This window comes from Stegodyphus dumicola, chromosome 6 (genome assembly GCF_044657685.1).
Source record: "Stegodyphus dumicola isolate Sdum_Otavi_A_Nest chromosome 6, ASM4465768v1".
In the NCBI taxonomy this organism is placed as follows: domain Eukaryota; kingdom Metazoa; phylum Arthropoda; class Arachnida; order Araneae; family Eresidae; genus Stegodyphus; species Stegodyphus dumicola.
In genome coordinates this window covers 115,925,822-116,070,000 of record NC_140773.1, presented here as the reverse complement: position 1 = coordinate 116,070,000, position 144,179 = coordinate 115,925,822, and the positions used below count along the sequence as shown (strand labels likewise).

The 144,179-nt window shown below is 32.3% G+C and overlaps 1 protein-coding gene across 1 annotated transcript; it reads left to right on the top strand.

Annotated features, from left to right (window-relative positions):
- The first annotated feature begins 48,550 nt into the window (after positions 1-48,550).
- Positions 48,551-125,203, top strand: LOC118197952 (uncharacterized). The gene is made up of 14 exons (XM_085819681.1): positions 48,551-48,934; positions 57,498-57,795; positions 69,886-70,070; positions 71,508-71,742; positions 74,781-74,965; positions 78,633-78,867; positions 96,688-96,893; positions 102,953-103,187; positions 104,711-104,913; positions 109,271-109,505; positions 111,876-112,073; positions 117,593-117,732; positions 121,380-121,490; positions 125,032-125,203. Exons 1-14 carry the CDS (start codon positions 48,551-48,553, stop codon positions 125,134-125,136), a joined length of 2,955 nt encoding a protein of 984 aa, XP_085675807.1. The 3' UTR covers positions 125,137-125,203.
- Positions 125,204-144,179: the final 18,976 nt, after the last annotated feature.

Here is a 144,179-nt window from a genome sequence, read left to right as displayed (position 1 = left end):
GAAGAATAATATTTCAATTGTAAAAGGAAAATTAAAACATGTAATTATTGTCATTGATCGGAAATTAGTTGACTTTTCAAGGGGAACAAACCAACTCCCGTTCAATGAACAATAATTGATAAAAATGCGTAAATATGAAAGTGTTTCGTCTTTACTCGAGTTATAAGTTAAAGCCAAACCGGCAATTCTAGTCACGCCAAATATTTCCGCGAATAGTTGCTACTCAAAGAACTTATTCTCATGAAGCATTTTAGTCAATTCAATTTGGAGTAAAAATCAATTACTGTAGAGAAATCCTGTAAAACTCGAGTAACCGTCCCCGACACTATCATCTTTATGCATTTGAGTACTATATTATTTGTAGAAATTAAACATTGGAAATTGTCATTATGAAATCGAATTCAAAGTAAAGTTGAAATAAACATAGAAGATTATAAAAAAGATAAATAATGCAAACTTTGTAAAAACAAATCAAAGATAACATAAAAATAATATAAAAATAATATAGAAAATAATATAAAAATAATATAGAAAATAATATAAATAAGATCAGTGAATGTACATGAAGATATAAAGGCCAGAAAGGTATTAAGTAACTTACATTCTTTCTAGTGGGGGAGTTGGCAAAGTGTTCTCTTCGTGTCTGACTCAGAAGTGTAGGGTGTCCGAAAGTTCTTAGCGGCAGTAGGGGCTTTGAATAATATCAGTCGGTAAGACTTGTGTGAAGTAATTTATGGTAGTGGGTGGAACTTGGAATTCTTGAGGGATGTATTTTGTGGAGTTCTTATCTGAGAGAGACCGTCTGTTAAGATTTTTTTGAAAATACTAGTGAATGGAAATTAATTAATTTCTGGCTAATTGTCGTGTCGCAATGATTAAGAATTTAAGAAAGGAAAAAGGCATTTTCGCTGTCCAAGAGCTAGTAGACAGTCTAAAGGCAGGAAATAGGCCCATTTTTTTAGTAACAGTATAGTAACAGTATATGTCTGAAGACAATTAGCTTTTTACAATATATACAATTGAGTAATTACACTATATACAAATCTTTCAACTGACAGTCATCTAACTTATACCGCCTTCTCAGGTTTAGGAATAAATTATCATATCCCTATCAGTTAAATGATTTAGAGTGAGTATTTAACGCCTGCTCTTTTAAGGCAATGGTTGATAAATTGAAAGGGAATTAGATTATTTTTGAGAATTTTGATAAGGATCAAAATTTCGCGTTGTAAATCTATTGTGTCTGTGCATATAGTTTTAATTCGTTGTATTTGATTAATTATAGTATTGTTAATTACTTTTTTGGATATGTTGGAGTTCCAATTTATTAATTTGTTAGTATTGAAGTTTCTTGTTTTGTCAAAAAGTAAAATTTTTTTGTAGTTAATGATTTGAAGATCTAGAAAGTCTATGCTATTTTGTGAATTATTAGTTTTATTAAGTTTAAGACAATTCGGATAAATGTCGGAGTTTTCAATTTTACCAAAATTATTAATTGTAATAAGGTCATCAATATATCTGTAGGTGTGTTTGTAGTAATTTAACTCTTGTGGTTGTAGATTTTTTTGGAAGTTAAATTCTTTGACAAATAAAAAGATATTACAGATCGAGGTGCTGGAATGTAAGCCCATTGGCAATCCTCTGACTTGTTTAAAAAGTTGATTTTGAAACTTGATGTAGTTATGAAAAAGTGTGCATTTTAGGTAGGTTTTCCATTTGTCAAGAGTCATGATATTAAGTATATTAGGGAAAAGTTTTGGTAGATCAAGTAGACTGGTATAGATTTCTTCTAGAGGAAGTGAGGTATATAAGTTTTCAAAATCATAGCAGTTAATGTTTTGGATGTTAATGGTATGAATGGTATTAATGACAGGAGTGTTATTATTGTATATTGAATATATACCGTCTTTTTCTGAAAATAAGATACTTTCTTTTTTGGTCCAAAATACGAGCTAGGGCTTATTTTCGGGGAAGGGCAAAAATAAAAGTATAATTATATATTTTTATTTAATATTTATTTTACACAGAATACAGAAATTTGAATTTATTCAATTACAGTCATGTCATCTTCTGGAACATCGTCATAAATAAAATTTTGAATTATATTCTGATTTTCTTCTAAATCCATTTCCTGTTGAATCATTGGTCCGAATCTCTCATGTCTTGCGATATAGCTAACGTTAAATGAATACTTCTTGTCTAAGTAGCCTGTTCGTAGTGCATTGGAAACATCACTATCAGTTATTTTGTCCCATGAATTTTTTACCCAATTCACAACTTCTTGTAAGCCTGGTTTTACAAAATTACCTCAATGATTTCTTACCATTCTGTTTTCAATATATTCATTGATTTCCATCCGCAAATGATCCTTGAATCGCTTGTTTGTTGCAATGTCTTGTGTCTGGAGGTAAACAGTCATTCCTGCCAGAATCATTATTTGATCGTTAAGAATTGAAAAGATAGCATTCAAATCCCTTTGTTCGTTAATAAAAAGGGAGAAAGCTGTTGTGGATATCATAAGATATGTTAAGGGAGTAGCTACTCAAAGAAAGTGTCCCCATCCTTTACTTTCCTGAAACAGCCCCGCTATGATCCTAATGCGACACCACTGAGAAGATAAGTAAACCCATCAATCACCCCTTTTGATTTTCGACTCATTCTGTGGGGGTCGCTGCATCGTATGTGCCTCGGGGGTTACGATTACCCCAAATTTCACCCCGACGAGAGTCTGCCGACGCTAACGGATGACGATGCCTTTCCTGTGAACGTATCTCTCTCGGGACAAACGGTGAACTGGTTAAGATAAATTCCAAGAATTAATTTGAAACGAACTGTAGAGGTAAACGATTAATTTCTCGGAATATTTTGTTTCAAACATTTCTCTGAAATACGAGTATTGGGAAAGCTAGACATATTATTACTTAATAAATCAACAGCATTTTTTAACGAATTCTTTTTGTCACATTATTTTAACTAGGGCTTATTTTCGGAGCATGTCTTATTTTACAAAACGTTCCGCAAATCAGGATAGGGCTTATTTTCGGAGGATGTCATATTTTCAGAAAAAGACGGTATTATATATATTGAATATATATATTGAATTCAATACATATATATCGAACCAACTCTAAGACGACCGACCTACGATTCCAGGCAGTGATGATCATCTGTGGAGATGGTCATCTTACAGAAGATCGCCACCAGTTATCGATTTGCTTAATGAATTTATATTCAATATATATATATATATATATATATATATTCAATAATATTGAATGAACTAAAATTCAATTGAAATAGAAAGCAAGTTTTTGCGCAATAGCTGCAAAGTAAGATAATAATAATTTACTTACTAAAGAAATATGGATTATATCTCCTAATATAAATTTAATAGAACGTATCAAAATGAGGGAACCCAGAAGTAGGAAGTTTATTTCCGAAAATTGTTTTTTAAAAGGAACTTGTATATAAATCATGAAAAAACCTTTTTAAGGGGACTTGAATTTAAATCACGAATAACAAAAATTCAGACTTTGAAAAAAAAATTTAATAAACGAAGTAATTATCGTCATTGATCGGAAATTAGTTGACTTTTTAAGGGGAGCAAACCAACTAACGTTCAATGAACAATAATTAATAAATGCGAACGTGTTTCGCCTTTTACTCAGGTAAGAATGATGATGCCAAACTGGCAAATTAAGTTCGGCCAAAATTGTAGTTCCGTTAAAAGTGATTGCATTTTTAGAAAATTTGAGATACTAAAGAAAAATTACCAAAGTACCAAAGAAAAGTACCAAATTACCAGAGTACCAAAGAACTCCTTCTGAATGAAGCATTTTCGCTAATACAATAGATTCTTTAGAAATTTTGAGTGAGTAGCCAAATTATGCAGTAAAATTTACAAGATATTTGAGTAAATGTTCCCCGACACCCTCGCTTTTATGCAATATTTATATAAAGGGGCTGTTGGTTTAATATATATATATATTGAAAGAATAGCCCCTTAATGCTTAATTTGGTATTTCCCTTCAGTATTTTAAAAATAGTAATATTCCTCTGCATTGACTCATTTCGAGACTAATCAATGTCATAGGACTCTTACATAACACTAATGCTGTAAATGGAACTAAAACCCAAACAGCCAATAAAAATTTTACAACAGTATTACTTATCCAATCAAATGCATTGAGAACCGAAACTAACTCATTGAGAATTAAGATTTCATCCTGCACACTACACTAGCTTTCTATCATTCGGCCTAGTTAGACTGCTGCCATCTTACTGCAAAACTATCAAAATCGTAAACATTTTGACATAGGCAAAAGTAATGTGCGAATTTGTTTGTGAGCTTACCTAATGGGCATGCGCTACTAATTAATTCAGTTCTCACTTCGTGGCAAGACAAAAATACATAAAAATTCAAAATATTTTCATTAAAAATTGAAAGATATAGAAAAACATAAAACACCAAGTACAGTTAAAACAATTTTTAAAAAAACATTTTTTACAATTAAAATTAGTTTCTACGCAAAAACAAGCTAATAACTTAAATGATAATTCCAGAATAAATTAAGCATAATTCAATTCGCAATAATAAAAGGAGGCATTACTTTGTTGTTAAGAAACTTAGTTTCTCTAGATCGGCAAAAAATCCACTATTCTGCAATGTAAACCAATATGGCTGCTATGCTAAACAAAAATTAGGCTTAGCTGCACTTAACTAACTTTTACATTGTTCATAAATCCACAATTATTGCATGCAGGTTAACTAAAGGCATAAAAACCTTATTTAGAAGATAAGAACAACATAATTCAATCATTTTTAAAGCAAATAATGCACGATTTACAAACATATAAGAATAAAGAGACTGAGCTCACTGCGCCGAGTAAAATACTGGATATATATATATATATATTGGTGAGGCAAATTGTAACCAAAATGGGATGTGCCCATCTACATGCTATAGCAGTCCTATATACAAAATTTCAACGTTCTGTGGCTACTCGTTTTAGAGATTTTCGAGATACATACATATTCGAGATACATTACGTACGTACAGATGCCATGGAAAAACTCTCATCAGTTTTATAATTCTTTTTCTTTTTTTTGGGGGGGGAAGAGTCCTTTATTCTGTTCTTACGTACAGATATCACGCAAAAACTTTTGCATTCGATAGCCGAAATTTTTCGAAACTTTTTTTTACTTTGTACAAGGAAGAAAAAAAGAGGCAGTCTGATTTTGGTATACAGATTTCAATCTAATGCCTGAAAAAATTTAATCTAAATATTTACAATACTTCTACTATTTTAAACTGATCTCTCAGAAATTCGAAATATTAAACATAAATTATTATATATAAAATGAGATGTTAATAAGGACAAAGCCAAAAGTAGGAAAAAATTTGCAACGAGGTCATTTCGTTGTAAATTAAAAACACTTGGAGCCTTATGCACTTATTTAATTTTTTAAATGTTTAATTATTCGATACGTAAACTTTATTTCATTGCATCGCATGCACATTTAGCTTACAACAAATGTGATAACACTTTTAATTTTGCCATGACACGAAATTCACTTATTATGCACAATAAACACTTGTTCGACGAGTTTAATATTTTTTAAATGCTTATTGTTCTTCCAGTAACTAGATTTTTCAAAATTTCAACTATTAGTTAGAGGGGTGTGCTTATAACATATTTGTGTTCTTATATAAGTTTTTCAATGTCTTTTGCTACTAATATAAAGAATGCCGGTGAACGTTTACTTTTCTGCAGCTCTGACAGATGGCAGCACTAACATAGGAAAAGAGCAATGCAGTTGATTTCCAAAATTTCAAATTCTTCTTTCCGTCTTTATCCTGACTGTTTATTTCCAAATCAAGTAAACTAAATTGCTGACGTGCATTTATTTTTTTAATGAATTTTACATGATCTAAAAGCATAATACAGTAAGACATATATTAGACAGAAAATCTAAAAAAAGCATAGGGTAAAATACGTATTGGTTTAAAAAATTCAAAAAAAAAATAATACGATAAAGTAAATATTATTTAAAGAGGCTATTAATATAATTTAAAAGAATATGCAGAGTTTTGAATACACTTTTCAACCTTACCTTTTGAATGAATACTTTTTTAATATCTTAATATATGTCGCACAAATAAGCTACTTTTATTAGCCACTCGAAATCGTGGAATCTATCCTTAAAAGGAAAATTAGCATCTTTTTTAGATGGTGTGTGTTCATTCAGAAATATCAAGGCTTCGTCTTTTAGCTCAAGCAGATGTTTTAAAACGTTTCCTTTTGAAAGCAATCGTGAATTTACAATACAAAAGGAGGTGTTTATGATCACTCCCCATTTCCTTGCATAATTCGATAAAAAGTCTGCTATTTAATGGACGAGACTTTTCAAAAAAGGGGCAGTCTGATTTTGGTATACAGATTTCAGACTATGAAACTTATCTCTCAGAAATTCGAAATATTAAACATAAATTATTATATATAAAATGAGCTGTTAATAAGAACAAAGCCAAAAGTAGGAAAAAAATTTGCAACGAGGTCATTTCATTGTAAATTAAAAACACTTGGAGCCTTATGCACTTATTTAATTTTTTAAATGTTTAATTATTCCATACGTAAACATGAATTTATTTCATTGTGACAGTTTACAAACTTGACAAAGTCATGTTTAAATTTAATGTTAAAATTTAATGTTGTAAATTCTTCCAAAGTCATGTTTAAATTTAAAGGAATTCGTTTTACCGCAAACGCTTGTTTATGGATATGCACCCATACACAATTAATTGCTAAATTCTTGAATTTGTTTAAAGAAACCTTTATGACAGCCTGCCATTGCAAGTGCTCCGTCGATACTTAGCCCAATACACTTCATCCAATCATTAACGTGACTAGTGACAAAATCATTGGTAACCTTAAAAATTTCATCTGTGATCATTCTTGTCGGAAGCCTTTTACAAAACAAAAAATTTTCTTGTATGGTGTCTTCGTCAATATATATGATTAAAACACATTAGATTTGTATTAAACTCGATATCTGTGCCTTCATCAATTTGCAAGAAAAAAACTTGATCTTTTTTACCTGAACAACTAGTTCTTCTTCTAAATGTTTCGCGTAATCATGAATTCTCCGTTTAACTGTATTATTTGATAATGGTATCGCTGAAAATAAACATTTTTTCCTTTATTCCGCATAAATTATTTGCGACAACTTTCAAAGCGGAAAGTATTAATTTTTCTCCAGCACTATGAGGATACCCAGTTTCAGCTATTAATTTGGAAATTTCAAAAAGATGGCAAAGTGGGGTTTTTATTTGACTTGTGAGGTAAGAGTGTATTTTTCATTTTTTAGCAGCAATCAATTTATTTTTCTTATCAATAAAAACGTTAATTGCTTATCAGAGTACTCAGAATGGAGTGTGTTTAAATGCCATTTCAACTTTGGCGGTTCCATACTTTCATTTCAAAGTTCCTCATTGCAAATAACACATAGCGGCAAATAATTTTGACTGCCGCCGGCAATGAACCCAAAGCGTAAATATTCGTTACAATAGTTGCGAGTCCAGGTGCCTTCACGCTTGTTAATTTGGTGCAGTATATCTGCTTTAGGTGCTTCAGGCACACTTTCTTCACGATCATGATGTTCAGCTTTGCTCGTGCTTGGTCGATCATCATCATTTAAATCTGTGGTTTTCTTAATTAACTATTTATCCATTTTAAAAAAGGTTGAAAACTTTAATAAAAAGAATTAGTTTATTAATGATTTATAAGAAAAAGTATTTTTATTACTTACCAATATGAAGTTGCTATTAATATTAGGTAATAATATATACTGTCAAATAAAATAAGTAATTCAAACATAAATTAAAATTAAAACATAAATTAAATTAAAACAAAAATTCAAACATAACCTTGTTTTGATACACGTGAGTTTACGGCGCATGTACCGGAGAAGGCACAATGACGAATCGAAATCAGCCAGTCAGAGCATCCGAATTTAAACGGTTCGTTAAGAAACGGTGATAAGTTTTGCCACCTGCAGTACTTGAAAAAGTTTCGAAATATTTAATTTAGAACAAAATGTTATAGTTTTTTACGTTTTTACAATTTCTGCCACGACCCAGCAAACTTTTTCTGCGACCCGGTGCCGGATCGCGACGCACACTTTGGGAAACGCTTCTGTAGGAGGAAGAATTTTGTACATAAGAATCCATCTACCTCAAAGGAAAAGTCCATAACCAAATTTATGACACTTAATACAATGCTGTTTGGAATGAGACTTGAGTTCAATGAGCCACGACTGCCCACATTGCACTTGTTTACCTCTTTCGAAGCAATACTACTACTGACTACTCGAAGCAATACTACGACTGTCGTAGTATTTCGAAGCAATACTACGACAACTTGAACTCTGTTGCTACTATTAATTCGATTTTTAATTCTGAAGTTTTGCATTCGGATAATTTTTTGTGAATTCATTAACGAGTTTTTGAAGTTAACGAGAAGCGAGAAGCAACAAAATAAATTGAAATGTGTGTGTGGTGAGTATGATGGCGCCTACGATTGTGAAAAACAAAGACGCATTACTCGGCTAATTTTGTAAATCGTTTACTCAGCAAAGATCAGAGAGATTAGACCATGCTGAAAAATTGCTGTTTGATATGGATAGCATAAAAGCATTTATGTGCAGTGTTTAAATTTACCTACTGCATTTGTATTTTAATATTAAATACTGTCTTAACAATAGTTTTTTATAGTGACTGACTAATCATTTTCCCTTTATTTCTTATTGGAAAAGCTCGTTTGGCGTATACCAAATATGGTACATATTGCACGTATACCAAATATGATATACTTCCAGTATGGTATACGCTTAAAGATCTAGACCGGATTAATGATGTATACTGAGATACCACTGTACTATATTAATGCCGCTCTTATCCACTATATTGTAAAAATATAGAAGAGAAATGTAACTGTTGAAGTAGTCTACTGACAGCATGGTGGCTTGAAACTCATTATCACTTTGATGTTTAGCGACTTACGGTCGAAGCAAGAAAGGAGGATAAGCAAATTTTCTCATATTTTCCGTCTTAAATAAGGTTTGACATATTTCTGTATTATAAGAAATATTAATTACTCAAGCAAGAAAAAAATTCCTTCTTAACGTCTTGCCTTATTACTTTCTTTTCCTTACGTCTATGCGAAGACTATCGAGGAGAAATAAATAACTATAATATTGATATTCGTGAATAAAACTTAAAATGCTATTCAAACGGCAAACATTTTATTAACGATCTTGTTACTATTACTGAAAAGCATCAAAATATTATTAAAAAGCATATAGACATTCACTGTAAATACTATATTTTTTTGTTGGCACGCGCATGGTTGACAATAAATAAACGATTTCCAGTATTATAGTTTTATTTTTTTTTCTTCCGTTGCTAAACAAATGGATTATATATATATAGATATAGATATAGATATAGATATAGATATAGATATATAATTTTAGAAGTAAGAGGAACGCTTAAAAGCTTATGCTAAAAAATACATTTGACTCTATAATTCCTTAGCAAAAATGTAAAATCATTCAACAACTAGTAACAATAATAAAGTATTCATGTTGTCTTGCTACTTTTATATATATATATATATATATATATATGGGAGTAAATTTACTTCTACTTCAACTTAGTAGATCCATGAAGTAACTCAGCTCGCAGAGAGACAGACGACAGGTGACAGGTGACGGAGGACGGGGACGCCTGGCGTCTAACAGAGGTAAACAGGCATATGTCCCACACCCTCCCCTATCCAGACGCAACAACTCCCTGTGGCCTCATAAGGACGCACCGGGAGTTTATCGATACTTCAACATAAATTACTACTTACTCATAAATTACTGCCTACTGATAACATATAAATTCTGCTTTTTCGTAAATTATCGCATACACATAAGTTACTGCTTGTGCTTGTACCTGAATTACTGCTTACACATAAATTACGGCTTACACATGAAATACTGCTTACACATGAAATACTGCTTACATTAATATGACTACATTAATATGGTGCATTAATATGATGCTCAGTTACATATACATGCTACATTACACGTTAATTTGATACATAATTACACATTATTATGATACAAATACTGAAAAATACTGCTTACACATTAATATGATACACAATTGCATAATACATTGTACATATGGCAACATTCAGATCGCAGTTCACTCATATTGGGTTATTCAGTGCGGAGTATGAAACAAAATGCTGTTTCAGTTAAAGAATATACTACATAGTTGCAATGCACCGTTGCGTTACACACATATACTGTTGCACTATACATAACTGCTACTTTACCCATAAGTTACTGCCTGCTGATGACACATAAATTATTACTTATATAAGTTACTGCTTACACTTAAAATTCTGGTTACACATTAATATGATACATTATTACATATGGCAACATTCGGATCACAGTTTACACGTATTTGGTTATTCAGTACGGAGTATGAAACAGCATGCTGTTTCAGTCAGGGATTATATTACATAGCTGCATTGTGCATAGTTGCGTTATACCATTGCATTACATACATATTCTGTTGCATTGTACATAAATTACTACGTACTCATGAACTGCGGCCTACTGATGATACATAAGTTCCTGCTTACACATAAGTTACTGTTTACAGACTAGTATGATACATAAATACTCATAAATTACTCCTTACACACAAGTTACTGCTTGCATATGAAATACTGCTTGCACATTATGTTAAATAGATACTCATTAATTACTGCTTACACATACGCTGCTTGCACAGAAGATACTACTTACATATTAATATGATACATGATTACATATACACATTACCTTACACATTAATATACTTACATATACACATAAATATATGCATTATATTACATATTATTACTCCTAAATTACTGTTTACACATAAATTACTACTTACACTTGAATTAATGCTTGCACATAGAATGCTACTTACACTTTAAATGATACATAATTACATATACTAGAGACAGACGACAGTTGGAAGTGCTGTGGATGAGACGCGTTCGACGCACAGAGCCGGATAACTTCGAGTTGTGAGATGGAACGGGAGCAGGCAGACGGCCTGCGGGACCCAGCCAGACATTTTCCTATAGCTAATCCTTATGTGGGCAAGACGGCCCTTTGAATGTATTTATTATCTTTTATTTATCTTACTTTTCATTTATTTAATATTAGTAAAATAAAGCATTTAATAATGCATAAGTAGTTCTCTACGATGTTTTTGAAAATTGGCGCACACAAAAATTTGGCGCACAACCGTGGCGCGAATCCAAAAAAAAAAAAAAAAAAAAAAAACAGAACTCTAAGTCTAAAGTGTGCGAATAGCATTCTTAAGTGTTGAACTGTGTATTGACCTACTGTGAATTTAGTCGACTGTTCTTACAAGTTGTTGGATTTATTGGATTACTCTTGCAAACTGTTTGGATTACCAATTGAAGACGATCATCTGTCGGGTGCGTACAAAACTTTCTTTCCAATATGAAGTTAGTAGAAATTTCAGAATTGGAAGCAGCTTTAAAGAACAGTAAAAGTTCTGAGATCAAAAGTTTGCATAAGCTTATTTTTAAAACTGATGGAGACCGAAATAATCGAAAAAGATTACGTGAATTTTCTGGCTTTATATTTAAACCAGATTCTGAAGAATTTAATAAGAAAATAGATACAATGCAGAATAGTCTTTCTTTGAATGAGTTAATTAAAGTTTGTAATGTATTATGCATAAATTCAGAGCGTTCGAAAACGGAAGTAGTAACCCGAATTGTCTCCTATATGATTTATCTGTATTATTTAAAAACATTCTGCATGAAGAAAATAGTGATGAAGACACATAAAACTGTTAATAAAATTTCTAAGTATTTTAAAATATTTTGCATGAAGAAAATAGTGATATAGAAGATGAAACTGTTAATAAAATTTCTGAAGTAATGCTTGGAGATAATCAAAAAGACAATCCTGATTTAAATGAGTCTCAAGTAAATAACAGTATGCAGCTTCCAATTCAAGATCATTTTAAACCTCATCTTAGTTTTTCGGATATTGAAAGTATCGTTAATTCTTTTTCTGGTAATGCATATGTAAATGTTGAGAAATGGATTGATGAATTTGAAGATATCATAAATTCTTTGAAATTGAGTGATTTGCATAAATTAGTTTTTGCTAAAAGATCATTAAAAGGTAAAGCAAAACTAGTATTTATTCAGAGTGAACCTAAAGTTAATTACTGGTGTAAGTTAAAAAACCTTTTGAAATCTGAAGCTGAATTGCATGAAATGTTATGTAAGCGTAAATTAATGGCTGATGAATCTTTAGATGAGTATTTTTTGAAAATGAAAGAAATGTGTTCGCGAGGTAGCATTGAAGATGCTTCACTAATTAAATATGTCATAGATGGTATTCTCGATTCGGTGGTGAGGAAAACTATACTATATGGTTGCGAAACAATACCTCAATTTAAACAAAGGCTAAAAAATTTGTGATAAAATGAGATCGGATAATATGTTTAAAAATCCGAAACCGAAAGTAGACACTCAAATTAAAGATAGAAGTAAGCTTGCGTTATCAAACCGAAATCAATCTAACGTAAATAAAGTGAAGTGTTTTAGTTGCGACGAATTGGGTCATAAATCTTCTGAGTGTAAAAACAAATCAAGCGGGATAAAATGTTTTAAATGTGAAAAGATTGGGCATAAATCGACTGACTGTCAAAACCAGAACCTCGAGAAGCACGCATCTTTAGCACAGCGTATTTCGGATGATAGTAGAATTATGAAGACTATAGGAATAAATAATCATTTAGTTGATAGTCTAGTTGACACTGGTTCAGATGTTACAATATGCAGTGTAGAGTTACATAAGCAAATTGGTTATCCAAGTTTAAATTTTAGCGATATCACATTGTTCGGTATCGAGGCAAAGCAAACGTATCCCATTGGCTTTTTTATTTCTGATATTTTAATTGATAGTTTTTCACTTCGTACGAAAATTTATGTTGTCAAGACATTACGTATTCAAATTGTAATAGGTTTAGATGTAATGAATCAGTTTAACTTTTACTTTACCTAGAATGGCCTTCAAATAATTTCTCATCGGAACAAAAGTAATGTAAACTTGATAACTGCTGAGTCATATTGAAATGCTAGCGTTCGTTGTGTTATGGGAAATTTCAATATTGCTGTGTCATTGAAGAATGTTTATGATCTTTTGCAATCGCCTGTCGTCTCTGTTAATACTAGCGTCTACATCCCAAAACGGCAGCCTACGAGCGAGGCGATTCTATTATTTTCATCGGAGAGTAGGGAAGGTCTTGCGCATGCGCTCTTCTTAGTGCAGAAAGTAAATACGGGATATTTTCGCTGTTACTTTACGATCGCTATGTCTGAAAAACGTTTAATACAACGGCCCTTTTAAGGGCCAACTAAACGGCCGTTCTCAGAACCAGTGGATCCGATTGTTTGTGAAAAGTGTCAAACAACGTTTACGCAAAGAAAAAGTTTATATTCTCATATGCGAAACGTGCATTCTGAAGAACCTGATCTGATATGTAATCAGCTCTGTGGCATGTGTAATAGAAAGTTCCGGACTATATCGAACCTACATGATCATTTACAGGAGCATCATAATATTTCGTTGAAATTCTTGGAATTCACACTATACTCCGAAGAAGAATTTATTCAGTGGAAAAAAAATTTGAAAAAGAAAATCAATCGTCGTTCGTGCTAAAGAGTTCTTCAGAAAAAAAAAAAAGAAATTGGCGTCAAGCTGTCTTAATAATAAGACAGCTTGACGCCAATTTCTTTTTTTTTCCACTTCGATCGCAGCTGAATTTATAACCCGAAAAAGGATAGAATGCGACACTTAAAAGCCAGAAACTCTGTAAAATCTGGTTGTACCTGTCCTGCTATTATTAATGTATCGGCACAAACTGTTAATGAAATAACTGAAATAAAAGTTTTGTATCAGTCAGTACATGTTGGCCATGAACTGGAAGTAGGTAAGCTTCCTCTGTTGAAAGAAGAAAAAACTAATCTTGCTTCCTCTCTTAATCTCGGGATACCTATGTCGAAGATTTTGGATGAAACAAGACAGAAATATTCTCCAACGAAACGATACGGCCTCACTACTCGGAAGGATCTTCATAACATTAGGAAAGAATTCAGAATTGAGAAAAATGTAATGCTGTATGAAGATGATGCCATATCTGTTGATTTAACTGTAAAAAAAATTAGAAGACAGTGATTACAATACAGTACTCATTTATAAACAGGTTGGAAAGGTACTGGAAGACTTTCCAGCCATCCAAAATGAGGAATTTTTACTAGGAATCATGAATGAACCCCAGCAAAAATTATTATTAAATGAACCCCAGCAAAAATTATTCGGAACTATACGGTTCCGAATGTATAATGATTGGCTCAACTCGCGGGACAAATCAGTATGGGTTTCAACTCACTACTGTTATGGTGCATGATGAAAATTATTAAGGTTTGCCTATTGCAATACTTTTTTCAACAAGGACTGCCACTGATACATTTATACCTTTTTTTAGTGCAATTAAGAAAAGATTTCCAAACATGAAAACTAAAGTTTTCATGAGTGATGACACAAATTCTTACTACAATGCCTGGCAAGCCGTTTTAGAGGATAACAGCAGACATTTGCTTTGCACGTGGCACATAAACAAAAATTGGAACTTTTAAATAAATTCCAAAGTAAAAGATAAAGCTAATAAAGACAGTATCAAAATTGAATTAAAGAAAATACTAAGTGAAGTAGATTTAGTAACTTTTGAGAGACTGATGAGCAATTTTATTTGTACTTTTGAAGATAAGGAAAAGAGTTGAGTATTTTAAAACAAATTATGAAAAAAGGACTGAAAAATGGGCTTATTGTCATCGAGCAGGATTAGGCATCAATACAAACATGAAAATAGAACGTTGGCATCGCCAGTTAAAATATGAGGAGGCTGGTGGTACCATTATTAAAAGACTGGGCAAGTCTTTAGCAATTATTACAAATGCCATTGCTAAAAATTTGCTATCTAGGATGATCTCTATGGATAAAGGCAAGTTAACATCACGAATCATCTTAATACGTAAGAGACATACAAACAGCCTACAGATGGAAAACGAATATGATTTTTTTTATATAGGCAACAAGTATATAGTTACAAAAACTGTGCATTCTACTGTTTATACTTACGAAGTGGAAAAATCAATCCAAAGCTGTAATTGCCCAACTAGATGTGATGAGTGTCATATATGCATTCATTCAATGTCATCTACATGTGTTGACTTTAGTATTATATTTGTGATTTGCAAACACATTCATTATGTTTGCACAAAATTGAAACAAGTTTCTTCTGTGGAGAACTTGCTGGAACCATCTGACGATGTAGCAACTCTTTACGAACAGCCTAGTGATGACAATCTCATTATTGAAATGAATGAAAATAAAGAGAGAAATGAGATTGAAAAAAATATTATAGTTCCTTACCTACGGAAAAAGCATTCCATTGAAACTAAAAAAACAGCACTTTTAAATAAGCTCCAAGAACTTAGGGAAAAATTTTCGAATGTGACTCTGAAAGTGTATTGCAATATGCTGAAGACAATATAAATGCAATAAATGCATACATTGATACCTCACTAGCTTGCTCAACATTACCTGAGAAATTACCGGAGATAGCTAAAGCTCCATTAAATAAATGTATTAACAAACAAAGAAAGTTCATTAATAAGAAAAGTTAAAAGTAAATTTTTTAACCTGAAAGCCAAACTTCTATTACCTATGAACTGTTTTTAAGAATGTGTAGACTTTTTTCAAAAACCTTTTGAATGATTCTTATCATAATGAATTTTTTCAACAGTTAATGTAACTGTTTAAATAATTATATGTTTTTCTTTTAAGATTAATGATTAGAGTTACTAAGACATGTAAGACATGCTATTTAAAGTTTGTAATAATATTTTTTTTTCTGTTTATAAAAACTTTTAATGCAGATAATATGCATCTGATTTTAAACTGATGGTTAAAATTTAGCAATTTAAATCAGGATTTTAATTACGTGATATAAAAAAAATCATTCACTACACTGAAGTATCAACTAGCATATTTTAAAAAACAAAAAATATATATAAGTTAATATCTTATTTTAATGCCTTTTAAGAAATTTTATGATCATGTATTAAAAAGATACTATATAAAAAAATCACTGTTTTCAAAAAGGCTTTTAAAAGTAATAACATTATTACGATAGTTGTTGAATATTTCATTAAATCAATTGATATCAAGAATAATAATTAGGAAAATGATTAGGATGACAAAACGAAATCTTCATTTCAGGAAATTTAAATATAAATATATTAATTTCAATTAAAAATACTTTTTTGTAAAATTTTCATTAATTTCATTGATATTTCATTTATTTCATAAATCATTATTTTCATGGTTTCATTTCAATGAAAGAAACTCAGATTTAAATCAGCAATATTTAATTTTATTTTAAAAATATTTTTAGCACTCTGACTACAGACTTGACTTTTATTTTAGTAACTAACTGTTTTAAATGATTAGAATAATAGTCATAGTTCTTTTCTCTGTTTCAAATAAAACTGGAAATTAATTAAATTATGGAACAATTTTTTCTTTAAATAAATAATTAATATTAAATTTGTTATAGTTGATAACATTTATTTTTCTCCAACTATAAATTTTCCAGTAATCAGCAGTTTACTTTTCAAATAAGTGTTCCTTACATGAAGACTTGCAAAGGGTTTTTGTCTAAAATTTCGATGATGTTTCTTGACACTATTTTTTATCTAAATTTTTGGTATTGTAATTCGAACTAATTAATCTGCATTTTGAAATAGGTTTCTGAGATTTTTGTTTTCATAGTTTTCCCACCATACATTTTTACTGTCTTAAACTGTGCATGATTGTTAGTTTAATATTGGATTCATGCAGTCTTTAAAAGTACGTAGGTTCTTTGGAAATGATTTTTGGTCCTTAAAAGTCCTTAATTTAGTCTAAAACGAGTGTGAAAGGTTCTTAATTTCATTCCTCTGACATTTTTTAATGACTGTCACTTTGAGTTTCAATTAACATTTCGGAGGAATATTTTTGCAATGCATTGACAAATATGTATTTGATGAGTTAACATTTGAATGCTTTTGAAATTATCTAGTGCTAAATTTGGGGATTTTAAGATCAGTTTGTGTGAAAAATTTTTATCTGGAGATTTGCAAAATTTTGACAGTTTTTCGATCATAATAACATTAATAATATATTAAAATTATATTTAAGAAATAACATTAAAATAAAACATTGTTATTTTCTCCTGCCATATTTTAAAGTGACAGTACATTTCATTTTGGTAACTTTGGAATATTGTAACTCTGAAAAATAAGATAATAAATGCTATAAAGCACAATTTTCGAAACACTTCTTAGGATAAATAAAAATGCTACTGTAATTATTTAAAAATTAATTTCATTTGTATTCTTTTATATCTTTTCATAATAAGAGTTTTTTCCCGTGTAATTGTTTCAGATGTATATCAGTTTTCTCTTGAAAATTCATTTTACACTTTTCAGATTTTTTGTTTTTCATAAATTTTCTGGATTTTTTCTGTTACAAGGGTGGTAGTAATAATTTTTCTTGATTTTAGACCTTTCACCTCAGAAGGTTTAAAAACAACATTTATACACCTACAGTTTTCAGAAAATGTGATGAAATAAAAAGTTTCTAACACATAATGGATGTGTTTTGTAGGAAATTTGTGATTAAATTCTCATCTTTTGGAGAATTTTTAGAAGACTGAAAACAAAATTAGGTGAATATTTTCCTTTTGATCCCAGAAATCTTTCATGTTAGACGCGTTGAAGAAAGCAAAAAGAAGCAATTTAAAACTGACAATTTAAGATTCATCATATATGTCTTAGTGCACCATATATACCTCAGTACCTGCCCTAAATTTTATTGCTCAGTGCTTCACTAAATTTAAAAGTTCTGCCTCTCTGGTTGCTGCACCAGTTTTGACCTAATATAATTTCATATTTATTTTCATTATTCACATTGTTAAAGAAACAAATTAATTTCTTTTATACATTCTGAGTACAAGCAGTTCTGTAGAATAACAGAAATCTTTAATTAATTCTGAAATGGAAATAAAATTCATTGAAAAAGAAATTGATGTTACAAAGAGAGAAAAATTTATTCTTCACAGGTAAGCTATTTAAAAATTAACTGATTAGGAGACAAAGCAAAGACTAGTGAGAACATTGATTTGTTTATTGAAACAAATAACCTAATAAAAGATGCTGAAGAGAAGGAACTGATGTAAATTAAAAATATCTGGAAAACTTTCAAATTAAGAAGACACATAAACATTTTGTTATTTGTTGTTGCGGCAAGACATAAATGTTTTGTAGATTTTAATGTAATTAATGATTCATATTTCAATTAATTAATGATTTTAATAATTAATAATACTAGTATCATTTTAAAATCAATATCATAAATTATAACTTGTAAAATTTTCTTGATGCTTTTTTACTAGATATGTTTTAGAACTTAAAAAAGAGAATTGTAACCATATAAGGTATTTCTCCCACCTTCGTTGTGTAGGGGGTCAGCACGCTCGGTGCATATTCAAGATGTCCCCATAGTTCGAATCCTGGCAAGGGCATTGTACATTTTTCATGTCTCCTGCTTCGAAATAACCTAATGGCTCTACAATCATGTAAATATATTAGGAGTTAGGGTATCAAACTATGTAATTTAATTATTTGTAACTAACTGCTGTTACGAATGTGAGTTATCTCCATTCCTTAATCCTTATCGTAAATTCAAGATACAACACAAAAATGTAAAAGTTACATAAAACTTTATTCCTTACAGCTAATGAAACTTAAAAAACAAAACAACCTATCATCTCTGATGCTTCAGTAGCTTATTGGAACTTTATATTAAATAATGTATATTAACTGGGTTATAAATCCAGAAAATCTACACAAAGCTGTGACACTAACTGGGTTAGACAAAATGCAGCTAAACTTTCCCCACTTGCAACCATACTAATGTCAAGCGTTCACATCTGTCCTGATCAGCAGCTTTCTGTCTCTAAGCAAGCAGCTGCGGTGGCAACAGCCAAGTTTGTGTTATGAGTCATGTTGAGTATTCTTTACTTCACAATTTAACTTACGCCACTTCATATGAAATTTGAGTGAGCCGCGACAAAATGAGGCATGTAAGAAAGAATCAATATAAAACTAGCAGTTAGTAATGTTTAAATAAAAGGCCACTAATCTTTAAAACATGTAGGACTATTATGAGGGTTAACAATAGATGTTTCAAGAAATTTTATATTTTAATGCTAATTACTTGAAATATTTATGAAGTTAATTTTATTCTTGAATTTGTTTTAGAATTCAGTTAAATATTAGATTACATTTAATAATAATGCATGCTACGTACAAATTTATTTTATTCTTACAAAGTACAAAAGTGAAGTTAGGGTGTAGATTATTGCTTTAGTTTATTCAAGTCTTTAATTTTTTTTCATTGGTGGTCATTAAAAGTACTTAATTTCCATGAGCAGAAGTGTGTACGAACCCTGTAATAGTTTAATTAATTTTGTTTGAATCCTCCTATAAAAGCCTTTATTAGTGAGCCTAGAGCGAAAATAATTCGCATTTACTGATACCTAGGTGGGGCTAATGATTATTCAAAATGTGTTGAAAATCGCTGTCAGTGTGCGTCTTGGTGTGATTTAAATAAAAAGTGCTATTCTGATTAATAAAAATCAATATTACAATCAAAAGCCTCATGAACTGGACATATTTAACCATGCACAAAAATTTATTAATTTTAATTAGCTCAGAAGGACTATTAGTTTCAAAACGCATTTTGTGTCAAATAACTTTTTAAATTGTTGCCACCAAATATTATTCCTCTATATTATATGTGGCAAAACTAAATAATGAAGACTCCCTCCTTGAATGTATATATGTTTCTCGTATTGTGAAAAAACAATGGTACCTAGGGTCATCAAATTTTGAATAAAATTGGGAATTTACTTTATTGGCTATTTCATAATTTGTAAAACTTTAACTAATTTTAATTAAAAAACTCAACAATTTCAAAGGAAGCAATGGCAACTCTGTAGGGAATAAAACATTTTTATCTCTAGCAGGTGAGACTATGTCTTGGAATTCTAAACAATGCTGTTTTTAAATATTTTTAACACAATGTTGTGTTAGCTCAAATGCTTTCATAACGTGTTATGTGTCTGTAAATTACAAAAAAGCCCATTTGGGCATAATTTGAAAGCCTTCAGACTTTTTTTATTTATTTACTTTACTTAAAACGTATACACAGAGATTATGAAAAAATAATTAAATAAAAAGAGGAAACAAAAATAAACTGTGTTGCCAAGAAATAATGTATGCAGTCATTTCTTAAGGAATGAACTCAGATTTTGTTTCATGTGTACTTATGTAGTGAACAATATCAGAGTGGTCCTCCATGCACATCTCTACTGTAGTTATCTTTTGAGGATTATTTTCCACATAAAATCATCTGTTCTCTAAGACAGATTTCTTTGGAATATCTCACACATCTGCCATCTCCCTTACATAATCTTCCCTCTATGATAGGGCACCTCATATTAAGTATTCCTTCATTCAAATATTCATTATTCCTTTTTCAGCTAGAAACTGCCTCAAAAACCCAACCGATGACAGCAAATTTTTAAACATTACTGTAAAAAATATCTTCTCTACTAATTATAATAAATAATGAGATAATTCATGAATAAATTGTTAATTATATGATAACTGCATTCATAAAAAAGTTTTTAATAACGAACTAAAAATAATATTTTTAATTATCGATGAATTGTTTTTTAAAAGATTTACAAGTCTTAAGATTGCGATCTGTAGTGTTAAATATATTCACTTCATCTTAAATCTTCAGAAGTTTAAGTAGATAAACGCGGATTTATAAAGGTAAATTGTCTACTTGCCCTCTATCAGCAAACCGAAAAAACTTCCAAATATTTTCCTGTAAGTAACCTTAGAAACTAAGGTAACGCACCTTTGCAATTTTCTGAACTTCCAAATGTAAACAAACATCGTCCACTGCCGTTGCGTTCCTCAGAAAACCATTCTAGCTTTCCTACTCCCCGATGGAAATAATAGAATCGCCTCTCTCATAGCCTGCCGTTTTGGAATGAAGACGCTAGTCTCTGTTAATGTAAACAAAAATCCTGTAAGCGGAAGTGGCTTGAAATTTAACCTTTCACATCTGGCGAATGCTATTTCTGTCAACGAGATTGATTTATCGCATATTTCGAATGTGGAACATAAAGAAAGACTGTGTAAATTAATTAGTTCGTGCCAGCCTCGGAAAAATAAGCAATCTGACTTCAAGATGCAAATAAATTTATACGACGAAATTCCTGTCTGTCAAAATAGAAGATACATGTCTTTCGAGGAGCAAAAAATTGTTGACGAGCAAATTAAAGAATGGTTGAACGAGGGTATAATAAAGCCTAGCAATTCTAATTATTTGGCGCCTATAGTTTTGCGTAACAAGCGAAACGGTTCCAAAAGATTATGCATAGATTATCGGAAAATAAATAAGAAAATTATTAAAGACAAATTTCCACTGCCTTTAATCCCAGAAATACTTGATCGGTTAGAACAATCAAAAGTCTTCACCACACTAGATTTGAAAAATGGCTTTTTCCATGTAGACATAGATGAAAAATGCACAAAATACACCGCGTTCGTAACACATAATGGTATTTATGAATTTCTTAAAGCTCCTTTTGGTTTATGTATTAGTCCAAATGTTTTTCGAAGGTAAATTTATTCAGTATTTCGCGACTTGCTAAATGAGGGTGTACTAATTATTTATATGGCTAATGATGAAGTTGAAGGCTTAGAGAAATTAGAAAGAGTATTAAAAACTGCTTCAGAATATGGATTACAAATAAATTTCAAAAAGTGCCAATTCTTAAAAAGTTAAATTGAGTTTTGGGGACATGTAATTGAAAACGGAACTATTCGACTATCACTTTTCAAAACTGTTGCTGTTCAAAACTTTCCACAACCTCGTAATTGTAAACAACTACAAAGCTTTTTAGGACTAACGAGATGTTTTCGTAAATTCATTCCATATATGAATGATAAGTATCATTTTAGGATGCGTTTCTATTGGATAAACAAAATAAAACTCTAACGTGTTTTAAATTCGGCCTTTTATGAGCAATGTTGGCCGCCACTGTTACAATACATAATGTATTCAAAATAAGAATGAAACTTTTCTTGATTAACAAACTTTCTGGCTTCCTCTTTTATTTCCTTAAAATCTGTTTTTAACTTGTAATTCCTATTACAAAGTTTTTAAAAGTACAGCATTTTATTGGAATGATTTGAGCGCTAGCGATATGTTGGCTCTCTAAAACCACACTCTAACTTCTTATATAATACATGCTCACGTTTTAATAAAACGCAATTTAATAATAGTAGTTTCAATAATACACCTGTGTTTTAATTATACGCATATTATGCAGAAAGATTCCACAACTCGTTACACAATTTTTGGATATATATTAATAATTATAATTTCATGGACCAGCAACTAAATTGGTCGCGACGACCCTTATTACGCAACGCTATGCAATTAAATACTTCAGGGTATAAATTATAACGTGGATATATTTTTAGTAGTTTTCTTTAATGAAATTTGGAGATCGACTTATATATGAGTTCATAATAATTCACAAATAATTTTATCGCAAAAAAAAAGTAACTGAAAAATGTTACCTTTATTTTATTTGATCTTAATGTATATATTGATGAGATTTCTCAAAATTAGGAGAGCTGAGAATGAGAAACTAGTGACTGTTCAGAACAGGGTTCCCAAATCATCCGAATTTTCCCCAATTTGCTACTTTTGACTAACCTGTGCTACTAAAATTTATTATCTTTGTGAATTTTTTGCTCCTCCATTACCTCTTTGTGTCTGTGGTTAGTTTCTGCTACTATATTTTTTTTAATATATCGTAAAAAGAATACATGTGAAAATAATATATTTAAGAAACTTATGTTACAACAAAAAGTAATAACTTATTTAGGCTTAAATAAACAATTGCCAATCCAGCAGCAAATACCAAGCCAGCAATCGTAGCACATGAGCGTGTATGAGCTCAGTTTTCAGCTCCTCTCGCTCGTGCTTTCAAGGGCTTAATTGATTGTTTTGTTTAATATTTTTATGATCTATGAATTGGCTCGCAAAATTCATAGAAATTAGATTTTATCTGCTGTGTAAATCAAAATGCGAATAATGAGTGAAAAAAATTAACATCACCTTTTAAAATATTTGGCTTAAAATATCATGTTTCAGAATTAGCTAAAACGAATGAAAGCAGATAAGTAAAAAACCTTATTGCAAGCTGCGTAAATATGAAATGAGAGGACTTAACACTGATTTAAGTACTTCTTTAAAGCATAAGTAAATTTCTCAACCAAATTTTGTTTCAGAATATTATAAAAAATGCATTTAAAAATATGAGGAACATTAGTCAATTCGAATTGAAGCATTCCGCGTTTGTTGCTTGTTGTACATCCATACGGTCCATTGATCCTTTAAGTTAGTTTTTAACAAAGACATGATCATATTCATGTCTCAGATTTTATATTTATTGAGAACGAAGTGCACAACCTTTATAAAGAAAGCCATTTAACGTAAATTACACAAAAAACAAGCAAAGGAAATTAAAATATCATCATTTTCTGCAATAGTGGATGAATCTACTGATGTTTCATGTTAGTCTTCAGCTATTTTCTGTTGAATGCCTTGGGCTATTTTCTAAAGACTCGGGAAAAGTCCTAAGGCCTACTTAGCAATTCTCGAGAAAGCTGAATATGACCTGCAATAACATACCGTCTTAAGTTTTCGTTTCCTTTCATGGTGGTCAAAAGCAGAACATTATTTCTTTCCTGCGAAACTGGAACGTCGGAGTGAGTCCTTCATTCAAAGTTCCTGCGCATCTGTTTATAGGTTTATTGTTATGCATCGACAGCCTATAACCAGCCAGACCACCTCGGATCATGTACCAATTCGGAGCCTGGAAATTTTCATGGAACTTTTCTCAGGCCTGTCAGCATTATACTTGCAAACAATCAGGGGGCTCTGGCCATTCGAGAGACAACCTCAAAATTTTGGGCAAATGAGAATGCAGAAAGCTTTCCCAACCCGCCTAGGAAATCTTGAACAAAAACGTGAACGCAGATCCAGAGAGGCAGTTAGTTAGTTGATTTGATGAAAAAGACAGAGAATCTTCCCTCTTGTTTTTCCCGCTCTGCCAATGGCAATTTTTTTTTTTTTTTTCTGTTCGCTCTGTCAAAAGTATTCTTAACTCTTTCCGGAGAGATTCGGTAACCGGTAGTTGGATTTTCCGTTTCCTAATTCGGTAGAACTTGCTCGGAACATCCAAGAGTGGCAACAAGGTTGTTTGCCTTACACAAAAACTTCACCCTTTCCCCCTCAAAAAAAATTGCCTGAGAACTTTAAAATTCGACTAATAGACAGGAACTTTAACGCACTCTGTTTATCATAAGTTTTTTTTTATTATTATTTTTATTCATTTTCCTTTTTGATGAGAACCAATCAACATTATCTTGTAAATTATTTGCATATAAATGAATGTTAAATAAATTAAATACGCTACCTCCTTGCCTTGTGTCAACTGGTTATAGCATCTATGCTTATGCGTATATTATTGTTATGAGAAAGAAAAGAAAATATCTACACAGCTTTAGAACTCATTAAATTTTTAGAAACTAAAATTAAAATAATACTGTAACCGTTCTTCTATGAACACAAACGCCAGCTAGCTCTAAACGTATTTATTAACAGAGCACAGAAGCAGTTACAAAGAATACCTGCACCAAAACGAAACGCCTAACATTTACAATTAACGTTCGAGTCACGGAGACATAACATTGGAGAACCTATCATCGCAGCTTGAGGTGGACTGCTGCATGTTGTTCTCGTTGCCGCTAGATGGCATTCAATAAAATAGTTTCATCCAAATAGTTATGTTACAGCAACAGGTTTCTATGTAAAAAAGCAAACAAATTTAACAGCGAAAGAATAAAGCTTTTCAGAATATGATGATGCAAAATAGTTCAATAATCAAAATAGAAAATTAACTGAAAAGCATTGACAATTAAAGTAAGCAAGAAATCGTGAATAAACAAATAAATAAACTTCCAATTCAAAACAATTAGAATTGAAAATAGCGTTAACGGTGTCCAAACGTTAGGAAATACATAACAATGGAAGTGAACAAAGTAACTTAAATATAGCAATTAAAATTAATTAAAACAGAAATATATAGTTAATTAATGGGAATCGGTAGTGTTGTGTAGCGAATTTAATATAATTAAGTGATCATAAAAATCAAAATTTTAATTTGTATTTAGTCAAAATTTGAGCTACACAACAAGTTTGGTTATATTCTTTTATTTGGTTTATTAATTCTAGGATAATCTATTTCGGCTATTCGAGTTTACGCGAACTGCGTCTTCAATCTTGTACACTCAGACAATGGATATAGGTGAATTTTCATGTAATAAACTCAGTTTTTCATGTTAAAAATTAATTTGATTTCTTAGTATTTAATATCATTAGTTGCAGAAAAATTAGCTATTTAATTTGACATAACTTTCGTTTTCCTAACTTTAATTGCATTTTAGTTATGAGCTTTAATTGATAGTTTTTTTTTTCGTTTTCATTGTGATTTCTCCTTTGGGGGAAGTGCCCTCTTTCCGGTAAAATAGTCGTTTTTTCGTGTTTTCAGCGTTCTTTCGTTGGGACTGCTTACAGGGTTGTTGAAATTCCAAGTTTCTCCCCTTCACTAGGCATGGTTGTTTGGCGACGGCTTGGCGACTTCGAATTTCAGTTGGGGTTTCAAAGGGGTGGCTTTGGCGAGTTTGCTAACATGAAGGAATGCTGTAGTTGCAACTGGTTTAACTTTTGGCGAGGAGTGAGTTGTGCCAAGTTGGCATTCCGGCGCTCTCCCTTTTAACGGGCTGTTTTGTGGGACGAGGTGACTTGAGACTTTTTGAACTTTTCACTGGCAGCTGGAAGTTGTGCTAGCCGACAGCTGATTTTGTTTCTGGAACCATGTTCGAGATGAAAATTTCTGAAGGGCCATTGTTAGGCCGTTGCTTCTCGAAACTTCCCTAATGATATTGGCTCCAGTAGCCGTTTCTCGTGGCATTCGGCCCGAGAAAATTTTCGGCATCTCTATCAAGTGAATTCTGACAACATAGATAATAGCTCTTAAAAATGTATGAACTGCAACTTCTAAAATTTTTCCAACCTCGATATTAGCTACATTTTCATCGTACTACTCATGTTTTTTGTAATAAGTAAACAAGTGCTTCCAACCATGGGCTAACCGTCGTGAAGAATCTGCATAATGCACTGCAACCAGAGAGAGTAACTTGGATCCACATTTAATGCCTTATTGATTCCTTTACCTTGCCTTATTGCTTCCTTTACCATGCAAAAGGATGAAATTTCATCTTAACCCTATTCTGAGTCTAATTTAACAAAGTTATTATGGTTTCCTGCTTTCACCGTTGCTTTGCCTACCAGTTTGGACATTCATCTTGCTTGGTGAACTTCCGTTTGCCCGATAGCTTATCTCGTAATAACAGAGGAATGCGACTTCATCAGAAAAACGACGTCCATTTTGTTCGGGATGGTTGTCCTAGCTGTCTGTCTGGATGTAAAGCTAAGTTATTTTTGTTTGCTTAACTATTTGAGGAAATAGATTTTTTTTTGCAGTTAAAAGGATTGAATTAATTTAATTTGCTGAACCTGAATTTTTTGTAGTTGATAAATTTAACCTAACTCTATAGAAATCATTTTTCTTTTGTGTGTCGATTAAGTAAAAGCATTAGGTTGAATAAAGATTTATAACCTTATTAAAATTATTTAACTTAACTTAATAGTAAAGAAAATTAAGTTCTTCAAGAAATTATTTAATTGAATTTTTGGAGTTACTTCATGGTGAGGATTGATTAGTAATAGTACCAGTATCTGAGCATTTTTGCTCCTCTCAGGGATATACCTTGTTTGTTGAATTGTAATAACGTAACTACTTAACTTTTATGCGGTTAAACTATATTTTAAAAAAAAAATAGAAAATTATTATGTGCAATAATTGTTTTTAAATGATGGTATTGAGTGCAATATTATGCAATATTTTTTTTTTTTTTTTTTTTTTTTTTTTTTTGTATTGATCAATTCTGTGTGAAGTGGAAAGTGTAACTTGTTAAATTTATTTTTTTATTTTTCTCCCCGGGGAGGGTACTGTTCATTAATTTATAGTTTATTTCTGGTATGTTTACATGATTGCTATAGTAACTATAATAGAGATTCTGAAGACTAATGTTAAGAAATAATTACTCAATAATAGTTTGATTTGTAAAACAATAGTACTGCATTGTTGAATATATTTTGATTTTCCAAGTAAATGGATATATATATATATAATTTGCAATAAGAGTTAAATAAATAAGTTTTTCTAGATCAATCAATGGTTAAATTTAATTTGTGTGCTCATGATTTTCACCAGTTTATTTCTCAAATTGATTTTAGGGTTATTCCGGTCAACACAACGCAACAGGTTATTGATACTAGTATTTTAAGGTAGCATTGAGTATTTTTAGTGTTGTGGTCATCTAGTAGGTTACCTTATTGGTAATTTCAAAAACGACACAACAGTAGTATGGTTTCAAGATTTTCGTCAAAATTAATATGCGTAGTAAAAGAATCAAAAGTAGAAGCGTCCATAACTTAAGAATTCACAGACACTGAATTTGTGAGGATGTCATAAGCTATTTGGCTCACGCACGTACGACGTCATAGAAAATCACACGTGCCCTGATGCTACGCGCTACTTCGTGCTACTTTTTGAGTCTTCTCTGGCTACTTTAGCTCAAAAATTTCTGGCAACTTCAGGGCCTGATTGCTAGAAAAAACTCCAGAGTTTGAGTTGGACTCCCACATCAGGCCTGATTGTTTATGTGTATCCTTCACCTCTTCTCGAGGATGCAGTATCGCTTTATCCCTTACTGGGCACCTTGGACAATATTCTTGGTGATAAGACAGCTAACGGTGTTCGGTTATTTTCAATAAAATGCTTTCGAAAAAATGTCTGACCATTTGCTTTAAAAGAAGTATATTTACAGAACACTTTCAAAAGTAGAACTGGATTTATTTTCCTATGATTCTGAACTCTGTTTTGAGAAACGCTAGAGGCGGTGTTTAGGATTAATATTTAGGAAAACAGCTTATGAAACCACCATTTTTAATGACCTTTTACAAGGGCTTTAGTTGGAATGTCCATACTTATTTTTGTTTTGACCATTTCCATTAACAGACTACTACCAAGATTTTACAGTGATTTCTGTCAAATTTTTCATTATTAGACAAGTTTCATGATTTTCCAAAACATTTCTTCCCGTTTAAGAAATCTTTTGCCTTTCAGTGTATAAAGACTCTGGCTGGGGATCAGTGTTAATGTTTAAAAGCTTGCCAAAAATCAAGAAAAAAATTAGAAGTATATTGTCCGCAAATTCTTTGAAAATTCTCGTTTTTCTGCCTTTAATCCTGAAGCTTCTGATTTATTTGTTATGTTATAGATGAACTAAATGAGTTCTGCTCTTATTTCTGAAAATTCTTAGAGATATTTTCATCTATAACTGAGCCATGCTGAACTACCGCTTATTAATCCGTTATATTCAAAAATCTAAAGAACTCTATTTCTATTGCTGATTCAAAGCGATCGTTCAAGATAAACAACGAGGAAATCCATCAGCTTGGTGTTAGAGGTGAGGTGTTCTTGAATGATTTATAACTCGCATAATGGATGAGCACTTAAAAGGAATAATGGATGATTTTCGCCAGTCGGTAACTCTTCTGTTAATGGTAGCATTGGGATATTTTAAAATTGATATATCTTTTCAGGACTCATTTTAATTATTCTTGAATTTTTTCTCTGAAAGCCCAGATCACCAGTAGTTTCATTATTTTCATCAAATTCCCATAAAAATGCAGTAAAAATTGAAAGAATAGTATTAAATCATAACTTTCATTTTTGTCTATCCTAGAAAAGTGGTAAACCCAAAGTATATTCCTGTTTGCATAGCTAGCAAATCATGTATGAATTTTTGCTACAATTATTACATTGCAAAACTTGCTGAAATTTCTTTGTAATATAACCAAAATAAAATCATTACGCTTTTATTCATTGCAACTATGATCTCAGAGTAATCCATTTTCACTATAACGCTACTGGATATATTTTTAATTTATTTTATAACCTAGCTAAATTGTATTAAAATATGATTTAGCTGTAATTGGAATAGGAATAGGCAGAAATTATATAAAAGATATTGGATAATACATACTTCCTATGCATTCGAGTGCAGTGCTTCGGAAATTTTGCTATTTAAAATGTTGCTAAAATTTATTTTCTGTAAGGAGTACAAGGAACATATAACATCAAAATGAAGTACGTTATACCATTGTGTTGCATGTGACATTAGGATAAGTATTTACCCATTGTGACTACCTTTTTTGATAGTGTGACGAGTATATTGTGGCTACTTATCTATTGTGACAGTGAGGTAAGTAGTTCCTCTCTTAAGGTTAAAAATAATGTTTTTTTACTTATACAGACATTGTCTGTTCAAGGCATCTAATACGGAAGACTCCCTTCCTTCTCAAAATGTCCCAACCTGTGTATAAACACAAAAAAAATAGCTCTTTCTTAAATTTAAAAATCAAACTTCAAAATTCTGTTTTTTCTAAATTCCTCAAATGGCCGTTTTTACAAATTACTGTTTGAAAGAAATTCTTCCTTTACTTCAAAAAAGTAACCTATCAGAAAGTTAACAACTGCCTATTTAAATGAAGTGGTTGCTTTCCTGTTAGGTTCGTTATTAAGAAAGCATTGAATGATAAGCAAAAGAGAGAGAAAGATTCTTTTCAATAAGCTAGGTATTCAGACCGAGGGAGACAAGAACAATTGATAGCTCTTAAAAAAATTCTGAAACTAATATGAGCTAGGCATTATCGTTATCGGGGCCCCTAATTTGGGTGGTCGAGCGACTACATAAAGCTTGCGCACTTCCGTTGCAAAAGAGTTAAAAAACTTATGCAAACAATAGTGTAGAATATACAATATACAGTGGTACGAGATACGAGTTTAATTCGTTCCGTAACATTGCTTGTATGTCAAATCGCTCGTATCTCAAAGCAATTTTCCCCATTGAAATTAAATGAAATGCCATTAATCCGTTCCAGCTCCCAAAACACCACCTCAGTTGTTTTTGTTAAGTGTTTTTGAATAAGAAAAATGTATTTACAAGAAGAAACATTTATTTATAAATGACAAATACATATTCTATAGAAACATAATTAAAAGAAAAAGTGAAGTGCTTACCGAAGCGCTTAATTTACGTCACTGGTCTTCGCTTTTTTCGTCACGCTTTGCTCATTTTCACCTGCAGATCGTTTAAAAAAAACCGTCCAAAAGGTTCATTTCTTCCTCCCTTTCAGGATATTGCGGAAATAAGTTAGGTAAGTTTCGTTGAACAATTCCGATGCACGACCAGTTGCAACTTTTTGGGGGTGATTTTTATCCACGAACTCTACAACTTTCTCCCACATTCATAAGATCTCCTTTATATCTCTTGTAGGGATAACCTCCTCCATCTCTGGCTCCTCTTCAAAACTAATTTTTCGTTGAACTACCGTATGCTGCTGCGAATATAGATCGTGTAACTTCTCGGTTGTCAGCTCCTGAGACTGTTTCTCGACGAGTTCGTTCACATCTCTATCATCCACCTCCTGACCCATAGATTTTCCCAGAGAAACAAGTCTAGTCTAAGGTGGGAGAAAATGTTAGAAACTGCACACGACACCAACATACGCGTGCATGTTGCGGTGGTGTGCAACGGTGTAGTCTGCGATTGCTCGCATCTCAGATCTTGCTCTCATTTCAAAGCAAAATATCGCTCGCTGGGCGACTCGTATCTCAAAACACTCGTATAAAGAGGTACCACTGTATATCTGTTTTAGTTCTGTTGATACATATATATATACATATGGAACGAACAAGAAAAAGGAAACAAACTTAGTAAACAAATTTATTCATATAAACTCGTCTCACACCTGCGAATGCGAAATGCAATAAATAATTTTTCCTAGAAACGATTTTTCCCAGAACCAGTTTAAACATCAGGCAGAAACTTTTCCAAGTTTGAGCCAATGGCCTCAAGCTCGTCGCCCGCAGGTTGCATGCGGCCCCTGAAGTCATTTTTATGCTGTCCGAGAATGCATTTCAATTATGCATTTATTGAAAATACCGCGGTTGTAGTTTTAGAGACGTAAAGATATGGAATGTACTTATGAAAGCGACTGGTACTGTAGGGAAAAAAAATACTGTGAATAGGTTGGGGGGTTGCCGCTGTATGCTTCCACGCCACGTTATTAAGGTAAGAAGAGAAATTTCCACATTCATACAATCAATAAATTTTGTTTCCCAGCCGACACCTAGTGGTGCTCCAGTATTCTGAAATTTCCGATTAAAGTTAAAAGTGAGTTCTTTTGGTGGTTAATTTAACATGTTAGAATTACCTGAAATAAATGTCAGTCTATGTATTTAGCTGTCAATACGTTTGAATTACAGAACAAATCCAAAAAATATTTCTTGTAAATACCACTTCTTAGACTTCAGATAGGAAATAAATTTCAATTTTTTCCCCTTGTGTTATTATTGTGTAGATATGTTTTAATAAATATTAAGTAAGTAAAATATAAATTTAGCTCTTTTTTTTTTTTTTTTTTTTAGTAAGATGTTGGTCTGGCCTTTCAGTTGCTTTCAGATTGAGCATCCGGTCCGCAAGCAATTTGAGACCACTACTATGAGCAATTTCTTACAATGATACGTTGCGTAGGTCTTCCCAGTCAGACAGAAATAATGATTACACGTAATCTATCTACGTAACCGTAATCTATCTATGTGATGCCCGTATTCCTAGAAGCAAATATTTCTCAAAAAGAGGCATTTAACAACGTGAGGGTATTTGGTGACTGCCGAGCCGATAACAGTATTATTGATATAGCTGACAAGGCATAAGATTAATGGAGTTAAACTACCGTAATTCAGTAAAATTAAGGTCATTAGTTAAGTTTGCTAAATTATCATTAATCTACAAAACTGCGATATCAGATTAAATGCAAAAATGACTCATAAAAACATTTCCATTGATTAACTTATTCATTATCATTTTTTGTGGAAATCCCAGTGACTTCCGAACGAGGATTTTGAAGCGACAAAACATTGATATCCACAATTTTTTTTTAATTCTAAAATCAAGCTTTTGTAAACATAATTTAAACTAAATAGTAACTAATTAAACAATAATTTAAAATAAATTGCCGGTTTCTAATTTTAGATTATAATTTTTTTTTTCAACCTCAGTATTTTTCAACCTTAGTTCTAGTGGAAAAAAACATATGTAGACGAAATCGAACTCAAAACAGATAAGCCAATACAGTTGTAAAATTGACAGTATGAAAAAAGAAAGAGAATAAAAAAGTGATAACGGGAATATGAGAAAATTGGAAGCTCAGAGAAAAAGTAATAGCACACTTGCTGTCAAACTGTATTTTAAAAAAACCATGTACGGTATTTAGCCTAAAGGAGTCCCGAAAGAATATATCCCAAGCCTGACCAAACTAGGGAGCATAAAATTTATATACTGAATAAAAGAGAGGCTCTTGGTTTGTTATCTAAGCGCTTGCTACACAGGGTGTTTACACATTCTTAGAACCATTTCGGAACCGTTTAATAAATGTATAAAATGTTCTTTTTTTTTTTTTTTTTTTTTTTTTTTTTTCCCTGGACTATAAGTCTGCCTCTCGTGATAGAAAGGCTTTTCATAACTTTTCCAGGAATATTCATTTCCATTCCTCTTCCAGTGCTTTCCAGAATCCATCAATCATGGTGGGTTTGCGATTAGAAAGAGCTCTTTTCAAGAGACCAAAGGCACAGTAATCGTAATCTGAAACCTCAAGGAACTTCTCAGGAATATGCTGAATATATATATATATATATATATATGCAATATCTTTAACAATCTTTAATTTTTTCAAGGAATGCAGTGGTACTTGTCAAAATACGACTTGTTGCTTTGTCTTGAAGTTTCACTCTTCGGAAGTCATTGGTATAATGAAATGAAATTTTTCCTGTAAATATTGAACGTAAATCTTTCTCTTGATTGCATATTGAGTTGATTTAAACACTTTTTTCCACTCTTCTTATTTTTAATTTTCCACTCTAAGTCAATCCTACTACAATCATAAACCCCTTATTGAAACTTTCTTTGCGTTGTTGAAACCAAGTTTGTAAATTTTCTTTTCGTTTTCGATAATGAATAGACCACTCCCCTTTTTTGTTGTTGTTGTTGTTGCCTTCATTTGGGTAAGAAAAAAGTATGTTTATCAAGGATCACAAAGTATTTCCATTTATCTCCTGCTAAAAATCCTTCTGTGTTGAGCCATATGCCTCAGCGAAAGTTGGTGAACATTACGTTTTTTAGCTTTTTTAAGTTGCAAATTAATTTATTATTTCATTTATTGTTCCTAACAGATGTATTTAAAGACTTAACAGTTGATTTTTGTGTCAGAGGGGGGTTCTCTTATCACCAGCGATTTCATTTTGCAAGGTTGTACTTTATCTGATATTTGATTTCGAATCCTGCAACTCTACTAGACAACTACCGAATTATCTGTTTGAAAATAGTATAATAGAGACTTACGAAAGTTTAAACAACCTTTTTTTTATTAAAATATAACAGAAAATTTCCCGACTTGTGCTACAAATATACTATTACTTGTGATGAGGCAATCCATAAATGTACACTAGAAGGAATATCAGACAGACCTGGCAAGCCCAAGGCTGCCTAACACAGTTAAATGCCGCAAACCCAAAGGCGCTCTAAGGAGGTATAACCCCTGTCAACACGGAGAAACCTTTTTTTTTTTTTTTTTTTATCTAGATCTGGGCAAATAATCACAAGTCAATGTTAGACGACTGCGCATCCGGTTTGGTGTCCTTTTTAGTGCTGTAGAAGTAACGAGAAATTGTGTACCCGTATGTATTCGTTACTCGGTGAACCAGTACTCGTTACTATCGTATCGTTACTCGTTACTTTCGGTAAAATCCATCGGTATTCGTATCCTGAGCCTATTTTATCGGTATACGGCCCTAGGGATCGGTATACGGCCCTAGGGATCGGTATACGGGCCTTTACGATAGGGAGTTTTACGTCGTATTTTTGGATGGAAATAATTCACCTCTTTTTGTGGTGTCACAAAAATCAGAAGTCAAAAGCGCCTACGGAAGGCCGTCAGGAAAATAGGGAAAAATAAAATAAAAAATAAATAAATAAAATAAATATTACAATAATAACATTAATTAGTAATTCAAATAATAAAAAATTACTTAGTAAAAAACTTAATAATTAAAATAATAAAAAATAGTGATTAAAATAATGAATAATTAAAGTAACATAATAATTAGCAAGTGAAATATAAAATACTTATAAGTAAAATTTAACAAAAATGTAAAGACAAATAAAAATTAAAATAATTCTTAAATTATAAAGTAAAATACCAGACCTTGTCTTATTGGCTTAGTACCTTTTCGTCCTTTCTCATTTCATTCCAGCTCCAAAAAGTGTCATTTCGTTCGCTGCCTTCCCCCACCAATTCCCTCTTTCCCGTTTTATCCGCTATTTGAAAAATAGGTGTTTACTTTACGATAAGACGAACGTCTGTTTACTTCAATTAAAATGGTTTAGAAGAGATGACTGTTTCTACTTCGACTTAGCTTTTGATTTCTAATGCTATTTATTATTTTATGCAGACGAATTATGCTGAGCAGAAGAATGAATTTCAGACGTGTTCAGAAGGTGTTGTATCTAAATATAACAACATTTTTGTTATATAGTATCCATTTTTTTTAATTTCACACATTTCTAAAGCAACAGAACCACGGTATCACTATTTTGGCACACACACACCAAAAACATGTATAATTAACATTAATGTTACATTCTTTATTAAAAGCAATGGGTCCTCTTTAAATGTAACCATTCATGCTTTTTAGAGGATTTTACATGTCGTGGTCTTAAAAAGGTGATGTTCACTACCAATGTTTGTTTATGTTCTCAAAAATACAGATCTCTTAGAAAGTGACCTCTTAGAGATGTCGTAATTAGATGATTTGCTATAATTATTTTCTAAGAGATAACGGAATTAATGTAATTTAATGTCAATAACTCGAAGAAGCAAGTTTAAATACGGTGCAACAAAAATACAGAAGTATTATAAATGACGAAAACATTCATATTTTGTCAATGTCAAATTTTAAAAAGAATTAATTTTGGACAAATTATGTAATCTAACTTTTAATGTTGTCTTCTGGTTCCTATATTTATAGCTGGCAAAGTTTTATACTCGTTATGAAAAAATAAAAATACAAGAAGTTTGAGTCCCGTAGACAGAGATTGACCGGGAAATTTAATTTCAAAATTTGCAGTGTTTGATGCCATTTGTAACTTGCCTTCGGGTATCGCTTAATTAAGGGGACTAATATACCTTAAACCCCTCATGATCTTCGAAAATGTGACTGTTGCAAGAATTAGGATATTTTACTTATTTTAAAAGCAATTACTTCCAACGTTTTACAGCTGACTACATAATATAGCTGCTTTGGAAACTAGTAACCAGAAAGTTTGTGTTGCCACAAATATTTTTGTAATTTAATCCTCTTTGTGACAAAATATTTCGCCATGTTTCCACCTTGCGCGCATGATATTTTAAAAATGGTTAATGGTACATACTTGAAATTTGATGGAATTCTTTATATGGGCACTATTTTCTAACTGAACCAACAATCTGGTGAATATTTTAATACTGAATAATTTTGTGGAGGAAAACATTACAAATTTTGTAAATAAAATACATTTTATAAACTCAACTCAAAATAAAGTAAAAGTTTAACATGAAATTTTTAGAATTTTAGGTTCACAGTAGTTTCTAAATTTTATAAAAGCTATATATTAAATATGGAATTAAATTATGAAAAAGAATGTTTTAAACTGTGCGCGCAAGTTGGAAACGTGAGGAAAAATGTTGTCACAAAGCGGATTAAATTATAAAAATGTTTGGGACAACACAAACTTTCTGATTACTATTTCAGAAAGCAGCTATATTATGTAGTCAGCTGTAAAAAGTTGGTAGTAATTGCTTTTAAAATAAATAAGTTATCCCAATTCTTGCAACAGTCACCTATTCGAACATCTTATGGGTTTTAAGGTGTATGAGTCCCCTTAAGTTAGAATAATTCGAGGAAATAAGTTTAAATGAAGTGCAGCAAAAATAAGCATAATTTAAAAAGTTATGCGGTATCCATGTCAAATTTCACTTTTCATAATGACAATAAAACTTTCCCAAATACAAATAAAGAAACTGGGTTGGTGTTGGTGCATTTAATTATGGCAAAGCACACTAGGGCTATCTGCCTAAAGGAGGGATGGGGATGGGGATGCCTTCGTGAAGGACTTTCTAAGGGAAATGGCTGGTATACACTTTACACATGGGGAAAACCACAAAAACACCCATGAAGCCAGCCCCTTCGCAGGATTCGAACCTCAGACCGAACTACCAGTGTTCAACGACGTTACCGCTCGACCGCTGGTGGGCTAAAGAAACTGGGAGACGGCATTAAAGATTAGATTTCGTTATTTGTCCGTTATTCGTTATTTCGTTTGCTGCTTCTCCCCATTCCTTTCATCAGAACCGCTAATGACGAAAGGGTGAATTTCTAGTAAAGCATGTATATTAATGTTCATTATACATTTGTCACATTTTTGCTTTCTTTCAAAACAGCGATAATGTGGTTCTAAACAGCGATAATATTGTTTTAGAAATTAATAAAATGGGCCCTATGTTATAAAAACCTAATTATATTCAGATACACACCTTTTGCACATGTTTGAATTCCATTATTATAATCAATGTCTACAGAAAATATTGAATCAATATTAGAAATCAAAAGCTAAGTGAGAATGAAGTAGTAAGAGTCATATCGTCTAACCTGGTTTAATTGAAGAAAACAGGTGCTTGCTTTATCGTAAAGTGAACACCTATTTTGCAAACATCGAAGAGCCCATCAGCGCTCGAGCGGTAAAGTCGCTGAAGACTAATAGTTCGTTCCGGGGTTCAATTCCCGGCTAACGGCTGGCTGCACAGGCGTTTTCGTGGCTTTCCCCCCTGTGTAACTTGCATATGAGCCAGTTCCTTTAAAAAGTCCTCCACGAAGGCATCCCTTCCCTTAGGCTAGTGTGCATTGCCGTAACCAAATAATCCGAAACCGAAAAAAAAAGGGAATTGTTGGGGTAAGGCAGCGACGAAACGTCGTTTTAGAAGAATAGGCTACATAACCAAATTTCTATCTATACTCTGGTAAAATAATAAAAGTCAAGTAACTTACTTAGTGATAAATAAATAAATAAAATAAAAACCAAGGCTTTTATTTTCGCCTTACTTGGCTTTTATTTTATATTACTTACACATCACGAAAAAATCCCTTTCAAGTATCAACTTAGAGTCATAATCATTAGTCATAAGTATCAGCTTAGAGTAAGTGGGATTACATTTAACAATCCGTTTCTGGGGGGGGGGGGAATTGTGTTTGTACGTACAGACGTCATCAAAAAGAAATAATTCACATGGATTCTGTAATCGTCAAAAATGGATATTTCCGTTGAAATATGACACTCCAAAATTTTTCTCGATTACAATACTTACTTCCTTTTTATTTCGTACAAGAAAGTAAAGAACTTATATTAACCTACATATTCTTATTTAAACAATACCTAAGCGCAGTATATAAATATTTCAAATCAATAAAATCTCCCTATGGCACGCTCAAGAAAAAAATCAATAATCATCTAAATTTTCAAATTACAAACATAATATGCACTATAAATCTAAATGTAAAAAGCAAATACAAAATAACGCTTCACGCTATCAAAATTGATCATTTTCTTAAATATCAACAACTAAACAATATTTCAACTAAAACACATAATGTAAACAAGAGTTTGCCCGATGAGTTAACCAAAAAAATTCGAAATTATCAATGAAAAATGTGGCACACGGGTATTGTTAGCAAATGTGTCATTCGTATTCGAACAGCAACCGCATCATTCGTATTCGCATAGAAACCGCATCATTCGTATTCGAATAGCAACCGCATCATACGTATTCGAATAGCAACCGCATCATTCGTACTCGAATAAACCGCATCATACGACAAATGCGAGTAACGAACAGATGCGAGTAACGAAATGAATTTGTGAGTACCGAATCGGTACTTCGAGTCAACCGATGTACCCGTTACTCGGTAACGAATACATGCGATTTCCTCCAGCTCTAGTCCTTTTCGTCAGTGTATTTTTAGCCACGAGGGAAAATCGAGAAAATAGTGGACTTTTAGCCAAAATTTCTTTCCCACACACAGAAGAGGAAATCGAAGCAGGTTGCAATAAGTAAACGCTCCCCACGTAGCCAAGACTTCGCAACTTTGCCTCCCTTTATTTCGGCTTTAACTTTTTCTAAAGTCCGTTGTCTTAAACTGGCTCAAATTTGGCTACCGTTTGCCAGATTAGCGTACTAATTAATAGCACTAACTTCCACAGAGCAGACTACTTAACTTTTTTTTTCCCAGTTCGATCATATTTTAAACGAAATTACTCAGCACACAATACAATTTATTTTTATTTGATCGCGTTTAAGAACTAATACACTTAAAATGGAAAGACTAAAAATGTTATTTTTTGTAATTCTGATTTTTAAAAAAATCCAGACAAATTAAGTTAAGGAAAACTAAAATGTGGAAATTTATAAATAACCCCTTTAGTAATTAGTCTATTCAGCTAGATTGATATTTCTGTCTTCTACTACTTAAATATAATAAATATGATATCTCTGTCTCCTACATACTACTTAAAAAGACGGCAAGACAACAGTAAAGCTTTCATATTTTATCCTTAAAAGGCAGCACTTTCATTTTAATTTACGGTTATTTAATTAAATTAAATTTCATAGCAGAAAATATGAAAATCGTTTCGCTGATACGTGTTATGATTTCTAATTTTTATTTGAAAAGGAAATGAATCAACAACCTTAACATGTATGGCAAACGGCTGTGTTCTGACTGTTTAGCTCAATCTCATATTTGATATTTCAGAGTTAGGCACAGATATTGCAATCAGCATTAATGAATAGTTAAAACGCTTTGACACTGAAAATAGTTTTAAAAAAAGTTTTGTGGTGATTCTTAATGGCAAGAAATATGAACTTAGGAAAGCTACAGATTTTCGACACTAAGAAAAATTACACTTAAAATTGTTCTGGTACACATATCAATTAGAATTATTAACTGTCTATTATTCGGATGAGACAACAATAAAACAATAAATGTTTATTGAAGGGTTAAAAAGATTTACATATTACATATTTCACTAAATAAATAAAATACTTAACAGGTACTTTAGAGAGTACAATGAAGTATAATTTAGATTAGATAATCGTAAAAAATCAGGCGAGATCTCTTCATAAGTGGAGGGATGCCTTCGTGTAGAACTTTCATGGAAGCGAGTGTTTTCTATCAAATGGCACCTAAAAAGCTAAAATACAAGTGTTCCACAGCTTTAGTTACTCAGCTAGTACGTGCAATAAGAAAGTAATTTAATTTGGAGGGGGGATATAGATAGCCGTTATATGCCTCTTCGCAAAAAATACACTCATGTCCATAAATTAAGGATAATTCGAAGTCACGCGGAAGTCGGACTCTAAAATAAATATATCACCTGTAAAATCACTACACACATCTTCAAGAATCATATGCAAATTTCAGGAAGTAACCAGATGACACAGATGGTACGTCACAATGACGAGAGTGTAAGAGAGTGACATATAAGGAATACAGGCAAAGAAGTAAAATTGTTCGCAGGCGCTTTATAAGCATTTCAGTGCAATAACCGAATAGTTATGACACAAAGGACGCATTTGGATGATTTTTTACTTGGAAGAATTATCGGCCGTCTGGAATGTGGGGGTACCCAACTGGAAGTATCAGATGAAATTGGAATTGCCAAGAGTGTCATCTCCAGGCTTTGGCAACGATTCCAAGATGATGGTAATGTGAGTAGACGTTACAGCAGAGGTCTCCCAGAATTACAACGCCGAATGAGGACCGGTGTTTGGCCATTACTGCCAAAAGAAACAGGCGGAGCACAGCCTCAGACCTGTTTCGTCAGCTCTCTTCAGCCACTGGTACGACAATTTCAAGGCACACCGTGTACAGACGCTTAGGGCAGATTGTTCTATATGCTCGTAGACCTGTCAGATGCGTTCCACTTACTGCTACTCACTGTCGCCTGCGGTTAGCCTGGAGTAGAGAGCATGCATTGTGGACACCGAAACAGTGGGCTTGTGTGATTTTTTCCGACGAGTCCAGGTTTAGCTTGCTGTCTGATTCTCGCCGGACTTTCATATGGAGAGCTCCAGGTACTCGTTACTACCAAGAAAACATCATTGAACGACACCGTTACGGTGGTGCAGGAGTGCTCGTTTGGGGTGGAATTATTCTGGGTTCCAGAACTGACCTGCATGTTCAAATTGGAACCATGACAAGCCAAATCTATCGGGACGTCATTCTGGAACAACATGTACGTTTGTTTCGGGGCGCCATGGACGTACAATTTGTGTTTATGGATGACAACGCCCGTCCTCACCTTGCAAACATCGTAAGCGAATGCCTTCAATCGGAGGATATCACCCGTATGGACCGGCCAGCATTCTCACCGGACTTGAATCCAGTAGAGCACGTGTAGGACATGTTTGGCCGACGTGTTGCAGCCCGTCAACCTCCTCCTACATATCTACTGGAACTTCGGAGAGCATTGCTTTTTGAATGGTGTAACATCCCCCAAGATCAGATCGATAATTTGATACTCAGCATGCCTAGGCGTTGTACGGACTGTATTGCATCGTCTGGGAGACATACAATGTATTAACAATTATACCAACCATGTAATATTGGTTTTTTGTAAATAGGAGTTTTTTGGAATTTGCTCCAGGGAGAAAAAATCGCTAATTCTTTTTAACAATATCAAATATATAGCATCTTTTTTGCTCTTTACCTTTTGTTTAATAAATAAGCTTTACAAATAAGTCAAATTTGTTTTGCTTCTAACTCTTCCTTGGCCTGATTTTGCATTATCCTTAATTTATGGACATGAGTGTATTTCAAAATATACCTCAGGATACTTGTTTTGAACAATTTTACCTTTTCAGCTTCATAGATTTCTCATACATATAGGAGACTCGCATTGTCGAAAATGATGAAAATTTTAACAAATTGAAATGCTGCATTGGACAACAAGTGATATTAAATACTGTTATTTATTTATGCTTTCAAAAATACTGATTATTTCCAGAGATATCAAAAATATTTTGGGCCTCTTAAAACGTCTTGCTTTATAAACACATGTGCAACCTTTATATCAGCTGCGTATGAAAGCCTGTTGTTTCTATTATAAATTGCCAACACATTCGATTTTTATATTCTTATAAATGTATTTTAGTAACACAAACATAATTAATCGTTTTTAGTAAATATCAGATTTGCTTTCTTTTGTTTCAAATTTTTCTTCAAAATGAAATATACTTTCATTTTGCTTTGCAATTTTTCCAACTAACGCAATCGTTTGTACTTTTAAGTCAATCTGCATTATGATAAATGGAGAAAATATTTTAAAAATTTCAGAGGCTTGATGTACGTGTGAGTAACACGTGCATACGAAAATATCCCTAACATTAACTAGGAAAGCCGAAATCTTAGTTAAGATAGACATGTTACAATTAATAATCAAATTTAATAAGGAAAAGTAACAGTTGCCGGGTACATTATAACGGCTTAAGAAATTCAGAGCACAGTAAAGATGCGAGTATGAAGTTTACATATCTCTGCGAAGCAGAGACGCACACATTTGTTGAAGTAGTTCCACTTGACTGCCGGGGAAAAATCTTCTCTCTCCGTCAGCCTGTAGGTTTGCCAAACGGGTTTACTGTTTCGCCAATTGGCGCTTTTCTGTACAGTTTTTAAGTCCGTATCGCCTGTTTGGCGCTGCCGCTGCATACTCCCTCCGCAGTGTCAACGAAATGTGACATACTGATGCGGGGGTCGGATTAATCGTCCAGAACGGGTGATACAATTGTCCGAAGTTTTTTTCACACTCTTGGAAGCAACTTGAGAAGAGTCCATGGTTACAAAAGCGGGTTTCAGTCTATCTATGGAGATCGTTTGCTTAGTCCCTTTTATTTCGAGATCAAACGTTTTATCTCGTCTTTCTAGCACCTTAAATGGTCCATCATAAGGAGTTTGAAGTGGTTTTCTAACTCCGTCGTGTCGAACAAACACATATGTGGACTTGTGAAGGCGTGGATGAATGAAACATGTTCGCTGGCCGTGGCTAGAAGTCGTGGTCGGGCGGACACTGGCAAAGTGAGATTTTAAATCCTCCACAAACTGTTTGGGGGACGCATCCGGAGGTGTCGGATTGAAAAATTCTCCTGGGAGACGGATAGTCTTTCCATACACCAGTTCAGAAGTGGTTGCACCTATGTCCTCTTTGAGAGCGGCGCGGAAACCCATCAGCATTGTTGGAAGGGCAGCCACCCAGTCACTGGTATCGTGCGCTTTTAAGGCAGCTTTCAAAGGACGGTGGAATTCCTCGATCAGTCCATTCGCCTGTGGGTGGTACGGAGACGTCCTGATCCTCTTGATTCCCAATAATTGGGAAAGGGTTCGAAATAAGCCGCTTTCAAACTGTCGCCCTTGGTCGGTAGTAATAACAGTCGGACAACCAAATCGAGTAATCCAGTGGTCATAGAAAGCCTGTGCTACTGTGCGTGCTGTTATGTCTGGTAAGGGTACTGCTTCGGGCCATCTAGTAAATCTATCTATCATAGTTAGACAGTAATAATTATTTTGAGAAGGAGGTAGGGGACCAACAAGGTCAAGGTGAACGTGATCAAACCTCTGTGATTGGTCTGGAAACTTCATTAACGGGGTTCTAGTATGCCTGCTTACTTTTGCTTTCTGGCACGGAATGCACTGCCGTGCCCATTTCGCGCAATCTTTGCGGATGGAAGACCAAACAAACCGTGAACATACTAACTTTGTTGATGCGCGAATGCCGGGGTGAGACAAACTGTGCAAGGTGGCAAAAACTTTCTCACGGAATGCCGGAGGAATGTAAGGACGGGCGTTACCTGTTGACACATCGCAATATATCGGTAAGCTACAATTCGGTAAGGTAAGTTTTTTGAGATGTAGAACTTTTGACTCTTTACGCAATGTTTGTAATTCTGGGGCGATTTCTTGCATTTTAGCGATTTCCTCATAGTCGATAGGGTTAGGCATGCTTGTTGCTTCTATACGCGAAAGTACGTCGGCAGCGATATTCTCCGAACCTTTTATATGGCGAATTTCAGTGGTGAATTGTGAGATAAAGTCTAACTGCCTAGCCTGACGAGGTGAACACTTATCCAAACGCTGTCGGAATGCATACGTGAGCGGTTTGTGATCGGTGATTAAAGAAAAGTTCCGTGCTTCCAACATATGCTTAAAATGCCTAATAGCAGCATAAGCTGCCAATAGCTCTCGATCATATGCACTATAGTTCCTTTCAGCCTGCGAAAGCTTTCGTGAGAAAAATGCGAGAGGCTGTAAATTTCTATCAACTATTTGTGATAGCGTTCCACCGATCGCGAAGTCTGACGCATCGACCTGTAAAACCAACTGGGCATCTTTCTTCGGGTGTGCCAAAAGAACAGCATTAGCGATTAGCTGTTTGCACTTTTGAAATTCACTCCGCGCTTCCTCAGACAAATTCAGGATTGTCTTATCATTTTTCTTAGCCCCTTTTAAATACGAAGTTAAATGTATTTGATTCTGGGCTACGTTGGGTAAAAATCGACGGTAAAAATTTAAAAATCCTAAAAATCTCTGCAAATCTTTTACCGTTTTAGGAAGTGGGTAGTTAAGTATCGGTTCCACTTTGTTCGTCAGAGGCTTGGTACCATCTTTATTGATTATATGGCCTAAAAAAGATATTTCCGGAACGCCGAAAACACATTTCGAAGCGTTAATTGTCAATCCATATGAAGTTAATCTTTCAAAAACAGTACGCAGGTGAGATTTATGCTCATCTTCCGTATCACTAAATATCAAAATATCATCTAAGTAGACGTAGGCGAATTTTAGATCTCCAAGAATTTCGTTCATAAACCTTTGAAAGGTTTGAGCTGCTCCGCACAGTCCGAAATTTAAAAACGGAAATTCGAAAAGACCAAATGGGGTGCAAACTGCAGTTTTCGGTATATGATCTGGATGGACTGGTATATGATGATATGCCCGAACGATATCAATTTTTGAAAAAATTGTCTTTCCGCTAAGCGTATTATTAAAGTCTTGTAAATGCGGGATAGGGTATCTGTCGGGTTCGGTGCACGCGTTTAGTTTTCGGTAGTCTCCTACTGGCCGTATGTCGCCCGAACTTTTAGAAACTACATGAAGAGGTGATGACCATGCTGATTTTGATGGTCTACAAATACCTTGATCTATCATAAATTGAAATTCTTTTTTTACTGCTTCGTATAACTTAGGGCTTAACCTACGCGGTTTACTGTGCACAGGAGGACCGTTTGTTTCGATGTAATGAACCGTACTATGCTTTACTCTACCCGAATCGGATTTTAACTTCAGTACTTCCGGAAAGTCTTTCAAGATTCTGTGATATGGTGAATCACCAGATATTAACTTTACCGAAAAATAATTTTTAGAATCGGAAAGAGAACCAATACGAGTTAATTTCGTAGTATTATCGATAAGCCTACCTCGTTTTAAATCGATTAAAAGATCAAAATGCCTTAAAAAGTCGGCTCCTATTATAGGCACTGGTACATCGGCGATTAAAAACTTCCACGAAAAGTTTCGTCTAAGTCCTAAATTCACAGTTAACAATTTTGTTCCATACGTAGAAATTCTGGAATTATTCGCGGCAAATAATTGAAGCGAATCAGGATGCATTTTCTTAAACTTAGAAGTCGGTGTCACACATGAAACATCCGAGCCCGAATCAATCAAAAAGTTTAAATTTAGTCTGTTATCGTAAACATGTAAACGACATGGATGCGCGACTGCCGATGAATTTCGATCGACAGCCGCTACTGCTAGTTTTCCTGGGCCGTAGTGTTCTGAGAAAAGGAACAAGGTGCTCGACATTTTCGTGCATTATTACCGAATCGCGAATGAAAATAACAATAATTGTTCACACGCTCTCGGGAATGCCCACGCGAAAAACTACGTGCTGTGTTATGTTGATCCCGGGGGAAATTATTCCTCGTTTTTCCGCGGGAGAGTCGCTCGACTTGTTTACTTAGGGCAGAGATTTCACTCCTTAAGGCCTTAAGCTCCTCGAGGGGGGCACCAGAATCGTTAGGGTTTCTGGGGGAACTCGCCGAAGCTGCCTGGACCGCGAACACGCTGTTGTTCGTTGGCGTGCGCACTTCAGCTATCTTATCAGCCATTTTTGCTAAATTGTCTAAGGATTCCGAACTTATTGATAAAATGGCATGCACCTCGGAAGGTAACCTTTGCAGCCATAATGATTTTAAAAATTCGTCAGTTATACAGTTTCCACCTAATTCTCTCATTTTTCTCAATAAGTGAGATGGTTTGTCGTCCCCTAAATGCAATTCAGAAATAAGTCTGCGTATTTGCTCGCTTTCCGAATCTGAGAATTCTACTATTAACCTAGCTTTAAGGGCATCATATTTAGCCGTCGCTGGGGGATTAAATAAAATATCTGATACTGCAGAAAGAGTTTCAGGGTCTATCGAAGAAACCACGTGGTTGTATTTTGTACTATCGCTACTAATCTTCGCTAAAGCAAAGTTACTTTCAACTTGAATAAACCAAAGTTTAACATTTTTTTTTCCATAAAGGGGGAATTTTAACTGCCACGTGTGAGATTTGTGGCTCCTGAACCGCCATATTCGATTCCTCGTTGGTTTGGCCTTCCGATCCTGGCATGGTTGCCAATTATAAATATATCGTAAATCGTAAACTTAATGTTTTGCACTATACCTTATCAAAACAGTATCAATTTAGAATAAAATAATGAAGACATTCAATATCTCAATAAAAGTGTGAGCACGAATATTACCCAAAGATCAATTTTAAACAATCAGTAATTAAATTAAAACTATAATTTTAGAGCAAAACATATCACAAAAACATAATTAAGACCAATCACAGATAATTAAAAAAAAATTGACCACATACCTGTAAATTCTCCTTAAGTGTGATAAACCACGTGTAATCCGTACGATAAAATGAGGAGGAAATAAATAGGGTTGAGCCTTTATCAGTCATAAGGAAGAGCATTGGCATCAAAATAAAGCATATTTTTAGTTTTTAAACAAAGATTGAGACAGATAGTCATTAGGGATCGAAACAGAAGGAGCGAGGGACAGGGTCACCAATGATGTACGTGTGAGTAACACGTGCATACGAAAATATCCCTAACATTAACTAGGAAAGCCGAAATCTTAGTTAAGATAGACATGTTACAATTAATAATCAAATTTAATAAGGAAAAGTAACAGTTGCCGGGTACATTATAACGGCTTAAGAAATTCAGAGCACAGTAAAGATGCGAGTATGAAGTTTACATATCTCTGCGAAGCAGAGACGCACACATTTGTTGAAGTAGTTCCACTTGACTGCCGGGGAAAAATCTTCTCTCTCCGTCAGCCTGTAGGTTTGCCAAACGGGTTTACTGTTTCGCCAATTGGCGCTTTTCTGTACAGTTTTTAAGTCCGTATCGCCTGTTTGGCGCTGCCGCTGCAGGCTTATATTGCCAATGGATCACAAACAGGCACTATGTTTCAAACGTTTTAGAGGTGGACGCCTTAAATAAAAGGAATCTAAGCCTCCACATATTTATTATGGTAAAATAATTATTGTTTATTATCCTATACCCTACCTAACGACAGTTGTGACGAATTTATTACCACTTTGATTTTCTGAAAAATTTCATTTCTAAAAATATCTCCTTTAAGATCTGGACTTATTCGTCTATGAATCAATTTAGAGATTATCTGGGATTCATGAATGAAAATCCTTTCTTTACATTTTTATCAAACTTGTAGTAAAACTCTATCTTTATAAACTATTATAACAAATGCAATTCGATGTTATTTTCAGTTTATCAGATAACCATCAGTTCTATATCTGATGTGCAACCAAGATAGATATAAATTAAATACATCTGAGATTCATTTTTATGCTTATATTCATCTGTAGTTTCAACCAGATACCACTGTTTGTCGTTCCGCTTTTAATTACTATTGTTTACGCCTGTTGTCACTTTTTAATCGAATTTTTTTCGGCACATGAAAGACCTATAATAATGAAATTATTTATTATTATTTCTTCATTCTAAATTACTTTATTGTTTCTTTTTTAACTTAAATTTTTTTCTATTTTCTTCAGCGACCGTTTATAAGTGCTACGGGACAGCCTATAACAGACACTGAAGCATTTAATCAAATCTAGACATTTATTGCTCTTCAATTAAATAAATCATTTCGAGTGGAGACCATGAAAATGCTAGTCATTCCTTTTAAAGCTTAAAAGAACTCGTTAAAAGTTATTAATTCTACTTCAAAAATACAGTTCGCTACATTATGAATGTGTGATTTGTTACACTTAATTTTCTAAAGGTGAAAAATATCGAATACAGCAGGGCTATGCCAAGGGGCTAATTACAGCAGACTGGAAATTTTGTTGTTTTGTTTTCATACAGTAATTTTGTTGCATTGAAAACTGGTGAATTTATTTCGTTTACTTCAGCAATATAAATGAATTTTCATTTTCGAATATACACTAGTTTCCAGAAATTAAGGAAAAATCACAAAAATAGCGATAACTCTTTCAAAAATAAGCCAAACCGTATAAAGTATAAAATTTGAATATGTTGTAAAATAAGAATTGCTGAGTAAAACTATGGTATGCAAATTAGTGGCGTTGCGATTGCAATGCGTCGTCTGCGAGGACAATAAAATTGCATGTTTCAGAGCTAGCCTGGAAATTTTGCTGTGATAATAAGATAGCAAATCTTGGATAGCCAATTCGTAACAATGACATCCAGGCATCATTTGCCAGAAGACCTGCGATGGAGAGCTATTGGAAAACTAGAGATAGGACAAAGTCAGATAGAAGTGGTCAGATGGCTAAATGTGAGTCCTTCTGTGGTTCATAGACTTTCGAAACAACTGCTAGCCATAGATTCGGCATTCAGGAGGTTTACCCAAGGACGTCCAACCGCTATGCTGACCGCTAATGATCGATATATGTTGTTATGCGCACAGAGGAATAGAACCTCAACTCCGACCCAACTTAGATCCTTCCTTGATGCAGCCACTGAAGGGTTGATGTCAACGTCAACCATGCTTTACAAAGAGATCAGTATGCAAGGCGACCAGCCATTTGCGTACCGCTCACGTCACATCATAGCAGGTACCGTATGAGTTGGGAGCATGAACTTGTTCACTGGACGGTTGATCAATGGAGGGTTAACAGATGAGTCGAAGTTTGGCCTCCACAACAGTAGCAGGTATTATTTGATTTGAAGAGAACCTGGAATCCGTTATCACCCATCAAACATTCTTGAAAGAGGTGCATACGGAGAAGGCAGTGTTTGTGTTTCGGGGAATATCCCTTTGAGTGGAAGCTTAAACCTCCATGCCTTTCCATGTGGAACCATGAATGCTCAAGCCTATAAAGATGATATACTTGATGCTTATATGCGCCCTTATGCCTGAGCAATAGGTGTTAATTTTCTGCTATCGGACGACAACGCTAGACCGCAGCTCGTATCCTAGATGATTATCTTGTAGGGTTTATATTTATTTTAACTAACATTTATTTTAAGTTTAAACTATCTTTCCTGTCAAGCCTTACTTTCCCCTGGAACTGCCAATGCCAGAATATGTAAATTTGAGTAGAACGCGCAAGCATTCAAATTATCAGCGGAAGTATTATGATTTAAATAGCAAGGAAACAAGTTCGGTGTGTGATATTCTTACTTCACGAGCGCGGAGGTAGTTAGCGAGAAATTGAAGAACCCCGCGTTTCGGCCTATGTGCTTGGCGGGAAGTAGTGTTAATCGTTCAAGTGAGCTTTAAGTCTGCTGAATTAGCAGCGGTGTTGTAAAACGCGGTGAGTTAGTTATTTTAGAGAGCCTCGTAGTTAGAGTCTTGTCTTTAGTTTCTTTTCAGGTTATTATTTTTATTTGACTGTCGAGTTGGCACAGTCTGGGAGCGTCAAGAGCACGCAATTGTAATTTTTACGTTGAATAAAAAGGGACTTAAACCCTTCACAAGACTCTGTGTTTTATACAGTTTTCACAGTCATCTCTTGGTTGCGTGCAAGTTGGAGGCGAGCAACGTTACATTGGCGCCCGAACAATTATCGAACTGAAATGGCCGAAAACTGTATGGAAGCCGCTGGACAACACCAAGAAATGACAAGCCAGTTAGAAAGATTTGGATACCTGGTCCAGACTTTGAGAGCGTCAATCAAGCCAAACGTCCATTTCGACGGAAAAAATTCGGTGGCGGTATTTCTAGAAGGTCTAGAAAACCACTTTCAGCTCTACCCCGTTCCCGAAAGACAAAAAGTTGCCATCGCCACATCAGCACTAAGAGGACAGGCCGCGCTATGGTGGAAAAACATAGGCAAATTTTTATTAGGGGAATTTGGAAGCCAGACGTATACATTTGAAAATTTCAAAAAATCGTTAGTAAAGGCCTTCCCCATAGTGAAAGATTGCGCACGGCTGGAAGCCGAACTATATAGTTTCTACCAACGGGATACAGCAGAATTGACGGACTTTATTCTACGAAAAATCAAGCTAACGGATATGCTGTATGGGAAGAAACCCGATGCGGAGATTATTAAAATAATATTACCAAGATTGTTACCCGCTGTTCAAGACTACTTTGAAATTAGAAACCCAAGCACATTGCAGGAACTTTTCGAATTGGCGGTGAAGTTTCAAAATCGCAGAATAGCGGAAAAAGCGAGAGGGGAAACATATTCTCAAAGTACCCGAAGGAAATCTTCAAAGGAGGAAACCAGAAATGGAAATCGCTCTTATGGGGGAAAAAGCTATCAAGATAACGCATCGAAACTCGAAGGTCAAGGCCCAAAAAGAAAATTTGAAAATAAACATCCGCGTACCCAGAAGACACAGATTGAAAGGAAAGCTTTAAACGAGTAGAGGGGCCTGTGAAAGGGAGGGTCCAGACCCCGGAAGTTTTAAAAAAACCCTCAAATAGACATTTAAATACGGTCATCGTAAAAAACTCACAGCTACCAATTATACAAGTCCTGGTTGGCGATGTACCAGTAGAAGTCCTCATCGATACAGGAGCAGAAGGAAATTTTATCAGTGAAAATTTCTTCAAAAAGAATTTTTATAGGGTACGACTATTTAAAACCAAAAATACGGAAATTATAGCGGCGCAAGGAAAAACATGTCACTGCATCGGGAAATTATCATTAAACTTACAGGTAAAAGAGGAAAGTCTCAAAGTATTAATTTTTGTGGTGAAAGATCTGCAACATTCTCTTATTTTAGGCATGGAGTTTTTAAGGGCCGCGAGGGCCAAATTAAATTTTCAAGATAGTTCCGTGGTGTTGGAGATGGACCAGAGGGTGGTGGAACCTGTGGAGACACCGCAATTGGACCTTAGCCATCTGAATGACCATGAAAGGAAAGCAATACAGCAAGTGGTGAGTAATTTTTCTCATTTGTTTTCAGAAAAACCAGGAAACTGCCAAATAGTGACGCACAAGATTCAATTAAATGCCGAAAAACCTTGTAGGACTAAGCCATACCGTTATGACAAACAAAAAGACTTAATCATCGAAGAACATATTCAGGAAATGTTAAAGAATAAAATAATAACGCCCATAAATAGTGAGTACGCGAGTCCAGTCGTACTATGTAGGAAAAAGAACGAGTTTCCTCCTTCGTATAAAAGGGCTTGGAGGTTTGCTATTGATTACAGAAAACTAAATAGTATTACCAAATTTCCAGTTTACCCTTTGCCGGTTATAGACGAGATCATTAGACAGATCAAATCGACAAGATATATGTCTACTTTGGACTTAACGTCTGGCTACTATCAAATAGCTATGAGACCCGAAGATATACATAAAACTGCGTTTATAACAAAATCGGGCACTTATGCATTTTTACGCATGCCTTTTGGGTTGTGTGGGGCCCCATCAACATTCCAGAGAGCTATGGACATTGTTCTAAAGCCTGTCCTAGGAAAGTCAACTTTGTTTATCTAGATGATATAATTATAAGGAGTAGTACGTTGAAACAACATATTAATGATTTAGAACAAGTTTCTAAATTATTAAAAGAGGCCGGTCTTACAATTAACGCCTCAAAATGCAAGTTCGCAACTAAGGAACTTAAATATCTCGGTTATAAAATTTCGCAAAAGGATATAGAAACGCAAGATTCAAAAATAAAAGCTATTAAGAATTTCCCACCGCCCAACACCGCCAAGAAACTTTCTTCCTTCCTTGGGTTATGTTCTTACTATCGATCTTTCATAAAAGATTTCGCTAATATTGTTGAACCACTCTTAGTAATCAAAAGAAAAAAGGGTAAGTTTACGTGGACAGCGGAAGCTAACACAGCTTTTGAAAGATTAAAAGAAGCGCTTATTAATGCCCCTGTTTTAAAATTTCCGGAGGGGGACGAAAACCTGGAAATTGCAGCAGATGCGTCAGACTATGCGGTGGGTTCGGTTCTTATGCAAAATAACCATCCGCTGGCATTTTTTAGTAAAACATTGAATCAGACACAAAGGAATTATACAGCTACAGAAAGAGAAACATTAGCCGTATTAATGGCTGTACACAAATTTCGAGTTTATTTCGGTACATCGCCAGTAACAGTCTTTTCGGATCATGCGGCTGTTGGTAGACTTTACTCGGGGAAAACCCTAACGCGCAGGTTAATAAGATGGGCTTTAAAACTCCAAGAATATAATATCACAATAAAATATAAACCGGTTAAGGAAAACAATGTAGCTGACGCACTTTCTCGTATAAAACTGGACGATGAAGGAAATGAACTTAAATGCGCTGTGTTGACTTCAAAAATTTTAGATTCTAGAGATACGGTTATTACTGAACTGAAAGCTGATCCTGAATTTGGAAATATCTATGCTTATTTGAAAGACCCCGAAAGCTTTGAGCATATGGATATCGATGCGATAAGAAATAGAGCAAAAATCTATGAAATAATAGATAATTTATTATTCTATACGAAAACAACAAACGAAAATATTGAGTATAAGCCAGTCATCCCAGCCTCGCTTCGATTAAGCATTTTGAAGGAGTTGCACGAAGCAAAAACAGCGGGCCACCTAGGGGTCAGAAAGACTTTAAAAAGGGTACGCGAGGCGGTATATTTCCCGCAATTATACAAAATAGTAACGGCGTATGTCAGGTCCTGCAATCAATGTCAGTTAATAAATGATATTAATTACAGCCCGGCCGGGTACTTAAATAGCATTCGCGCTACATTTCCGAATGAAATTTTAGGCATAGATCTCCTTGGTCCCTTCCCCCAGAGCGAGTTAAATAAAAATCGTTTTCTTTTAGTAATAGTAGATCATTTTTCAAAATGGACAGAAATTGTTCATCACAAGCGCAGGGATGGCTACATAAATGAATTAGCTTATGCTTTAAGAACGGCACATCATGATACTACCGGAAAAACTCCAGCAGAATTATTCTTAGGCCGAAAATTAATTACGCCTTTAGATAAATTATTCTTTGTGCAACAAAGAGAGCAGGAGTTTAAACAAAAAGATGTGCAAAAGCTAATTGATCAGGCGCTTAAAACCTCGGATACGGCAAGAAATAGGCAGAAAATATATTATGATAGAAAACGCCGTGAAGCAGATTTTAAAGTTGGGGATAAAGTATTGAAGCGGAAATTTTCTTTATCAAGTGCCCCAGACAATTTTATGGCAAAGCCAGCTCCAAAGTTTGAAGGCCCCTATGTAATTCAGGAAATCAAAGGAGTAGTCTTATATCTTAAGAACGAGAGAGGGGAAATCTGTAAAGCAAGTCCCGACCAGGTGAAAAAATACTATAATCCAAATGATTTTGAAATCCTTAAAAGTTTCTTGCAGGACTCAAGTCTAAACGAAGTAGAAGGTCCAGAGACTACAACAACTATTCCACCACCCAAGAAACAGAGAACTGAAGAGAGACCTAGCCCTTCTACAACCCGGACGTCGGTATCAAAAAGAAAAAATAATTTTCAAACTCCAGCGTTTAAGAAAAACAAAAATACAGATGCACCGGGTAAAGAAACCGTGGTAAAGAGAAAAACACCACCTACAAAGGATTGCAGGAAAAATTATACATCAAGGAGAACGCGCACACGGCCACAGAGTCAGGTGCCAGCAAGGCCGCCGTTCCGGAAACTGAAACGACAACAGGAGGCACAAAAATACGACGAACAGAAGAAATTCAAGAAGGACTCCAGACCGGAGGACGTCAAGACCAGCCGTCCCAGGGAGAAACGGAAATGCCAACAACCAGACGATTACTCCGCCAAGAGGCCAGCATGTAGAGGACGCAAAAGCAAAAGTCAGGTGGACGACACTCGGAGGGCAGTAAGGAGAAGATTAACATCCATGAAACCTCTAACTTGGGACCAATTCTGCCAAAAACGAATGACGGAGTTTCAAGCATCGAAAACTCAAAGATAAGTTAAAACCTTCTATAATTTTTTTTTTCTCTTTTGTTCCGAAATGTTATGCATAAGTACGAAGTTCTATGTTTTGACGAAAGTCAATATGTCTCGGTTGAGACTTAGTTTTGTTTTACTTTATTTAGCTAAGGCAAAAGTATTATTTTCTTTAAGTGTAAAAGCTAAAAACAAGCATTTTCTGTTGGTCGAAAGACTAATTTTGTTATGTTAAAGCCAAAATTTGGCCGAAGATAAAAATAACTTCGTATTCTTGTATTAATAAGAATTTTACTTTCAGTGCCGCCAGCTTGGCGAAGAATGAGTAAAGTAAAAATTTATTTTCTCTTATTCATTTTATGGTAAATTGTAAAAAGCATATGTATTAAAAGTTTGTAAATGTATGTAAATACTTGAATGTTATGTAAAAGTAGAATTTAGTCTAGAAGCATAAAATTGTAGATGCTAAAAGTGAATGCTTAAAAGCAATGAAGTCAAAATTTAAGTATTAAATAAGCCTGCATGTTTTAAGATCAATGAGGGGGAAGTTAGAATGAATGTGTTTTGTAGGGTTCTCCACCTACATTTGAATTTTTAAGAATATTAAAGTAGCTCATTGAGTGGTAGAATGTCGAGTAAGGTGTGTCTATTTGGTCGTTTAATTCTAACAAATCATGATGGTTAGGGGAAGTGTTGTAAGACTAAAACACGAATATTCCCGTTTGACACCACACACGGTGGAGAGCCAGGGTAAAGTTAAATTAATGCTTGAAAAATTGAATGAATGTGAATTAAGCAATAACTAAGAAAAACGAATCGTTTAAAAACAAAAATTTATTGTGTCAAGAAAGTGTAAATTATAATGGATGTAGAAAGATACTGATACTTATTCCTTCCAGATGCTGGAAGGAAAGACCAAGATTGATTGATGAAGTCCAGGAAAAGTTGCTGTAAGAAAAGAGAGTTATAACGAGCAACAGAATTTTAGTATACAAATTGTTACATAAGATTTTTTTGTGTAAACGAGGTTCTCGCCAGTTAGTTCAGAATTAGAGAAACTTACAACAGGTCGTTTGTAGGACCTGCTTCCAAGTTTTCCAAATTCTGGCAGCGGCAAATGTAGGGTTTATATTTATTTTAACTAACATTTATTTTAAGTTTAAACTATCTTTCCTGTCAAGCCTTACTTTCCCCTGGAACTGCCAATGCCAGAATATGTAAATTTGAGTAGAACGCGCAAGCATTCAAATTATCAGCGGAAGTATTATGATTTAAATAGCAAGGAAACAAGTTCAGTGTGTGATATTCTTACTTCACGAGCGCGGAGGTAGTTAGCGAGAAATTGAAGAACCCCGCGTTTCGGCCTATGTGCTTGGCGGGAAGTAGTGTTAATCGTTCAAGTGAGCTTTAAGTCTGCTGAATTAGCAGCGGTGTTGTAAAACGCGGTGAGTTAGTTATTTTAGAGAGCCTCGTAGTTAGAGTCTTGTCTTTAGTTTCTTTTCAGGTTATTATTTTTATTTGACTGTCGAGTTGGCACAGTCTGGGAGCGTCAAGAGCACGCAATTGTAATTTTTACGTTGAATAAAAAGGGACTTAAACCCTTCACAAGACTCTGTGTTTTATACAGTTTTCACAGTCATCTCTTGGTTGCGTGCAAGTTGGAGGCGCGCAACGTTACAATCTTCAACAGCAAACAATTTAGTGCATGGAGTGGCCGGCTTCATTACCTGACTTGAATCCTATCGATCATGTTTGGAATGCTTTAGGCGTATAGCTGTTCTCAGTCCTCCTCTTCAGACCCTTGACACGCTTGCAACTGCTTTGTAAGAGCAATGCCTTTCTCTTCCTACAGAATTGATAGACTATATAATTGACAGCATCGCACATCGCTTTAGGTGTTGTATTACTTCTAAGGAAGATCATACTCAATACTGAAGGTAATTTTCCTATACCAAACTGCCATATCCCGATTTATTCATTTTTGTTATTCATTCATTTATTATAATACCACAGTTGTCTGGTAATTTCTTTGCATGCTGTTTTATACCTTACTGTGTCTTGTATACTGTATGTCAGTTTCATTAAATCCTGCATGTAATTTTTGAGTAATAATCATTCTTGTGATTTTTCCTTAATTAATGATCACTAGTGTAGTTAGAAAGTAGAAAAGTTTGTAGAAAACTGATAAAAAGGAAGTTCATATGGTAAGTTCGTTAATAGGTTAAATTAAACGAAATGTTTCATAAAAGAATGCGTTAACATATTTTTGGAATAGTGCAGCACTGTTTTGAATTGAATGTTTTGCTGTTTTTATTATTATTTTACTTTATTTGCCCGTAAGTATCTAATTTATTATGAGGAATTTTTGTTTTAGAAACTAGCAACATTCTTTTCTCTTAGGTACTGATATTTGGTTTTAAAATCTTTCAACTAGAGGAAGTCATTTGGTAATATTTATATTCAGAATAATTATTTACATCTCGAGGTATGACTTTCCCCTTTGAGCCGTTTTCACAATAATGAATAGTGAGAAAAAAACTTTTAGGCAATCATTAGTGTCAGGATAGTTTCAATTGCAATAGCACCCCCATATGTATATTTTTTATTATCAAGGTGCGAACATAGATATAGTAATACTATTATTATTATTATTATTTTATTATTATTATTATTACTATATCTGTGGGTGCTAAGCATAATGCGCAAGATACAATTCTAAAGATTTCAAAATATCTATTATTATTATTATTGCGTACTGTTGTATACTATGTGTACCTGAATGTTAATTAAAATAAGTAAAATAAACTATTTTATGATTATGTCTGTGTAATTCAAAGCTCTTCATTGGTATGTTATATGCACATTTTGCAAGATGGTATTAGATGTGCGGTCTGGTGCGAGTCTCGCATGGCATGTTGCAATCTGAATAACAGAATCGCAACCATGGTGCAAAGCCTAATGGCAACAATTATGCTTGTGGCTACTGCAATAGCAGTTATCCTGAGAATTAGTTCAACATTTTATCTCGTATTTAACTTGACTGTAACTGTATGTAATTTAAGAACAAATATCATTTGTTATAGGATTTAATAGTTTGAAAGTTTTAGAATTTTTATTATATAGTGGTGCTGCTAGTATTTGAATGTAACGATATCTAGCTGTCGAAGTCTTGTGATTATCTGCAAAGAAACTTGTTTGTAAGCAGTTATTTTAGAATAATCATGCTGCCTTTCTCTAAATGTGTGTAACGAAAATTTAAAATATTTATTTAATTATTTATTCATTCATTTCAGAACACCATGCCTTCTAATGAAAAGTTGTCCTATCATAAAGCACTTAGAAACCTTATGAAAACATCTTTTCACAAACATAGACTCAGTTCAGCTGGAGTGGATATAATGTCGAAAATATTAAATAAAATACATGTAGACCTGATTAAAGGTTTTGAAGATGAATTTGGATCTTCTGATGAAATTACCAATAGTGAATTTCTCCATTATATGCACAAGGCCGCAGAAAAGATGCTCATTGGAGATATTAGGAAGCATGCCCTTTCTGAAGCACAAAGGCAATTAACTCTGCTGAAGAATGGTATGTCATAATACCTGATTTTATGTATTAATTTTTTTAGTCATTTAAGGTAACGAAACCTTGTAAAGCAAAGGTGAGAAATGATTTTTATCCTTATCAATCTCTAACAAATCCCTGCGAATTGAATTCTCTTCCCAAAAGGATCGGAAAGAGCCTCCTGTATGAAGGTATACCCTCTTTAGGCGCCGTTTGTTACAAGAGTTCGCTACAAGAACGAGTGTGCGTGTAGCGAATTTCGAAACACGCGTGTGTTTTTCGAAATTACTCTATTGATTTACAGCTTGGCGCGCAAGTGAATAGTAGAGTTATTTCAGCTTGTAAAGCGATGATGCTTTCACACGTTCTGTGCCTTGAAAAATCAGCCAATGACCGCTCTAGAAACTATTTTATTCCTTTTTTTAATCTCTACAATTTGAAAAATCGTTTAGACCATTCTAAGAAATTAATATAAAATCTCTGCAGTTTTTATCTCAAGCTTTGAATTCATTTACATAGTTTTTGGATTATTCAAGCAGATAATCCTCAAAACCAAAATTATATTACATTCTTTCCAGTATACAAAAGCCTTCTATAAAAGATGGGCAGCGAAATATTATCAAGAAAAGCATTTTAAGCGTTTTTAGTTTTTTAACAAATTATGCCTCAGTGAGATCATCGCGTAGTTAAACGTGGGATTGCTAAATAGTACTGATCTCACAGATTAGTGTACAAAAGCTGCGAGGCTAAAGCATGCACAGTTACATGCTTTCAACGCAAGTACAGTTACATGCACAGTTATATGCAAGTACAGTTACATGTACAGTTACATGCACAGTTACATGCTGCATGCACAGTTACATGCTTTCAACGCAAGTTGGGCCCGCCAGCGGCCGAGCGGTAACGTCGCTGAACACTGGTAGTTCGGTCCTAGGTTCGAATCTGCATGGGTTGGCACGGGCTGGCTGCATGGGTGTTTTCGTGGTTTTCCCCATGTGTAACGTGTATACGAGCCAGTTTCCTTAAAAAGTCCTCCACGAAGGCATCCCTCCCTTAAGGCAGATAGCCCTCGAGTGCTTTGCCGTAATCTAATAAACCAAACCAAACCAATCAACGCAAGTTGACTTTAGTAAACTGGCAGTAAAAATATGAAACACGCGTTCACAACACTGACTGCTATATATGAGTATGTATATGTAATATGAGTTGAGATACTTAATTATATATAACACAAGTTGATGTATAACGACTGGTATGGATGAAATATACGGTAAAAATTCAATAATCGGTGTGAGCGCCAAGCTTGGCGAGAGTTTTTTATTTGGCGCGATTTTAATTTGGTTGTGGTTTCCGGCTGTATAAAACATACAAACAAATACTAATTCAGAACTCAAACAACAAAAATCATGTGAAAAATTTGAAAATATAACGCTGATTTTTGTTGTTTGACTTCTGAATTAATACTAAGTTTATCAAAAAAGCCTTTCTTAAATGATGTTAGTAATAAAAAAGAAACCGTTTTATTACTATCTAGGAGTACTAAGAGAGACATAATACAATAATTTCTTTATTTGAAATTTCCTGCAGAAACAATATGCTAATTAAATAGATTTTTTTGTAAGATGTACCTTTTCACACATAGTAGTTTAAATAGCCGGTTCTAGAACATAAAATAATGCAAAAGATTCTCATGTTCTATAGTACGGTCACCTCTTTTCTTCCACTTTAATTTTGTAATGACCCCAAAGTATATTTGGCTAAAATTCCATAAGCGGGGTAAGTTGGCGCCAAAGTATTTTGGCCTTCAAAATTTGGCGAATTTTTTAGGCGCACTAAATGAAAGTACTAAAATTTAATTTTTAAACGTAAACAGAATAGCAACTTTTAAGTTTTGCAGTAGTGAAAGGCCTTTGTTTTATGTATGCCGGTTTGCTTGTGGCAAACCTAGAGCTTTATTTCTGTAACTGTAAGAGCGCGAATTTAGTGTAGCCAGATTTTTTTTTAATTTAATTTTGCAATACTGTGTTTGTTTTTAAAAGTTTGGTACTTACGTATTATCTCAACCAGGTTGGCGCTATTTGTAAGTTTGAGTAAAAAAGTATGAATAGAAAGAAAATGTACATTTATTAATTACAGATAATTTTTAATACAGTTTTTTATATTATTTTGTTTTAAAATATAAAATAGCAATTAAACCCTTCCGGTTTCGAATTTGAATAAGTTGCAGAATTATTTTTTCAGCGGAAATCTTTTGGCTATTGCTTTTAGCACTGATTGAAAACCGTATTCTCCATAACCATGTACACGTCGACTTATTTTTACTTAAAAAAAAACATCCCAGAATTGCACAAAAATGGCATTGCGCACACTCTTGACTTTATCCATGTACACTGCTATTTTCTCATAAATTACAAAAATTTGCACGAAAATGCAGGAAAATTTTGTAAATCTCCACATGCTCTTTTTACAAAACTACGTATAACACGTAGGGTTGCCGTAAGTAGGGTCGCCAAATTTGGCAATTTATGCGAATTTTGGCCTGGTTGCGATAATACGTAAGTACCAAAAGTTTTACTGCTTCATATTACTGTTATATATATGTTTAATATTATATTTATATAAATATTTGCAGAAGGTTAAGCTGTTGTTGGTGGGATAATGTTGGATTTCATATGACATGAAGTTTATAGTTTATGAATGTTTTCATTTAATTTTATTTAGTTAATTTTTTTTTAGTTTTGTTTCTTGCATATGGCAATCGAAAGATGTGGAATATTTAAAGCTTTGAACGAAAGTTGTTTAGTGTGTTGAATTCCACGACGATTCTAGTAACTTGAATATTTCAGTTAGTTTATGATGCTGAATACGCATAATTTGCTATTCTGTTTACGTTTAAAACTGACTTCGCAGTGCTCTGATCATTTATTTCCTCAATAATTATTTACAAGAATTTTTCATTCTACTATTTTATGATGAATTACATATATATAGGACTATGCATTTACTTGCAAAGATGTTGGACTTTGTTTTACTCATCTAGTATTTTATCATCTCATCTTACTATTTATTCTGTTTACATAAAATAACGGCGTTTCACTACTGCAAAACTTAAAAGTTACTATTCTGTTTACGTTTAAAAATCATATTTTAGTGCTTTCATTTAGTGCGCCTAAAAAATTCGCCAAATTTTGAAGGCCAAAATACTTTGGCGCCAACTTACCCCGCTTATGGAATTTTAGCCAAATATACTTTGGGGTCATTACAAAATTAAAATGGAAGAAAAGAGGTGACCGTACTATAGAATCTGTACCTAGGCAGTCTCGGCCACGGGGGTATAAAAATTTATGAACTTGGTGGTTCTGAAGGCTCTGGGAAAGGTCACTTATTGGCCGGCCCCGGAGTCTGGCACGTCCTAGCGCGGCGTGGTTCTAGTAACCCGGGGGTCTCCTCCGGGGTCGCTGGGTAATGTCCCGCTGCGACGGGCTCGCCCAAGCGACTGGTAGGAGCATTTGACGACCGGTGCTGCCTGGTGTCGTATCCAGGTGGTGCGCTGCTCTCCTGGAGGGTAATAGTGGAAGTTGAACTTCCACGATGTGCCCAAAGGGGGAGTGAACCTGCAGTGGGATTGATTTCTCGGAGCAGGGAAGCCAAAACTCTCTTATAGAACATGAGAATCTTTTGCATTATTTTATGTTCTAGAACCGGCTATTTAAACTACTATGTGTGAAAAGGTACATCTTACAAAAAAAATCTATTCAATTAGCATATTGTTTCTACAGGAAATTTCAAATAAAGAAATTATTGTATTATGTCTCTCTTAGTACTCCTAGATAGTAATAAAACGGTTTCTTTTTTATTACTAACATCATTTAAGAAAGGCTTTTTTGATAAACTTAGTATTAATTCAGAAGTCAAACAACAAAAATCAGCGTTATATTTTCAAAATTTTCACATGATTTTTGTTGTTTGACTTCTGAATTAGTATTTGTTCTGCGTGTTATTGTGTCTTAATTATACTTAGTATTGTTTCCCTTCCAAAGAAAAAGTGATCTAAAAGGGTTTTTAAGATTTTTAGGTATTTACGTATCATAACGTTGACCGTTGGCCGAAATTTCAGCAACTGTCACCAAATGCCAGTCAACACTGCGAAATTCTAAAGGATTGGAGCTAAATAACGTGGATCTATAATAAAGAGGAAATGTGATATCCGAGTAAGATTAAATATTCAACTTTATTTGAATTGGCATTTGCAGCTACAGTTTACTTGGCACTCTAATCGTACCTATTCAAGAACACTTACATTTTTTATACTGTTGCGATAGGAATAGAGTAAAGAGAAATAGCGTCCTAACAGGAAAAGAGGTAGAAGCTAAAGAGCGAAATTATCCAATATGGAGGTTCAGAAGGTTTGGGTTTAGGTTGCTCATTAAGAGGAAGGTTTCAGTTCACGAAATTTTGAGTTCAAGTACCAAATTAGCTTCGTCATCAGGGTTACGCAAGTCCTACGAGATGGATTGATTTAGAAATGACGCAGTCCAGAAAAATTATTTCTATTTTTAGAATACAGAGAAGGAATTGAGGGCTATTGTTGGTTTAAATTATAATTCTGAGTTTAAAATTTTTTTTTATCTTACACACACACATATATATACATAACGGCGATGCAAAACCCATCTATATATATAGAGAGAGAGATGGGTTCTGCATCTCCGTTATCTCCATTCACGAAGAGTGTCACATTGATCTGAATTCTAGGTTCTCAACGTGGGCGATAATGCCACCTCGTGGGCGTTTGAGACTTTAGGGAAGCAGTAGAAGGCCCAGAGAAAATTAGGGGGCGTTGAGATGGCATAGAGGGGTGTGGGCAGATTTAAAAAAATATTGTCTAAAAAAGGAAAAAAATATACGCTAATCATGTACTTACTAAAGTAAACTTTAATATTGGGGCACCAGTTCAACTTTCCTACCCCCCCTAGTGTGAACTAAAGGTCATTTAATCCCCCCAAAATGGAAATCATTTTGAAGGAGCTTGTAAACTTGGAACTGTTTGATAACATTTTTAAAGGTAGTGGAGTTTGTAGCAAAAGGAGGGTAGAAACAGTTACTTTCTTGTAGAAATAAAGTGTTACACTTAGTTTAATGTTGTCTCTGATGGGTTCCTTTATACTCAGCAGTAGTGAGAATTAATAAATTATAGCATAATTTTGTTACTGAATCTGGAATACACACTAATATCTTTGCAAGTGTATGATTGTAGTTTAAGCAACGATTACTTTCAAGAGGAGGTACTAATTATAACCTAATAACCTAACTTTATTTATAAAGCTATTTAAATATATAGGAAAAGCTATTTTTATGACAACTGCCAGACTTTATGAATGATTTATATAAAATTCTGCCTTTTAAATATAAACCAGTAAATTTTTTTTAAATGTTTACTTTTTCAGTTGTTTGTAAATATTTGATGGGATAGGAAAACTGAAGTAGTTCATATTGGTTAATTTTTGTTATTGTATGTATTTCAATTATTTTTATCACATGGGCAAAAATTCACATATTTATGTAGTTCGGGAAGTGGATGAACATTGAACTTAAAGATTCCACTACATTCAGATCTGCAATAACTTGTATGGTATAAAAAGTTTTAATTTTAAATTTGAATAAAAAATTTTCAAATCATCTAATTTCACGTGAAATATCTCATATATATATATATATATATATATATATATATATATATATATATACAGGTAAAGTTAACAAAAGCCTCTTAATAAAAATAGCAAAACTATATGCTTGTAGCACTTCAGTTACAAGTTTTTGTTAAATAACGTGATTTTTGCAATCCTGCAGGAATTGTGAGTATTATCTGTGCTTGTTCTAACATGCACTCTATTCCTGCATCACTCTTGCCCCCCGCTTACCAGCTTACCGCTTTTTACCAGCTTCTGCACCGAGTGCTATATACGAGTCACTGCATGTTTATCTTATTCCTATCGATGCATGTTATATGTCTCCAACCTAAATAAAGGCAGTGGTTGTTCATTTTATTTTCATTAGCATTATCGCACGCATTTGATGACAGGGTTTCAAAAGTTGATCTTTTCACTATTGAGACTACCTCTTTAGTATTGTAACGTAGCGGAGTTTTCCGATTTGGACAGAATAAAAAGACAGATTGCCTTTTAGATTTTTAATGGAAACTTCACAAATTAATTCTTGGTTGTACAAAATATTAATTATGTTAAAATTATCATTAGAGAATTACAGACCATTCGCTTCAGCGAACGTAGTCTTTGCGCCTTATTCATAGCACATCCATCACAGTTCTTCGTGCATCTTTTAGCGTTCTCAAAGTCTTTCTTTTGTGTCTTCTTGAACAGATCTACCTCAGGGTGCTTAACACCAGTTCTTTTTGTGAGAAAAGGAAATGGTTAATTGAGAACTTGAGCTGTTTGTCACGTATTTTAGAGTAATGGAAATAGTTAATTGATAAGAACCGTCTTTTGGCACGTACTTTTTTACCAGCTTGTGACAACTAATTGTCAACCCTAAATGCCGTGTTTCTTGTCGCAGTATATATATTTTATTATAAATAACCGTTAACTTAGATATGTCTAACATTCACTACTACTGCATCTGGAAAGTAAAAACCATGCCGGAAGCAAAAAAGAAGAGACGGCAGTATAGTGTGGATTATATTAAATACGGATTTATTCAAAATCCCACGAATCTATCATCGCTAATGTGCCTTATTTGTCAAAAAAACATTTTCGAATGAAGCGATGAAGCCTTCTAGACTTTAAGATCATTTTAATAAAATACACCCGAATAAGAAAGACAAAGATGTGACCTATTTTTAATACATGAAAAAGATGTACGAAATTCAGCCAACTATATCAAAACTTTTTTCATCAGTGTCTAAGCAAGACGATGACGGACTTCGAGCTTCGTACAATGTAACATTGTTGATTGCTAAAACAGGCAAACCACATACTATTGGGGAAGAATTAATTTTACCAGTAGTGAAAGAAGTAATAACTACTGTGCTCCATAAATCTGCTACAGATATTATCCGAAAAATTCCTTTGAGCAATAGTTCTGTGCAAAGACGAATTGATGAGATGGCTGAAAGCATTGAAGAATCGTCGTGCAATCATCTGCGGACTTATCAATTTCAATTCAGCTGGATGAGTCCACTTTACCAATCAATAAAGCATTGCTATTGTCATTCGTGAGATTTATCAAAGATGAAAAAAATATGTCAAGAACTATTGTTTTCTGCCAATTTGAAAACAGATACAGAAAGAGAAACCGTATTCAATACTGTGGCAAAGCTTTGTGATGAAAAAGAAATTCCTTTTAATAATATTTTGTCAGTTGCTACGGATGGCGCATAGCGTGCTTAAAAAATAAAATTCCTGGCGTGCTTGCTGTGCATTGCGTAATACATCACCAGCATTTGACTGCAAAAAATCTGAGTGAACGCCTCCATACAACGCTGCAATATGTTACAGCAGTTAATAAAATCAGAAGTAACTTGTTGAATAACAGATTATTTAGTCAGCTTTGCATTGCTAATGATTAAGTTTACAACCGATTGCTGCTTCACACAGAAGTACGCTGGCTGTCAGAAGGTACTTGTTTGACTCGATTTTACAATCTGTTTGGATCTGGGATAGAGTTGCTGGGCAACAAAGACACGGAACTGCGCGACAACCTCATCTCATCAAAGAACGATATTGCGTACTTGACAGACCAGTATAAATTGTTTAATGATGCCAGTCTCCAACTTCAAGGCGAAGACTTAAATTTGGATTAAGACAAAAAATAGCGTTGCTGCTTTCGTTTCAGAACTTGCTATTATACAAAAATGGCAGGTGCGAATTCAACTGAATTCAGAACTGAATTTTCTAGAGGCATTTCACATTCAAAAAAATCTTTCTGTTCTAGTTAACGATCCTAATTCCAATCCATCTTTGCCTTCGGCCTTTAAAGAAATTATATTTTAATTCTGGTTTCACCAACAGATGGCGCCACTTGCTTATTCTTGTCCAGGCTTTCTTATCTTATCTAATCATTATTTCCTATCTTGTTCATTTGCGGTTTTGCGGCTGAGGATGGTGGTTCGCTAAAACCATCGAAATAGTCCTGTGAAAATTTTGAAAATATAACGCTGATTTTTGTTGTTTGACTTCTGAATTAGTATTTGTTCGGCGTGTTATTGTGTCTTAATTAAATTCACTCTGTTTGATGAGTATTTCTTGTGTACACAGTACATTTAAGAGTGAGCAGTTATTAAATGTGAAATTTACAACACTAAATGTATAAGAATGCAAATTAGTAAAGTTCACTTTGAATGAAAGTGAAATCTTCATAATTGCCTACATTTGTTCTAACTTCGCAATGAAAAGTTTCAGAAGCAATCGACGATGCTTTAATTATTTTGTACAGAAAATTGTGTGGCAGAATATTTTCAACCATCTACACACACACACAGACAGACCGTATTTTATTCTCGAGTGTCAAGACGTAGAACATCTTTTTACTCGACTTCCGTCATCCGATCCGAACAAGTATGGCTGAAGTAGCGCTCGAAGCGCGCTGTTTCCAGCTCATGAGGAGAGCCAGTAGGCACACGACGGTAGGAAGTCTGACGTAGTAGGAGTTAAGAGAATGAGGTGAGGCAGAAGGGGGGCGAGCAAGATGCCGCAAGCCTAGGAATTAGGGCAGACAAGAAGACGCGTCGCAGACGGAGCTGTGCAAGGTAAAGCAATAATGAGTTTTTATGATAAGATAGTGTTAAAGTATACTACATGACAGAACGAGTTTGTAATAATACAAACTCTCAAGATTTCTGTCAACCATCTTCCTTAAATCTTAAAGCACGTGAAAGGTCATGTGACATGACAGAAATAGTACTGAATGCTCATTGGTCCATCCTAAAAGCCACTCCCTCGGTGGCTATACACATGCGCACATGTGAAATATATCACCGTTTGCCGACCGCTGATCTAGATGGATGTTTTTGTTTCGAAAACGTTGGCAACATTGTCCTTTACGCCTATTGTTTACATTAGTTTTTGCGCGAATTTGAACGTTTCAGATATGGAAAAAATGTTTGTCCTAGAACATAAACTAGTATCTCAAACACATCATTATTCATTAAAAAGTGAAGCAATTGGAGCAATCTTAGAAGTAAAACGCTGAAGAATGTTTGGTTATTCTTAAATAAGTAATTTGTTAATTTTTTAGAACAACTGAATTTTGTGTATAATTTTTAAATACTGCAAGTCACCAGATTGCTTTTTAAACTCATCAGTCATAAAACCAAATAATATTATGTAATAATAGCCGATTTATCATTTAAAAATGGCATGAATTTTCTTAAAGTATTTTGGTTAGCGTTTAATATAATCAGAGTAGACCAACATTTTGTAGATGAAAGAATTATAAAAATGCTTTTAAATAATGGCTCCCTATTATAAATTTTAAGAATTAAAAATATTCTCCATTGCAAATTTATAAAACCATCATTGTCAACTATCCAGTCATGAACTAGCTTTTATGTGAATTAAAAATATTCATTGTTAATGCATGAAATGTTAAACTATATGAAGTTTTCAGCAATAAGTTTATTGTAAAATAATTTGTAACATATAAATACTTTTATACAAACTGTTTTATTTCTAAATAAAGATATTCTTTTCTCAAAAATACTTTTCATTACAGTAATGCTTCTTTTGATACATGAAAAAATATGGTACTCTTCTGTTATCAGGACCAGATTCAGAAATGTATATGTATATGCATGTATTTTTGCATATATGTGTATGTACATGCACATACATGCATGACATATGAAGAGTACCAAAAATATCAATATTAATTTAAAGGCAAATTTAAAATATCATAAATTTTTAGGTTTGGAAATTCAAATAAGGTATAGATTTTTTACTTTAGTTGTCAGATTTTTAATCATTTAAAAAACATTAGTATTCAAGAATATATTTTCATCAAAATAACATGCAGATTTAAACTGCACTCTTCCTCAGACTGAGTTGTTAAAATCATTTATAGAAAATGAAGAATGAAATAATGGTACTAACACAGTAACTGGTATCTAACATTTCTGTGGCACTGTTACGATAACTTTCTAAGTTTTATTGATTAAACTCTTGCACCTTAAAAATCATACACAAATATTAATGTGATGCAGTTTCTTCAAATTGGTTCTCTTTAATTTACATACCTTATCTATGTTACATTTCTGTACTATATTTTAAAGGATGGTATATAATTTCATTATTTCAGAATTAACACGCTCTTGATTTTTTGGTAATGCACTGCAATCTAGAAAAAATACCTATGCTAATTACAAAACTAACAAATATGGCTAACAAAAAGAAGGTCGTTATATATGGATGCAACAACAAGCCAGATATTTATTGGTGAATTATGTGAAAGAATATACTGGAACTTAATTATTGACATTTTACCATTTATGAAGATCATGGGTTAAGTACCAATATAATTTATATCTACAGTATCATAATCCAAACTATTATACATTAGTCTACCATAGGTAAGTTGAAACATGTAGCCTGTAACATGTTTGTAATGTTGAAACATGTAGCCTAGCCCAAACCATTCCATGTAGCCATTCCAGATGACAAAATGGCGGCGAAAAAAAAATAGAGGGTTGCTGTAGCAGAGTTGGTCGCCAAAAAATCGCCAAGTTACCATAATCCAAAGATCAACCAGAGTTGACTTACCTCTTGTATTATCGCGAAGTTGTTGTTTCATTTATCACCAAGTTGTTGTATCATTTATGGTAACCTGAGTAGTTGAATGTTATGACATAATCGTTTGCATTATTCCGGGAAATTTTGAATCGTGAGATATTTTGCAAGGGCTTTTGTGGTGTATGTTGCTTAGGAAGTGCATTGCTTGTTTCATCAAATTTCTTTAGACAGTACAATAGCTGAATGTAGTAAGGTTAATTTGAAGTTTCTGTATGATTTGGAACGAAAGAGGAAAAGTGCATTAATTGACTGGTGTGTAAATGAAGGTTTACTTATAACCATTTTCCGGATAGTCCATAACTTCATAGTATATTTTTACTCTTATTTTTGTGAATTTTTGTGGCGACGCCGATATACGGATTCTAGTTCAGATAACTTTAAGACGTTTTTGGATGCTGTTAAGGAATTTTGTCTGTAACAGACTGATGACGAACGAATTTCTAAGTATGGTAAGTGAATATTTGTTTTGTGTAGTGCTTGAAATTTGTTTTGTGTAGTGCAGTTTTTTCCCTTTTTATGTTATTTTATTGTTTGGTTTAAAATGTAGTTTATTGATATTATATATTATTTGTTGCCCTCTACTGTAGAATTGGGTGCTTCTTTGACGTTTTAAGTGAAAATATATCGATGTATACATGGACAAACTCAGGGAGTGCATAAGGCATAGTTTGTGCATTCTTGGATGTTTTTTTAAGTGAAAATAGGTCAATGTGTACATGGATAAAGTCAAGAGAGTGTGCAATGTCATTTTTGTGCAATTCTGTATTTTTTTTTTTTTTTTTTTTTAAGTGAAAGTAGGTCGATGTGTACATGGATACTGAGTTTGTGCAATTCTTTGTCTTGTTATTTTGGCTTTGTGTAGCCGCGATTTTTGGTGCAAAACTCGCCGCTATGCAAGCCAAAATAACAAGTCAAAGAATTTCCCAAACTCGGTATCCATGTACCGCCAAGTTTTGCCGAGGGGTACCCTAAAATATACTTTTACCTATTTTATTAATTAGAAATTTGCATTTGCAAAGTCTCTTTTTATTTTTAAATTTTGCTTTTCTGATAATGGAATACTATTTTCGAAATGTAGCTCATTGTACTGTGTCATGAACAGGTGTACAATAATAATAATAATAATATATATATGTATATAATAGTTATTCTTTTCCTGAAGCTTTATGTATTAGGTTTGCAGCCATCTAGTTAGATTCCATACCAACATTTATGTTTGGAATTAAGGTAGCACCCATTAACAGAAGGGTATTCTTCCCCTCCCCTAGTGCATATATTATTACTAAATAATTTATTTGCATTTTTCAAGGTTTATTACAACTTCCATCAAAAAAGTCTGTTTCAAGAAAAGCTAGAAAAGACGTTACTCGGAAGTTGCTTCCTAAAAGTATTGAAAAAATTGCCGGAGCAAAGAGAAGATCTGTAACCAAAGATATTCGAATGTCAGCATTTATATTAAGATCTACTTTCAAAAGACTGTTATTTGAGCTTTCTGTATGTACTTTTATATTTTTAATATAATTTAAACAAATATTTTATATCTTTGTTGTTGAATATAAAGAAATAGTATTTCAAAACCATATATGTTACTGGTATTTTTCTTTTGACCATTTTCAACGAAAAAAAAAAGGTACCAAGCAGTGGGATTTAGCACAACATTTTCAGGCTGATAATGATGCTCATGATATGCGAAAAGTAATTTTTGAGTCATACATAAGTGATATTTTAAATGATGTAATTGTCTCCTGAATAGCTGAATACAGTTAATTGCATATGGGGTTTGATTTGAAACAAATTTCATGATTTTTTCATATATTCATGCTTTCAAACTATCCAGACTAATGTTGTTCCATTAAATTCAATTTACAACAATTAGAGAATGATCGCATTTCGTCTTCTTCACATATTCAAATGAAATTCTTTTCACCAAAAAAATATAAGGTGTAATATTTGGATTTAAATTTTTAATTTTCAAAGAGACACAAAATTTCCTTCCTTTTTTAAGTAAAGAATGAATTAACTATGAAGGAATTTGATCTTCTATAAGAACTTTTCCTAGTAAAATTAGTTAATTATTTAAGTAACTATTTCAGTATAAGTGCTTTTTATTTTATTACTTTGATTGATTTTTAGATTGCTTATAACTTTTCTTGACAAGTTGGTGTGCCAATTAATTAGTTCAATAGTTGTAAATTTAAAATTTCATCCTTAATCAAAAAGTTTAATTTTATTGTATTAGATTATTTTTAGATCAAGAAAATCTGTTTCTTGTTAATTTGTATTTGTTTTATCAAGTGTTAAGTGAGAAGAATATATTTGGAATTTCTCAATAAATCCAAAATTATTGAACATAATTATGTCATCTATGTGCCTGGGGGTATTTGCAAAAAGTTTTAAATTAGTATTGTTCAGTGATTTCTGAAATTGATATTCTTTGGTAAATAAGTTACAAAGTTGGATGAGAAACTAATTCCCATAGGGATGCTATTGATTTGTTTAAAAATAAGTTTCATTAAGTTAGTGGTGAAAAAGTGTGCAATAGAGGAAATTCTTTTGTTAAAAGAATAAATATTTCAGGAAATAAATTTGGAAATAGTAGCAGACTATTGTAAATTATTGTATTCATTATACCTGAAACAGCTATTATTTTCATGAAGTTTTATGTACCATTAAGTTTGCCATGCTTAAGAGCACCCTGTTAACAGAAGAATACCAAATAATATAATAATATAACAGATGAATAGAAATCAAAGTCAATTGTCAAAAGAATTAGCAATCAATTGTCAAAAGAATTAGCCCTGCTCTACTTTATTTCATACAAAACCTTATTAAAACCTGATGAAAAGATATTTGTAATGAGATATATTCTAACATTATTATTGTTGTTTTGTTTCTTCTTTTAATTTCACAGCAAAATAATTCTCATTATAGGGTAGGCAGCAAGTTCAAGTTAGCTGTGATTCACAATGCTCTAAGTGTTTGGAAAACACCATATTTATAATTATTGAATATTTAATTTCATGTGTTTCTGATATCTGTCAAGCTGGGAAGATGCCTGAAATAACGCATTTAGAATTTTATGATGTTGTCAATGACACATTTCCACATGCACTAATGCAGCACGCATTAGCTGAAGGTTCTCGTTACGTTAAAGAATATGCTGATGGTAATATGAATGTGCTTTATACTTGTATAAGTTGGTTCATAAGCGAGAGTAAATAAATTCTGTAATGCATACTGAATTTATCATTACTTAATTACGAAATCAGTATGCGTTCATTTATTCTTGCTTGTCACTTCTTCTTGGTTCTTAATTTGCTAGCATGTTTTAATTTGTCATTTTTTTTTTATTTAGGCTATATTATTATTGTTTTAATTAGAGTATGATTTGAAATAATTGTGTGATATGTTATCTGTCTGTAACATGAAATTCACTTTATGTGATCAGTGGTGCACAAGTGAGAAGCTCTGCTAAGTTCATGTATACTGTACTACATTTCTACAAATGAATATCATAATTTTTTTTATGCAAATGATATTTCAGATGCACTGTTTAAAACCACTGATACAAAATACATGATTGTATTTTTCCTCAAAGAGAACTTTTTTCTGGAAATAAAAACTTCTGTACAGTACAAACATTCATTTTTATAAAATAGCTTTCACATGAAATGTTTGAATACACTCTGATGCAAAAAAAAATAATGCACCCAGAGAAAATAGAGCTACAACTGTGAAACACTGCATGCAAATGTAGTTTGGCGAGTTGTGTAAATGATTAAACTTACAGCACTACTCAGCATTGTGAAATGATGCGACGTGTGTTTGAAGAATGCACCTGGTAGAATGTAAAACAGCAGGTATGGCAAGTGACAAGCATTTACAACTGTGCTGATGGTTTGATACTTGAATACATAATGAAAGATGCCTTTAAGATATTACGAACAGTTCTCAAACTTTAAGAGGGGTCGCATCATAGGACTAAAAGAAGCCAGTTTGTTGAACAGGCGGATAGGCCAGCATATTGATCAAAGTGATATGGTTGTTATCCGTTGAGGGAACTAGTGGCTCAGTTAAAGGCATAGTCAAAAGCCACTATAGCACTATAATGGCTCGGGACATCCCCAGGCCACCAGTGTGCAAGATGATTGCACAATTATAAAAGTTGCCACGTCTGCACCAACAATTATGATATAATTGATTCAATTTGAAAATTTGCAGGGATCCCAGGATATCTAGTGATACGAATGACAGAAGACTAGGTGATGCTGGGCTCAGATCTCGACATCCATTAAGATGCTTGCCATTGACACTCCACCATAAGCAGTGTCTTCTTCCAGAATGCCGCTCTTGTTCAAGCCGGACAATGTCTGATTGGAGAAATGTGATGTTCTGCAGCGAATCACGCTTTTGTCTCAATCCTGATGACTGCCATATATATGTCTGGCTTATTGAGAGGTCAGCGATCCAGTGCACCATTTGTTACTGAATGGCACACAGGCAGAACACAGAGTGTGACAGTCTGGAGAAGATCAGCTGGGACAGCCATTCACTATTAGTCATTCTGTAAGGTACTTTGACTGTTCACATTTACGTTAACATTTTGCAACTAATCATAGTTCCAAATGCTAGTACCTCATCCAGGTTCTGTTTTTACCAGGACAACATACAGCACGACTTCCCCAGCAATGTCTTTGATGTGTTAATGTCCTTGACTGGCCTGCCATGTCTCCAGACCTGTCGAATATGATGGGCAGGCAAATTCAGCTGAGTACGAAACATCCCAACTCACTGACTAGTTGCTCCATTTATGGCACTTTCTACTGCAGAGGGACATTAGCATCTTTATAGACACCAAGCCCAATTGAATATCAGCTTCTATAGCTGCCAAGGGTGGCTTTACCATCTGCTGATTTTTATATTCTTTGTATTGCTAATCATAAATAAAACACTTTTTTGTCCCAGTTTTTGATCATTTGCTTACCTACTCGAGCACTAAGGCTATGTTACCGCCGAATTTAGTAGCTATGGCTCAATTGTTTCTGAGTGCATATATTTTGTTTGCTACAGGGTATATATTCTAGTATCATAAGTCTCATCACTAAACTTGGAACTTAGTATAGTTACTGTATAGAACTTAGTTTAGTTATAGTATTAGTATAGTTACCTTGTTTTGCTTTTAAAAACTCCTAACTTAGCAATTTTTCCTTTTCAAAGTGTGGATTTTTTCTGCCAAACAATGGAGTATCTGATCTGATCAACACATAATTTTTAGCTTGTTTAAAATTGAACCAAGCAAAGCCCCAAGAGCATGTATTCAGGTGTTGGTGATCGTTATGGTATAAATGGCAGAGCTACTAGTAAATGGATTAAAAAGACAAAAGAAATTAACAATTACTGATTTTTAAGCAGAGCATCTGTTAATATCAAGCAGACACACTATATGATGAGTATGAAAGATAAATGTGCCTTTGGTTAAATTATCTTAATTACTTGAAATTTTTGTGAGTATAACTTAATGAAAAGGTAAAAGATAATTTTCGTCTCCATAGCTGTTAACATTTCCAAAAAATAAAACAAAGGAATGTGATTTCTTTTTCAAGATAATATATGTATTTCTTTTAATTATCATCACTGATTATAGCTTTTTATAACTAGGGTAACAAATTTTAACAGCATAATTATATAAGCCTTTCTGTGAAGAATTATCAAGCTTTAAGTGAAATCATTTCATTAATTATGTACTGAATTAATTTTACCTGATTTTTTTCTAATGTTTATAAAAAAAATTTTCAGTTAAAATTTAGTAGTATACAAAGAAAAGTAGCTTTAAGAATATAAATTCTTTATCAAAGATCTAATTTTATTGAATAAAATAACTTAAAATGTTAAATTTTATAGCCTGTAACTGAGACTTCATCAACACACCATACTGTTAATCTGTAGCATTATATTTAAAATTTAATTTGTAAGTCTGTGACCTTTTATTGGATAAAAAATATAATAAAATATTATAAAGAAGAAAAGACATGTAATTCTAGTTTGTATTTAGCAAAAATAAGTGTAATGCTGCCTGTTTAATTAAATGAAGCAGTGTTTTTGTTATTTCATACAAAAGACAAGCAAATGTCAGCTGACTAACTAATGGAGATTAAACATAATTTTCATAAAAAAGTATGCTTGTTTATTTCAGTATATTTTCAGGTTTGCTGAATTTCGTACCTAAGAAACCTGTTCCGAAACAAGTCACCAAGACAATACCCTTTAAAAGCACAAGAAAGGTGTCCACTAGACAGAAACCTATAAAAGAAAAGCCTAAATTAAATAAAGTTCAAATGCCAACATTCATGTTGAGATCTACCTTTAAAGAGCTATTGCCTGAGTATAATGTAAGCATTTTTAGTGCATTTTGCAGCAGGTTACTTACATAAAAATATAACATTAAGAATATCTGTCAGACTTCTGGCACAATCCGACTTTGCACCCTGTAAATAAGGTATAATAAAAAACAAAGCAGTACCTGTAAATTCACCAACGATGGTCTGGTGTTCCATACACTTTTTTTTATCCCTGTCTCTGTATTGAGTATAAGTGTACAGCATTCAGACTTGACATATAAATTTAAATGTCAATAAAGCAAGTGACCAAAAATCAAATCTAAATCTGGTGTTCAAATCAAATCAAAATAATATGAGTGTGTGTGGTGTTAAATTTGCGATAATGCAGTTAGTAATCCATTGAAAATTATAGAAGTAACCCTCAAGTAAAACTTGTAGAAGAACGAACTGGTTTTGGTTTACAGTGATCATATTTTGTTATTTGAAATCTGCTACTTAACTATATAGCAAAGGTTTACAGTAATTGGTAGCAGGTCAAATAATTAAAACATTTAAGAACGTACCTACAAAAATATATTGTGAAGTGCCTATCCCAATTAATCTTGCTTACATGAATACTTTAATTATCTGCACATATTTTTCAAACAATAGTAGAAGTACTGTTTAACATGTTTGGGCCACTAAAAAAAAGATTGTATGAAATTATTACTTAAATAAATTCAGCAAATCTTTAGGTACCGATTATCATTAGTCATGCAAATAAAATTGCAAATGTCTGTTGATCAAATAAAAACCTAAACTAAACAATTTCACAACTTTGCATAAATTTCAAATCTAAGACATTAGCTGGTTTTTTTTAAAAAAAAAAAAAAAAAAAAAGTATTCAAATTTTTATAATATTTTTTCTTACAAAGGGGTTTACTTAAATTCTAAAATTAAATTTGAACTAATTATCACGACTTTTGAGGATAAAATTTCCAAATTACAAAATTATTGATGTTTTGCTTAGAAGGTGCTTGACCCCTCCAAAGGTACCAGTACCTGAAGAGATCTACATAGAAAAAAAACCTGGAATAGTAACTTGAAAGAACATAATCTGAAAAGATACAATAATATTCTGGTAAATAATGATTAGTAGAGAGCTGGAGGCTCATTTTCATCCAGAAGTGCATCTTATGGTGCCATCCTTGATCCAGTATTCTATTATTCAACATCTCTGACTCTAGAACCATTAAAAAAGTTGCAATTCACCTTTGGCTGCTCTGCTTCAAATGCCACTTCTCCAAGAATCTACTCACTTCAGTTTCTAGCAAACTCCAATGTGTCACCATCCTGTGCAGTGAAAAACAGTGGGGTCTGAGTTAGGGCTGCAAAAGGGTGTTCCAGCTTTGGCAAAAATTGCCTTCTCTTTCTTTTTTTTTTTTTTTTTCTTTCTTTTTTTTTTTTTTAACACTTCTAATTTTATTGGATTCTTAGTTTAGAACAATCTGTTTAACTTCCCTCAAATAATTGTTTTAAGCTGCTTACTGTTAGTTATATCCATCTAACTCTATTGTATCTATTAATACACACTTTTTTGATGGTAAGATGCCATAACTTTGAAAATAAATCTACTGCTTCCTATTCTGTAGAAGGCAGATCCCAAATTTCGGTCTCTCTCTCTCTTTTTTTTTTTTTTCCAAGAAACAAAATACAGCAATGAATAGTTAATTTATATGCTTATTCTTAAAAACAAAATGTCACTTATTGAGAATCAGTTGGGTTTGCATTGGACAAAAGTGCAGATGCTATAAACATACAGTTACATTGCACTCATCTGTAACTGGTGCTAAATAACACTGCTTGGCGATTGTATCATGGCTGATAGAAATAATTCGTAAATAGTAAAATTAATCGCTGAATGGAGATGATTTCTCAAATATTAACTTTTAGCCACAAACCAGGTAATTTGTAGCAACTTTTAAATCTAGATGGAGAAAGAAAAAAAAAATATGGAAAATTTTGCACTTAAAATTGTAAAACACAGGTGAAAAAATTAATGTAAATGGAATTTTGAGAAAGAAATGTTAATTCTTTATGGCTATAAATGATTTTTTATTTATATGAAAAAAGCATGGATACAGATGCAGAATTTTTGTGCATCCAGTCTTTTTCGTCCCAAGAACAAAGTAAAGTGCCAGAAATTTAACTGCAAAAAAAATTATTTCGTGGAAAATATATGATAAGCAGCCTCACTGGCATCAAAACTTAACTCACATCATGACCAGCTGATCTGCATTGTGGCAAAAAACATACTGTACCTGAAATGAAATTTTCTTTTATAAAAATAATGATGTGATGTAATAAAGTCTTTACTTATACTTTCCTTGGCAGTGAAATGACTAGCTTTTTTATTTATTTTTTTGTAAAATTCATCACTTAAGAAAAATAATTTTGAAAGCTATTAGCTTATTTTGAACATAATGATAAATGACTGTAATTGTTTCATATTCCTGAAAAAGCAAATCAAACATTTGATCAGTGATCTAAATACGGCATTCTTGATAGCGATGAAAATATTAAATCTTAAGTATAATCTTATTTAATTAGCCAACGTAGTAATTAATTTAAGTGCTTAGTTAGTCAAGAAAGTAATCAGTTCTGGTGCAGATTTTCCTCACTAGAATCTGGATTCTTGGAAAACTGTGTGTCAGATTTTATATCCATCACCATGGGGGAAGAAAAAGGAGCTAAGAAAGCTTTCACTGTCTGTACTTACAAAAATTCTTTCTTAATAAAAAAAATAATTAGCTAAGCTTAATCCCTAGCTCCACATGTTAACTTTAGATTTAAACCATTAACCTCTGACTGCTCAATTTGTGGATCGAAATCGCTTCAAAAATTGTGTAATTTATTTGAGGAGGGGCATATTTGAAGTCTATACATATGTGCGAATATTGAAATATGTATTTTTCCCCCTGGAAAAGTTTTTTTTATATATATTTTTATCATGAGAAACTAAGCTGCCAGAAAAAAACAATTTCAGATGCTATCACAAAAAAAGTTTTTAATAAATTTCAATTGAAGTATAGTTAATTTCTATTTATTACATAATATAAAAAGTAAAATATATAAAACTTAAGAAAATATAATGCACTGAGGGAAAAATACCTTGGAAGGGTAGTTTAGTATGGATAGAGTTTGAAACAGGGTTCAAGGCTTTGCTATCTGAGGAGTAGCCAAAAAAATCTATATCACTATCAAAATTAAAATTACTTTAAAAATCTGATAAATCATCAGGAATATATACTCTGTCAAAAATGCGGCAAACATGGTGAAATTAGAGCGGTAGATACAAGTATCTTCAAATGCCGCAATTTAGTGGACGACTAGCAACATCTGTTGGTCAAAATCTAAATTAAGCTTCTAATACTGTGGATAATTAATTTCACTGGTTAAACGATGAAAAGGCAGATGTGCTGCTCAATAAAGGGAGGAAAACACATGCCCCAAAAAAATCACAAGATGAGCAGCCAGAGGATTAAGAAAATTCGATTTTTTCATTTTGCTCAATAATTCTTTTATGTAAATTTATTTCAACTTGCTGATATTATGGAGGTCTGAAATATGTTAATTTATAATAATCTGTTATTAAGTATTGAATATATTGTATGATCATGGTTCATGAATATATAAAATTAAGTTTTTTTTATTGATTAATAGTGTATCTTATTTATAGGACAGGAAGCAAAGTCATGTCATCTGTGACTCAAAGTCTTTGAAATATATGGAACACATTATATTTGCGATACTTGATGATATATGTTACCATGTTACTGAATCATGTCGAACTGGCTCAATGCAGAATATGGGACATTTAGAATTGAGTGAATTCATCAAAAACTCCTTTCCGAATGAGCTGAAGCTGCATGCAATAGCTGAGGGTTCTCGCTATGTTAAAGAATATGCTGATGGTAATTAAAAATTTATTTATTTCTTCCCTTTTTTAAAGTAACAACAGATATATTAATAATTTGTAGTCAGTAATGATTCTGCCTTGAATATTTCTTTTCCTGTTTTCTGATGTATTTTGCCTATATGTGTACTGTGAAGAGATTTGTCTAGGTACGGAAGTTTGCGAAAAATTAAGTGACACATTCTGTACTGCAAGCTATTTTAGTATGTCTAACTTTGTAGCCCTGTAACTTTATATTTGGGGCACCTTGAAGTTTAAAACTTATGTGAGAATAAAAAGAGTAACCATTTGGGTATAAGCAACAACATTTTGGCTTGAGTGTTAAAACCATGGTTGGTATTTTGCTATGATTCATTTAGAAATAAGGTAGGCATACCTTTTTAAAAATTTTTTTTATTATTTTCCTTTAATTTTTGTATGTAAAATTGAATGGATGTTAAATTATAATGAGAAATAAAACAAAAGATAGGTAACTTCTCCCTATTTTTTAAGCCCAAAGGACTATTAATTTCGTTTTGGCGCTTTGCATTGATTCACTATAAATGTCGGTTTGCTTTTCAAATTGTTGCCACCAAATGTTATCACCCTGTGTTTTATTCAAAAAAATTAAATAATGAAGAATCTGCGTAAATGTAGGTATGTTTCATGCATTATGATAAAACAACGGTACCTAGAGCCATCGCATTTTGAATAACATAATCCTCCACCAAATATGGGCATCTGGAAGCCCTAGTTTGGAATTTGTTTTATTATCAATTTCATATTTTGTAGCATTTTAACAAATTTTTGATTAACAAACTCAAGGATTTCGAAACGAGCAATGGCAACACTCTACGGGGGGGGGGGGGGAACCTTTTTATCTCTATTGCGCAGAACTGTGTATGGGAAATTTTAAAGATATGCTCATTTTGAAATTATTGTGTGACATTGCTATTGAACTGAATTTTATGGTGTAAGTGCAAACATGATATTTAATAAATAAATGTAACACACAGAATGTTAAAAAAAAGTCCCTTTGGGCATAATGCGAGCTTTCAATTTTTTTTATTCGTTTTATTTTATACGTTTTTATTTGAAATAGTTTGTTTGACTTTTTCATGTAAGTTAATCTTCTACAATATTTTTTAATGAATTGCAAATAAATTTTTTATTCTTTAAATATAATTTTCACCTTTACTTTTTATTTTTATTTTTTTATTTTAATTCTCTGAAAACCGAAGAATACCGAAGAAATATTTATATATAAAAATTTCTCACAAAACCGAAGAAAATAATCTGGGAAAAAAATAATCAAGAGCGTAATTAAAGCTTCAGAAGGGGAAAATATCTTTTAAAATTTCTAAAGCTTGCTCCCTGGCTGGTACCTCTTTCTAAAAAGTCCAATTGTTTTCAGTAACCATGTAAAATAATGTTCTAGTTAGTCAAAATCTGCATACGTGACACATTTTGAAAATTTTCGGATTGAGAATAAATGAATCTAGAAACAACAGGACTTATGCACCATATGGCTACCATGCAAAACGAGTCTGAATTTTAGCTTTTAAATTTAATCAATCTGCTATTAATAAACTTAGTGATTTAAAGCAATGAACATATTTCTGAACCGTTTAAATTTTTATGTTAATTCTTTTAATAATGCATATAATTAATATAAATTAAAATATATTTAATCTGCAATACGCTTAATTAATAACTTTTATGAACATTTGCGTGTTTGCTTCTATTAGAGACAGGGTTCGTACGGTCCTTAAGAGTCTTTAAAAGTCCTTAAGTTTTTTTTAAATTGATTTTTGGTCCTTAAAAGTCCTTAATTTCGGCCAAAATAGGCAGAAGGTCCTTAATTTTAATCATTTGAAATTTGTTTGTTTTTATGACTGTCATTTTGAGTGTGAATTAGCATTTTGGAGGAACATTTTTGGCGATTCGCTGACAAATATGGTCTTTGAAAATATCTTTTGAATAGGTAAATGCATTAATGGATTATAATTTATTCCTATTTCTAATATAAATGTGGAATAGAGTTTCTGAGCAAGAAGTCAGACATAAGCATTTCAAAATTATTTCATTTTTTCTAATAAAGAACTCTTAAACAACTTTTCGCTTTTGGGGATGTGAATTCTTTTATTAAATTGCTGTAAATTTGGCGACTTATCAACATTGGCGATTTTAAGATAAGTTTCTATAAAAAATTTTTTATTCCGAGATCTGGGAATTTTTCGATGATTTTTTTAAAACATTGTAACATTGATAAATTTCATTAAAATAATGGTAATATATTGTAATTACATTTAAGAAATAACATTAAAATAAAGCAGTTTTATTTTTTGCTCTCATATTATAAAGTTCCATTTTGGCCACTTTTTATACAATATTTTGAATCTGAAAAATAAGCAAGGTATAATGCTATAAAGCACAATTTACGAAACGGTTCTTAGCAAAAGCCAAATAGCTATGTAATTAATAAAAAATGTCGTTTTAATTTTTTCATGGTAAGAGTTTTCCCATGTAATTGTCTCAGAATATGCATCAGTTTTCTCTATAAAATTAATTTTACACTTTTTTCTTCCGATTTTTTTTTCAAAATATTTTTGGCTTTTTGCTGTTATAGAATTGGTAGGGGTAATTTTCCTTTAGGATTTTAGACATTGCAGCTTGGAAAGTTTAGAAAGATTTGAAGGCAAGATTCATAAACCCACGATTCTAGAAGATTCCAGAAAAAAGTGACAAAATGGAAAATGTCTCCGTGGTATTAACACGTAATTTCTTACTTTTTGGAAAACGTCTGGAAGAACAATGAACATAATAGTTGAATGTTTTACTTCTGATACTAGAATTTTTTCTTAACATTTTTATCTTTCCTTTATTTTCTCTACTTTTTACTAGACACAAGCATGGAAAATATAAAAAATGCTTCTAATCTTATCATATGGACAGGCATTATAGAAAAGAAGTTTTTTATTAATAAAGAAATTGATAACTGACAATTTAAAAGTTTCTAATATATTGTTGCGTGTGTACGGGTTCGTTATGAAATGAATGCACAAGTCCGATGAAAAATGAACAAAAATTTATTATTATCACAACAAAAATGCTTAAATTTTCTCAAATTATCATGCAGTATTACAATATCTCACAGTAGTTATCTTTTAACTACTCAAATGTCCAATAGAACGTCATTCAAAACAGCTGAAGAACGCTAATCCGCGAATTCGCTACAATCAACAAGAGCAGTTTTCTAAACAACAACAAACTAAGCAACTACTACAAACTGAGATGTTTTCCTCCTTTTATAAGATTTTAAAATCACGCGCTAGAATTTTCCAGCACTTTCTCGAAATCAAAAAGAGATATTTATTTATTTAACGCACGCGCTCTTGTATTTTTAATTTTTCCGGCTTAGCTTTCTTTTAATATTCGTCACGCGCTGCACTGCGTGAGAAAAAAAACCATTTAATTTATAATTGAACTAACATTAGCTTTTTAAATACCAAATTCGTAACACTGCCCCCTTCCCCAGGACTGCACGTCCCGGGCAGTACAATCCCTGGACAGGAAGCTAAACTTACAACTGTGGCATAAATGCATTAATAAGCATTACATTACAATATTAAACAACATGAACAATAAATTCAATAAATAAAACAAATCAAATGCTATCAAATACAAATCAAATACTAAATGCAAATCAAATACTAAATACAAATCAAATCAAATACACATTTAAAAATAAAATGGACCATAGTCTTATACTATTTACAATTATTTACATTATGTACTATGGCCATAGTAATGAGCTAACCTGTCGTAATGAACGACTTTAGGTTTAGAGTTCGAAGACTTACGAATCCGAACCATGACGTCATTTAGTCTGTTCAGCACTGTATATGGATCATCCGAAGGTGACTGTAATTTAGGACTCAGTCCTTTTCGTTGAATCGGGTTCCACAACCACACCTTGTTTCCTTTGTTAGATCTATGTCTAGTAGCTCGCGTGTCGTATCTGGTCTTCACTTTCTCCGTCGCCAAGTTGACTCGCTTTCGTGCAGAACGGTGCATCCCCTCAAACATGGCCTGGACATTTTGGATGTGTTCCTCAGGCGATGAAGGCGCATCTGTACGGCGAGCAAACAGGCGGTCACAAGGCAGACGAAGGTCTCGACCGAAGAGCTTCTGAGATGGAGAATAGCTGGTAGTCTTGCGTTTCTTTTCGACCCTAGCATGATTTCGGCGGCTTCCCGAGCTGGGTCTTTCGGACAAGGCGTCGGCATTTCCAAGTGAGGATCTCTTCTGAGGATGGATAGTCATGTCACCAGATGCTGAAAGCAGTTTGTTGTTTTCAAAGTCTAAGGAAAAATTGTATTTCCTTAAAAAGTCCAATCCGAGTATGCATGGATCTGTGATATCCGCCACATAAGCCGTGTGATGGTAGGCGGCACTTCCAAACGTGATGTTTATGTTTAACTTCCCAGTTATGTCGATCTTATCACCAGACGCAGTCTGAAGGGTAACACAGGATGGCGTCCAAATAAGTTTATCTTTAAACTGTTCAGCTAAATCTTTCCTAATGATGGTAACATTAGCTCCTGTGTCAATGATCATATCGCAAGGAACTCCATCGATATTCCCATTAATGGACATTCCGTTACTGTTGCCACTCACTGTATAAATTTTAAGCGCTTTAAAGCAAGGTTTTTCATTATCTGACAACCTCCGTTCCTCGATATGGTCACTAATTTGTTTACTGCGTCGTTGCTGGGAAATGGTCTTATTTTCCGTACCTCGGGATGTTCTGCAATTTCTTCGTATGTGGCCTTCAACTCCACAGTTCCAGCATTTTATAATTAGTTTCTTTTCACTTATGTTCCGTCTCAAGCCACTGACTTGTCTGGTAAAATCATCTGCTTTATATTCCGTACCCTGGGGTGTTCTGTAATTCCGTCTTAGGTGACCTTCACTACCACATCTCCAACACCTTAGAGCCACTTTCTTCTCCCTCCTACTCCGTATCAAAGCGTCGACTTGTCTGGCTAAATCATCTAAACGAGCCATCAGTTGATCCACTGGCTCATGGACTCGCACAGCTCTAACTGGGTAGCGATCTCTATTAGTTGCTTGCTGGGCTGCCTCGAACTTCATGGCGTACAACAGAGCGCTTTTTATGTCCTTTACATCTGCCATTCGAAGAGCTTTCTGTATTTCAGGATCCCTGATGCCGTCGATGAAATATTGCAGTGACAGGATTTCCCTTGTTTCTGTCGGGCACTCCGAAAAGGCGAGGTGGGACAGCCTTTCAACATCCGTGGTGAGCTCCTGAAGCATTTTGGTGAGCTTCTGTTGACGAGATTTTAATTGGAGCCTGCTGTAGTCTTTTAAACATTTCTCGCCGAAGCGCAGCTCCAAAGCGCCGGATAGAGCTTCGAAATCTAGCTTTTGATTTTCGGGAAGCGTCTGCAGGATATCCGCTGCGTCTGCTCTCAGAGAAGCGGCGAGATGACAGGCCTTAGCTTGGGAATCCCATCCATTCGCATCCACAACGATAGAAAATTGTGTCCTATACACCTGCCAGGAGGTCTTCCCATCATATGTAGATAGTTTCAGAACGGAACGAGCAGGCATCGATAAAAATTTGAAACCTTCAGAATTGTTTCCTACCGTCGCTATGCACTTCTTTAGGCTGTCAACTTCTTTGGCGACGGCAGCAGAAACCCTATCATCAATTTGTTGTTCGACGGCAGAAACTCTTTCTTCAATTTGTTGTTGGAAGGCCGAAACTCTTCCTTCGACTCGTTGCTCCACAGCCGACACTCTATCTTCTATTTCATCTTTGACAGAAGAAACCTTTTCTTCAATTTGCCCGACTTTATTTTCGACAGCTCCTATTCTGTCTTCCATAGCCTCAAATTTACTTTCTATTATGCAGGTTATTTCTCTTTTCATTTCGTCTTGACCTGCTTCAATCTTTTCTTGTACAGCTTTTATGTCTTCTTTAAAAGTTACTTGACCAGCTTCCAACTTTTCGTGAACGGCTTCCATTTCCTTTTTAACGGATCTCATCTCTCCTTTAACGGAATCTTGGCCCAATTTCATTTCTTCCTTAACGGAGTTGACGGCCCCTTCCATCTTTTCTTGGAAAGCAGCAAATGCAGTCATCATTTGCCTGAATTGTTCTTCCATCGCTCTTGTTATTGGCATTCAAACCCCACTCCTGACACCAAAAATTGTTGCGTGCGTACGGGTTCATTATGAAATAAATGCACAAGTCCGATGAAAAATGAACAAAAATTTATTATTATCACAACAAAAATGCTTAAATTTTCTCAAATTATCATGCAGTATTACAATATCTCACAGTAGTTATCTTTTAACTACTCAAATGTCCAATAGAACGTCATTCAAAACAGCTGAAGAACGCTAATCCACGAATTCGCTACAATCAACAAGAGCAGTTTTCTAAACAACAACAAACTAAGCAACTACTACAAACTGAGATGCTTTCCTCCTTTTATAAGATTTTAAAATCACGCGCTAGAATTTTGCCGCACTTTCTCGAAATCAAAAAGAGATATTTATTTATTTAACACACGCGCTCTTGTATTTTTAATTTTTCCGGCTTAGCTTTCTTTTAATATTCGTCATGCGCAGCACTGCGCGAGAAATAAAACCATTTAATTTATAATTGAACTAACATTAGCTTTTTAAATACCAAATTCGTAACAATATCTTAATGCATCATGCACAGGGTAGCACTAGGCATTTTCCCACCTGATGCAATCTCTGTGAATCTTAAATTGTGCTGCTTGGTGCCTTTCTAAATTCTGCCTCCAATGCCTGCTCTAAATTCTAAAAGTTTTGCCATTTCTAGATTTTGTTGCTCAGTGTGTGACTAAATTTTAAAGGTTCCACACCAGCTCTGTAACCAGACCTTACCATATATATTTCCTATTTCTTCTGAATTTTCATATTACTGGAGAAATAAAATTAGCAGCTTTTTCTTTACATTCTAAATGCATTTAGTCTTTTTAGAATAACAGAAATCTTTAATTAAATTCAAAAATTCTAAAAAGGAAATGTGGAAGAAAGAAACCGAATACATAAAGTGAAAGAAGATTATTCTTCAAAGATGTGTACAGTGTAATTATGTAAATTACCCAGTTGTTTACAATTTCAGCCTTTACTATAATTTCCCATTTCTATTCTCTCACCAGAATACAAATCACTTAGACAGTTTTTAAACTGAGGTTTTTGGAATGTAAGACAAAAATGTGTTTCTGACCTCCACTTGTTCCTTTCAATAGTTCTTGCCAGCTGTTATAATTTGTAATTATTCGTCTTTGCATAACCGCTGCCGACATTTGTGATTTTTTATGATGATAGAGTTACTGAGCCAGCTTAAGATGAAATTAAATTGCATAGTCTTTGACCACTAGTCCATATTTTTAGCTTGAATTTGACTCTTCTTGCTTATTTACATCACGATGAGCTGTAATTGACTTTGTTAGCATAAGAACATACCTTTATATTCTAACTTCTTTTTAAATAATAAGCTTATTAAAACCTGTCTGATTTTGTAGTTACTTTCAGACATAGCGATAATTTGCTTCGCATCAATTGGGGGGTGGCTGGACTATTTAACTTTTACCAGCTCAAGTGAAACCCTCATAGGTGCATTGTGGAGAGGTTGACAGGTTAAAAACAGATAAAACACGCAGAAACTAGTGAGAACATTGTTTTGCATACTGAGACAAATTTTTAATTCTTAGAAAAAATGCTTAAAGAGAAGAAAGTCTATATAAATTAGGCAAAATGTCTGGGAAGACCTAAAATTTAAAAGATGCCTAAATATTTTGTTGAGTGTTGTTACGAAACATAAATGGTTTGTATCTTTTAATGTGTAATTATCTAATATCGTTTAAGAAACAATGTCATAAATTACATGTATTTTAAATTGTGAAATTTTATTAGATTGTGATTTTAATAGGGCTTTTTTAACAAATATTGTTCAAAAAGAAGTAAGATTTAATAGCGACCATATAAATCCATTATGACTAAGGTTATCTAATACCTAATTTAATTACTTGTAACTAACTGCTTATTCTTAAAAAATTATCTGTGCATATTAAAGCGAGTTATTGCCTTTCATTTAACCCTTACCATGGTCACAAGATAAAATACAAAAATGTAAAAATTCATGTAAAACTTATTCTTCGCATCTAGTGAAACTTAAAATAATGCAAAACAACTTATCACCTCTGATGCTTTAGTGCAGTGGTGCGCAAACTAGGGGTCGCCAAATTTTTATGAAATGCATTATGCCTGCATGCTGCATACATACAGTGTACATATAACGAGTGAAGCGCCGTCACTCACTGTTTAATTGCAATTTCATGCTGTCCGCTCTTTCTTTGACCGTAATGCGTAATGTATGTAAAGTGTGAAGACGCAAGTTTTTCACTCCGGTAGATAGCGCCCTCTTCGCGATAATTCGCCAGTTTTACTGTAAAGCGCCTATTTGACTAGACGTTAAAAGCAGGGAAAGGGGAAAAATTCGCTTTCGTGATCAGCCGATCAGATGGCGAGGTACGCAGTGTATCTGATAGTTAGAGTGAAGACATGAAGTGTTCGCATGAAGTTGTAGCATTTAGCTGTTCGCCTGCAATTTTTTTAGTTTATCCTCGAGTTTTATCGTGTGACATTGTGTAATTATGATTTTTTATATTTTTATCGGGCTTTGCTACGCTTTGTTATCAGGTATGTACTATCATTAGAGAAAGATCTCTGTTAATTTTATTGAATTTCCCGAAAAAAAATTATAAAATTTTATATATTATTTGTTATGAGTCATTTGCCCGATATGTGTCATTTGCAACGAAAAATTAGCAAATGAGAGCATGAAACCAGCAAAATTAAAAAGGCACCTGGAAATTAAACATAAAGAACTTCAAAATAAACATGCCGATTTTTTTCGAAGACGAGCTGAAAATCTGAAAATTCAAAGTGCACGTTTAAAGAAATTTACAACGATACCTCAGAAAGCATTACGAGCTTCTTTAGAAGTTTCTTATCTAATAGGAAAAACAATGAAACCCCATACAATTGGAGATTCCCTTATCCTTCCTGCAGCAACTAATATGGCATCAATTATGCATGGCGATAAATATGGAAATGAACTAAAAACAATACCATTATCAAGAGATACCGTGTCTCGGTGGATTTCCAAAATGTCACGAAATAACAAGTCAGAAGTCATAAAACGCATGCAAAATTCATCTGCATTTGATTTACAACTGGACAAGACTACCAATATTACTAAAATGTCATGTCACAACTAATTATTTACGTTAGGTTTATTTTTAATGAAGATATAACAGAAACGTTTTTATGTTGCAAAAGTTTGGAAGGTAAAAACAACTGGAGAAAAAATATTCGAAGTAATAAATGAATATTTTGAAACAAAGTCCCTTACCTGGGCAAACTGTTTTGCGGTTTGTACTGATGGTGCTGCAGCATTAAGAAGTTCGAATAAAGAGCTCAGAGGCTTAATTCAGAAGGTGGTGCCTCATATGGTATTTAATCACTGTATGATTCATCGGCAAGCTCCTGTTGCAAAAGATATGGATGAAGAGTTGCACAACGTATAATAAGACGCTGTTAGTTCAATTAACTACATTAAATGCAACAGCCACTACAGCTGTCTCTTTTCAATACTTTGCAATGAGATGAGCTCAAAGTATGAGAGTATTACTGTTACACACCGAAGTCAGATGGCTTTCACGTGGGAAAATACTACGACGGATATTTGAGAAATGAAGTGTGTATGTTTTTAATCGAAAGGAAACATAGATTGGCAAGTTATTATATCAATGAAGTTTGGATAGGGAAGCTGAGCTATTTAGTTGATATTTTCGAAAAACTTAACGACTTAAATTTGAGCTTGCAGGGTGAGAATTCAACTATCATATCTTCAGCCAGTAAAATTCAAGCTTTTAAGAATAAGCTTAGTCTCCGGCAAACTGAACTGAATAAAAACAGCACCAATATGTTTCCTTGCTTTAACGATTTTATCAAGGAAAATAATATAGATATATTTACATTTAAAAACATCATTTCCAATCACATTGAAAAGTTAAAGGAAAATTTTTCGAGAAGATTCGAGGATTTTCCTGAAAACGATCTTGGTTGGATTCGTGATCCATTTTCCTTTGACATATGCAGTTCAACTCTTCAAATTAGTGAGAAAGAGCAATTGATAGATCTAATTAGTGATTATACTCTTCGAAATCAATTTAAGACTCGGCCTTGCCAAAAATGTTGGCTATCCGCGGAAAAACAATATCCCGTTTTATGCAAGAATGCCATCAGAGTGTTAATACAATTTGCATCAACATATTTATGTGAAACTGGATTTAGCAAACTAGTTTCAATAAAAACTAAATACCGCTTGCGTTTAAACCCTGAAGATGATATGCGAATTGCAATTAGCAACATACATCCAAACATCGATGAGATAATTAGAAACTTGCAGCCACATACATCTCATTAAAGGGCAATTTACTGATTTTTGTGTTATACAAAAAGTATTTTCTTAAAATTATAAATAAAATTAATATGAGTCAGATATGATGATGTTTTTATTCGAAACGAAAGAAATGCACGAAATATACATCGTATTTGTGAACATTTATCTGTAGGGGTCGCCAAAAATTTCTCTCTACTAAAGGGGTCGCAGTCGAAAAAAGTTTGCGCACCACTGCTTTAGTGGATTGTAGAACCTTAATGTATATTAACTAAGTTACAAGCCCTGAAACTCTACACGAAGCTACGACACTAGCTCGTCAGACAGAGCCCAGCTAACTTTCAAAACTTGCCAACCGTGCTTATATCAGGCCTTTCAGGTTTGTTCTGATCAGCAGATCTGTCTCTAGGCAAGCAGAAGCAGTGACAACAACCAGTCTTTTGTTTTGAATCATGCTGAATGTGATTTTACATCTCATTTTAACCAATGACATTTGACATAAAATTTAACTTCTATTTACTAAACTTCTAGACTAAGTACGTGGAAAAAGAAGACATAAAAGGAAAAAAAAAAAAAAAAACCAATAAAAAGCTAACTGTTAGTAAAACGTAAATAAAATGTCCCTAATCTTCTTTCAAACTATATTCAAACTATATCCAACTATTAAACGTGTAAAGTACTTAATGCTACCTGATAAACTTTATAAAGTTGATTTTATTCTCAAATTTGTTTTATAGTTATGTTTATTAAATTATGTTTAATAAGAATGCATCTTACTTACGGATCTATTTTATTCTTAGAGTGTTATTACAAAAATGCAGTTCAGATATAAGTTGATTGAATTTTAATTCAATTTTTTCAGCTCCCATTTGCTGATAGGTCCTTAATTTTTTCATAAATGGTTCTTAAAAGTACTTAAATTCCATGTGCAGAAATGTGTACGAACCCTATAAAGATAATAAAAAATGACTGTAATACTGTGTATTACTTAACATATAGCACTTTCTAGAGAAATGTTTTTTTTTTATATATATATATATATATATATATATTTTATATTTATTTTTTTATTATTATTTTAGCAAGTAGCATATAAATTTCGTTTTCATGATACAATGTATCAAAAATTTATTAAATATGATTTGCAGATATGATATTTATGTTAAAGTGGAAGCAAGAATTTTGTTTGTATAGATAGTTTGAAAAAGCAATTTCAACAATAGCATTTGTCATGTTTTGTGTAAAATTGTCCTTGTTTTGTTATTCACCATATGCTGCCATCTGGAATTTTCCTTCATGTTGCCGTTTTTTCTTGTGACAATTTTACATGCAATGATATCATTTTTGACTCTCTCTGTCAGTTTATGGTCTTCAGTGATCTCCAATTATAATGAGTTTTTAAAAAATATTTGCAAATATTTGCTGCAAAATTTCTTCCCTGATAAGTTCAAATCGACAACTCTTTTATTCAAATAAGATGCATTCATAGCAACACTACCACTTAGTATTTAAAGTACTAATTTTTGATGTAATTTCATTGTGTTGTAATCTACTTTTCATTTGACTTAATTCGTCAATGTGGGATTTGTATTTATTATGCTTTGTGTACACTTTTATTTTTTAAATTTGCATATACTATTTCATAAATATGTTGGATGTTCAGTGTAGCTTTTTGTGATTATTCTTCTACTTTTGAATTGCTGTTCTTGTTAAGTTTCATTCAAATATGCTTCCCCCCCCTTCAGTTTTAAAATGCACTGGGATTCTGTTATTTGTCAGTCAACAAAGAATTACTATGTATAGAATTAAAAGAATACATGTCTTGTGTTCATTATCTTTAACCAAATAAATATCCATACAATATCTAACTTCTACCATATAGTTGAGTAATTGTACTCTAAATTTGTTATTATTTGTTTGTTACTATTAGCTAAAATAACATGCCAAAAAATGAATGTTGGAAATACTGAAGCATCAGAAAATCAGCTTGCATAAATTTGCAGGACTAGTTTCAAAGGCTTGAGTAGAACTATCTTTGTCATCTACAGCTGAAGTCAAGTTTTATACAGATCTTCAGAACTAACTCTGCAAATTTATTCAACTTATTCCAATTCTTCTTGCTTCAATATCTCCATTATTCCATACTTTTGATATATACTACAGTACAAAGTCCGTAATCCGGACTCGTCGGGACTTCGGCGATTCCGGGTTATGGGTTTTCCAGATTATAGATCATCAATTTAAATCTGGTAAGATGGCATGCAGAAATTATACAAGTATGAAATTGTAATTTTTGAAATAAAGAACAATTATGATCTAAAGGGTATCAGAATTTAGAAAAAAAAAGCTTATTATTTATTTGACTTTATTAAACATTTCTTTCAATGCAAGTTGTTTAAGGCGCTTCCACAAAAAATTTGAAAAGTTCCTTTTTCTTGTGTCATATATAGTGGACTTTCCAATGCCATACTTCTCGCATAATTTTGAGACGGATAGGCTTTTATCCATTTTTTGCAGCAATTCCACTTTTTGTTTAATGGACATCGAAACATCCTTTTGCTTTGTAGATCCTTTGGCAGCTCCAGAATTGGAAACTCTTTTTGACATAATCGAAAGTTCAAGCTTAATTTTTATAAAATTGTCCTAACAGTCTGCAAAAAATAATAAGCCGGATCCAATTAGAAGATTAAGGAACAGTGCAATCTGCAACATTAAATGAAATGCCTTAGATAATTTTAGCCTAGCTTATACTGTCCATTATACATTAAACGCATGTGTAGACGTATTATGCGTTTACGCATGTGCATAAAGTTTGTAGCTTTGAAGTCCGGATTATGGACATCCGGATTACAGACTTTATACTCTACTTGAATTGCAAGTTATTTTTAAGGAATATTAAAATTTTGTCAATATTCAAATATGGCCTGATGAACATTCTTTTGATATCTCTGGAATGCTACTGAAAAATGCATTTCAGCTGTTACCAAATAAAATTATAGACATTATTCTGCATGTTATCATGCATTGCAATAGCTCTTCATAGCTGTCTTAGAATCTCATGGAATAAACACTCCACTGTGTTGCCACAGTTATTTGACTTGCAGGAAGAACTACAGGTCAGTAATCAGGGGTCTGTAATATTTTAATCTTGAGAATATATGACATGCATAAATCTGCATGCATAAGGTAAATTAATATTTAGGAGGATTACTTCCGTTTAACATCTTAAGTATTTAAATGCTGCCTTATCATCTCCCTACCCCTCCAAAATAAAACTGTGTTGGCACAGTACCAGTTTGAATTTCTTTCATTGAGAAAGCAAAAATTTAACCTGGAACTCAAATTTAAATCTAGATTATTAAAAATTTATAAAATTTACTCATCAGTTTGACGCATGCAGAGTTGCCAACTCTTCCGATTTAGGCAGGAGACTCCCAATTTCCGACCATACTCCTCCCGCCAACTGGATTTAGAACATATTTCTCCCAACTTTCTCTTATTCTTAAAATTTTTCATAATTTTTATGTAGCTTATTACTTTGCACCCAAATAAGTCATTTTTGTTGTCTGAAAGTGCTTGGTTTGGTTTCTCTCTAGCTACATATAAAAGAAAACTAAAGTTGTTTCATGAGATATTGCACGCTTCTCCTTTGGTGGAGAGTCCAAAAGCTGTGTCTGAAAATGTTGTGTTCCAGTTCTGCAATGAGAATCAAGCACCACTGTCGGTCATCTGGCATATATTAGCCAATTAGCACATTAGCAATATTGAGGTTACTATTTCATTCATCTCGCTGGTGAGCAGCATAAGTTTCATGTGCTTCCAGGAAACAGTGTAAGAAACTACGATCTTTTGTCTTAGTTATGTTTGCAAAAAATGTAAAATACTCATGTACCTTTCAAAAATCACATGCAGATGGTTTTTCTTCTATTATTTTGTCAACGAAACATAATATATTTGGGATATGTACCATTTGTCTTTTCGATTTTGCATGGTGGAGGGGTTCATATTCTTAAATGTGCATACACAAGGACAATATGAGATATAAAAATTGAATTTTTCTGTGAAAACAAAAGGACCAAAAAGTTATGAATACAGAATGTGAGTTCTGTGCCATTTTAGTGGAGCATAACCTGACACTAAATGCTTTGATTCATGCTACAGCTTTATTTAGAAAAATGTTGCCTGGCAGTGAAAGAAATACTCAAGTGAAAGAGCAAAAACAGCTGCAATTTTTGAAAAAATGGGATCAAGAAATTGGTATGAAAAATAAATCTTCAAGTATTGGTTCATTAAAACAGTTCCATTCTGCCATTTGGATGGAAGCAATAATACCAATGGAAAACTGTGTCCAGTTGTTGTTTCTTTCTTTTCTTTTTTTAATTCAGCGTCTTCAGAAATTGAGTGTGGTTTACTTTACTTTAGAAGGAGATTTGACAGGTTTTAATATATAGCACAGCTAATTATTAAAATTTTAAAAGAAGTGCAATTCTTCAATATAACTACTTGGCACTTAAAGCTGATAATGCATCAAGAATGGAAGGCTTGAATACTGATGTTGCAGGCATCTTAAAAAAAAATTTAAAAAAAAAAAAAATCAGATTTGCAAATTATGAGATGCACCTGCACCTTTTAAATTTAGCAGCTAAAAGAGGGGCAGCTTCTTCTTTAACCAATAAGCATGGATGAACACATTGTTGATATTTATTATTACCTTGAAAAGATTTCTAAAAAGAGGAATAAAAAATTAAGAAATAATTCCAATAGCTGCATAATAATAAAATAAGAAAAAATCTGAAACATGTATGTACACAATAGTTATCTTTTAGAGAAATGTATATTTAGAATCCTCAACCAATGGAACCCCACTTCTTACATTTTTTTAAGGAAGAAGTAAATGCTTCAAGAGTTAAGATGAAAGCTATATTGAAAGTTATAAATTACCTTAAGTAAAAGGAGATATAGTTATTACTTCCACTTTTCAAAATAGGTGGGAGAAAAAGTATTTTCTGCATCTGCAATTAATTTTATTGGCAATTCTCAAAATAATACTTTAAACTATAAGCTTAAAGCTCTCCCAAAATATAATATATATTGTTTTTAATTACATGGTAAGGGAAAATATTTTTTATTATTGTATGTTTTTCTTGTGAAGAAGGAATATTTATGTTTTTATCTTCAGACCTTAACAAAGCTTTTTGCTTTTTTTGTACATTCCATTTTGCCATCATTTGATGTTCTTAACACATGAATTCATATTTTATAATCAATGATTACTGATCTGGTCAAAGTATTATTTAAATTTTCTTTCTATATATTTTTAGACTTTAAAATTTTTTTTTTTTTTTTTTGTCATTGAGAAATATCTCCTGATTTTTGAATGTCATAGCTTGGCAAGTATGTGCATGTTGTATGTTTTCCTTTCTGCAGAGTTTTAAGTTTGCATCAACAATATCATCGGCATTTACTGATATTGTTACTTTTCCTGTTCAATTTGTAAAACTTCATTTTTTTAAGTTATTGTGATTTTTTTTTTTTTAATTATAGTTTTAAACATATATCTAAGCAGCGCATTTTTTCTAAAACAGTGTTCAGGAATACTCACGGTTTAATTCACAAAAAAGTAGCATAGCAAAAAAGTATCATCATATCACTCAGATCAGAAATAATTAATGCAGTCGATGGACAAATGTTCTTGCAAGAATATGTATTACTATTAATACACAGTTGACAGTAACTTCCAAGTAAAATGAGGCTGGAATCATGAGAGATTAACATCTTCACAATTCCTCTGACTACGTTTGGTGTTCATTATCAAATATCATGCTTTCAAAGCAGGAATTTACATACATTAAAAGCTGTAGTAAACTCAGAGGGGATGTGTGAAGAGCACATAAAAAAAATACAAATCATATAGCTATTCATAATGCATCTATCAGAAGTTCCAATTATTTTTTGTTAGATTCACAAAAAAGAAACTCGTACCTCTGTATCATCTCAGAGCTTCTATGTAGTATCTTTATGAAGCTTTATAGATATTTTAATGTGCTTGCTTTACTAAGAATTGTTTTTTAATCACTTGTATATGTTTTTTTCTCTAAACATGTTCTAATGCGATAGCGAGGACTAAATTTCTAAACTGAAAGTGCTGTAACTGTATAACATGCCAATGGAAATGGGAATAAAAACTAGCTAAATAATAGCTAAAGCAACAAATAATGAAAAACTAAATAAAATGTAAAGGGATGAAAATATTAATAAATCAAGTTAATAATAATTGAGTAACTAATGAATTAAAATATCAAAATTTAAATGAAAAAGTTTAAATTAATAATAAATTAACATAAAGTCAAAAGCATTATGTGAAATAATTAAGGAAATGAAAGGTGAGTCCTTATTAATAAGACATGATATTTTATTTAACATTAGAGGTTTAATGCATTATCATGCAGAATTTTGAAAGAAACCGAGAAATAAGAATAAACATCTTTAAATTAAGCCATCTTTAAATAAAGAGTTTAAACAAAACTAGATAACCTTAAACTTAAATGTAAGCTTCAGAAAACTCACCTCTGCATGAGAGTAATGCCTAAAATGTAATAGTAAAGTTCCGCTAATTCAGTGCTAAACAACGAACACTTATTTCTTGCTATTTGAATTCTATGTGGAGATAGCATGCTGATAAAAGAAAAACTCGCCAAACATTTCAGGTTGCAGGAGAAAAAGAGGTTTCCCTTTGCTCATGAAGTAACATTATTTCATTAATGATGCTGATATATGGATTGCATGCAGAAGCAGAATTAGAGAAGAAATAGCAATGCACAACTCATTCTGTTTTGAATTTCTGCAGAACTGTATATTTAAATTAATTGCTAAGGATTTTGTTATACAAATGAGCTAAAAAATAATAATTCTTTTTATGCATTTAAGACGATGCCCTTGATTAAATTCAAGTACAGTTTCACAGTTCTAATCTTTTGAATAAATCTTTACTTATCCATTTAGTTTATATATCTTTACTTATCCATTTAGTTTATAAATCTTGCGCAACATTTGGAATAAATTACCAGCTTAGCTTCTGCATAAAAGAGTTAACTAATATGAAATTTAAATATATTAGAATAATAATGTATGTTTATGTGTCATAATGTAGTATTATTATTGATTCTTTGTTTTTGGTCAATAAGTAAACTGACTAAAAATTATATATTACTAGTACACTTCTATATTTTTTTTAATTTAAAGCTTATTATATATATCTGTTAATAAACACATAAACTACATTTTTTATTCATTTATACTCTTAAGGTCTGCTAAAATTTCAACCCAAGAAGCCTATTCCAAAGCAATCAAAGTTGCAAATTAAAAAAGATGTCCCCAAGAAAATGTTTCCTAAACATAGAAAAGAAGTTGAAGGACATAAATCTATAAAAATAAAGCCTAAATTAAAAGAAATTCATATGCCAACCTATATGTTCAGATCAACTCTAAAAAGTTTGATTCCAGAGTATTCTGTAAGTATCTTTTGATTGTTGGCTGAGTTCACTAGTCTTATTCGTATGCTTTCATAACCAAAAGTTCTGTTACAATATGTAAAAATGACTTTTTGAATTTACCTTTACCAGTTTTATCAAAAGTAGGGATGGGACATTATAATTCCCTTGAAAAGTTTAATTTTTCAGCATATGATTTGATCTAACCTAAAACTTAAAAATCCATTGAGAGTTATAACTTACTAGAAAGTTTAATTTTAGTGATAGCTAATAGAAGCATTCATTAGAAAAGTAACATGTCTTCAATAAACTTTAATCATCAATATTACCTTGTAGCATCCTTAAGTGCCACACTTTAAATTTTTTTGGAGAGAATTTAGTGTCCCAAATTTTTTATTTACCTATGTTAGCTCTTGAAATATAATCCTGTCCCCTTCTATACTTACATTTAAAAAGATTCCGAAAAATAAAAATGGTGAAAGGTAGTCAACTTTTTTTTTAATCAAATAATATGTAGAAATTCAAAATTCAGATGTTTTGATTATAAAATTCATTTACTAAATGTAATTTTTATTTTCTTAATATTTTGTGGATAGTTATATTTTTTAAAATGGTTTTGTCTAAATTTGCTTTTCTTTGGAATGATTTTATATTTTTCTAATTTCAAATTTTGCATCCACTTGTTTTTACTTGTTTGTACTTACTTTCACTTGTAAAATTTTGACAAAATTTATTCAAAAATCAAATTTTTTTATTAATGATTATTAAATTAATTAAAAAACATTATATTATTCCTTAAATTTAACAGTTTTTTTAAATATGTAAAATTTTTTATTAACTTACCTTATTTTACTTTATTTTTGGCTTTCCTCTGACACCCAAGTTAGGCAGATAAGCTTCAATGCGGGCTTTGAGCCTTTTGAGATTAAATTTTAGAGAGAAAAATCATGTACATTTAAGTAATGCATACTATTATCTGCAAATGGTGATGCTTTTATTCAACATCAATAATAGCTGTAATATTTTTTCAAAAAAATTAATAATTTTTCTTTGTATGGTAAAGTTTAAAACATGATATGCAGAGTTCCACATTGCAATCTTTATAATAATACCTCATTTCTCTCCGAATTCGTTTTCCATTTGAATTCTTGTTTGATGAACACACTTTACATTCTCTGGCAGGTTTTTCGTATAGGTTCCAAAAATGTCATTCAAATAAACAATTTGATGGCGCTTCACTTAATGGATGATCTTGTCTTGGAAAACAGATAAAAGTATGATATTTGCCAATTATTTCTTCGATTAAATCCAGTCTAAATTTTAAATGTTTAAATATGATTTTTACCACCTACTTTTTTTATAAACTTGAAAACGGCTTGGTCTAAAAAGTGAAAGAATATTTTTTCCACCATTTCATGCTACTTGATATCTAGAAAGGTATTAATCTACAAAATCCACACCTCCCATTGTTTTATTGTAATTAATTACTAACTTTGGTTTTTATTCAGTTTTTACTTTGGGTTATTACTTCAGCAGTTTCAGAATCGTGAAATGATGATAGCATTGTTTCTTCCTTTTTTGCTTTCATTTGAGAGCGAGGATTTTGCCACATCTAAATGATATGACTTCATCAGTTTTTAACTTTTTATTTTTCAATGCTAAACGTAAATACTTTTTGTTTTGTCTAACTGTTCCAATCACATCTGTTTGATAAGTCGAAAGGATATCACATAATTCTGGTGAAGTATAATAATTATTCAAAGTGATGCAGTAGCCTTGTTTCAATAATGGCATCATCAGAGCCATAACAACTTGTGAAGGTAATTTAGACATTGGAATTTAGGATGAAATAAAGTATCTTTCTCAGTATATATAATAAATGACCATATATAACCAGAACTAGATTCACCTAGCATGTATGTTTTGTTTCAAACTGTGCTTTTTATTCAAGGGTATGTATTGGCATCAGGATAAACATCCTTTGTACAACATCAGCACTTCATCTATGGTAATATCTCTTTCTGGAATAATTGTTTTTTGATTTACTTTATTCAGATGCTCACAGTTAAGCCAGATTTTGTAGAGTTTTGGGTTAGGATGATTTTCTGGATCATAAGAATCATTGTTTACAAAATGCAAGTATTTTTTTATTTCATATCGATTATATGACATAATCTTAAGGAAAAAAGGAGTTTCTGCTGATATTTTCTTAGTCCAATATATGCTTTCCTTCAGGTTTTTTTTTATAATACCTTGTAAAACTGAAAGCACAAGGAACAAATGCATTTCATGTGCCGATACCGGTTTCCATTCTCTTTTGCATTTCAGTTTCCTTTAACCAGCAGCATTACCTGATTGCTCAGCATAACAATTAGTCTCTTTTACAGTTATATCCATTGTTTCATCATTTATAAAATGCTCATACTATTGTAAAATGCCTGAACTGGCTTGAAATGATATATTAACTTTAGGCAATTATTTGAACTGAAAACATGGAGGACATATATGTGGGACATCCGGCATAATTTGGTTCCATTGGCATCCTGGTAAAAGTTGCACGGCATTGTCACTATCTTCAGAATCTAAAGTATCTGAAAAAAAGCTGCCTTCTGAATCACTTCCCAATCTTCAAGACTTGAATCCTCTTATTCACTTGAACTACTCATTTTACAAACATTAAACACGAAAAAGTGATGAGCACTGAAACTGAATCTTTTAAAAACATGTTCTAATGGGGAAAATATTCTGAATTACAGGTACTGTGCTGCCATCTGTGAACCATCTGTATAAATATAGAATTAATACAAGCACGTTAAAAATTGGTATTCCCTTGACTTTTTATTGCAAAAGCAGAGCCTGTGTGAGATACGGACGCGACGAGTAAGGGTTAACTGAAAATTTTTCATATTAAGAAAAATAATTTTATTTCCTTCAGTTTTTCCATTCAGCCATTATTATATGAATGATTTTAAAGATTCAAGATATTTTTAGAATTACAGTTTGTCACACCTCTATCAAAAGGCTATTCTGAGTGACTAAAATATGTAATAAAACCATCTTAATAATAACATCAGACTGTTCAAGCAATATTTTCATTTAGTGAGTGCACTGATATAATTTCTTTAGTTGAAGACAGCAATTCTTTGGAATCTATTTGTTCAAAATTTCGAATTTAGTTTCACCTGACAATAAATGCCTTCAAGCACTTTTTTTTTTTTTTTTTTTTTTTTTTTTTTTTTTTTTTTTATATGTCTTACCTATATTACTTAAAATTACTGTGTAATTAAAATATGTTAGTTTCTTGGAATATTTATTTGTATATTGAATCATCATAGGACTAGGTTAAACCTCATATATTGACCATTGTTCAATACCATTATTTTGTTTCATTGTTGTGCTTATGGCATTAAAATATTTATGTGAGAAAGCAAAAAATATGCATAATTTCATGTTACACAGTTTCATGTCTGATATCCTTTTGATTTTCATGTAAAACAATATTAAATGAGAAACTTCTATTTCCTTTATTTATTATTAAACATTCATGAATCATGAATTTAGCTTTCTAACCATTCCTGTTCGATCAATATGTATTTTAATAATTTTTGAAATAATTTTATATATATTAAAATTCTACATTTGAATTGTGTCATATTTCTATTAAAACATTTTTTAGGGTGAACAGTAACAATGATATATTTTTTTGGCCTTAGTAATCTAACTATTGTAATAGCATATATTTCCCAGCTTTTTGAAATAGAATTCTTTTCTTCATATCATGTGTCTATTATAGAATATGCCAGAGTTTCTTAAACCTATCACTCTCTTTTCACCCACGCTTTTCATGCTAGAATGTAAATGAGATAGCAAGCATTTATTCAGATTGAGAGAGAAACAAGTGCTATTTAAATGAAGGTTATTCAAGTTAATATCAGAGCATGTTCTGCCTATTCCAGGCCATGTTGTACCATGACTATTAGCGATTTGATTCTATTGCTTTAAGTGCTTCTAGCAATTTGACTTGTCTCATTGGTTTTATACAAACCAGGGCCTTTCCTGCATGTTACTTTTATCCTGTGAGCCATTAGGCTAATCTATTATATTTGATAATAGTTCAACATTACATATTAAAGCTAAGACAGAAATCTTTGGATTGTGTAAACCCAAGTTTGGTCATTGTTATTTTTTTGTTTTCAAATGAAAGGGCTATTTATATCTTTCTTCTGTCGACAGTTTAAGACGAGGATTATTCCTCTGTAGTCTTTCTAGAGCTTACTAGTTTATGCTACCAAAGAAAGTGAGACTCTAGAACCTTTATTTAAATATGCAATAAATGTATCAAAACTTATACGAATTTTCAAAATATTTTGCAATATACTAGCACAAAAGAATTTTAAATTATTATTTACTTAGGTTAAAAAAGTACTTATTTTGGTATAATTATGTAAAAGCCAAAAAATATTAAAAATTTTCTGTGTATGTCAGTAATTGCACAATATCTGCTTTTCAGTTTATAAATTTCTGATAAATAAAAGGTTGCTTAGAAGTCTGACATTAGTGCTGCTTTCATCCTTCCTTTCTTGAATTTTTTTTTTTTTTTAATCTTGTTTGTTTGTTGAAATATCATGAAAATATTTGTGTATCAATTACAAAAATTAGAACTATACAACAAAGGTTGAAAATAACATAAGAAGGATACAGTAAGAGAAAAATTAGGTAGAAAATTAACTAAATATACAGAAAATGAATCACAAATATATACAGTAAGGGTTGAGTGTATTATTTGTAAAGTCTTTTCCATTCTCAAAAAATTAGGAATAAAGCACTTTTTAATAATTTAGTTTAAATTTATGTTGTCCCCCCTTCTTTATTATTTTTCTTCTAATGTAGAATTTAAAAGATTAAATTCTGAACTACTATTCTGAATTTTCTACCTTCAACAATTCAGAAACTGATGTAATGCATAGCAAACAAAACTACATCCATGTATTTCAGAAACCTCAGTTAGATATGCGATATCTTTGAAATAAAAAAATATTCTAAAGTGAGTATGAATATTAAGAACCTTTATGCTTTAATATATATGGTGACAGAACTTGTGTTTGAAATAAATGCTGTCAAGTTGATCAAAAGATTGGTGAGGTGTAGTGATCTCTGGAAGATGTACAGTCGTACAGAGTGTAGGTTAAAATCCCAGCCTACCTTTTTACATGTGACAAATGAACTGTCTGATTTTATATATATATATATATATATCCCTTCTTGTAACAGACAGCCACTACTTGAGATTGGTGTGTTTCTAAGACATTTGAAAGCCATGGTTCTGCCATCCAGTAAAAAATCCTATACTGAGACAGAATTGAGGATGGTAGCTTTAAACACTATTAGAGAAAGATTTCTAACAGTGCACTGGCTGCATGTGTATGCCGATGGTTCTGCTATAGGTACTAATAATAATGCTGGTGCAGGAGTTTACTCTTGGCATTTTAACTTTAGTGGGACTGTTGATTCAAAGTGTACCAACTATGATGGTGAAGTGGCTGCTGTCCAACTGGCCTTGACTAAAATTACTAAAAGAGATGATCAGAACATTGTGATATTTATTGATTTACAAGTCACTTTTAAAGCAGTTTCTTCAGTCATACTTTCAAACAATTGGTCTGTTCTAAATTATTGCCAACTTTCCAGATCTCAGAATTTATACTATTAATGGAAGTGTGTGAAGTTTTTAAACATTTTTTATTGTCAGACTCATAACTGAAAACATGTCGTTTCTTTTACTGTGCAAAATTTGATGTTCTGTCCAAAATGAAATTGTTACCACTTTAGTTTTTTAAGGAAAATGTTACCTCTTACCAGATTAGTTAATTGTCAATCTGTTATTATGCAGTTTGATTTATTTTTAGCTTTTGAGCTAGGAAAAATAATTTTTGCTGTTAGAATTTTGAAAATTATAAGACAAGATAGCTTTTAAACATTAATTAATTGTCTAGAATGTAATATTTGTAATAATTCTGAATGCTCTTAAAATATATTTTGTCATTATTTATTCTTGCCAATTTGTCTAAATCTTCTTGCAGGGTAGGCAGCAGATTCATGTCACTTATGATTTGCAGTCATTGAAGTACCTGGAAAATATAATATTCTTAATAGTTAATCATTTGTGCTCACTGGCTTCTGAATCTTCTCAAGTAGGAAATCTCCCTGAAATACAGTATTTAGAGTTAAGTGAGGCTGTCAAGGAAACCTTTCCAAATGCGCTAATGCAGCATGCACTCGCTGAAGGTTCTCGCTTTGTTAAGGAATACACAAATGGTATTTAAAAATTCCATTTATTTATTTTTCTACAAAATAACTGTTTCTGATGAAAATTATAATCAATAGCTTGAGTAATATTAATGAGTAATTTCTTATTTAGGTCTTTTTTCCCTCCCTTTTTAGTGTATAATAGGAATTTGTTTGTTAGTTAAGTAAAGAAATTTGTATCTAAACAATTAGGCAGAAATTGCACAGGAATTACATCGATTCCTGTGCAGTAATATCTAAAAATAACAACTTTTTGGCTGCTACATTATTAACTGGTATATTACAATTACTAGCATACAGACATCATTATCTGTCATTTTGTATGCCAGAATCCCCCTACCCCTCTAAGTCTAGATATTCTAAGTCAGATATAAAGCGACCCGATTTATTCCAAAGCTAGTCTCAGACATAACATTTTGGTAACCCTTGCCTTCTAAAAAAAGCTTGAAACATTGTCAAATGATTAACAAAACATTCAGTTGCCCAAATTTCGGGTGATTCGTTTTTTATCTGAAAAATGACAAGAGAGCACTGTTTGTGATGCTGATTATACACAGTCCTAGGCGAGTTCCAGTTTGTATTGTTTGTGCTTCCATATAAGAACAAAAAAAAAAAAAATAAATGGGTAAAATTTTTGCATGTACTCAATAAAAGAAATTAATATTAGTTTTTTAATTTCAAGTTTCACATTTCAAAGACTTTTCCATACTTTATAATTTTTCAAGTTTTAATTTAAAATTTTAAAAATTTTCTCTGTCACTTTTTTTTAAATCTGAAATTTTTAGTTAAATAAATTGTGCAATATTTTGTGCTTAGGAAAATGGGAAATTAAGAACTCAGTGAAGTTATTATTTATATTACTGTGGTAGGTGAATGTTTAAATTGGAAGGAAAAACCATACATAAGCATATAAATAAAAAGGCTATTTGTCTCAAAAGACAATTTAGCATTGTTTCACTTTAATGCATTGTTTCACTTTTCATTCACCTTTCATTTACCCTCAACTGTTAAGTAAATGATTTCATAGTTCTTTTCATTTTTTATCAATAGATGGCACCAGTAGCTTCCTTTCATTATTATTGCTTTTGTACAAACTTCTGTTTGATTTTCACTTTTGCAGCTGAAGAAAGTTCTACATATAAACCTTCGAAACTAGTCTTTCAGGTTTATAAATATTATGCTTATTCATCTTGCCTTAACACCTCCAATAATTAGTGCATTATTATTTTTTTGTTTAATAATTTTTTGTTATCAGATTTTTATAAATAATTAAATTTTATCACTGTTTTTGAGATTATAATTATGTTTGAGTTTCATGTTTTAATTTTAGAATAGAATACTTTGTACAGATTTTCTTACATCTAAAATATAAATTTATCTTCTTAATTATTAAAAGCAGTCTATTGATTACTAATCATATGCTGAATGCTTTTAACTATCCTAACTATATTAAATGTCATTTGATTACTTTTTACTGAGATACTTTTTATTCAGTTTTGCATGTAGTGAGGTAGTATCAATCTTTGCTTTAGGTTTGCTAAACTTTCATCCGAAGAAACCTGCCCCAGAAAGATTAAGTACACAGCATGTGAAACAGACAACCAAGAAAAGAATTCCTAAAACAAATGAGAAATATTCTAAACTAAAATGGACAGAAAAGAAGTCTAAACCTAAAGTTCGATTGCCAACAGCTATGTTCAGATCTGTTCTCAAAGAACAATTGTCTGTTTTTGCTGTAAGTATTTTTATTTTTTAACATGATTGAATAACTGTTACTACTTTTTGTAATAAGTCATTGCATTTTTTTTTATTAATTTACAGCATCTTTTAAATAAAAGTTTATCAGAATTTTATAATGATTGCACATATTGTTTCCAGGTCAATTTTATATAAGGGTCATGTAATAGGTAATCGGCAGTTAAGTATGTAGTCGTAAAGCTATCAATTCACCAAGATCTAGTGCTGATTCCTGTAATCAACATTTTCTCTTTTACCAGATTTTAGTAGATTTCAAAATCATAATGCTGCAATGCAATCCATTTCCTTCATAGAATTTTAAAAACTTTTATGAATGTAATACAGGAATCTTGTCAGTGTGATTAGCCAAATTCCTTCATTAGCATTAAAGACCTCATTTACACAAAATTGTTTAACTGATTTAGTATTACTTTTTCAAATGTTTTGTCACAGCAAAGGATCTGATAAAACTCTTTTTAAACACAGAATATGAATAATAATATGCTGCCATTCCTATTGAAAAGCACCGTTTTTCTTGTTACTTTTATAGTTTTTTGGAGATAAAACTCTGCATTGATTACATAACGATTGGTATCCACAACATATAGAAAGACAATAAAAATTACACTATAGGGGAGTTCAAATATTGCATATACCAACACTTATATAATTTTGTTTTAAAAGAGATTTAATAAATGACTAATTATATGTTAACCTAAAGAAATTTAGGATTTATTCTTATGATAAAGATTGTCAGGGTCAACAAGTTTTCTTCATGGTGGATAAAGCCATAGAAAAATCAAGGGAGATTTTTATTTAAAGGAGAAGAAATCAGGTTTTGTACTTACTTATATTTTATTCACATGTTGCATTATTTTATTGCTAACAATTTAAATATATATGTAATTTAATTAGCCTCATCTGTATGTGTGCAATAATCATTTTTGGTAATATTTTTACAAACATAAAAAATAAACTTGCTAAGTTAGCAGAAACTACAAGTATCTAATGTAATGAATTTCCCTCATCTAAAGCAAACTGAACCTACATTTTAATTAATACAAGCAACAAGTAGATTTGAATGAGTAAGTTGAAAAGTAAAGAAAATTTGTTCTAATTCTCTTGAACTCAAAGAACACTTAAAAGGAATTGCAGCTGCATTCCAGAGTTCACGTAGAATTTCAGGAAATGCATGCATTTCTTTGCACAGTGTAATAAGATTTAATGTGTTATGATGGCATCAGCAAAGTAAGAATGTTGGAAATTATACATTTGAAAAAGTTTTTAAGCCATTTTTAAAACTTTTCTGAATTGCAATCATCATACAGTACAAAATCCGAGATTTGGATGTCCAATATTCGGAATGATCTAAAAATCTCAACCTCAAAGCCACAAACTCTCTCTCTCTCTCTCTCTCTTTTTTTTTTTTTTTTTTTTTTTTTTTTTGTATGCCTTACGCATGTGAATTTGATTTTTCCTTCCATAGTAAAAGCATGTGGAGAGTCCAGATTCTTAACTTTACTTAGATAGTAAATAAAATACCTCGTTATTGAAGAAAGAATCATGTAAGCATAAATTTGTGAGATTAATAATTTGTCTCTGTAGCTGCTTGGCATACATCCGAAACTAAAACATTCTATATAGGAATAGCATTGATTTTACACCTACTAGTATTTTATAAATCATTTCATGCTCGAGGCTTGGCAGAATTTGGTTGGTTTATCTGATGACGCAAAAATTGTCCTGATTGTAGACAATTGTTTGACTCGTACTAGTTTTAGTGAAAAATAATTTATCTGTATTATTTCCTCCAAATTGTACATCTATCATTCAGCTTATGGATATTGGAATAGTGCATGCACTGAAATTCAGATATAAAGTAGAATTTTTAAAGTACATGTTAAATTTCTTGAATAATGGCAAGACTGTTCAAAGATTTTTGAAATATTTTAGTGTAAAAATCTGCTTTGGGGAGCATCGTAAAATTGTGGGAGGATGTTTGTCTCCAGATAATTTTTTAAATTCTTGGCATAATTTATGGCCAGCTACTATATTTCATGGTGGGGATGATGAATATGATAGCCGGGAATGTCAAGGCTTTCTGATATCACAAATTAAAGGTAAAATTTTCCAATTAATAGATTGTGTCAAGAAATATGGGGAAGCGGTAATAAATGAAGATGATATAACAGAAATGTTTCATTGCAATGACATTGCCCCAATCATCAATCAATAACCGAATGGCAAAATCTGTAGTATGATTCTAGATCCAGAAAATACTGCTACTGTAAGTGACAGAGAGGTTACTGAAAATGAAAAGATTTTGATTGACAAGTTAGTCGGAATTCTTGACGCAGCAATTACAGGACTTGAACAGTGCAACTTTGTAATTGAACAAGAAATTATGTCTGTTTATAGAATTAAAGAGAAAGCATTAGCACAAAAAATGAAGCAACTTAAACGACTTACATTGCAAAAAAATGTTTAATAAAGTAAACAAATAACTATTGAGCACTTTTTTCTGTGTGTGTGGGAATTTGATACCTTTTAGACCTTAAATGCTCTTTATTTCATAAATTACGATTTCATATTTTTAATTGTATAATTTATGCATGCCATCTTACTAGATTTAAATTGATGATCTAAAATCTAGAAAAATCCCAAATCTGGAATCGCCGAAGTCCTGAAGAGTCCGGACTTTATACTGTATTTATATTGAACAGCCTGTTTGAGGTTAAAAAAATTATATATCATATCAGTAAATAAATGAGAAATCAACTGCAGTTTTTAGTGGATTTGGGGAGGTGGGGTTATTTTGCATTTTATTGTAGAAATAAAGTATTTGTTGTCAAAAATGTTACACGATATTAATAAGTACATATCTACCAAAAGTATTCTGCTTTTTGCAGAATGTAAGAATTCTATTGTTTTACCTCCATTTCAGTAGCATATTCAAAATTATGTCTTTGGGGAGTAGGGTAAGCAGGTGTGATGAATATGGAGTTAGATACAGTTCACTTATACTGTGCCATATATTCTTTGCTACTATGCTTTGAGGTTTAGCTAACCCCTTAGCACACTATAGAAGTCTAACTGCTAAATATAAATTTATGATTATGTTTTTTCTCAGTTTGCTAATAGATGACAGTAGTGCTTATTTATAAAAGGAACTGTGATTTCGTAATTATGCATCTGAGTAGTTCATCTTTTGTTCATAATAAACGTTGAATAGAATAATAGTCTAGAATAACGAAATTTATTGTAAAAGGTGCTCCTTGGTGGAGCAGATTCTGGGGATGTTGGGTAAGATCTGTAAAATCTTGTTTAAATTATATCTTTGGTAAAGCTTCTGTATCTTATGAAGAACTGTATACTGTTTTAGTTGAAATTGTTATCAGTTCTAGACCCATAACCTATGTATACAAGGAAACAAATGAACCTGAACCTCTTTCCATATCTCATTTTATAACTGGATCTAGACTGACTGTTTTACCTTCATCTGAATCTAAATTAGAATCAACAAGATCACAGTTGATTGGAACCATAGGCAATTACTATTAAAGTGTTTTTGAAAAATGTTTTAAGAAGAATATTTTCTAGAGTTAAAATCAGTCATGTTTTCAAAAACTCCAAAAATTTTTCTCATGTTTAAAATTAATGATGTTGTGCGAGAAGATAATGTTAAACATTGTAATTGGGAGTTAGGTATAATTGGTATTCAGAAATTATTTCCTGAAAGAGATGGTAGAATTAGATCATGTGTGATTCAGTTGGATAAGGGTGTTAGAAGACCAACTGGGAGACTTTATAATCTTGAAGTTCAGTAAAATTGATGGATCCCTTTATGAATGCATGGGAGGGGAATGTTAAATATAAGTTTATGTTTTCTCAGCTTGCCGATAGGTCGCAATAGTGTTTATTTGTAAAAGAAACTATGTCATAATTATGTATACATAGTGGTTTGTCTTTGATGTTCATGAATAAATATTGTGTATAATAATGCTCTCTGTTTCTCATCTTAAATTTGATCCAGTCTGATTTATTAAGGACTTATACATTTTCTTCATTTCTGCCCATTTCTCTGCTTAGTTGCCTTTTCCTCTGTATTATACCCCTTTTTTCCCTGCAATAGACTCAGCCTGGTCAGTGTATTATGTTTCTATGTTTCACTGTCTGAATTTCTTTGAGTTACGAAATGCTTATTGAATTGCTTATTATTTTATAACTTTTTTATTGGGATATAAAAGTATACAAAATCTGATATTCTATTGCTTTCATAATATATTTAAATTTTATAAACATATTGTTACAAAAATTTTATTGTCAAACATATTATAAAATACCTTTTTTGTTAGGGTAGAAGAATCACTGATGCCAAATTTGATTCACATTCCTTGAAGTATGTGGAAGATATTCTGTTTGCATTAGTTGAAAATATATCTTCACGTGCTTTTGAATCCTGCCAAGCTCAGGGTATGTCTGTTGTAAGACAATTAGAACTAAGTGAAATTATTGAAGACACATTTCCAAATGAACTGATGAGGCATGCCCTAGCTGAAGGTTCTCGCTGTATTAAAGAATTTACTAATGGTAATATACCTTCCTAATATTTCTATTAAAATAATAACTCACAGTTTATTCATTCACTGTCTGTTAATTCTGATGGCATTCATTTAATAGATAGTTACTTTTGTTAAAACCAAATTGCAAGTTTTCATTATGTGTAATGTAAATATGACTCATTCCCCTTTAAAAAGTTCTTCGCAAGAGCATTCCTTTCCTTAGGTAGGAGTCCTAGCAGGCCTTTCTTTCTAACTAACAAGTTAAGTTTCTGTGAATGTGAAAAGCTTCAAGAAAATTTAATTCACCAATGGAAGAAGTTTTTAGGATCATTTTTGCAGACATAAAGTCAAAATTATGATTAAATTCCCAACTATAATTAGCTATATTGTTATTTTGCCTTTTCGGACATAAGATTCGTGTTCTTTGATATGATCCTTCAACACTCTTTCAGTTTGGCCGATATATCTCAAACCACACTGACACGATATACTTTAAATTCCCTAAGAATTAAAGTCAGAAATGAAATCTTTAAGAAACGAACTATAGATTTTATTGATAGACAAGAATATGATGAAAAATGAACTTCTAGGGAAACCGTACAATTTTCTAACTAACAGAAGGATGAAAGGGAAGCACATCAAGATTAATGTTATTTCGAACAATGGAAACATCTTCTTTGATGGCAGGCTGAAAAGTTTTTAAAAGCTCTATCAGCGACCATTGGAGAAAATCCTCAGTCAATGGCAACTGATTTCAAGTAATTGAGTTCATTAGCAAGCAATGGTTCTGAAGAACAATCTTTGAGAGTGTAAAATACATAATAGTAAAAGGAAGCCGTTTTTTGGTTAGCTGGGTAACATGACTTAGCATGGGATTGGTAAACAAACAGAAAAGGGTTTACAGCAAACAGAATCATATTCATTGCAAATTATAAGAATATCGAGGAAGGGAAGGGTATTGTCTGATTCAGCTTCAAAAGTGAACTGGATGGTAGGATTAGTCAAATTTATAATGAATAAAATCTGGATAGATTTTCTTTTACCATCCAAAAGTGAAAAAATATCATCTATGTAGCTAATCCACAGACAAAAAGATAGTTTCTTAAATAATTTGACTTCAAGATAGTGCTCATAAATGTCAGCAAGTACAGGGCTGAGAGGATTACCCATAGCTAATCCATCAATTTTGCAAAAATAAAGCAAAGTGATTTTGAGCCAAGGAGTCTTGAGTAAGAAAAATAAACTCTTCAATTTCTGTTCATGTGAAATGGAATTCTTGTAGCCTAGCTTCAAGAAAATTTTAGTGCTGCTTCGACTGGAACTTTAATAAACAGGGATTTAACATCAAAAGAAACCATAATGGCACACAGAGGAGAAAAATTTTAAACTTTATCGATAATTTCAAAAGACATTTTTACAGTGTTAATATTATTAGAAAGTAAAGAAGAATATCTGGAACAATTGGAAATAATAATTTTGGAATGACATGATTTAGATTGATATGTCATGAATAGTTACTATTTTTAGGACAAAAAGGGAAAATACTCAAATTAAAATGAAGAATAAATGGGCTTTTGCAAAGTTAAAGTTAGTTGTTTGCTTATATATGTAAGACAAAAATATGTAAATCAGCTTTATAATTTAATTTAGTAATAGTCTCTTAATTCCTCATTTTTAATTTTGGTATTTTGCCTCTGTATTCTAAAAATTATAATAACTGTTCTCGACTGTGCCATTTCTAGATTAATCTATGCCACAGTGCTTGCGTAACGCTGATGACGTGACTTAATTCGGAACGTAAATTCAAAATTTTGAGAACTAAAACCTTTCTGACCTAAACCAAAACCTTCTTCTTGGTGATCTTCTATATTGGATATATGCACATTTTGCTTCGACTTCTGTGCTACTTGGGCACAATTTTGCTGTACTCTCTTCCTATTGCAATAGTATTAAAAAATGTAAATGTCCTGGAATTAGATATGATTAAAGTGCCAAGTGAATTGTTGCCACAAATGTGAATTTAAATAAAAATGGAATTTAATCTGCCTCAACTGCCAAATTTCCTATTCATTATGGATTAGCATTCTACGCAATCAGAATTCCTCCTCTTCAGTATGGATGGATCTAGGTTCTATACCAAGCAATATTTGCTATGTCTTTTACTACATTTTTCTCATTACATATATATATGCTATGCTATAACAGTTTGCTGTGGATATCATCTAATGATGTTTGTGAAATACTAAAACTAACAAATTATATCTTTTAAATTTTAAATACAGTGTATTATAAATAAATAAAGAATTACTTTACTATGCAGAACTATCTTTGTGTAACTCTGTACATGCTATAAAATTATTTTTCATTTTTCACCTTCCCTTCTCTCTCCCCCCCCTAGATTTTATGAATTACAAACATCAAGAATCAGCATTTAAAAATAAGACTTATTTGAGAAATTTAGAGGGGAGAATTGCAGAGAAGAGCCAGAAACGGAAAGCATCTTTTCCATTGACCATCCTTAAAAAGCAAATGAAAGAAAAGTTAGTGAAGGAACCTGAACAGGATTTCGATGTTGTTATGAATAGCTATGTTACAGGTAGATAAATCTAATATAATTTCTAATAAGGTAATTATTATCACTTTTCTCTCCTATACTTAACATAGACTATTTGTAAACTTGTTAACTAAATATTTAGGTACAAAGCTATGTAATTTAATGAACCTGCAGAATTTACACAGAATTCCATAATCATTCCAGATTTTGAAGTTATTGAACTAAAAGAGCAACATGAACATGAAATTCCATGAAAATTCAATACTGAAAAGTTTTGTGAAACTATTTTTATGTTGTGCTTAATCTATAGAGAAACCTTAAAAATCTTATTCTTATCTGATAGTTTAAATAATGTATACAGTCAAAAGTCGTTAATTCGGACACCCATAATTCGGAATGATCTATAATCCGGACATCAAAACTAAAAACTTTCTGCGCATGCGCCACGTTGACACATGCGCAGAGGCGTTCACGCGTGCGCGTAAGACCTTTTACGACTGCGCATATGAGTATGCGCAAGTGCAGAATACGTTTTCGCATGCGCATTTTATGTATAATGGACGTATAAGCTAAAATTATCTAATTATCTATTTCAGTTAATGTTGATGATTGCGTTGTTCCTTAATTTTCGAATTGCATCCGGCTTATTATTTTTTGCAGACTGTAAGAGCAATTTTTTAAAAGTAAGCTTAAACTTTCAATTATATCAAATAGAATTTCCGATATATATTTGTTAATATGTAAAGGATCTAAAGCGAAAGTATGTTTTGAAATCCGAAATCTGTTTATCAATTTCACGCTCCTCGGGCGCCTAATGAATTGGAAGTTGATTTGTCAGCACTATCCTTATCTTCAGCGCAGATGTTTTTATTTTATTTGGTTATAATTCCTTACCAAATGTAGTATTTCATCTCGATATGCTCCGTCTTTGATATGATTTAAAACAAGTTCCTCGTCATTATAATTCGCTTCCGATAGCGAAGAAAAGTGACAGAGATTATTGAAAACAAAAAAATTTCAATTGACAAATTAGTCGGTGTTCTTGACACAGCAATTATAGGACTTGAACGGCGGAACTTTGTAACTGAACAAGAAATTATGTCTGTTTAATAGAATTAAAGAGAAAGTATTATCACATGAAACGAAGCAAAACTTAAACAACTTACATTGAAAGAAATGTTTAATAAAGTAAACAAATAAATATTAAGCTTTTTCTTTTTGCAAATTTTGATACCCTTTAGATCATAATTGTTCTTTATTTCATAAATTACGGTTTCATATTTTTAATTTTAGAATTTCTGCATGCCATCTTACGAGATTTAAACTGATGATCTATAATCCGGAAAAATCGATAATCCGGACTCGCCGAAGTCCCGACGAGTCCGGATTAACGACTTTTGACTGTATACCATATTTCCTGCCATGTTTTTTATCTCTCTTTTTTTATTACTAATTTTATTATAAAAAAATCAAGAGGGGGAATTCTGCGAATTTTTTTATTTCTGAAGGATGCAGTTACAATAATAATGAAAAGTAATCATGGGTGACATTTAGCTACAGGTAATTTTCACAATATAATTTCTTTTAAAGAAATGTTCCAATAATTAGGTACTTTGAGTTAAAATAAATCAAATAACAATTATTGGAGGATTTAAAGCAATAAGAATCAGCATAATATTCATAAATTTGCAGGATTAGTTTCGAAGGTTTAAATGTGGAACTTCCTTCTTCAGCTACAGAGGTGCAAATGATGAAAGAAAAGCCAGTGATAAGATAAAAATGGAAGGGAGGAAGTCAAGCTGTTTGTGCCTCCTATTGATGAAAACGAAAGCAACTATGAAATAATTTCCTTAAATGAACTAAGGGGAAAGACAGATCGGAATGGGAATCATTAACTAGGAGTGAAAGATTTTTATGAATGTAATAACACTTCTAGAAAATCTAATTTGCTATCAGAAGATGTTTTTTTAAATAAATTTGGCTAAAGAAAAAGGGAAAATTTTCTGACCAACTGTATTGGGCAACAGAGGATTTATGTGTTTCTTTTTTCCTAACATATGCCTCATACTTCTTAGCACAAAATTTTAAGACTTTTTCAGTTTGACCAATGGAAATTAAACCACATTGCCAAGGAATGCTGTATATACCCCTAAGAGTTCATAACTGGAATGGAATCCTTAAGTACAGAACTGCAGATTTTATCGACATGAGAAAATTACCTGAAAGTTGAAGTTCTGTAAAATACATGCAATTTTATAGCTAGATAGAAAGAAAAGAAGGGTAATAGAATTTTTATAATCTCCTAAAATGAGAGGATTCATTTGGATTTTTTTTTTAATTGCTTGGTCAATAATGTTAGCTAAAAAACTCTCTCAGTAGCAACTGCTTTTTAAGTAATTTGGTTCTTGATCAAGAGCTGATTTGGAGGAGCAAATTTGAAATGCTCAGGGTGAATGAAAATAAAATGACTTCTGTGTAGTCAAATGACATAATTTGGGGTGTGGTGGAAGGTAAACAGATGTTTTAATAAGTTTAGGATAAACAATATAACTGAAGTTGGATATGTTGCATTTGACCAAAATTTTGAGGAAGATGTTCTAGAAGAGCATTAGCAAGAAAATAAAAAAAAGGGGGGAATTAACCTCATCTTTCTTTTAAGAGTCTAGTTTGTAGGGTTGAACATTTGCAGAAATCAGAATGATATTTTTGATTATTTATCAACAGGTACTGGCCAATACGCAGGTATCTTTTTTTTTTTTTTAAATTAAAACAAAGCCATTGAAAGAAAGTCACACCAAATGAACTATTTCCTTTTTAAAAAAAAATGCTCAAATGAACACATTTACCTGCTCTTTTTTTTTAATACATCGGGTCAGTCCATAAGTTCGTGCGCATTAAGAGTATGCGTGGAATTCACTATGACGCATTTACTAAAACAATACGATTTTGAACCTGTTGAAACTTGTCATCATTTGAGTAACATATTGTTCAATTCATCACCAACTTTTGTAAATATCGAACGCATTTTAGTACCCATAGCAGATGAATATAGATAATCAGTACAAACGTACTATGTTACATTTTTTATTTTCGTGAGCTGAATCTGCCAAGTTTGCTACTATAAAAATATAGTATACATGGTGAACACACTATTAGTGTAAGGATTGCCCAGAAATGGTTTTAAAAATTATAGGTTGGAAAAAGCAGCATTAACCTTTTCGTGACGGCGCACCTTTGTTTAAGACGCTCGTGCGGGACAGAAGAGAATCGAAGGCAGTCGCCGTACAGGATGGAGGTTTGCATCGCTAAGCCTAATTTTATAAAAAAAAAAGATCAGAAAAAAAAAAGTTTTGCTTCTAGCATCGTAATTTTTTGTATTCTTTTAGATTATTACTTGAGCTCTTATATATGTTAAAATTAGCACTTAATAACATTTTTTTCTTTATTTTACATGAAAATATACTTAAAAAATTGCTTGTCTTGTAAAATAATTTTCGGGAGCGCTATTCAAATTATTCCAAAGTTTTAATTGATAAAATCCATCAATAAAGTTTTAAATTAATAAAACAACACAATAAAGACTATTTACAGTAAGAAATAACAAAATTTAAAATGAAGACTGTGGTAAATCTCGAAGTACGGAGAAGTATCACTTTCTAATTCTTAGAAAAAGTATCACTTTCTAACTCTTTAGAAAATGAATCATCACTCTCATCTGCAGTAATAAATGGTTCATTGACCATACGAGGCTATTCTTCCTCTGATAAATAGCACCTTTCCGCTATAATAGGCTGGAGGTGGGGCTTTTCGAAATAAAGAGAGCAGAAACGGAAATATATCTGAAGGGCAATGCAAAACGTAACAATACTCCACATACTAATCCTAAAAGACCGTATATAGTAAAGAAAAAAAAATAGAAGAAAAAAAGGAATTGGATATAAATCAGACACGTGAATGTTTTCATTAGCACGCAGCGATTTAAAGAGCTCACCTCTAAATACCAAAGTCAAGCAGAATATATCAAACTCAAGGTCAGGAACTTAAAACTGTGTTCATTTCAAATGTAATGGACATAGGATGCCATTTAGTGGCCTTCAGAAAAACGTTCCAGCTTAAAATGCGCATACGCATCAACCGTCCTCTGAATGCAATCTCTAGTGATGCATGGATGGGATGCCCGGCTGTAAGAGATGTTCTTAGGGAATACGTATATGGGACGCCCGTCCTGAAAGGGTTAATGATGAACCCCGTTCAGGACATTTTGATATGTTAGAACCAAATCAAACGATTAATTCAGAAGTTTATAGTGAATAACTTTGCTGTCTAAACTCAGAATTGATCAAAAAAATGCCCATGATTAGTGAATATCAAGAAAGTCTTGTTTCATCATGATAATGCTAGACCGCATATGGCTCGAACAACGTGGCAAAAAATTAGTGAATTTAATTGGGAGCTTTTGCCACATCCTGCTTACTCCCCAGATATTGCCCAAAGTGATTTTCACTATCTCATGCCTTACAAAATTTTTTACTGGGAAAAAAATTAAATTCTAAACAGGATGTACACTTTCAAGTTTTTTTGCAACTAAACCAGAGTCTTTCTACAGCAATGGCATAAAAAAGCTGCCTATAAGATGACGAGACATTATAGATAGTTTATAAGTTTTAGATATAGATTATATTATAGACATTATAGATAGTTTATTATACATTCACATAGTTTATAAGAAAGGCCACCCAGACAGTATAGTGGTTAGGGGAGCCAACTGCGATACCAGAGGGCCCAGGTTCAAATCTCAGCGAAGGCATGGATATAAATTATCTGTCCCTTCATAGGAGGTAATGGTGGCCACCTATTATGTACTCCCATAATAAAATGGTAACCACTTCTAGTCTTAGTAGCGGCAAAAGCTTAAAAAATGGCTAGTGCCCACCATTTAAAAGAGAAAAAGCTTATAAGAAATTTTTTTATTAAATATTACATTATATATTGTCACATGGTTTATAAGGAAAATATTTTCTTTCATTAAATATTAAATTCTAAACTGCCACTTTGAACTGTGTTTTTTAGATTTTCAAGTTTTTAAAATGACAACACAGTATATGGGAGGATATTTACAAAATAATATCTCCGTATATTATATAGATTTCTTTTCATACTTCTGTTTTATCTTTTATTGACAGTTTAGCAAAATTATCTAATATCTGTGTAAATTATATGTAATTATTGAATAAATCTGTGTGTTAAGGAATTAATTTCTTATATTGCATATGATTAATAACAGTTAAATTTAAATAATGCAAATTGAAGTTCAGAAGTTATTTCTGACCAACCGTTTTCCTATCAAAATTCAGTAATACAGACAATAAAAAATTCAAAACATTTCAATGTGATTAAGAAAAGTTCTGAAATTCTTAAAATTTTATAGAAAACCATACTTAGATTAAATGTGGTACTTCTTTCAGTTTTATGTAACTATAAATTGATGCTAAAAGAATGTAAGATTAATGCAATTTTAGCTTTCTGAAATTTATTGATGAAATGATTCTCTTTTTCGACAGATGTGCTTGAGATGATTGTTGCTGATAGTGTTAGAAATGCTGAAAATAATATTGTTACTTCAGATAACGTTAAAGAATCTATGCTTAAAATTTTCCCAGGCGAATTTGCAAGTCAGATTTATGCTGTTGCATTTGATAATGTGAGTATGTTTCCCAGCTTTAAAGTTTCCATAATATTCTTTCAGATGCTGATAGTTGTTTTATTACTGATAAGATACAGGTGAAGAAATCCTTTACTGTGAAACAATTTTAAGCATTTGCTGATATCACATCACTAAAGGCATTTTATGCTATTTAAAATTACTTATATAGATTTTGTGAAGCATACTGTGCTCAATTTTTCATTCAAAGTAATTCTATAAGGTAATTGAACTAGTTCATCTCCATGCTAAATGGTCATTAATTTAATAAGATTAATTATTATTATTTAAGCAAAATAAATATTTTATCATTGGCTGTTTCTTATTACATCCAAAAGAGATTATCAATAGTTCTTATTATGGGGCTAAAAGTTTTATAATTTCTAATTTTTCTTTTACTTAAAATTGTATTGATTTTACTGAATGCATTCCATTGCTACACCTACAAATATTTCAACAACATCTGCAATAGCAATATTCTAAAACAACTATATGAAAAGCATCAAAAATACAAAAACATTGAAGATAAAAGTATCTGTCTCATAACATGGGTTATCTAGTATGTTAATTCCCATTCTTAAATACGAATACCAAAAAATAGTTATTGCCTGTAACCATAAGCAAAATGCTTCCATTCCTCATAACCTAGTTGATTGTCTTCATTGAAGTAATGTAACCTAATCTTGCAAATCGCATTTACTCAAACATCCATGTAAATCAAATGGTTGCAAGGTTATGTCTAACCATTCATAAAATTAGATGAAATCAGCCCTTTCTTTGTATGTGAGATACCATAAGATTGTGTTTATGGTATCTTGAATACAAAGGGCTTATTTCATCTAATTTTAAGTCAAGAAAAGAAGGAAGCATATGAAGCAAGATTAAAAAATATGAATATAATGAAAGTGTTTATTTCAGGTTCTGAAAATAAGATTCTCACAAGAATTTCAATAATATATTAAATTAGTGGATATTAGTCTCTGAAAGGTAATTAAATTTGAAAAAGAAATCTTTCATAATATTTATGGAAAAAGCAGGACGTATCTCTGCTACCAAAGCCCTAGTCAGTATTTGAGTGAAAGTGTCTATTTTCTTACAAATTATTGTGTTGAATACTTGCTGTAGCCATTTAAGATTAAAATTTTTGTAATCTTATAAAATAAGTTACTTTATATAGAAGTTGGGGCATGGCAGATAACATCTATTTTAGAAATCTTTGCAACAGAGCATAATCATTAATTCGTATAAAAAATAGCAAAATTAGTTTGAAATTACTAATTATATAAATTCTTCGTGCCATATAAGAAAAAGCCCATAGCTTAACTACCAGAAATCCAAAATTAAATAATTTTGCAGTGAAAAATGATTTATTCTTCTTTGTCAGGATAAACAAGTATGTAATTTTATCAAATAGACAAATTCTATCAAATAGATGTATGGCAGTGTTTCAATAGCACAATGTCTAGAATTATTATTTATTCTTATCTGAACATTTCTGGCCCATAAAATAAAAATGTTTGTCCCTTCATTCTTTCCTACTCAGTAGCATTAATGAAACTCACTGATTTTAAAAAATATATTAAGACAAGTCTAATAGAGTGATAGTAGCAACCACCTCCTATGATCAACACCTTAACCCATTCACGACGGGCACCTCTGTTACCGAAGCGTTCTCTTAGGACGGCACGTTAACCGGATACGTCGTCTTGTGGTGATGGGTAATTCGTGCTGTTAAGCCTAACTTTGGAAAAAAATTTGTCATCCATTTGTTTAAATTTTTGGTACATTATGAGAAGAACAGTCAGGTAGTTGTCAGAATTAATTTTAAATCTTTATTGTTATATTTTCCTTAAAAATTTTATAAAATACTCATTCCAGAAATATATAATTTTTCCTTTATCCCACAATTAAATATATATGGAAAAATATCCAAACAATCGCAGATTTTATTTAACACAACACATAATTAAAATTAAAAAATATTAAAACTGTCTTTCATAAAATTTCAATGTGCAAACAATGAAAAGGAAGCAATATTTCAAAAAAGAGACAGTGTATGATATTCTTTGAAACATATCCACATTGTATGCAAAGTCCAACATTGCAAATGTCTCAGGAATAGAATATCAGCAAATTTGACTCATTTAGCATTTGTGTATTTTCTACGATCAGATAGCGCTTTCGTTTTGCCATTAAAAAAATAGAACACCAGCAATAGAACATTTAAAAAAAAACTTACGCTAAGCCATACACAGTAAGAGCCATCACGGTACTCAACACTAATGAATTAGCATTTGTGTATATTCTTCTATGTTCAAATACCTATATCGCAAAATTAAAAATAAAAAGTACCTCAAAGCATCGAGAACTCGTGCATTTGTTTATATCAAATGATGCAGTTAAAGAGACATTACATTGCTCAACATCCACCCCCGAATCTCCCTCTTATTTCGAAACAAAATACCAAAAATAAAAAACATTGAACAGGAATGGAGGTACACATACTTAACTTTTGATATATTTCCCGATAACAGACATACAGTTACATCTAGTGGCAACAAAAAAATACTAATTAAATGTTCTATCTAAAAAGTCAAATGTGGTATGCCCGGCCATAGAGTGAATTAAATGGCGATTGAAATATGACACACCTGGCCGTGAGGTAATGTTCGCTGCTGATGCACATGACACGCCCGTACTGAACGGGTTAAAAAATTACCATTTTTTAAGCAGAATAATTAAATAAAAGTACTGAATATCACTGTGCAAGCTTTATTTTAATTAACATGCTGTTTTTTTATGTTCAATCTTTCCTGCAGTTGTATTGTTTTGTCTACTTTACCACACATGTACAGGAAGTGAATTTAAACAAGGACTGAGAATCAAAATTCAGCAGAGAGAGTTGGTAGTCTCATTCTGTCATTTTAAAACTCATTAATTTTTTTATTATTATTACTTTAGCACTTTTGATTTGAAGGTAAAGACAGGATGATAAATAATCCGGTAATTCAAAAGGTTAAACTAGTGTTAGATTAAATCAAATAGAGTTACAATTATCACATTCTGTGAGATGATGCCCTTCACAGAAGAGCAGAATGATCTGAAACCATAGGAAAGTTTCAATTCATTATTGCATAATTTTTAAAGGCATTCAACAGAATTAGGGAGCATCTATTGATTAAATTCAATAAAAGTTAAATTTATAATGTGAAATATTCAAAAATATTAAAATCTTTTGAAATGTGTAACAGCTTTATTCATACTTTTGGATCTGGACCTTTGAACAAAATTAATATTTATTTAAAGGCAAATACTTTTTATGTGATATTTATTTTTAAAGCCTCATCTAGCCAAATTAAACAGCAAAAAAGAAATATTGTCTTAGTAAATTGAAATCAAACTGTGAGGTAATTAATTATAATTGTTAGTTCAACTTATTGAAGGTAAAATACTGAAATCATAATAAAAGTTTATTTACAGAATTAATGCTAAAAAATTTAAACCGTATAAAAATATTTAGGTTATATTGTGACTTTTATGTATAGTTAATAATTTGATTGTCTCAAAATATAAATTTGATTTTTAGCTGGTGCTTGTGACAGAATATAAAAGATTGTATATTTTAATGTATTCTATGATTTTTCTAGGGAACTCACAAATCTGAATCTGTTCCTCAAACAATATCAAGTGAAAGAAGTCTTTCCTCTCTAGGAAGTACAACTTCAGATACTTATGAGTTAGCTCCAGAGGAATATCAAGTAATTCTTATATTAGTAACTGTATTTTAGATTTAATTTCCTGCATGAATGACTCATAGGATTTGATTGTTATTAGAAACTGAAGTAGCACAGCATGGATCAAATTACCCAGAAAATAGTAAATTCAGATAGTTTAGAAACGGTGCAAATAATTCCTGGTAAACATTTCATAAACAGAATATTTATTATCTGTGAGAAAAGTTTAGATTTAGTTTGTTTGAATAAGCACACAAGGTTTATCTGTCTAAGGGGAAGACTGCCTTTGTGAAAGACTTTCAGAGGGAAACTGAATGATATTCATATTATACATGGAAAAAACCACAAAAATCAGCCATGCAGCTGACCTATTAACTGGATTTGAACCCAAGATTATACAAAGATTTGAAGATTTTCAGCAATCTTTAAACTTTTGGTCACTGGTCTTGTGTATCCGAGAGGAAAAGGAAGGCATATTGAAAAATAAATCTGTACAAATATTTTAAATTTTCTGCGACTAACAAATTTTGAATCAACATTTATTAGAATATAAATTTACGTTTCAGCTAAGCTTAAAGTTCTAAATGTCAGTTGTTTTTTATAAAGAATGTAGATGCAGTTCAAAAAAGATCTCGATTAAAAAATAAGATTCTGACAAGATTTTTAATTTCTAAAAATGCTTTTTAATGATCTTAAATTTCTAAAAAGTATTGTACTTAATTGCTAAAAAGTATTTTTAGAAATTTGAAATGATATCAAAATCCTGTCTAATGTTTTAAAAAAGACCAGTTAATAAATATGATAAAATTATTAATTACAAAGTTTATAATCTATTTATATCTAAAAAGTACTACATACTAAAGTCTTTAATCCGGACCTCAAAGCTACAAACTTTCTGCGCATGCATAAACACATTGTGCATTTACACATGCACATATGCGTTTATGCATGTGCATAATATGTTTACGCATGCACGTTTAATGTATAACGGATGGTATAAGCTAGGCTAAAATTATCTAATTATCAATTTCAGTTAATGTTGCAGATTGCGTTGTTCCTTAATCTTCTGACTGCATCCGGCTTATTGTTTTTTGCAGACTGTTAGAGCAATTTTATAAAAAGTAAGCTTGAACTTTCGATTATGTCAAAAAGAGTTTCCAATTCTGGAGCTGCCATTCTACTGGTAATTCTGGATCTACAAAGAGAAAGCATGTTTTGATGTCCATTAAACAAAAAGTGGAATTGCTGCAAAAAATGGATACTGGCATGAAGATTGTGACAGAAAGGTGATTTGTTTCTCTAACCATTCCGAAATCTGTTTATCAATTTCACACTGCTCTGCGGAGGAAGGGGGGAAAGTTGCAACGCGCAATGAACTGGAAGTTGATCTGTCAGCACTATCCTCATCTTCAGGGCAGATGTTTTATTTTATTCGGCTTATAATTCCTTCCTAAATGTAGTGTTTCATCTCGATGTACTCCGATATGATTTAAATCAATTTCCTCGTCATTAGAAATATCACAAATGCACATCAAATAGTTTTCTGGTTGCAATTTTCTAATTTCGACTATGCGTAATGTATGCTTTATGCATGTGTGCGTTGAAAGAAATGTTTAATAAAATAAATAAAAAAATATTAAGGTGTTTTTTTTGTAAATTTTGATACCCTTTAGATCATAATTGCTCTTTATTTCATAAATTACGGTTTCATATTTTTAATTGTATAATTTCTGCATGCCATCTTACTGGTTTTAAATTGGTGATCTATAATCCAGAAAAACCCCTAATCCGGAATCGCTGAAGTCCCGATGAGTCCGGATTAAAGACTTTGTACTGTATAGATAGCAATATACAGCGTGTTTCAAAAAGAATGTACATATTTCGAATGCATATATTTATTAAACTGTATGACATATGAAACTTTACACACATATGTACAAACCTCTTAAGTTCAGATTACAGATGTTCAATATGTCCTCCATCAGTGGCACGAACAATATCACATTGATACTCAAATTGGATTAAAGACTTTGTACTGTATAGATAGCAATATACAGCGTGTTTCAAAAAGAATGTACATATTTCGAATGCATATATTTATTAAACTGTATGACATATGAAACTCTACACACATATGTACAAACCTCTCAAGTTCAGATTACAGATGTTCAATATGTCCTCCATCAGTGGCACGAACAATATCACATTGATACTCAAATTCCTCCCATACTCGGACAAGCATTTCCGTCGTGACTGATGTTATGACAATACGGATCCGGTTCTTCACTTCTTCCAGGTTCTGTGAGAGTGGTGGTCCATAAATGTTGTCTTTAATGAAACCCCACAGGAAGAAGTCACAGGATGTCAAATCCAGTGACAGTAGAGGCCAGCTGAGACATGCTAAGTCGCCAGCTCCTTGACGACCAATCCAACAGTTTGGTAGAGTTTCATTCAGATAATCACGCACTTGGCGACACCAGTGAGGGGGTGCCCCATCTTGTTGAAAAATGAAATTGTCTTCATGCAGCCTCGGAAACACCCAATTTTGTAACATAGCAAGCTACTGCTGGCCGTTAACCATGTTTCTGTCAGAGAAGAATGGGCTGTAAACAGATGATCAGGATATCTCACAAAACACATTGATTTTGGGCGAATCTCGTACATGTTCAATGGCTGCATGTGGGTTCTGTAGACCCCAAATTTGAACATTGTGTTTGTTTACATGACCACTAACATGAAAAGTTGCTTTATCACTGAACACGATGCGTTGTGTGAAAGTGTTATCATTGTCAATAGCATCAATAATCTCGTTACAAAATGCTGCATGTTTGTGTTTGTCATCAGGATACAGAGCTTGTTACAAATGTAACTTGTATGTTTTCCTAACCAACCGACATCTCAGAACACGCCAAATTGTTATTGCAGGCAGTTGTAATTCTCGACTTGCATGACAAGTTAATTTTAAGTACTACATCAAAAAGCAGTTTGAATTCGTGCAACATTTTCGTCGAGAACATGAGGGTGGCCAGGAATCTTTCTTTTACATACACATCCTGTATTTACGAACTGTTGATACCATCTGGGAATGTTCCACTCATACGGAGGATCACTTTGGTACCTCAACTTGAAACGTCTTTGCATTGTAATCACGGAATTGCACTTCACAAACTCAAGAGCACAAAAGGATTTCTGCTGCAGAGTAGCCATTTTAAACATGTGATGGTTACCACGCAAAACAGAAGACAACTGACATCTAGCAGCTATTAATATAAACTATGTATTTGTTTCGCCAATAGCCGAGCCGAGACACAGTGATCAATAGTTTGGACAAAATAAAAGTTTCTAATGCGTATATTCTTTTTGAAACATGGTGTATATGAAATTTACTAAATTGCAACATGGCAAAATAATTGTATACATATTATATCAAACAAATATCTGCAGTTATTCATGCAACTTGTAGCTATATCTAACATTATTAATTATGTATGTCAGCAAAATGCAGAAGATTTTCTTCTATCTTTCTTTCTTTTTTATTGATGTAAACACTGAGCAACTTTTACAGGGAACTGAAAGCTCAGAATTACTTCCTCAAGGAATGGCAATTGAAGAAGAAAATTCATCTACTTCTGAAAGAATACCTTCAGATAGTAATGAGTTAACATCATAAGGACTCATGTACCTTTCCTTTTTATTTCTTCTGTTTTACAAATTTATTAAATTTACTTATTTATGGCTATTATGTAAGTTTCAGTTAATTAGTTTTCATTTCTATTTGCATCAACAGATTTTGATATTTTCTTGTGTTCTTAAAACAGTCATAATCTTACATTCATTGATTCAGTATCTGCAGTTTAAAACAAAACTCACCCCCCCCCCAACAAATCAAAGTCAATAACATATTAAAGCATAGTAGCTAAAAATACCTAATACTATCATTTGGTATCAGCAATTATATATTTGGTGCAATATATATTATATATTGGTTCATATTATATATTAATTACATGCATTACATGTGTGTTTGGGCATGAAATCATCCAAATATGCAGAAATAAATGCATCTTCATGTTTTTAATAAATTTCTGTTACTTTCAGCATAATTTTCTCTGCGGAATCTTAATTTTCCAGTGTACATTTTAATTGTATCTTCATAGTGCTCCATACCAGGCATTATAATTTGACAAAAATTTTTAGTATAAAGGATGGCAAAGCAGTTATCTCATTTATGTTTCTTAAATTTAAAAAAAAAAATCTGTGTTTTTAATATAAAAATTACTATTGATGCTATTATAGTCCTGTAATACTTTATTATACTAAATTATACTATGTAATACTATAATTAACAATTACTATTATAGTCCTGTAATACTTTTCATTTGATTTCTTCCCTTTTATTAACTAAAGTCTTAGATTTTAGAAATTAGCTGTTAAATTCATTTTCTGAAAGAAATTTAAAATTTTACCCACCCCCAATGACATAGCTTTCTTTTCAGTCCCCCCCTTCCATCTTAAGAAAATTCTTTTGGAATGTTTTAGAAAGAGAACTTCTGTTTTCAAAATGATTTACTAAATTCTTTACTCTAATTCTTAAATTTGCTTTCTTGGGGAAAACAGTCCACTCCTGATTAACAGTGCCCTGCCTTTAAAAAAATGCTGTATTTGTTTATTGTGGAATGATGGAAAAAGTCTTATCACAAATCATTGATATAAAATAAAAATACAAAAAGTTTTATGGAGAAATAAAAAGGAAAGGATAGAAGAAAAAATGCTTGGGATTACAATAGTGATAGCAGATGATGTCTATCAGATTACCTGTATCAAAGAAATGTTCTAACTATCCCCCTTCCCCCCCCTTTTTTTGGTGAGTTTGAACCCATTGATGTTCTCCAAGTTCTATTGTAAAGAGTATTTTTTAATACCTTTTATACTATAGTTTCTTCATTTCCAATCAGGTTCAGTTTTCCATTATTTGTCGTATATGCTTTTTAATGCGGTTTTAATTTACATAACCAAATGAATTTATTCTCCAGGTAAGACTACATGAAAATACAGATAAATTTTTATTAGTATTTTTCTGTTCGTTAAGACTACATGAAGATACAGATACATTTTTACTAGTATTTTTCTGTCAGTTATGGTATGAGTTATTCCTCATTTCTGTGTTTTTTAGCTGCCCTCGGATTAACTGTGATCTTAAAACATTGTCTCTCATATTTCTGTATTAAAGAGGTAGTTACAGGGTTGCCACGCTACCTGGAAAACCGGGAGAACCGGGAAAAGTCAGGGAATTCGAAAATTGATCAAAATATTCAGGGAAAAGTCAGGGAATTTAAGTATTTTTGTCAAAATCTGGAAAAGTCAGGGAAGTTCACACAACGATCCCCCAAAAAAAGCGATTTTTGCGCCGACGTCGGAAGAGATAACTTTTTTGGCGAATTATGTATCACGTGAGTGTCATTCGGGTAGCTGGCATAGAGCCAATTTTCGCAGCTCCAATTTGATTGTCTTTTAGAAAGGCAAAGCAACTTTCCCGCAAGTTTTGCTTTCCAGTATTCTCGAGAATCGCATGTGCAGTGCATGAATTAAAGAAAGTACCTGTTCTCGTATAAAACAAAATGGGTTTAATCCTAGTATACGGTACCATGGAGGTTAGAATCAAAGAATATGTATTGTAAAGAAGGAAAACCTCTCTGCAACAGACGTGGCTGTGGCTCCGTTCCATCATAGAGGGAAACAGCTGTGCATGTCTGATATATCTGTCGCCAAAGCTCGAAACCGGTGTCGAAGTTCGAAGGTCACGTTATCAAGAATTCATAAAATGAATATCGTTTAAAATTTCTTTAACCATTTGCGCTAAAAAGACGTGCCGAGATGCTTTTGTCTCAAACCGCGAGCGACGTTAACACCACGTCGATAAGCATTTATCGCAAAAATGAAAATAACGTGGTGCACACGTCGCCTAACAACGAGATTGTTTATTTCTCGAGTTACAGCTCTGGATTGCACTCGCAGATGCGGAGCGGCGTAAATGAGACACTTTACCGCTTGTTATATTGTAGCGCATGGCACCGCAACCGTGAAGTTTAGTCTTAGCGCAAGTGGTTAAACTCTAAAGGAAAAATATCTTTTGATGCAAGTAAATTAATTCATGGATTAGTTATTTTCAGGAAAAAAAAACTACGAAAATCCGTTTTTAAAATTATTGCGAAAAATCCAAGAAGAAACGCCCTTTGATAAAACGTTTCTTCTTGGATTTTTCGCAATAATTTAAAAACGGATTTTCGTAGTTTTCTTTTTGTCGAAGAGCGTTTCTTGTTAACACGTGTTTCTCAATTTCCTGTACACATCGCGGAGAGGGAAATTCTGGCCGCCAGGTTCCGTCGCCAAATCCCTTGGCAAATTTTCCCTCCGCATTCTAGCGGCGTAATAGCATTTTGCTTGTATGGAACCTTTTCTTCTTTACATAGACGTTCTTTGGTTAGAATAATAATAAGATTTGGCGACATCATGATGCGCAGTAAACGGGTCATTTTGGTCTTGGCGACAATTTTCAAAATCGTGCCAAAGCCTTACCGTGTACTAGAATTTTACCGCAAAATCTTTTTAAACCTTTTTTTTTTTCTTTTTAATAAATACCTTGCCATTTTGCAGTAAAATAAAAAAATAGTAATCAGTAATCTAGGCTAGCCATGTAATATAACTATATTCGCTAAAATATCGTTGATTATTATAATTCAATTTTTAAGTAATTATTTTTATGTTATTTATATAATTTAATGTTGCTTCTTCCCTCTAAATTTATGTATTATTAGTAAATAATATTTCCAAATTTCAGGAAATTTTCTCTGGCATAATCCTGAAATTAATTATAGCAGTATGATGACATACCATCACGAAATTTAATGCACATATTTTTTCCTTATGTATGCTGCGAAATTAATATAAAATACCTCAATTTATTAAAATAGATTTCTTTCTTTCGTTTAGCTGCAGAATGTCTGCAAAAAAAGCCTTATTTTATTCCAGATTGGGAAGATTCTAATCTCAATCTTCAGTGGAGAAAACAAAAACTATTATAATTATATTTGTGTTTTCAAGTGTTAAGGTGCCTTTTAAGAACATACCTCACGCAAATTAAATTTACCTAAAATCTAACCTAACTATTTAGCATTGCGTTGTGATTTATAAGGACCGGATTAGCCTCGTGTTGAACTGGTGATGATCATGAGTATTAATTAAATAAAACATACATTTGTTATCCAATGTATATATCTTAAATTTTATTAAGTTTCCTAAGTGTAAAACTAAACAAAATTATCAAAGTATACCAAGAATAATTAAGAATAAATGTCCTCTGGGATTTATTGAATAATTAAGTGAATTTGCTACACAATACAAGTAATACCATAATTAATTTACCTCTTAGCACGTACCAACGTACATTAACAGCCAACGTACATTAACAGTTAACTAAGTTAACTGTTAAGTTCTTTTATTCTAGATAGTCTCTTGAGCTTACAGTATTTGTTAGTTACATCGAGAGCTGAAGAAGAAAAGTTCTTTACCAAAAGGGGAAAAAATCCTAAAACATTAAGAATTCAAAAATGAACTTTTCTTGCTCGGTTTCTTTTTTTAAGATATATACTCCATACAGCATGTATTGCTAAAATATGTATGATACTAATTAAAGCAGGAAAAAAACTTGAGCATTTGATCATATTAAGTTATTGTCAGTCTGAGGTGATACTCTTGGAGAAGCATCTTGATAATTCTGGAAACTTAAGACTTCTCATGCTTTGATTAGTGTCATTTGTATTTCAGTAATTTGTTCTACATTCAGTACTTGCTTTCCAGTTGGGGTTTTATTATCTGTTACTACACATTTCATAATTAATCCTTCCTCCCCATTCTTATGATTTTTTAAAAAATTCTGTTATAGGAAACTCCTGAATCAATAGAAGATTTTGAATAATTAGTTAGCTGTTGCAGAAGCGATATAATCTATTTAAGAATATTAAATTTCTAGTTTTTATCCAGAAATTAAGTTCTTATTGTATAAGCATATTTTGTCCATCAGTTTTTCTATATTTCATATAACATATCACTGTCATTTCATTAAATTTAATTTTCCATTATTATATATTTCACACGCATATATTAGTCTTTTATTTGGCATTTTGTTATAGTCTGGATTGGCTTAGACCCAAATTTTCTATTTCATTAAACAAAATTTCTAGAATTTTAGTTTAGGCAATAAAAAAAGAAAAATCTAAAATTAAATTGATGTATTTTTCATTGGAAACTTACAGATGTTGTATACAAAAATATATGAAAGTCCGTAGCATAAGAAAAATTTACACTAGTGTCGAAATAGTTAGGAATACTCTAGTTTTTCATGGGACTGATTCATGTTGAGAGAATAATGGCATAAGTATTTTTCTAACCTTTTCCAAGTGTAACTTAAATATACAAACTATTTTTCTGCAAAAAATCCTTCACAGAAACATCTTTCCTGATCAGATATACTTTACATGCTTTTTCTATAGTTAGCTGTCTTCTTGCCTTGGCTTAAATTCAGCTGTAGCGTAGTTCTGGTTAAATTCCAGCCCCAAATAAAATTTAACTCTTTATTTAATTAATTTTATTTATCTGCTTATGTCTTATGTAACTGTTTTATTATTATTATTATTTATTTATTTATTTTCTGACAGTCTCCTATAGAGTTGAAAAACTTCTGATTTTAGAACAATGTTTTTGTCTTTGTGTTATTTGCTCTATGTCCTCTGTAATCAAAATGGAATAAGAAAGTTTTACTGTTTTAAGCAATGCCAGGACAGTCACTTTAATGGTTAAAAAAAAAAAGAGAAGAGTTCTTTGCTAACTTTAGAAGAAAAGCATACCAGTATAAAGAACTCTGGATGGCAATGACGTTACAGAGTAATGCGCATGGGCAAATATAACAGATATGGTTTCGAGGCCTTTGCAGAAGATATAGTTTTGAGGCCAAAATGCAGAAGATTTTCTTCTATCTTTCTTTCTTTTTTATTGATGTAAACACTGAGCAACTTTTACAGGGAACTGAAAGCTCTGAAATACTTCCTCAAGGAATGGCAATTGAAGAAGAAAATTCATCTACTTCTGAAAGAATACCTTCAGATAGTAATGAGTTAACATCATAAGGACTCATGTACCTTTCCTTTTTATTTCTTCTGTTTTACAAATTTATTAAATTTACTTATTTATGGCTATTATGTAAGTTTCAGTTAATTAGTTTTCATTTCTATTTGCATCAACAGATTTTGATATTTTCTTGTGTTCTTAAAACAGTCATGATCTTACATTCATTGATTCAGTATTTGAAGTTTAAAACAAAACTCACCTCCCCCCAACAAATCAAAGTCAATAACATATTAAAGCATAGTAGCTAAAAATACCTAATACTATCATTTGGTATCAGCAATTATATATTTGGTGCAATATATATTATATATTGGTTCATATTATATATTAATTACATGCAATACATGTGTGTTTGGGCATGAAATCATCCAAATATGCAGAAATAAATGCATCTTCATGTTTTTAATAAATTTCTGTTACTTTCAGCATAATTTTCTCTGCGGAATCTTAATTTTCCAGTGTACATTTTAATTGTATCTTCATAGTGCTCCATACCAGGCATTATAATTTGACAAAAATTTTTAGTATAAAGGATGGCAAAGCAGTTATCTCATTTATGTTTCTTAAATTTAAAAAAAAAAATCTGTGTTTTTAATATAAAAATTACTATTGATGCTATTATAGTCCTGTAATACTTTATTATACTATGTAATACTATAATTAACAATTACTATTATAGTCCTGTAATACTTTTCATTTGATTTCTTCCCTTTTATTAACTAAAGTCTTAGATTTTAGAAATTAGCTGTTAAATTCATTTTCTGAAAGAAATTTAAAATTTTACCCACCCCCAATGACATAGCTTTCTTTTCAGTCCCCCCCTTCCATCTTAAGAAAATTCTTTTGGAATGTTTTAGAAAGAGAACTTCTGTTTTCAAAATGATTTACTAAATTCTTTACTCTAATTCTTAAATTTGCTTTCTTGGGGAAAACAGTCCACTCCTGATTAACAGTGCCCTGCCTTTAAAAAAATGCTGTATTTGTTTATTGTGGAATGATGGAAAAAGTCTTATCACAAATCATTGATATAAAATAAAAATACAAAAAGTTTTATGGAGAAATAAAAAGGAAAGGATAGAAGAAAAAATGCTTGGGATTACAATAGTGATAGCAGATGATGTCTATCAGATTACCTGTATCAAAGAAATGTTCTAACTATCCCCCTTCCCCCCCCCTTTTTTTGGTGAGTTTGAACCCATTGATGTTCTCCAAGTTCTATTGTAAAGAGTATTTTTTAATACCTTTTATACTATAGTTTCTTCATTTCCAATCAGGTTCAGTTTTCCATTATTTGTCGTATATGCTTTTTAATGCGGTTTTAATTTACATAACCAAATGAATTTATTCTCCAGGTAAGACTACATGAAAATACAGATAAATTTTTATTAGTATTTTTCTGTTCGTTAAGACTACATGAAGATACAGATACATTTTTACTAGTATTTTTCTGTCAGTTATGGTATGAGTTATTCCTCATTTCTGTGTTTTTTAGCTGCCCTCGGATTAACTGTGATCTTAAAACATTGTCTCTCATATTTCTGTATTAAAGAGGTAGTTACAGGGTTGCCACGCTACCTGGAAAACCGGGAGAACCGGGAAAAGTCAGGGAATTCGAAAATTGATCAAAATATTCAGGGAAAAGTCAGGGAATTTAAGTATTTTTGTCAAAATCTGGAAAAGTCAGGGAAGTTCACACAACGATCCCCCAAAAAAAGCGATTTTTGCGCCGACGTCGGAAGAGATAACTTTTTTGGCGAATTATGTATCACGTGAGTGTCATTCGGGTAGCTGGCATAGAGCCAATTTTCGCAGCTCCAATTTGATTGTCTTTTAGAAAGGCAAAGCAACTTTCCCGCAAGTTTTGCTTTCCAGTATTCTCGAGAATCGCATGTGCAGTGCATGAATTAAAGAAAGTACCTGTTCTCGTATAAAACAAAATGGGTTTAATCCTAGTATACGGTACCATGGAGGTTAGAATCAAAGAATATGTATTGTAAAGAAGGAAAACCTCTCTGCAACAGACGTGGCTGTGGCTCCGTTCCATCATAGAGGGAAACAGCTGTGCATGTCTGATATATCTGTCGCCAAAGCTCGAAACCGGTGTCGAAGTTCGAAGGTCACGTTATCAAGAATTCATAAAATGAATATCGTTTAAAATTTCTTTAACCATTTGCGCTAAAAAGACGTGCCGAGATGCTTTTGTCTCAAACCGCGAGCGACGTTAACACCACGTCGATAAGCATTTATCGCAAAAATGAAAATAACGTGGTGCACACGTCGCCTAACAACGAGATTGTTTATTTCTCGAGTTACAGCTCTGGATTGCACTCGCAGATGCGGAGCGGCGTAAATGAGACACTTTACCGCTTGTTATATTGTAGCGCATGGCACCGCAACCGTGAAGTTTAGTCTTAGCGCAAGTGGTTAAACTCTAAAGGAAAAATATCTTTTGATGCAAGTAAATTAATTCATGGATTAGTTATTTTCAGGAAAAAAAAACTACGAAAATCCGTTTTTAAAATTATTGCGAAAAATCCAAGAAGAAACGCCCTTTGATAAAACGTTTCTTCTTGGATTTTTCGCAATAATTTAAAAACGGATTTTCGTAGTTTTCTTTTTGTCGAAGAGCGTTTCTTGTTAACACGTGTTTCTCAATTTCCTGTACACATCGCGGAGAGGGAAATTCTGGCCGCCAGGTTCCGTCGCCAAATCCCTTGGCAAATTTTCCCTCCGCATTCTAGCGGCGTAATAGCATTTTGCTTGTATGGAACCTTTTCTTCTTTACATAGACGTTCTTTGGTTAGAATAATAATAAGATTTGGCGACATCATGATGCGCAGTAAACGGGTCATTTTGGTCTTGGCGACAATTTTCAAAATCGTGCCAAAGCCTTACCGTGTACTAGAATTTTACCGCAAAATCTTTTTAAACCTTTTTTTTTTTCTTTTTAATAAATACCTTGCCATTTTGCAGTAAAATAAAAAAATAGTAATCAGTAATCTAGGCTAGCCATGTAATATAACTATATTCGCTAAAATATCGTTGATTATTATAATTCAATTTTTAAGTAATTATTTTTATGTTATTTATATAATTTAATGTTGCTTCTTCCCTCTAAATTTATGTATTATTAGTAAATAATATTTCCAAATTTCAGGAAATTTTCTCTGGCATAATCCTGAAATTAATTATAGCAGTATGATGACATACCATCACGAAATTTAATGCACATATTTTTTCCTTATGTATGCTGCGAAATTAATATAAAATACCTCAATTTATTAAAATAGATTTCTTTCTTTCGTTTAGCTGCAGAATGTCTGCAAAAAAAGCCTTATTTTATTCCAGATTGGGAAGATTCTAATCTCAATCTTCAGTGGAGAAAACAAAAACTATTATAATTATATTTGTGTTTTCAAGTGTTAAGGTGCCTTTTAAGAACATACCTCACGCAAATTAAATTTACCTAAAATCTAACCTAACTATTTAGCATTGCGTTGTGATTTATAAGGACCGGATTAGCCTCGTGTTGAACTGGTGATGATCATGAGTATTAATTAAATAAAACATACATTTGTTATCCAATGTATATATCTTAAATTTTATTAAGTTTCCTAAGTGTAAAACTAAACAAAATTATCAAAGTATACCAAGAATAATTAAGAATAAATGTCCTCTGGGATTTATTGAATAATTAAGTGAATTTGCTACACAATACAAGTAATACCATAATTAATTTACCTCTTAGCACGTACCAACGTACATTAACAGCCAACGTACATTAACAGTTAACTAAGTTAACTGTTAAGTTCTTTTATTCTAGATAGTCTCTTGAGCTTACAGTATTTGTTAGTTACATCGAGAGCTGAAGAAGAAAAGTTCTTTACCAAAAGGGGAAAAAATCCTAAAACATTAAGAATTCAAAAATGAACTTTTCTTGCTCGGTTTCTTTTTTTAAGATATATACTCCATACAGCATGTATTGCTAAAATATGTATGATACTAATTAAAGCAGGAAAAAAACTTGAGCATTTGATCATATTAAGTTATTGTCAGTCTGAGGTGATACTCTTGGAGAAGCATCTTGATAATTCTGGAAACTTAAGACTTCTCATGCTTTGATTAGTGTCATTTGTATTTCAGTAATTTGTTCTACATTCAGTACTTGCTTTCCAGTTGGGGTTTTATTATCTGTTACTACACATTTCATAATTAATCCTTCCTCCCCATTCTTATGATTTTTTAAAAAATTCTGTTATAGGAAACTCCTGAATCAATAGAAGATTTTGAATAATTAGTTAGCTGTTGCAGAAGCGATATAATCTATTTAAGAATATTAAATTTCTAGTTTTTATCCAGAAATTAAGTTCTTATTGTATAAGCATATTTTGTCCATCAGTTTTTCTATATTTCATATAACATATCACTGTCATTTCATTAAATTTAATTTTCCATTATTATATATTTCACACGCATATATTAGTCTTTTATTTGGCATTTTGTTATAGTCTGGATTGGCTTAGACCCAAATTTTCTATTTCATTAAACAAAATTTCTAGAATTTTAGTTTAGGCAATAAAAAAAGAAAAATCTAAAATTAAATTGATGTATTTTTCATTGGAAACTTACAGATGTTGTATACAAAAATATATGAAAGTCCGTAGCATAAGAAAAATTTACACTAGTGTCGAAATAGTTAGGAATACTCTAGTTTTTCATGGGACTGATTCATGTTGAGAGAATAATGGCATAAGTATTTTTCTAACCTTTTCCAAGTGTAACTTAAATATACAAACTATTTTTCTGCAAAAAATCCTTCACAGAAACATCTTTCCTGATCAGATATACTTTACATGCTTTTTCTATAGTTAGCTGTCTTCTTGCCTTGGCTTAAATTCAGCTGTAGCGTAGTTCTGGTTAAATTCCAGCCCCAAATAAAATTTAACTCTTTATTTAATTAATTTTATTTATCTGCTTATGTCTTATGTAACTGTTTTATTATTATTATTATTTATTTATTTATTTTCTGACAGTCTCCTATAGAGTTGAAAAACTTCTGATTTTAGAACAATGTTTTTGTCTTTGTGTTATTTGCTCTATGTCCTCTGTAATCAAAATGGAATAAGAAAGTTTTACTGTTTTAAGCAATGCCAGGACAGTCACTTTAATGGTTAAAAAAAAAAAGAGAAGAGTTCTTTGCTAACTTTAGAAGAAAAGCATACCAGTATAAAGAACTCTGGATGGCAATGACGTTACAGAGTAATGCGCATGGGCAAATATAACAGATATGGTTTCGAGGCCTTTGCAGAAGATATAGTTTTGAGGCCAAAATGCAGAAGATTTTCTTCTATCTTTCTTTCTTTTTTATTGATGTAAACACTGAGCAACTTTTACAGGGAACTGAAAGCTCTGAAATACTTCCTCAAGGAATGGCAATTGAAGAAGAAAATTCATCTACTTCTGAAAGAATACCTTCAGATAGTAATGAGTTAACATCATAAGGACTCATGTACCTTTCCTTTTTATTTCTTCTGTTTTACAAATTTATTAAATTTACTTATTTATGGCTATTATGTAAGTTTCAGTTAATTAGTTTTCATTTCTATTTGCATCAACAGATTTTGATATTTTCTTGTGTTCTTAAAACAGTCATGATCTTACATTCATTGATTCAGTATTTGAAGTTTAAAACAAAACTCACCTCCCCCCAACAAATCAAAGTCAATAACATATTAAAGCATAGTAGCTAAAAATACCTAATACTATCATTTGGTATCAGCAATTATATATTTGGTGCAATATATATTATATATTGGTTCATATTATATATTAATTACATGCATTACATGTGTGTTTGGGCATGAAATCATCCAAATATGCAGAAATAAATGCATCTTCATGTTTTTAATAAATTTCTGTTACTTTCAGCATAATTTTCTCTGCGGAATCTTAATTTTCCAGTGTACATTTTAATTGTATCTTCATAGTGCTCCATACCAGGCATTATAATTTGACAAAAATTTTTAGTATAAAGGATGGCAAAGCAGTTATCTCATTTATGTTTCTTAAATTTAAAAAAAAAAATCTGTGTTTTTAATATAAAAATTACTATTGATGCTATTATAGTCCTGTAATACTTTATTATACTATGTAATACTATAATTAACAATTACTATTATAGTCCTGTAATACTTTTCATTTGATTTCTTCCCTTTTATTAACTAAAGTCTTAGATTTTAGAAATTAGCTGTTAAATTCATTTTCTGAAAGAAATTTAAAATTTTACCCACCCCCAATGACATAGCTTTCTTTTCAGTCCCCCCCTTCCATCTTAAGAAAATTCTTTTGGAATGTTTTAGAAAGAGAACTTCTGTTTTCAAAATGATTTACTAAATTCTTTACTCTAATTCTTAAATTTGCTTTCTTGGGGAAAACAGTCCACTCCTGATTAACAGTGCCCTGCCTTTAAAAAAATGCTGTATTTGTTTATTGTGGAATGATGGAAAAAGTCTTATCACAAATCATTGATATAAAATAAAAATACAAAAAGTTTTATGGAGAAATAAAAAGGAAAGGATAGAAGAAAAAATGCTTGGGATTACAATAGTGATAGCAGATGATGTCTATCAGATTACCTGTATCAAAGAAATGTTCTAACTATCCCCCTTCCCCCCCTTTTTTTGGTGAGTTTGAACCCATTGATGTTCTCCAAGTTCTATTGTAAAGAGTATTTTTTAATACCTTTTATACTATAGTTTCTTCATTTCCAATCAGGTTCAGTTTTCCATTATTTGTCGTATATGCTTTTTAATGCGGTTTTAATTTACATAACCAAATGAATTTATTCTCCAGGTAAGACTACATGAAAATACAGATAAATTTTTATTAGTATTTTTCTGTTCGTTAAGACTACATGAAGATACAGATACATTTTTACTAGTATTTTTCTGTCAGTTATGGTATGAGTTATTCCTCATTTCTGTGTTTTTTAGCTGCCCTCGGATTAACTGTGATCTTAAAACATTGTCTCTCATATTTCTGTATTAAAGAGGTAGTTACAGGGTTGCCACGCTACCTGGAAAACCGGGAGAACCGGGAAAAGTCAGGGAATTCGAAAATTGATCAAAATATTCAGGGAAAAGTCAGGGAATTTAAGTATTTTTGTCAAAATCTGGAAAAGTCAGGGAAGTTCACACAACGATCCCCCAAAAAAAGCGATTTTTGCGCCGACGTCGGAAGAGATAACTTTTTTGGCGAATTATGTATCACGTGAGTGTCATTCGGGTAGCTGGCATAGAGCCAATTTTCGCAGCTCCAATTTGATTGTCTTTTAGAAAGGCAAAGCAACTTTCCCGCAAGTTTTGCTTTCCAGTATTCTCGAGAATCGCATGTATAGTGCATGAATTAAAGAAAGTACCTGTTCTCGTATAAAACAAAATGGGTTTAATCCTAGTATACGGTACCATGGAGGTTAGAATCAAAGAATATGTATTGTAAAGAAGGAAAACCTCTCTGCAACAGACGTGGCTGTGGCTCCGTTCCATCATAGAGGGAAACAGCTGTGCATGTCTGATATATCTGTCGCCAAAGCTCGAAACCGGTGTCGAAGTTCGAAGGTCACGTTATCAAGAATTCATAAAATGAATATCGTTTAAAATTTCTTTAACCATTTGCGCTAAAAAGACGTGCCGAGATGCTTTTGTCTCAAACCGCGAGCGACGTTAACACCACGTCGATAAGCATTTATCGCAAAAATGAAAATAACGTGGTGCACACGTCGCCTAACAACGAGATTGTTTATTTCTCGAGTTACAGCTCTGGATTGCACTCGCAGATGCGGAGCGGCGTAAATGAGACACTTTACCGCTTGTTATATTGTAGCGCATGGCACCGCAACCGTGAAGTTTAGTCTTAGCGCAAGTGGTTAAACTCTAAAGGAAAAATATCTTTTGATGCAAGTAAATTAATTCATGGATTAGTTATTTTCAGGAAAAAAAAACTACGAAAATCCGTTTTTAAAATTATTGCGAAAAATCCAAGAAGAAACGCCCTTTGATAAAACGTTTCTTCTTGGATTTTTCGCAATAATTTAAAAACGGATTTTCGTAGTTTTCTTTTTGTCGAAGAGCGTTTCTTGTTAACACGTGTTTCTCAATTTCCTGTACACATCGCGGAGAGGGAAATTCTGGCCGCCAGGTTCCGTCGCCAAATCCCTTGGCAAATTTTCCCTCCGCATTCTAGCGGCGTAATAGCATTTTGCTTGTATGGAACCTTTTCTTCTTTACATAGACGTTCTTTGGTTAGAATAATAATAAGATTTGGCGACATCATGATGCGCAGTAAACGGGTCATTTTGGTCTTGGCGACAATTTTCAAAATCGTGCCAAAGCCTTACCGTGTACTAGAATTTTACCGCAAAATCTTTTTAAACCTTTTTTTTTTTCTTTTTAATAAATACCTTGCCATTTTGCAGTAAAATAAAAAAATAGTAATCAGTAATCTAGGCTAGCCATGTAATATAACTATATTCGCTAAAATATCGTTGATTATTATAATTCAATTTTTAAGTAATTATTTTTATGTTATTTATATAATTTAATGTTGCTTCTTCCCTCTAAATTTATGTATTATTAGTAAATAATATTTCCAAATTTCAGGAAATTTTCTCTGGCATAATCCTGAAATTAATTATAGCAGTATGATGACATACCATCACGAAATTTAATGCACATATTTTTTCCTTATGTATGCTGCGAAATTAATATAAAATACCTCAATTTATTAAAATAGATTTCTTTCTTTCGTTTAGCTGCAGAATGTCTGCAAAAAAAGCCTTATTTTATTCCAGATTGGGAAGATTCTAATCTCAATCTTCAGTGGAGAAAACAAAAACTATTATAATTATATTTGTGTTTTCAAGTGTTAAGGTGCCTTTTAAGAACATACCTCACGCAAATTAAATTTACCTAAAATCTAACCTAACTATTTAGCATTGCGTTGTGATTTATAAGGACCGGATTAGCCTCGTGTTGAACTGGTGATGATCATGAGTATTAATTAAATAAAACATACATTTGTTATCCAATGTATATATATCTTAAATTTTATTAAGTTTCTTAAGTGTAAAACTAAACAAAATTATCAAAGTATACCAAGAATAATTAAGAATAAATGTCCTCTGGGATTTATTGAATAATTAAGTGAATTTGCTACACAATACAAGTAATACCATAATTAATTTACCTCTTAGCACGTACCAACGTACATTAACAGCCAACGTACATTAACAGTTAACTAAGTTAACTGTTAAGTTCTTTTATTCTAGATAGTCTCTTGAGCTTACAGTATTTGTTAGTTACATCGAGAGCTGAAGAAGAAAAGTTCTTTACCAAAAGGGGAAAAAATCCTAAAACATTAAGAATTCAAAAATGAACTTTTCTTGCTCGGTTTCTTTTTTTAAGATATATACTCCATACAGCATGTATTGCTAAAATATGTATGATACTAATTAAAGCAGGAAAAAAACTTGAGCATTTGATCATATTAAGTTATTGTCAGTCTGAGGTGATACTCTTGGAGAAGCATCTTGATAATTCTGGAAACTTAAGACTTCTCATGCTTTGATTAGTGTCATTTGTATTTCAGTAATTTGTTCTACATTCAGTACTTGCTTTCCAGTTGGGGTTTTATTATCTGTTACTACACATTTCATAATTAATCCTTCCTCCCCATTCTTATGATTTTTTAAAAAATTCTGTTATAGGAAACTCCTGAATCAATAGAAGATTTTGAATAATTAGTTAGCTGTTGCAGAAGCGATATAATCTATTTAAGAATATTAAATTTCTAGTTTTTATCCAGAAATTAAGTTCTTATTGTATAAGCATATTTTGTCCATCAGTTTTTCTATATTTCATATAACATATCACTGTCATTTCATTAAATTTAATTTTCCATTATTATATATTTCACACGCATATATTAGTCTTTTATTTGGCATTTTGTTATAGTCTGGATTGGCTTAGACCCAAATTTTCTATTTCATTAAACAAAATTTCTAGAATTTTAGTTTAGGCAATAAAAAAAGAAAAATCTAAAATTAAATTGATGTATTTTTCATTGGAAACTTACAGATGTTGTATACAAAAATATATGAAAGTCCGTAGCATAAGAAAAATTTACACTAGTGTCGAAATAGTTAGGAATACTCTAGTTTTTCATGGGACTGATTCATGTTGAGAGAATAATGGCATAAGTATTTTTCTAACCTTTTCCAAGTGTAACTTAAATATACAAACTATTTTTCTGCAAAAAATCCTTCACAGAAACATCTTTCCTGATCAGATATACTTTACATGCTTTTTCTATAGTTAGCTGTCTTCTTGCCTTGGCTTAAATTCAGCTGTAGCGTAGTTCTGGTTAAATTCCAGCCCCAAATAAAATTTAACTCTTTATTTAATTAATTTTATTTATCTGCTTATGTCTTATGTAACTGTTTTATTATTATTATTATTTATTTATTTATTTTCTGACAGTCTCCTATAGAGTTAAAAAACTTCTGATTTTAGAACAATGTTTTTGTCTTTGTGTTATTTGCTCTATGTCCTCTGTAATCAAAATGGAATAAGAAAGTTTTACTGTTTTAAGCAATGCCAGGACAGTCACTTTAATGGTTAAAAAAAAAAAGAGAAGAGTTCTTTGCTAACTTTAGAAGAAAAGCATACCAGTATAAAGAACTCTGGATGGCAATGACGTTACAGAGTAATGCGCATGGGCAAATATAACAGATATGGTTTCGAGGCCTTTGCAGAAGATATAGTTTTGAGGCCAAAATGCAGAAGATTTTCTTCTATCTTTCTTTCTTTTTTATTGATGTAAACACTGAGCAACTTTTACAGGGAACTGAAAGCTCTGAAATACTTCCTCAAGGAATGGCAATTGAAGAAGAAAATTCATCTACTTCTGAAAGAATACCTTCAGATAGTAATGAGTTAACATCATAAGGACTCATGTACCTTTCCTTTTTATTTCTTCTGTTTTACAAATTTATTAAATTTACTTATTTATGGCTATTATGTAAGTTTCAGTTAATTAGTTTTCATTTCTATTTGCATCAACAGATTTTGATATTTTCTTGTGTTCTTAAAACAGTCATGATCTTACATTCATTGATTCAGTATTTGAAGTTTAAAACAAAACTCACCTCCCCCCAACAAATCAAAGTCAATAACATATTAAAGCATAGTAGCTAAAAATACCTAATACTATCATTTGGTATCAGCAATTATATATTTGGTGCAATATATATTATATATTGGTTCATATTATATATTAATTACATGCATTACATGTGTGTTTGGGCATGAAATCATCCAAATATGCAGAAATAAATGCATCTTCATGTTTTTAATAAATTTCTGTTACTTTCAGCATAATTTTCTCTACGGAATCTTAATTTTCCAGTGTACATTTTAATTGTATCTTCATAGTGCTCCATACCAGGCATTATAATTTGACAAAAATTTTTAGTATAAAGGATGGCAAAGCAGTTATCTCATTTATGTTTCTTAAATTTAAAAAAAAAAATCTGTGTTTTTAATATAAAAATTACTATTGATGCTATTATAGTCCTGTAATACTTTATTATACTATGTAATACTATAATTAACAATTACTATTATAGTCCTGTAATACTTTTCATTTGATTTCTTCCCTTTTATTAACTAAAGTCTTAGATTTTAGAAATTAGCTGTTAAATTCATTTTCTGAAAGAAATTTAAAATTTTACCCACCCCCAATGACATAGCTTTCTTTTCAGTCCCCCCCTTCCATCTTAAGAAAATTCTTTTGGAATGTTTTAGAAAGAGAACTTCTGTTTTCAAAATGATTTACTAAATTCTTTACTCTAATTCTTAAATTTGCTTTCTTGGGGAAAACAGTCCACTCCTGATTAACAGTGCCCTGCCTTTAAAAAAATGCTGTATTTGTTTATTGTGGAATGATGGAAAAAGTCTTATCACAAATCATTGATATAAAATAAAAATACAAAAAGTTTTATGGAGAAATAAAAAGGAAAGGATAGAAGAAAAAATGCTTGGGATTACAATAGTGATAGCAGATGATGTCTGTCAGATTACCTGTATCAAAGAAATGTTCTAACTATCCCCCTTCCCCCCCCCCTTTTTTTTGGTGAGTTTGAACCCATTGATGTTCTCCAAGTGCTATTGTAAAGAGTATTTTTTAATACCTTTTATACTATAGTTTCTTCATTTCCAATCAGGTTCAGTTTTCCATTATTTGTCATATATGCTTTTTAATGCGGTTTTAATTTACATAACCAAATGAATTTATTCTCCAGGTAAGACTACATGAAAATACAGATAAATTTTTATTAGTATTTTTCTGTTCGTTAAGACTACATGAAGATACAGATACATTTTTACTAGTATTTTTCTGTCAGTTATGGTATGAGTTATTCCTCATTTCTGTGTTTTTTAGCTGCCCTCGGATTAACTGTGATCTTAAAACATTGTCTCTCATATTTCTGTATTAAAGAGGTAGTTACAGGGTTGCCACGCTACCTGGAAAACCGGGAGAACCGGGAAAAGTCAGGGAATTCGAAAATTGATCAAAATATTCAGGGAAAAGTCAGGGAATTTAAGTATTTTTGTCAAAATCTGGAAAAGTCAGGGAAGTTCACACAACGATCCCCCAAAAAAAGCGATTTTTGCGCCGACGTCGGAAGAGATAACTTTTTTGGCGAATTATGTATCACGTGAGTGTCATTCGGGTAGCTGGCATAGAGCCAATTTTCGCAGCTCCAATTTGATTGTCTTTTAGAAAGGCAAAGCAACTTTCCCGCAAGTTTTGCTTTCCAGTATTCTCGAGAATCGCATGTGCAGTGCATGAATTAAAGAAAGTACCTGTTCTCGTATAAAACAAAATGGGTTTAATCCTAGTATACGGTACCATGGAGGTTAGAATCAAAGAATATGTATTGTAAAGAAGGAAAACCTCTCTGCAACAGACGTGGCTGTGGCTCCGTTCCATCATAGAGGGAAACAGCTGTGCATGTCTGATATATCTGTCGCCAAAGCTCGAAACCGGTGTCGAAGTTCGAAGGTCACGTTATCAAGAGTTCATAAAATGAATATCGTTTAAAATTTCTTTAACCATTTGCGCTAAAAAGACGTGCCGAGATGCTTTTGTCTCAAACCGCGAGCGACGTTAACACCACGTCGATAAGCATTTATCGCAAAAATGAAAATAACGTGGTGCACACGTCGCCTAACAACGAGATTGTTTATTTCTCGAGTTACAGCTCTGGATTGCACTCGCAGATGCGGAGCGGCGTAAATGAGACACTTTACCGCTTGTTATATTGTAGCGCATGGCACCGCAACCGTGAAGTTTAGTCTTAGCGCAAGTGGTTAAACTCTAAAGGAAAAATATCTTTTGATGCAAGTAAATTAATTCATGGATTAGTTATTTTCAGGAAAAAAAAACTACGAAAATCCGTTTTTAAAATTA

Bases quoted from the DNA above. Each gene is read 5' to 3' on its own strand.
- LOC118197952 (XM_085819681.1), top strand. From the start codon at position 48,551: ATGACATCCAGGCATCATTTGCCAGAAGACCTGCGATGGAGAGCTATT. The intron at 78,868-96,687 runs GTAATTAAAAAT...TATACTCTTAAG, and splicing joins TGTTAAAGAATATGCTGATG to GTCTGCTAAAATTTCAACCC. The intron at 103,188-104,710 runs GTATTTAAAAAT...TCTTTGCTTTAG, and splicing joins TGTTAAGGAATACACAAATG to GTTTGCTAAACTTTCATCCG.